Here is a 144179-nt window from a genome sequence, read left to right on the forward strand (position 1 = left end):
ACTTGATTGGTCTATGCTACCATTGCTTAATTTTATCCTCTGGTTGCAATGAATTTGTGACCAATGTGTGGTCACTAAGGTCACTACCTATCATTCTTATGGTTATTATGCATAATATGTGAGCCTGGCAGTCTGAATTTTGCATGATAAAGCTATTTGTTTTGGTTTGTGTTGACTGAGGCTTGACTGTCTAATGTGAACCTACCTGGGAGTTTGTTTGTTGCCAAGACTTAAGTATTGATAGGGTGCCCTTGTCTTGTGCTTATTATAGCCGCAATTTCTGAGTTTGCTTCTTGTTTGTCACTCGTTTCTTTTTAGCTCCACCGTGGCCTGCTAAGTGTCTAAGTCCAAGCATGATATTCATGTCCTATTTCTATAAATAATACTACTTGCTTGCTTGTTGTTAATCTTGAGCTTATTTGCTTCTTGAACTTGCTTACACTCTATGCAAAGTTTAAATGATTATCATACATGTCTCCCAAATCGCATGGAATCTGGTCTTATCACCTCCAAACTGTCTACTTTTGAGTAATGAAAATCTGTATGAGTTTGTGCCTTTTCTTGTTGTCTGTTTGGCCTAGCATGGCTCTGTACAAACATGTACTATCTGGTTCTCTTTCTGTTGGTTTAAACTGATTTTGAGTTCTTTGAAACCCACCTTATTTGTTCGCTTATAATAGATGTTATTATAGCATGGTGATATTGCTTATTTGTTGTGATCTTTAGAAACTTTGTTGGGTACTTATTGGATTATGGGACTCTGGATTAATATAGTTGCGAAAACATGTCTTCTAAATGTGTGCTATACTAGTTGCTTCTATAGTTATTTATCTGAATCCAATATAAGTCTTACCTTGTCCATTCTCTTATGATTCTATATGTTAAAGTGCTTTTACTCATTGTATAGCAGCAGTGTTTGATAGTAGTGTGCAAATGGAGAAAGATGTACACAATAGATAAGTGCAATAGGGTCTCATTGGTATAGGTTTAAACCTTCCCTGGTGTGTTAACCTTCTTATACATCCTTATGAATGTGTATACATGAGATATACTTAAATATACACAGAATATTCACAATCTACTGATCCTTTTTTTAGTTTATGTTCTACATGTTTAACTTTATTCATTGAATCGTTACTAATCCTTTTCTTTTCATTTTTATGCATGACATCTCACATACGAGTCCAAGCGACCCGTCATCTCCCGCATTCGGTGTTGGGCTAAAACCCAACGCAATTTCTCTTTCAAGTCAGCCAACCTACAGCCAAACAAGGAAATAAAATTTGGGCCAAAGCTCAATCAATGTCAACAGCAAACAGACAGCCACAGCAGTCCAAAATGACTGGGCCATAACCCAACAGTAGCTTAGTTATAGCAGTCATAAAAATGGGTTGGAGCCCATTTAACTTCTTCACTCTTCTATTGTTATCTTTGTGCATTTAATTTGTGTTGTGTGACTAACACTTTTGTTTATTAATCTAGATGAACTTTAGCAAATTAGTGGAGTTTAATTTAATAATGGGTAGTAATTTAAGGAAAACTAATAATAATCAATTTCACGGAGTTTCATTTTCTTCTTTTTATATTATTAGAATCATTTATGGTATCCATAATATTTACTTTTTTTAGAATAATTGATCTTCAATAGCGCGAATTCATATTTATTTGAGTTAAAAGAATCAAGATTCGCTTTTACTGTCTTATAAATTTAAAACATTACATATTTGACACTAATGCTAACTCATTTGAGAAATAAAAAGGCAAATTAATTTAAGGGATAATTCTTTCACCTTAACTCTTTTTCAACGCTTCAAACGTATATTTGTTAAAACAATCTTTACACATATATATTAAACTATTAGTCTTTATATGAAACCTTTAAAATTTATTTAACATTAATCTTACAATAACCCTTTTAATTTGTGAGTCGACATAATTCATTTTTCTTCAAATACATATAAACATCACATGTCTTTTTTAGTTTATTTTAATTAAACTAAGTTTTACTTTAAATAACCTTAGGAATATTTATAAGATATTTTCTTAAACATTTAAACATTACATTTACACTTAGCCTAATTTTAGTCCGGTCGGTTAACCATTGTTAATGGGTCTTATAGGATGCCTAATACCTTCCCTATAGACTAATTGAACCCTTACCTAGAATCTTAAGTTTCGCAGACCTTAAACATAGTTAACTTTAAACATAACTTTAATAAGCTTTAGGTGTCCTAATTCACCGTAAATAATTAGGTGGCGACTCCTTAACATAACACAAACAAAAAACAGGAATCTCCAATATGTCGTACTTCTAAATTTAACTCTCACGGGTTAAAATGGGGTGTGACAATATACACATTTCATACCATTCTCATGCATAAAAGTTTTGAGCGTAATGCTTAAGCCTTGATCGAGATATACACATTTCATACGTTCGTCATACATAAAATTTGAGCGAACTTTTTAAGCCTTGAGCAAGATATACACATTTCATACACAAAAATTTGAGCGACTATTTTAAGTCTTGAATGTTATATCAAAGTTGTATACAATGTTCTTGTAGTTGTATTAATTTTATAGAAATCTAACATGAACTTTATATACAAAAATGTGAGCGAAATTTTAAGACTTGAGCGGGATACAAATTTCATACTGTTTTCATACACACAATTTTGAGCGGATTTTTTAAGACTTGAACGAGATATACACATTTCATACATTTTTCATACCGTTTTCATACACTAAATCTTGAGCGAGATATACACAATTCATACAACTTTCATACTTCAATTTTTGAGCGAAAAAATTATTTAAAAATTATTTTTATTTTATTTTTAAAAGCATGTTTTGTATAGGGTTTGTAATGTTATGTTTTGTACATATAAAACTATCGTCACGTTTCGTAAATATTTCTCGTTAAGATGTATATATACGTAATTGTCCCAATAATTATTCCAATGGATATCGATCACTAGGCCCAAAAAGCATGTGAGTAAGCGTTCCTATGAATCCAATTCACAACTAAAAGGAATTGGTTTAGGTTTGTCAATATCCTTTAAAGTCCGGGTAAATAAGCCCAATAATAATCATATGGTAGGAGAAGTGTTGGTACTATTGAATAAATCAAATGAGTTTTCTTAAAGTTGAAAGATTCTGTCATATAATCACTCCTTCACAATGCATGGAATATATGGATAAAAAACAGTAAGCTAATGCGGGTTCGATACAAAAGATGGATATCAATCAAGTAATCAGTCACCATATACATGATATACATAAGACCTATCGCGTTTTGATTGGAGATTTAGATCACAAGTTTCGAACTGAACTTCTTTAAGCTAGTCTTTTCGTTATTACACGTAGCTTCCATCTATTTCAGATTGATGTGAACACCAGTAATTAGGGGAAACAAGTTCTAGAAATAGTGCGGTGAGCCGGTTTGTATTGCATTCATATTAATGTGAAAATTGTAATATTTTCCACTTAGAAATCATTTGCATTTTTGCACAGTCTAAATTAATTTGTGCCGACTGTAAAGTGAATCTACTGACTAAAGCTATATATGTCGAGCAAGTTTATCAAAAATAAATTTGTAAAATTGGTTGTCATAAAACGCTGGGAATGCAGAATTGATATTTTTCTTTTTTGGTTCATTTCAAACTTAGCTGAATCCTTTTCTTACTATAGCTACAACATAACTACAAGCTTCTAAAACGAGAGCATTGATTAGCAACTCAATTTTGCACACTTATAGCAAGGTTTTATTTATCAGCTGATTTGATATTCAGATTAGACTAATGTGAATGGCGGCTTCCACATATTCTTTAATCAACGTAATCATTGTATAGGAATACTAAAAAAGTTTGACAACTTAATTAGTACGTGACGTGATGCAACAAAACTCGTTATGTTCAATTAACTTAACCTATTAATTAATAAGAGCCGAATAAAAAGGGTCACATGGAAATGCAGGCCCAAAGGCCATAACTATAAAGGGAAAAGAGCACGTGCATTTGCGAATTTTTTTCACGGCCACAATTTATGCTTGGCTACTACGAATTGACACCTACGACCCGAGCCGCCGCAGGGGATCTGTAAGTCTGCCACGTCATATGTGACCCGACACGTGGCACACCTAATGTGAAGGGTTCACCGCCAACCCAAGGTCTCGCCAGCTTCTAAATTATTTTTCTTTTTCTCATATACTTCTTTCGTTCTAGTGTTTCCAAAAACAAAAGAAATTATATTCGAGATAATACAATGGTAATAGTTGGCGGTCACAATTATAATGATTTGTAATAACAGCGAATAATGATAGCGGTTGGCAATCATGTCACGATAATAGTCATTTGTAATGACAAAGAACAATGATAATGGCTGGAGATCACGTCAATTGTGATTATATTGTTCGAGTGATTTTCCTCGTGACGGTGGTTGGTTGGTGATGGTAATGATAGTTGACGGTGAAGATAATAATGATGACAGAAGTCATTTGTGACGATAATAACAATGATGGTTGGTTGTATTAGTGGCGATAATTTTACTGTTGTTGTGATTATGTAAATTATATAATGATAAATGATAGCTATATAAAGAATAATGGTGAAGATCGTTTTTATAAAAATATTTGAATAACTTCTTAAAATATTAAAATTCTGTTCAAGATCTGAATAATTCAAATCTATATAAGCTCATCGGGTAAAAAATACACTTAATTAATGCTCCGATATATAAATAATTAACATTTGGACTCCAATTAAGTGCAAAAAATGAGCTTACTATCTCAAAACACAATGATTAACCATCTTGTGAGTCGTGACTTGCTAGTACACTCCCTTCAAGCACTGCCAAAAAGAATTAAATAAATACTTCCAATAAATAAAACAAAAAAGTTAGAGAAAAAGAAAAAAGGGTAAAGAAAACGAGAAAAAGGAGTAAATTAAAAGGGGTTTCTTGTGGATGGAAAAAAAGAAAAAGAAACAGTAAGTGCGGATCTCCTCTTACGTAGTTAGGAGAGCCACATAATAACACAACATACCCATCTCTCTCTCTCTCTCTCTATATATATATAGATATATACCTCCAGGTTTTGATCTCTATATTGACTCTTTCTCCTACTCTCCTTTATGTAGATATATTTCTCTCTGTGTGTTTCTTTTATCAAATCCCCAGGCAATTAGAATACAAACCAAAATCTGAAATTTACATTTACAAACTTTCAGCTTTCTTCAGGTTATAACTTTCTGTATCCATCATACCCTGTTTTTTAATCAAAAAAGATTTTGATCAATTTTTGTTGGACCAATTCTGGTCAAAACCTTCATTTGCATTCAAACCACAGCTGTTCGGTGCTACGTTCTTTAAATTTCCAAAGTTTTTTTTCTTATTCTGTATCAAGAAAGTAATGGGAAAAAGATTAATAGTTTCCTCTTTTTGAGTTATGAATATCCTCTTAGAATTTCGTTATGTGATTAAAGGGTGATTACGACTTCTTGTGAACTACTTGTCATTAATTTGGAAGTGTTTTTCTTGGAAATTTAGAAAGCTTATCTCAATTTTCTACTCTTATCTTTCTGTTAACGTGACAACCAAGAAATTAAAATAATACCATTTGTTCTTTTTTTATTGTTGTTTCTCCAACTTATTGATTCAAATACCGGCGGCTGCAAGTTGTATATATAAATGTTGATTTTCTCACATGTTGTACATTTATCTATTTGCATATCACAGAATCGAATAAAAGCTTCTAGCGAAGTTAAACATCAAATAAGCTTTTGAGGATCAGGGAAATATGGAGATTACTGCTTACAAACCCTATGGTGATACTGAGTTCGAATCACTCATTGAAAGAATTCACCCTCCCAGGTACTCTTTCAATTCATTTTCAATACTAACATGTATCAGTATCAATATGATAACAACAGTTACAAAGCTTTAATCAGTGTTTACACCAACTCAATATAATGAATGTAGAACACGTGTTACTGAATGCAGAACACGTGTTAATGAATGCACAACGCGTGTCTTTATATACACGACAATAGTTAATTAATACACATCTCGCCTCAATTTTGTCACTATATATGTTTAGTGGTTGAAACACTGGGTACATACATGTTTTATCATGCTTTAATTATTGTATAGAAGAGATGCTTATTTACTTCATTAATTAATTTGTTTCTCGTGTTTTGGGTTTTCAGGGCGTGCATTGATAATGATACCTGCCGAGACTGCACTATTGTGAAGGTAAGTGACGATTAAAGAAGAAGAATCTGCTGTTTATTCTATCTGTTTCCATTTTAATTGGAATATATTATATATCTTTCATTGATTATTCAAAAGGACGATGGTGCTAATCGATATATAAGATAATGGTTTGCGTTGTTTTGGCATGAGTGTGAGTACCTACCAGCTAATGGATTCCATCATAGATTCCAGAACACTAAAGAAGATATATACCACCACCGTACAAGAGGATTAGCCTATAAACCTGCATTAATTAGCATCATTTTAATAGTTAATTAATTTAGTTAGGAGCTAATTTTATATGTTCTTCTTTGTGTTAGTGCTTTTAGATTAATCCCATGTGCGGATATTATAGTTGAACAATTTTTCAGATGTATTTTTATACTAAATTCTCATTCACTATTGAGTATTCATTGTCACAGGAATAATAGGAAGTACTGGACCACCCTCTAGATTAATCCCATTGGTTCCTTCTCACAAGGAGAACCAGAGGAAGAGCCAATGATTTGCCTCATTGGTAATTTAAATGCTAATTATATAAGAAAACTTTCTTATTGGGTCCACTATCGTTGAGGATTAGGAATATTTTATGATGTTTATGAACTTATAGGAAATGCTACAATAGTTGATAAAAGACTCAAACTTTTTTTGGTACGAGATTCCAAGATAGGATGAAAGACTCTCATCTAGTTCTGGTGTAACCAAAAAGCTGAACAGATAAATGACCTCCCTGATTGATAAACAGTTTGGTTCTGCTCAGATTTACCTCTGCAACTTCTTATGCTTGATATTGGACCAATATGAGTTTAAATTGAACAACATGGAGCGCGCATTCATATAATTGATCCCAATTTGTCTGTGATTAAGACGTGGTTGTTATTTTTGGACCACAGGTTGATAGTGCAAACAAACACGGTATATTGCTGGAGATGGTCCAAGTTTTGACGGATCTGGACTTGCTGATTTTAAGATCATACATATGTTCTGACGGTGGCTGGTTAATGGATGGTAATACGTTCTCCTTTTCTCTATGCTTTTCTCATCTCACCAATTGCTTAAGCTTCTTTCCCAGAGCAAATCAAGAATGTATCTACAGCTGGTCTGAATATTATAATCCAATATAAAATGCAAGTAACAACTTTCTGATCTATAACTGAGTCATAAACAACTATATGATTTGTTTTTTCTTGCATCTTTACCAGTTTTCCACGTGACCGACCAACTTGGAAACAAAATCACTGACGAAAGCCTCATCCACTACATCGAACAGGTTAGTCTACGCTTTGTTCACTTGAATTATAGTATTCCAAGAAAACCACTTAGTTGGTTTTAGGATAAGGCCTACAAAGCAGCTAATTTCCTCAAATTCATTTTTGAAAATGATAAAAGAAAGTGTTTTGCCTGCTGTTGTCCAGAAATATAGTAGTATATGTTGTTTTTCATTATCCAAATTTAACACTAACTAAAAAGCTTAGTTTCTGACAGGCAATTTGCGCAAGTAGAAGAGGGTCCAGCGAAGTCCAAGCATGTGTTGGTAGAAACGTGAGGCCCAGGCATGTCTCAATGGAGCACACGGCTATGGAGATGACGGGGACAGATAGACCAGGACTAATGTCTGAGATATCTGCTGTGCTGGCTGAGTTGGGATGCCACGTCTCTGGTGCCGTGGCATGGACACATAACAATCGAGCGGCATGTATCGTTTACATGGAAGATGAACTGAAGCATGGGCCAATGCTGGACTCCTATCGAGTGGCCCAAATACAGGCCCAACTGGAGAATGTTGTTGAGGCTCACCATTATGAAGGGGAGCGACGGAGTGTGAGGTTGGCTGCCCCTGCAGCTAGCCAGACCCATACTGAAAGGCGGCTCCATCAGTTGATGGCAGCTGACAGAGACTATGAACAATGTTGTTCCTGTGGTTATGAAGACGATGTAGTACAGAGGCAGAAGAAGGGACGTGATAGCACAGAAGTGAAGATAGAAAATTGCAAGCAGAAGGGCTACTCCATTGTTACTGTAAAGAGTGTAGACAGACCCAAATTGCTATTTGACACTATATGCACCCTGACAGACTTGCAGTATGTCGTATTCCACGCCTCCATCACCTCTTTTGAATCCATTGCCATTCAGGTAATCTGTTACTTTTGTCTCTTTTATGTAACTGCTCCTGCAAATTCTTATTGATTCAGGTCCAGACAGTACCAAAAACAGTAAAACTTTGTTTTTAACTCTCTACGTACATATGCATGAAAATCACAGGAATACTATGTGAGACACAAGAATGGATGGACTATGGATTCAGAGAGTGAGAGACGTAGGATGACCCAAAATCTGATAGCTGCCACTGAGAGGAGAGTATCCCATGTACGTTTCGAAAACGATTAAATTAGCACACCCTTAACTGTTATTATCATCATTGACTTCCCTATAACAAAATGCACTCACAATTTGAAGTGACTATATGATCTGTACAGGGATTGAGGCTGGATGTTAGTATTCAAAACAGGCTAGGATTGTTATCAGACATCACGAGAGTGTTTCGGGAGAACGGATTATCCATAAGCAGGGCTGAGGTTGGGGTACAGGGCGAGAAAGCAGTTGGCACATTCTATGTAAAAGATGCATCAGGGCAAGCTGTGAATGCAGAAACCTTGGAGACAGTAAGACGAGAAATTGGAGGCACTGTCCAGGTGGCAAATAAACCCTCAGGGAGGCCATCTTCTCAACAAACTACGTTGTCAAATACAAGCCCTAGCATAAGCACTAGCAGCAGCAGTGGCAAGCAAGACAAGCCTGGTTTCTCATTAGGAAGCATGTTTTGGTCTCAGCTTGAGTGGCTTTCCAGCAACTTCAGACCTATAAAATCCTAAGATTCCAAGTGGTGATCTGAAGACCCTAGTGTGTTTAGGCCATCTTGATTGTAAATAAATAGCAGAATCCGTCTGTAAATAATTAGCAGAACTTGTAAATAACAGTAGATGCATGGTATAATGTACATATCTTTGCAGCGTAAAATCATAGGAAGTTCAAATAGTGGTGTATCTATCAACTATATACTTTCTCCCCCCTCTTCTAAAATCGTGTCTGCGAACTTTTGCTAACCGTCCAATTTTTCAACAGTATCTGTAAAAGAGAAAGCGACATCCTATAAACTTCATGGACTCTCTATCTTAAGCGTTCGGACAACTCTAATAAGTGGACTTGTTAACTGGCTCTAGCTTAGATGATGCTGAAAGGTCAAGTCTCACTAAGCTGGAGGTGACACCTTAACAAGTGAAGAAGATCAGACTCGTGAAACTATTTTTTAATGATTTTACGGGTCACAATTTACATTGATTAAGCTTTGACAATTATATTTGGAATTACATCTTCTCTGAGTTATGCTCATATTGTGACACAAGTACGAAGACATCATCAGATCATCAGCTTTTAATATCAAGAACGCTACATTGCAAGCCTTGGATACATCTCCTAACAAGGAGGTAATTGAAACTGCATTAGTATAGTAATAGGAGCAAATATTCATTATGGATTCTATGTACAAACATACAGTTTAGGAATTCTTAGAGCAGACTGGAGCATAGGGAATAGCTATTCACACCAATAAATAAGCGGAACGATAACTTCATATAAATCTTACATCACAAGCTCATGCCACCTCAATGTCATCAATATCCAGCCAATCATTTGATTCTTTGCTATCAGGATTCTGCACATTTTTGTTTACAGAACCAATCTGGTTGACGGAACTGGTATCTCTAGACAAGTCAGCGGAGCTTTTCCTCAACTGGACCCAATCTTGCGAGTCCTTATCAGAACTGTAAAGTACTTTCTTTGATTTTACAGGCACATCTGAATCATCCTCTTCAAGATCACTGAAGGACACATCCTCATCATCCTCAAAGGACATGCTGGTTTTATTGGTACCTGTAATTTCTGTGCCTTCTTCCTTTAACCAATCATCACCATCCTCTTCATCACTCTCCTCTAACTTAGTCACTGATCCAGAATGCAATATTTCATCTTTGCTTTGGGTACTAGGTCCTTCTTCAACCACAAGTTTATCAACTGTTTGATTTTCACTAATGACAGGGTGTACGTCGGTACCAGAGCCGGCAACAGGAGGTGAAGTGGCAACTTCCACACTAGACATGTCTTGACCTACATCTGCAGAGAGAGCAGCGGACGGGACAGCAAGCATCTCCTCATGTTGAGAGCCTTCCCTGTCAGTTGATTCAAAAGTCTCCTCCTTTGACCAATCTTCTTCTACTGGCTTGGTTCGCTTATGTAACTCTTGCGCCAATGAGGCCCTGGCTTTAACTACCTGCACATAGGATTAGCATTTTCAGCACCAAAGATTAACAACTATTCTCAATATGAGGAATCAAGGGTTAGTAAGATGTAGACCACTTTTTAATAAGGGCACACTCCGTTCATATGCTAATTAAAAGCAACCACTCTGTTTCAGTATTAAGTTTCAGCATTGGATTTGAACTCATTATATAGACTGTACACAGACAGATTATATTTTTCCTCCCTATTCATCCACACGCGCAACTACTGAATAATAAACGGTACACATTGGGGGCGCAGGGGATTAACAAGAAGCCCAAAGCAAAATCATAGGATGCTGACCAAAAAAATTGTGAACCAAAAGTAATGCAATAAGAAGCACAACCTTGAAGCTTTCAGTTGCCAAAGAGAGGACAGCATAGAGGAGCAGACGAATTTCCACGCAGCAACATAAGCAGCAAAACAAAAGGAAGGAAAAAATTGTGGTGAAAAGACAGGTAGGAAGATGTTTCGACTAACTCTCCTGAAGACCCAAGCATCGAAATGGCATCAATACAATAAACATGTATAGTAGTGAAGGCCCAATAATAGTAACGCATCAGAATTGGGATAAAGAATAATCTCTAATGGGTTGTCCAAATGAAGATGCAATTGGGACAGTAAAAGAAGGTACATATGACGCGCTCCAGCAATACTGGCATTGGTTCAACGATTAATAAGCTTAAAAATCCCACTCAGGAAAAAGTTTTTCTGACCCATATTGTATTAAGAGAACTACTTAAACACACCCAAAAAAAAAGAATGAAAGATTTAACTATTGACCCTCGAAAAAGAAAGATTTAACTAGTGACCTGCCATTCATTAAACCCTAATCAGCCTTTCTCCAGGTCCAACACCAAATCCATTACACTACATTCTACTCATTAGGAACCATAGTAATAGTGCCAATTGGTGTCATAAAGCAACAAGTCTAAAACAGTAAGTTATGCATGGAATGTCTTTTACTACCATTGCAGATAAAGCATTCTTTTTCTTGATAAAAGAAAGAAAAAGGCATCATCTCAAGTGCTAAATAGATCGTAAATGAGAAATGGAACCATTACTAGCATTCCATGCACTGCCTTACCTGGGGTGTGGATAAAAGTTCCGCATCTTGTTTATCCAGTCTAGGGTGCAGAAGAACAAAGTAAATTTCCCAAAAGCGAGCCTCACTCATGTAACCTGGGCAGAGCTCAATCCTCAAAGCGGCCAGTCTTGGAGCAAGACGCTCGACAGCTAATGCATGCTCTTGTTGTGCATCAGACAAATCAAAATCTACTGTAATAGATAGAGCTAAATGCTTAGATATTCTGTTATTAATTTTTGTCACGCAGATCATACATTACACAATAACTACACTAGGAGTAGTGATATAGACAATATTTTACTACTAAACAAGATGGAACTTCAACCTCTCTGACCCCTATATACAAATTTGAAATACCAAATTAACTGTACCACAGCAATTAGCAATCTCTTATGCTATGCTTGATTTTGCAAAACCAACATATATATCAGAAACAGATCAGAGCAGCAGTGGTAGAAACCCAGTAAATGCAATCCTGCGTTAATCAAATTGGAACATAAATAAAGCTTCCATATTTTCTATCTTTGAAGCTGCTACCTAGTAATTAAAGTGTTTCAGTTTAAGGCCAGTTTGAATTGATGGGTGATCTTTTGCAAGCTACAAATCTCATAAGAGTAGATTTAACCTTTTACATATGCTTGTTATCCGACAGTTTAGTTGTTCCGAAAATAGTTCTTTATGGAGAATAGAATTTAGCTTAATACGTGTGAATGACACTCTCCTTAAGCATATTTTGCCCACACAGTGAATAATATTATTAGGCGTATCCCCAGGATTCAACAAGCTCATCAAGATATAACTAGGAACAGAAACAACAGAAACTCATGAAAGAAAACTCAGAGTACAAGAAGAGATCATAGGAAAAAGAAAAAATAATTTTGAAGAATTCCATATTAAAGTTTCCAAGTAGTACCTTGCATATACAGGTGTTACTGCAATGGCTAGTTTGACTCCGTTAACGTAAGATAAAATAATTTACTAAATAATTATTAGTTTGTAACAAATAATATTAGAAAAAGATTACAAACCAATGATGGACATTCCTTTTTAAGATAACACTAATTTTTCCAACATTAGTTTCATATAATCTTCGGCTAAGAGAGGAAAGTCCTCTCATCGCCGAGAAATGTTGTAATTGCGCCTAAGCAGTCCAAACTATCATATTTAATCTCTGATGTCTCCCTTGAGTAACACTCAAACGATTGTTGTAGAGCATTCTAATAAGATAAACAGTTTTGCACACAGTAGTTAATACTGATATGAATAAGAAAAAGAAAAAAAAAACGCAATGAAAAGACACAGTGCAGGCTCAAAATTAGATGAAAACAGAAAAGAGATAATGGTCAAAAACACACCTGAAGTATCACTTTTTTGCGAGCTTCCTACCTGAACTATCACCAACTATTGATCAAAATACACCTTAAGCTGACTATACCAAGTGTTTGAATACAATCGCCAAAAGGCGCGTGACAGCTTAATTTGCCCATAAAATTTCATCCACATCGCAGCTTACTCATTAATTTAGAGGGTGTGTTTTGATAAATAATTGGTGATAGTTCAGTAGAAACGAAAACACCTGATTGAGTGATACTTCAGGTGTGTTTTTGACCATTATGTCCAATAGAAAAAGAAGAAGAAAAACACACCTTCATCGTCGTCTTCATCGAGCAAAGGGAAATCCAACCAAGTCTCAGGATGCATAGCAATGTCCCTCACAAAAGCCACTACTTCCTCAGTAACACCAACTGCACCTTCCTCCGGTCCCAGTTGCAGTAAATTCGAGGCCATTTTGGTAATTTCCGACACAGGAATTTTCGTCGAAAACTGAGATATTCCACTCTTAAATCTGCCCCCAATTTCAGCAATATCGCTCCGAAAACCCGCAATCCCATCCGGGTCGGATTCCTCGTCATCCGAATCTCGACTGGGTCCTGAATTGGGATCCATTAAAGGCTTGTCGGGTTCGGGTTGGGGCGGTGGGGCCAGAAATGAGGCAACTCCCCAAAATTGACGGGTTAGGGTTTTTGTCAGCTCTGAGAAGTCTTCCTTGACGCCACGTGACGGATCATCATCTGTTTGTTGATTCTCTGTGGAGTGATTGTGCTTGGGGCTTGGAACGATGTCGTTTTCATCGTCATCGTCATCGTCGAGTTTGAGAGAGTTGGCAATGGATCGAGCAAACCATGACATTGTAAGATCACGATCTCAGTTTGCCGGCGAACACTAGTTTGGTTAACACAGTTGTAGACTTTGGAACATATGAGCTCAACACAGATAAGCCTGACAAAACTACGTCGTTCTTTTGTGGTGGCCGCCTTTATATACTAACCAAAAATAAATGGTAAATACTTATTCATATTGAGTATTCTTGAGTTACTACATATTAAGTGATATAATATAATAAAGTAAATATATATACTAATTAATCATGATTAAGTGATAATTTTGTATATTTAATCACATATTATATATTTATTATTTTTGTATGAACATTGTGGGTAAATTTCTACATGCTTCTAAAATTTTGGAAGAAAACGCCAAAGTATATAGATAATTGCACAAGTAAATATTTACTAGTATTTAAGTTTTATCCAACCTTATTTAAGTTATCATGATTAAGTGATTTAATGAAATGAAAATATACATCAATTAATAGTAATAAGTAATATATTTTCAAACACATATCATCTATCTATTTAAGTAGATAGCGGATGTTGATAAGTTTATTGTTCACTTTGCTGGGAAGCATCCCATGAACTGATGTACCTAGGGATTGGGAAAGAAATTTCTAATTCAATGAATGGATGGTTTTGGCAAGTCGATACGGCTGATAGCTCTTTTTTTTTTTTTTTTTTGGTCGAGCCCACAAGTAATTGAAATAATTTAGTATTTTAAGCTTATTATGTGTTGTCTGCTATAATTCGATTGATCTCACTAGTTCATACCCAGTCCCTACATCTCAAATGAATATACTTTGGAGTTTATCAAGCTTGCAGGAAATTAGCTTGTGGGATCTATTCATCAAAAGAACCTTTCAACAACATTGGGCCAAAATAATCAGCAAGGTTTTTCCTTTCATTGAATTAGTTACACTAATTTTCTGATAATTTTTATAGTCGATCCCAATTTAATTGAAATTAAGTCATGGTTGATTAACCAACTAACTACTAACGTAATTATCGATGACTCTGATCTTTCCCCATACTAGATTAAACCTTGAAGTCTTGCAACCGTATCTGGGCCTTGATAATTAGTAGTTGTTTGACAGTGCAATTATTATTAATTAGTCGTTCCCATAATCATGCCATCTGATACTCCTATTATATCAGATAATCTGTCTGTCTGCGCCATATTGATTATCAATAATGCTTGATGAAAACAAAGACGGAATGGTCAGGTTTATGCTTTAAGCATATGTCAATTTCATAGATCTTCCCTAGCAATGAACCAGACGCAACATTTTTAATTTAATTTTGATTTAAGGACTCAAACAGTAGACGACACTCTCAGAGCCTGTTTGGATGGGCTTAAAAAAAACAGCTTATAAGCTGCTTTAGATAAGTTAAGTCAAACAAACTCAATTAATTTTTTGGACTTATTTTAAGCACAAAATGACTTTAAGCTGACCAGTCAAACACTCAAAAAAACTGAAAACAGCTTATAGACAACTTATAAGTCAATCCAAACGGGCTCTTAATCTTTTTTGGGCTTTCTGTTTGTAGTACTAAACCTATGAATCGCTTTGAAAAGGACCAATATGAGAAAACAAAAATGTCTAAACTATATAGTCTGAATCTAATGAGGTATCTCATTTGTCCGTCCTCAAACTTACAGAAATTTGTCCTATTAGTTTTAATCGCTTTGAGGATGAGCAAGATGAGAGAAATAACAGTATCCGTGGTAAATTTTCAAAGGTGACTGACTCAAGAAATGACAATTCGTATCTGTTTTTCTTTTGGTTAGAGCAAGAGAGAGAGAGAGAAAAAAGAAATGACGTGTAATTTTCTCACTTTGACTACTGAAATTTGATGAATGGAAATGTGTTTTGTGCTTATTCTTTCTTTATATACGATTGACAAGACTTCCAATTATGTCCATTTCTTCGTGAAAATTAATACTTACTAGTATATTGACAAAACAAGAAGAATTCAACACCGGTATATAATTTTTCAGTATTTAAATCCAATAAAAATATCACTTGAGAATAGTATAGATTATCATTGCCATCTCGATTACGGCATGTTTCTTTTATAATTATATGTTGAACAGTTAGCTGCATGTGTATGGACATTGTCCACGCCTTCAGCCATAGTATAAGTCTCCTTCTTTCTTTTTCAATTTAAATAACTATTCGGTATTTGAAATTAACTTGCTTGACTAATTTAGATTCTTGTTTCATAGGGCCATAAAGAGCAGGGCGTTCCCTATATGAGGTTACTTCTTTTCCAAGGCTCCAACCCGATGACTCTATTCCGAGTCTCCTTTCTTTTTTTACAATATTAGTGATGTCTTTGGTCATCATTTCGTACATGGACATTTTATTTTGAAAGGTTTCACAGCATTTGGGACTTGGAGGAGATACCTGTGTCAGCCCAATCCTTTTGGAGCCCTTTTTTATGCCCAATAAAAAATTATAAACACTCCACTAACATTAGTCTCTTCAATATTAAAACTTGGTTGCTTTAACTTCCACTCTTCAGCATCCATGTAATGTAATCTTTAATTAGTTGCTCCCCACTAGCCTATTTCCACTTCCTTTTTGCCATTCTTCTTGAATCTTCTTATCCACCAGAAGTTGACTTTTAGATTTTGAGCCTGTTTGGACGGGCTTAAAAAAAATAGCTTATAAGTTGTTTTAGATAAGCTAAGTCAAACGGGTCCAATTAATTTTTTGGGTTTATTTTAAGCACAAAATGATTTTAAGCTGGCCAGCTAAACACTCAAAAAAACTAAAAACAGCTTATAGGCAACTTATAAGCCAATCCAAACGGGCTCAAATTGTCTATTTTTCCCCTGATTATATATAGCCTTGTTCATTAGCTTGAGCTCAATTACTATTAGTTGTTGAAGGTGAAAATGAGCACAAAGGCAAAGAAAGAAAGCGGATTTAAGAAGTGCATAAAAGCACCAATGAGAGTTCTAATTAAAGCCAGGGACTGCTATGTTAGGAGCCTGACGGATTGTTCTGGCAGAATTGGGTATGGCAGTGCCATTGGCTCATGTCCTGCCGTTACATATATCTCCTCTCTGCCCAGAAGTTTTAGCGTCAATTCGTCTGTTTCTAGTGGTGATGAAGATCTCAGGGAGCTAATGCGAATTGCTTCAACAAGGAATCTTGTAAACAAGGTGGAATTGGAGCCCCTGAGGCAAAAATCCGTTGTGCCTCGGACTCGTTCTGTTGCCATTGGAAGAATTGATGAAGACGAGCCCTGTGATTTCGGTGACGATGTCATGGCAAGCCCTGTTATTTTGGTGAATACAGATGTTTATCCCAGAAGTAGAAGCTATGCTGTTTCATCCACAAGGGCGAGGATGATTTGAAGAAGAATCCAATGAAGAAAATCTAAAAATTGGCTGGCTGTTGAGATATCAGCTAGTCCTTAATTAGTAGTGGCTTTGTTTTTATCTTCCTCCGGTTTTTATAGACTGTTTCCTGGATTGTAATTATTGTTTTTCTTCCCATGTTGTCATCTACTGTTGCATATACATGTTCACTTACTTGGCTGTCAATTCTCCATGTAATATAACAAATAGGGCATCTTTATTTTCATTCTCTGTTGCCCTTCCTCTTAATGTTCCTCTTCTACGTGGGGCTGTGAGGGTAATTTTGTGATTGTAATCTTAGAGAAAATATTAATCAAGTTTCAGACAAACTAATAATGGCCTCATCTGCTTACGATTTAATATGCTAAGAATGAAGGCTTTAATTTGATGCTCAAGCAATAGCTTTCATTGCACAACCACCACTATCGCCATTAACCATCTCGATTGTTAGCTATTACCATTAACCACTACCTTACAATCCCCACCGTCAGCCTGCTTCACCAAACACAACTACCAAGCCACCAGCACTCAATTATCATCACTAACCACCATCACACGGTTGTCAGTTGTCATTACCGCTAGCTTTTGGATTGTGTTTTATCAAATTATTTTTTTAACAACACCATTAAAATTAACATTTTATTAATATAATATTTGATTATTGTTTTATTTGAATTTTTAAGATTAGTTAATTACCAAATAAAGCTAAATTATGCACATAACGTTGAAAAATAAATAATCTTAATTGTCTGGTATTTAAATTATAAAAATAATAACTTAATAATCTAATCCTAATGTCGTCTTAATCTTAACAAAAAAAAAAAAAACAAGTCTTTAGAGCACTTTAGGAGTTCGTCCGCATTTAAATCTATATATAATATAAAATTAGGCATAGACAAGGTGATGTGACACCTCTCTATGACTATCATTCCTATTTATCTTTTATCTCCTTTTTTGACCTTTTTTATATTTTTCCCTCATTTTTTTAAATTAAAGAAATAACTATAATCTATCCTATTTAATGAGTCATTAATTCTGCCATATTAATTCATTGGGTTAATTAGTTATTGTTGTATACGATTGGTTTTCTTCAACAGATGGTATGATCGTTAACCCACCCCTTTTCCAATACCACGTTCCTTTCTCCATTCAATTTCATTAGTACCTCATTACTTCTATGTATAATGATCCGTTTCAATTGCCCATTATTTTCAATATAAAAGAGTTGCTTTGCCTGCTTGGGTGCATTGCCATTACCTTTTGCATTACTGATCAATATGGAGTTTCCTTCTCTTTATTTATCCTAACTAGTGAATTAATCTGGGCTTCGCATGATGTTAAAAATCGTAGTAATAGATATTTAAAATAAACCTTCTTTAATATTTGAATATCAGAAGAAAAAAAAATCCTTTTTAGTTTCAAATTATAATAGATTAAATTTCAAGTTTTAATTATTATTAAGGTTATAAAATGACTTGTTTGTAAATTTATTCTAGATAGAAGAGATAAAAATTCTATTTGATTAAATTACAAATATAAATAATTTCATTAAAATTAGAGTTAAAAATGTGAGTTCATACGATCTTAGTAAATACGGTTGAGAAATAATTGTTTAATAGTTATGCATTACCGGGCTAATTGAACCTACTATCTTTTTATTTTTATTTTTATTTTTATTTTTATTTTTATTTTTATTTTTATTTTTAGTGGTGTTTTTTACATCCAAATGATCTTACATCTTCTCTTGGGAGTATAATTGTTGTGCTTTTATCTCTTTTATATTGTCTAACAATAACAATGACTGTATCACCTACACCTTGACGAAGCTTTTCCTTCTAAATCTGAGTACTCTCTCATTCTCTCTGTCACGTATTTGAACTCTTAATTTCTTGATGATTTATACATAACTCAAAGCATTGTAGACCTTTATTATTTTTGTACTTGTAGGCTGTAGATGTAGTACTACAACACAAGCTATTTAGTTAAGTATAATTTATATAATCTCAGAATTTGCATACATTTTCTTCTGCAAGTAACAAATAAAATAGGAAATATGAAGTGACCTATGACAAGTGAAAAGTACTAACCTGATGAACTAAGTTTATGTATATTGTGGTGTACCCATTCAAATTTCCACAGTTGGAGCTGTGAAGCATAAGTGCATGGATATATATGGTGGTGTACCTCTTTCAATTCCATTACTCTATTAATTGCGTGATGAAGTTAATTTTCAAATTCTTAATTATCTTTCAGTTTTCAGATTAATGGAGAGTTAATACCGCCAACTTCTCCCCTACTGATTGTGGGCAGTTTCTTATCAGTGCAAAACAACACAACTTTTGAGAGTCTAGCATAATTACAGAAAACATAAATGAAGAATGAATAGAGAGGGAAACTGCAAAATAATACTTAGGTAAAAAGATAAATGGCAATGCTCACTTGAATGTGTCCCATCAACGGTTACGAATGTGAGCGGATAGTGTTTTTTACAAATAAACATTCAGCATTTAATTGCAATAACTAATTTATGCTTGCATTGAAATAGGTTTATATTCCATGAATATATCTAATTTCTCAGAAAAATGGGGTAAAAAGCCCAAAAAAATCACAAAAAAGATAAATATGAATGTTGGTCATAGAGAAGTGCCACATCACCTTGTCTATGTCTAGCTTTATTATATATATAGATATAAATTTATCCTAATTATAAATCTTAATTCGCCCTTTGATTTCCTTTTTAACAGTACTTTGACTCCTATTTTTACGTATGATTCTACGTCTTTTTAAATTTCCTTAGTTGTGCATCTATAAATTCACTCAATTGTTATTTTTCCTCTCCATTTTTCAAAAATATTTATAGAATTAAGAAAAGTTAATCAAGGAAAAGAAATTTCATGATTTTGTAGAAGAATGACAAATTCTGCAAAAGAGATTCGAGCAGGACAATCGAAAGTTTTGTGTGGAGAAGAAAGTAAGTGTTCTATTAATATTTTTTTTCCATATTTTTGTATGAATATGAAAATATGAGATTGGGAAATTTCTTGTGTATTGATCAAATCAGATTTACAATGTATATATACACTTTGTAATGAATAATACTCAAAAGAAAAACAAATAGACTATACATATTTGTCCTATTCTTATTGGTTATGTAACAGTGCAAAATAACTAACTTTGTCCTATTGTGTGTGTGTCATGTGATGTATATACATTTGGAATCTATACTATATCGGGCTCTGATTTTGTTGTCGGTGTTGGGCCATTTCCATCTGAATATGCCAAGCCCACAGCTTCCTTCATTGTTTTCTGCTGAGGCCCAAGCCCATATTCATGTTATGTTGTGGTCGATGGAAACGAAGACCACATTATTGTACTTTGTCCTTTCTTGTCTGAACCTCAGCTTTCATTAATAACAAATTACTCTTCTCCTTTCTTCCATCGTTACCAGTAATTCCTTCACCCCCTTTCAAATTGGAGGGGACAGTAGTGACACCCAACTTGCTAAGAAGACGATGATGAGATGGACCAGATAGAGATTTTGTGAAGATGTCGGCCAACTGGTGTTTGCTTGGTACAAATGACAGAGAAATCAGACCTGAAAGGTATTGTTGTCGAATGAAGTCGCAATCGAGTTCCACGTGCTTCGTCCTCTCTTGGAACACAGGATTACATGTGATGTCAATTGCCACCTTACTATCAGAATGAATTGGGATCGGAATCTGAAGTGAAACGGACAGATCTGAGAGTAGGCGCGTAAGAAAAGTTAATTCTGCAACCAAGCGTTGCATTGACCGATACTCAGCTTCAGCCGAGGAGAGTGAGACTGAAGCTTGTTTCTTGGATTTCCAAGAAATTGGGGATCCACCCAAGCTGATGAAGAAGCCACTGATGGATTTACGAGTATCTCGACAAGTCGCCCAGTCGGCATTACAGAAAGCCGATAAAGAAAAGCTTGGTGAAGAGTGAAGAAAGATTCCATGGTAAGGATACTTCTTTAGATAGCGTAGAACCCTTAAACTAGCACTAAAATGATCCAAACTAGGCGATTGCATGTATTGACTCAATGTCAAAACTACAAAAGAAAGATCCTGCCTAGTGTGGGTCAAGTAGTTTAATTTTCCAACAAGATGTTGTATATAGTTGGATCTGAAAGTAATTCCCCTTTTGATACAGATAACTTTATTGAAGAATCCATCGGAGAAGATACTGAAGTTAAGTGAGACACATCAAACTCTTGCAAAAGATCCAAGGTATACTTTTTCTGATTTATGATAATGCCATGACCTTCTCTTAAGATTTCCATGCCTAGAAAGTAGTGAATGATTCCAAGATCCTTAATTATAAACTCTGAGTGAAGAAAGGCTTTGAGAGCCTCAATTTCACTTTGATCATTGCCAGTAATTAAGATATCATCAACGTATACTGCAACCATAGCAACTAATGATCCTGTGTGCTTGTAGAATAAGGAATAATCATTAAGAGAAGGTACATACCCCTTGAAGGTTAAAGCACCAACAAGTTTGGCATACCATTGCCTTGATGCTTGCTTTAACCCATATAAAGATTTATTCAATTTACAAACCAAATTAGGCTCATGAGGATCCAAACCAAAGGGAAATTTCATATATACCTCTTCTTGCAAGTGTCCTTGCAGGAAGGCATTATTCACATCAAATTGTGAAATGTCCCATCCTTTCTTCACTGCAATAGTTAGTAGACACCTAACTGGAGTCATCTTAACAACTGGGAAGAAGGTTTCATTAAAATGAATCCCTTCTTATTGTATGTCTCCCCTGATAACTAGTCTTGTTTTTAATCTTTCAACTGTGCCATCTGCATGCTGTTTCACCTTATAAACCCACTTGCAAGGAAGAGCTTTCCTATTTGGAGGCAATGACATAACATCCCATATGTGGTTAGCTTGTAAAGCTTCTATTTCTTTCTCAATGGCCTTTATCCACCCTGGATGATTGCAAGCCTGATGGAAATATTTAGGTTCTATGATAGTAGAAACAGAGTTCAGGATGATCAGATTAGGCATAGAGAGGTTATGAACAAGAAGAATGGTGGGAGTTGTAGGGGCTGTGAAACAGGAACCAGTGACATCACTTAGATATATGGAATTGCAATAAAAGTCTTGTAAATGAGAAGGAAGAGTTCCTTTGTTCTGTCTTTCTGATCTTCTGGGTGAGAGAAAGGTTTCTTTGTTTTGCCTTGCTGGTTTTCTTGGTGATGTTGAAGCTTCTGCATCATCAAGAAGTGATGAACAGTGGAAGTATTTGGTGGTAGAGAATCAAATGAAGCAGAATATGTATGATCAGGACTAACTGGAGAGTTTTGCAAAGAATTGGGACTTGCAGTAGGATTAAGGACTTGAGAAGTGGGTGTGTTGTGTGGTGATGTAGGACTGTTATCAGTAGGATCAGAGTTGGTTGGACTAAGGGTAGGCAAATTGTCAAGTGAAGAACTAGAGTCTAAAAAGATATGAGATGAGTGATCTGGGAAAATGGGCATGTGTGATGGTTTAGATTTAGCAAAAGGGTAATGATTCTCATGGAATTTCACATCCATTGATACAATGATCTTCTTTGTCTCTATTTCCAACAATTTATATCCCTTTTGATGTAAGGGATATCCCAGTAGAACACAAGCTTTGGCTCTGTGATCAAATTTACTTCTTCGCTGAACCAGAGTTGACACATAGCATAGACATCCAAAATTCCTTAAATGATTGTAATTTGGTTGTTTTTGAAAAAAAGTTTCAAAAGGAGTTTTCCCATTTAGAACTTTGGAAGGCAATCTATTTATAATATATGTGGCAGTCAAAATGCATTCACCCCAGTAGCATGTAGGTATTTTTGACTGAAATATCAGACCTCTTACAATTTCCAAGAGATGTCTATGTTTCCTTTCAACTATACCATTTTGCTGTGGGGTTCCCACACAAGACACTTGATGTATAATTCCTTGGGAAGAAAGAAAAGATGCCTCTTGTGTTCCTTTCCCTAGTTCTAAAGCATTGTCAGACCTTATTATTTTTATTTTTCACATTGAATTGCCTTTCAACCATGGCTAAAAAACTTTTAAGAACAGGGAATGCATTGCTCTTAGTGCTTAGTAAAAATGTCCAAGTTCCTCTAGTAAAATCATCTACTATTGTGAGGAAATATTTAAAACCATTGTATGTACCAGATTTATATGGACCCCATGTGTCAATATGAATAACTTCAAACATAGATTTTGTTTTGATACTACTGATAGGGAAAGAAAGTCTAGTTTGTCTGGCTTTAGGGCATATATCACATATAAAATCAGAAACTGAGTCACAATGAAGGAAAGATAAATGTTTCATTGCTGAAAATGGGAGGTGTCCCAACCTTACATGCCAAAGTTTTACATCAGACTTAGCATTAACATGTACAACATTAGAAACAGACTCAAGATTGGAATTTCTTCCTTTTGGAATTAAAAGAACATTTGCATTAAAAGAACAACTAGACCTAGGACTGTTAGGCTCCAACAGATAAAGTCCTTCCTTAACTTTACCAAAAACTTGAGGACTCTTCATTGAATGGTCCTGCAAGAGACATGTACTAAATGTAAATGTAGCATCACATCTGATTTGAACACATAACTTGTGTACAGAGAGTAAGTTATATTTGAATTTTGGAACATGTAAGACATTAGTAATGATGAGACCTGGCAGAATTAGAATACTTCCTGTATGGGTAACACTTACCTTGAAGGAATTAGGTAGACTAATGTTCAAAGGTACAGGAAGTGGAATAAGAAACATGAAAGAATTAGGATCAAAACATGTGTTCTGAGGCACCTGAGTCAATTATCCAGGTACTTGACTTAACACAATTAAACACAGAACCAGAATATTTCAAAATTGTACCAGCAACTGCATTGGCATTAATGGTTGATTTGCCTGACTGCTCCATTTTAGCTTGTTTGTATAGTTGCATTATTTCATTGATTTGTTCCTTAGTGTACTGTTGTGCAAGGTTCATGTTGATTTCACTATTGTTCCCATGCATGACTTCATCATCATGAGTCAACCTTGCATTTGCCTTCACTGGTACCTGATACCCTTTAGTGAATTCAAAATCCTCTGGGTAACCATGCAACCTGTAGCAATCATCATGAACATGTCCTGTTTTCCCACAAAAGGTTACATTTGGGTCATACTTCTTCTTGGGTTTGTACATTTGCTGTGTTTTCATCCCTCTTTGATTAGGATTATTGAACTTTTGAAGTGTGTTTCCCCCTTTGAATGACTGATTCCTGAACCTTTGTGGCTATTTACCTTGACCTTTTGCCATGAATGCTGCAAAATCAGACAATAGTTGATCACAACATGCTTGTTTTATCCTATGACCATGAATGAGCTAGAGTCAGATGAAAACTGTGTTGCATTAGCATATATTTCCCTTTGATTTTCATCCTGTAGCAACAAAGAGTATGCAAAGTCCATACTAGGAAAAGGGTTCATCATGAGTATATTTCCTCTTGCCTGAGCGTAAATTTCATTGAGACCCATCAAAAACTGAATTAGTCTCTGATCTTCTAATTATTTTGTGAGTTTTTCTTTTCCTTTACAACCACACACACAAGTACAACACACAATGACATTGATACCATCTAGCTCATCCCATAATCTTTTGAGCTTAATAAAATATCCTGCAACATCAGTGTTTCCTTGTACTAAACCAGTGATCTCCTTTTGCAGATGATATAATTTGGTTCCATTTGACTTATCAAATTTGTGTTCAAGACTATCCCAAAGATCCTTTGTTGTTTTTGAGTGAATGACACTGTCAACAATATCTTTGGACAATGCATTTGAGATCTAAGTTATCACCATGTCATTGACACAAGACCATTGCTCATATTCAGCTGAGCTCAGATCTGGAACCTTACAGGCTCCATTGATGAAACCAAGTTTTGTCTTAGCTGACAATGAAAGGAGAATGGATCTCCTCCACCCAGAATAACCTCTTCCATCAAATTTGGTATTGACTAGAGTCATTCCTGGGTTATCAGAACTGTTAAGGTGATAAGGATGACTAACATCATAGGTGATTCCCTTTTCAGTTGTGGTAATCCCTGTGGTTTCTGATGTTTGTTCAGTCATGGTGATTCACACAAGATGTTGAAGAAAACAAGATTTAATTGTGTAGGGTTTCGGATCAGCAGTCACTGCTCTAATACCATGTATGAATATGAAAATATGAGATTGGGAAATTTCTTGTGTATTGATCAAATCAGGTTTACAATGTATATATACACTTTGTAATGAATAATACTCAAAAGAAAAAACAAATAACCTATACATATTTGTCCTATTTTTATTGGTTATGTAATAGTGCAAAATAACTAACTTTGTCCTATTGTGTGCGTGTCATGTGATGTATATACATTTGAAATCTATACTATATTGGGCTCAGATTTTGTTGTCTGTGTTGGGCCATTTCCATTTGAATATGCCAAGCCCACAACTTCCTTCATTGTTTTCTGTTGAGGCCCAAGCCCACATATTTTATTCATGTTATGTTGTGGTCAATGGAAACGAAGACCACATTATTGTACTTTGTCCTTTCTTGTCTGAACCTCGGCTTTCATTAATAACAAATTCTTCTTCTCCTTTCTTCCATCGTTACCAGTAATTCCTTCAATTTTTATTTGGAGTCTCCACACATATTTGTATCTCTTGGTACTTTTTTATTTCATTCAATTGATTCGAATTTGCTGTAGATTTCATTCTTTTTAAAAAAAATAAAATTATTTTCTTGTGCTTGTGGCAAGGACTTTTAGAAGATGAAAGTGGATGAGGAAAATGATTGAATATATTTTCTTGAATGATGGCAGATATAAGAATATCAATGGAATATTTAAGGAGAATGGAGGAGTGATATATATTGAAGGTTGTTGTAATATTATCACTTATTTAAAGAATTTTTTTATTCATTATTATATGTTCATTTCAATTGGATTATCAAGTGCTTATCTAATAAAAGTGCAGATCAGTTTTTTTTCTTTTTTCTTTTTTTGTGCTTATTTTTCTTTTGGTGCTCCTTTTCTGTGTATTTTGTTCCTTTTCAATTATTTATGCATATTATTATTGTAGTATGTTTTTTTTTCTTATAGGAAAAAATCCTTTAAACTTAATGTAGGGATTAAAGTCTATGTTTATTATATCCTTATTTAACTTATCAACAATAGAAAAATTATGTATTTTTCCTTTAAACTTTTTCTAGTAAACCAATTTATTTTGAAACAAATAAAATTTATTTATTTGAAACTACAACAGAAAAAGGAAAAAATGAAACCAGAGGTTATCTGAGAAATTAAATCGTTATATTTATAACAAAAGATGGAGTTTCAAAAATTATGCAAAAGATAAAATGTTTTTGTATTTCCCATAATAAAATAAAATGTTGATAGTATACATTTATAATTAAGGGTCTCAATTATTTTGTTAAACATTTGAATACTTCAAAATTACATAATGTGAAGAGAACGCGATTGACAAAATTTTAGGTTTATTTATTTATTGAATTTCTCTTTGTATTTAGATATTCAAAAAAAGATTCATTTCATAATTTAATAAGATTTTAATAACCGCGCGAAGTGCGGACCAAATTACTAGTTCTTTATTATATCTAGCTAGGAACGACAATAAATACTCACTGATCAACAACAACAACAACAACAAGCCCAGTATAATCCCACCATGTGGGGTCTGGGGAGGGTAGAGTGTACGCAGACCTAACCCCCACCTTGAAAGGTAGGGCGGCTGTTTCCGAAAGACCCTCGGCTCAAGAGAGGAGAACAAGAGAGGAAAAACAAGACAAAAGGTTAGATAGGACCAAGCATATCGAAAACAATATGAAAGCAAGGAATAACAAAAGCGAGAAAGTCATGGTATAACAGTCCGGAAAGAAAGGAGCATTACCTACTATCGATAACTAAGATAACCAAAGTACAACGGCCCAACAAATATAAGCAGCAATCAAATGCAGAAATCAAATGGCAATAAACAAATGAGCAAAACTACAACTACTATGGTGAAAGGATTAGCCACCTAGCCTTCTATCCTAATCTGAGTCCTCCACAACCTCCTATCTAAGGTCATATCCTCGGTGAGCTGAAACTGTGCCATATCCTGTCTAATCACCTCTCCCCGATACTTCTTCGGCCTCCCTTTGCCTCTCCTGAAACCGTCCATAGCCAACCTCTCACACCTCCGCACTGGGGCATCTGTGTCTCTCCTCTTCACATGCCCAAACCATCTCAGCCTCGCTTCCCGCATCTTGTCCTCCACCGATGCCACTCCCACCTTGTCTCGGATATCTTCATTCCTAATTATATCCCTCCTAGTGTGCCCACACATCCACCGCAGCATTCACATTTCCGCGACTTTCATCTTCTGAACGTGAAATTCCTTGACTGGCCAACACTCCGCCCCGTACAATAAGGTCGGTCTAACCACCACTTTGTAGAACTTACCTTTAAGTTTTAGTGGCACTTTATTATCACACAGCACTCCGGAAGCGAGCCTCCATTTCATCCACCCTGCACCAATACGATGTGAAACATCGTCGTCGATATCCGCATCTCCCTATATAATAGACCCAAGATACTTGAAACTTCCTTTCTTTTGAATGGCCTGGGTACCAAGCCTCACTTCCTCGTCAGCCTCACGCGGTAGGCCACTGAACTTGCACTCCAAGTATTCTGTCTTGGTCCTACTCAATTTAAATCCTTTAGACTCCAACGTGGGTCTCCAGCCCTCCAGCTTATCGTTAACTCCGTTGCGAGTCTCGTCAATCAGGACTATATCATCCGCGAACGACATACACCAAGGCACCTCACCTTGTATTTGTCGCGTCAATTCATCCATCACCAGGGCGAATAGAAACGGGCTAAGAGCTGATCTCTGATGCAACCCCATCATAACAGGGAAGTGCTCCGAGTCTCCTCCTACCGTCCTTACCCTGGTCTTAACTCCATCATACATGTCCTTTATCGCTCTAATGTACACCACAGGTACACCTTTAGCCTCCAAGCATCTCCATAGGACCTCTCCTGGCAGTTTGTCGTAGGCCTTTTCTAGGTCAATGAATACCATGTGCAAGTCCCTCTTCCGCTCCCTATACTGCTCCACCAATATCCTAACAATATGAATGGCTTCTGTAGTCGAGCACCCCGGCATGAATCCAAACTGGTTCTCTGAAATAGACACACCTCTCCTCACCCTTATTTCCACCACCCTTTCCCACACTTTCATAGTGTGACTTAGCAGCTTGATACCTCTATAGTTGTTGCAGCTTTGAATGTCTCTCTTGTTCTTGTACACGGGAATCATTGTACTCCACCTCCATTATTCCGGCATCTTCGCGGTCTTAAAAATGACATTAAACAACTCAGTCAGCCACTCCAAGCCTACCCTGCCTGCATTCTTCCAAAATTCCCCAGGAATCTCGTCAGGTCCGGTCGCTCTTCCCCTGCGCATCCTACGAACAACTCTCTTAACCTCCTCAACCTTTATACTCCTACAATATCCAAAGTTGTGACGCCTATCCGAGTGCTCCAAGTCTCCCAACACAATGTCTCTATCCCCTCCTTCGCTCAAGAGTTCATGAAAGTATGACTGTCATCTCTGTCTAATGCGAGATTCCTGTACCAACACTTGGCCATCCTCGTCCTTGATGCACTTCACTTGATCCAAGTCGCGTGCCTTCCTCTCTCTTGACTTGGCGAGCTTAAATAGCTTCTTATCCCCACCTCTGTCCTCTAGTTCTGTATAAAGGCGTTCAAAGGCAGCCGTTTTAGCCGCCGAAACTGCCAACTTCGCCTCCTTTCTCGCCATCTTATACTTTTCCCTGTTCGTCTGCTTCTTTTCATCATCCTTGCTATCTACCAACTTCACATATGCCTGCTTCTTTGCTTCTACCTTCCCTTGGACTTCTCCATTCCACCACCAATCCCCTCGGTGCCCACCACGGCGGCCTCGTGAGACCCTCAATACCTCTCTAGTCGCTTCCCTAATGCAACTGGTCGTCCTATCCCACATACTACTTGCATCCCCCCTACTATCCCATGCTCCCATAGCCATCAACTTCTCCCCTATCTCTAGGGCACTAGACGGAGTCAAACTTCCCCACCTAATCCTCGGTCGGTCATCCACGATCCTCTTCTTTTTCTTCTTCCTTCTTATCTCCAAATCCATCACCAATAGCTTATGTTGGGTCGTAAGATTCTCACTCGGTATGACCTTGCAGTCCTTACAGAGGCCTTTATCATCTTTTCTAAGAAGCAGAAAGTCTATTTGCGTCGCAGCCACCGAGCTACGGAAGGTTACCAAGTGCTCCTCCTTCTTCGGAAAACTCGAGTTGGCTACCACCAATCCAAAAGCTTTTGTGAAATCCAGGAGTGAGACTCCTCCACCATTCCTGTCCCCCGAAGCCAAATCCTCCATGCACCTCGTCATAACCCCTCGAAACAGACCCAATGTGCCCATTGAAATCTCCTCCTATGAATAACTTCTTAGTAGGCGGTATACTTACCACCACTTCGTCCAAGTCCACCCAAAAGCGCCTTTTTACCTCCTCGTCCAAACTCACTTGTGGCGTGTGGGCACTAATAATGTTCAAGGTGAACCCTCCAACGACTAACTTAATCGCCATCATCCTGTCATTGATCCTCCTAACCTCTACCACCTGATCTCTAAGCTCACTATCTACTAAGATCCTTACCCCATTCCTATACCTCGACTTGCCCGAGAACCAAAGCTTGTACCTGTCCACCTCCTTATCTTTAGGTACTACCCATTTAGTCTCTTGGACGCAAGCTATATTAATTCTCCTCTTCTTAAGAATCTTAACTAACTCTATGGACTTTCCCGATAAAGTCCCAATATTCCAAGACCCTACTCTCAACCTAGAAGCTCCCTCAACCCCCTTAGCCCCCCCAACCCTGTCCCCCAATCCCAACCGAGAACATGACCCTAGTCTATCATCCCTCACCAAAGCCAGTAAAGCAAATATACACTAGTAAAAGGTTAATCTAAGACAAACGAAGGGTCAATACTAAAGCACAAGTTAGCGATAGTCTATAAACAGTGAAATATGCGGAGCAGGCAAAATTTATAAGGCTAAAAGACAGGAAATGGGCTAATGGAGGTACCAACTCCAAGTAAATAAAACCTGTTCACCACCGAGAAATCTCTGTTCACCGCCAGAAATGTCGTTCTCTGCCGGAAAATACTGTTCACTGGCCGAATCAATGTTCACGACCGGAATCACCGTTCACATACATGTGCAGAAACTGCCCGGAAACCTACTGGTGGAGGATTTCCGGTCGCAGGGTAGAAGAGAGAGGAAAAGAGGAAAAAAAAAAAGGAAGAAGGAAAGAAAAGAGAGAACAGAGGAGAGAGAGAGAGAGAGATCTGGCCGGCCGGTGGTCGTTGTCACCGGTCGCCGGTGGCCGTTTGGGGTGGCTTGGTTGGAGGGGTGGGTGGGGTGGGGGTGGGGGTTGAGGGGGAGGGGGGAGGAGGAGCAAACTTACCGTTGGTGAGAGAGAGGAGAGAGAAGAGACACAGATGCTAAACGAAATAGGAAAGAAAAAAAAAAGTAAATACTCACTGATCATATTCATATTATATGTCTTTTAAGGTTTTTGTATAACTCTTAAGAAAGATAATTACATCTTTAATCAAAAGAATATTTGTTTATAGTACTCTTTATCTCCCCTCAAAAGTCACACTTAATTAATTAGCACTACACTGAGTGAAATTGTAAATTTGAAAATGAAAACGTAATAAATGTACGTATTTTTGTACTTCTTAAACGTCAAATATTTTAAATTAATTTCAGTTTGTTAAACAAAAAATATGCAATCGAAAGGAGTACCGAAGATATATACATTTTCTCATGAAAAGACGAAAATAAACTTTTCTTTTTAACCTCAAGCCTTAGGAGATGACAAAGTGGAGGGCAGTTAAAAATGTAACCTCAATGATGGAGGTAAGAATTTTATTACTGAACTTCTACTCAATCTTCATGGGAAAGAAGATGAAACTCATATTCAATAAATTCTTTAATCTTTCTATATCTTATGATTCATGTTCTTCATACTTAATTGCTCAATGGCCACCAACGATTAATTTGAAAAGAATAAATTTTTCAACTTTAATTTCAGAGAGTGCTGAATTTACATTTGCGCTGCTGATCAAGTTGAAATCTAGCAGAGCTGCTTTAAATTACCGTCTAAAATACCGTGATGGCTCAATTAGCTTTCCTTTGACACTTTATATTACTTTCCTAAAGAATTAAACAACAAATTGGAAGTGATCCCTTCACCCTTTTTTATTGATCCTTTTTCTATAAAATAACTCTCGAATTGGCCAAGCCAACTTCAATCATTTCGCATATTTTTGTGCAAATTTATTTTTTAGAAATGATACAAATAGATACTCCAATTGACTTAGTAATTCATTCATAGAAAATCATGAAAATATTATAACAACACATATTGAGACACATACATCATACAAGACCAAAAAAAAAGACACAACATTACTTTCAACGACAATTGACACATACATGGTTATTACAAGTTTCTCCAAACGTCTAACTTTTTTACATATTATATAATTAGTTGCTTTCATATACAATCACACGTAAATAGCACACCGGTAGTATTTATCTGGCCGCGCCATCTCGATATATAATCAATTAAGGATGAAAACACAGGTGATTATACTTTCACCATATGTCAATTGCATGGATCTTCCATCAGCAAAAGTACCAAAATCATCCACATTTTATATATGGATTTATTTGTAGTAACTAGTTCGCCATTATATATATATCAAGCTGTATTTGCCACATGGAAGTACTCGGCCTAAATAATCTAACACTAGGAAATCTCGTCTGTCCGTCTTAGCTGCAACTTACAAGAATTTCTCCAAAACTGTTACAAATAGCATATGTTGGCATACAATATGATCAACATGAGAAAACAAAAACGACGATACTAAATTTTAAACGACGACTGACTCAGAAATGGTTATTATTATCTTCTTTTTATCTCACATTGACTAGGGAAGTGTGAAATTTGGAAATTAGTTTTGTATTTTCCTTTTCCAAATGCAATTCCAAGTCTTCTAAATTGTGTTCCTTTCTCCCTCGTCATTAACATAATAGTAATACGATAATTCAACTTTAGCGTACTGTTTAACAAAAAATATACTTAAGTGGGTCATCATTGTCATCTGGATTACGGCGTGTGTCTTTTTTAAATAGTAACTATATTGAACATTAAGCTGTATTTGGACATGGTCCACTCCTTCAGCCATAATTTTTAGTCTTCCTTTCTGTTCAGACATTATGGATTCTTCCGTCATGACGTCCCACATAAACCTGTTTAGAGTTAAAACTTTTAAACACTTTACAGTATAAATAAATTTTAAACGATCAGATCACCTCAATGATGATTATAATTAAAAAAATTAATAAGATTAGTAATTTGAAAAATATGGCATGTTATTTGCTACATTTACATTATTAGTGTATAAAGAGATTTAAGTGACACGTTTTTATTTATTTTTTATTTATTAAAAAAAGAATGACAATTTTCTATTATTTGAATATAATTTCATTTTATAGTTAATGATAAGTTTTTCTTGATCATGCCACATGCGAACCTTCATCTTTATATCAATTCTGTCTGCCCAATCCTTTTCGAACCCCTTTTTATATTTCTATTATTTCTCCATCAAAGGCCACTCACGATATTCATATTTCATGCCAATCTGTCCCAACGAACAGATTATAAATACTCCACCAATATAGTGTCTTCAATCATTAAAACTTAAGTTGCTTATTCCACTCTCCAAAGCTGTGCTGTTATCTTGCCTATTTTGTTTTTGCTCTTATCCTTCTTTATTCTTGCATACTATACATTGTATATATCCACCAATATTATCAACATTTCTTCCTGATCAAAGTGAAAATGAGCACAAAGGGCAGCAAAGAAAGCAGAATCAAGAAGTGCATAAAAGCACCAATCAGAGTTTTAATTAAAGCAAGGGATTATTACGTCCATAGCCTGATGGAATGTTCTGGAAGAATTGGTTATGGCAGTGTCATGGGAGTTCCACAAATCTCTGCTCTGCCTAGAAGTTTCAGTGTTAATTCGACTGTGTCAAGTAGCCGTGATGAAGATTTGAGGGAACTGATGCGAATTGCTTCCAAAAAGAGTCTTTTAAACAGGCAAAAATCACTTGCTAAAAATGCAGTGAATATTAATGTGGTGCCTCGGAGTCGATCTGTTGTAATTGGAAGAATTGATGAAGATAAGCCTTGTGATTTCGATGAGGATGTAATGGTGAATACAGATGTATTTTCAAGAAGTAGAAGCTATGCTGTTTCTTCTAGAAGAACAGGGATGTTCTGAAACAGAGTAAAATATTTGGAAGAAGGAAACAAGGCTAGCTGTTGCAAAATTATCTGCTTTAACTGTTTCTTGGTTTGTTTTTGTTATGGTTTCTTTGTCCCTGTTGTCATATACTTTTGCATATGCATGTTCACTTTTGCTATCAATTCTCTATGTAATGAACTCAACATCTTGCTTTCTCAGGTTGCCCCGCTTCTTCTTGTTCTTCTCTTTTCTTAACCGAAAAGATAGTATTCAATACGTTTTATAATAAGTGGTGTTTTTAGAGGACCAAATACATCCCTATTATTTTATCATAACTTTCATTACATCCTTAAAATATTTTATTTAACCAAGAACATCCTTCAAATTTAAAAAAAATGACCAAAAACATCCTTCCGTCAACTTTTCCATCTTCTCTAACGGAATAACCAGCATAGAGACTCAACATAGCCAAACTATTACTGTTTTCCAAATCTGCCGGCATCATATAATTTTAGCTAACTCCTGATATGAATATATACTCACAACATCAAAGAATTGGATGGTATTAAAAGTTCAACCTCCTTCAAATATTTGAATATAAAAAGACAAAATATTGTTACTATCTTTTTTTGTAAGACAGGTAACATACATGAAAAAATTTAAACGAGGCAGCAAAAGGATTGCTATGCTATTTATATACAAGATGTATGTTGTTACATGGATGATGAAGTTCTTCTGTCTGATAGTTGATCTTTCCTTTCTTTACCTTTTCATTCTTTCGTTATGTCAGAACATCAATTTTTGATGATGAATTGTCTCTACCACTTCATTTTTATAGGTTCTTGTTGTACCCAGAATTGGATTTGGTATTCGTTTTGAACTATGGCTTGACTTACTCTAAATTGCGATTGATCAAGTTAGAAGCTGAAATTGAAATCTTTATTTAAGAATGACAAATCAACGCAGAACTTAAGAAGAAGAAGAAGAAAAAAAAACAGAATAAGTCAGTTCTATGGTGTCTTCCTGTGGATACGCTTTTACATTTTCTCAAAACAGAGGAGAAGAGGAAAGACTATTACATGATCTAATTCACAATAGGCAAAGTGACATTTCTACATTTGTTTCTCAAGCTTCAGCAGATTCTGTTTTTGATGAACTTCCTATACCAATTCCATTTTCTAGATTCTTTCTGAATTTATAATTGGGTTCTTTTTGAGATGTGATGTGCTCTTCTACTAGATTGCAGCTGATAAATCTAAAAATTGAAATTTGAAGTATATGTATTGTCAGCAAGAAAAAAGATCATTCAGTTAGAGAAGATGGAAAAGTTAGACGGAAGGATGTTTTTGGTCACTCTTTTTAAACTTAAGGATGTTCTTAGTTAAGTGAAATATTTTAAGGATGTAATGAAAGTTGTGGTAAAACAATAGGGATGTATTTGGTCAAATTCTCGGTATTTTTATCTTTTTATTTTGTTTCAAAATAAAAATTAAGAAGACATTTTTTTCTTCCATTTCCTCAAAATAAAAATTTCCTTTTTCAAGTCATTTGATAAAGAGTAAGTTAATAACACTTTTTACTTCTAGGGGTGAGTAATTTTCTTTAAGGGATGTGACAAGCTAAATGTTATGAAATGGACGGAGAAATCATTGCCTTTTTTTTTTGGCGGAAAGTATTCCTTTGTCCTTTAAACTAGAACTAAACTAAACTACTATAATTGCTTGTGAAAAGTAAATACTCCTATATTTTAACTAGTAGACTTTTTTTGTTACGCTATTTTTAATAGTTGAGTGACCACATAATCAATCACGCGTCTTTCAGTAATATTTTAGCTTTAGCCTAATCTAAGTGACACTCTTTGTGCTATTCTAACATACACTGTTGATTTAATCTATGTTTCAAGTTTTTCTGAGAAACTCAATATTGATTAAACTAACAAAGTTGTTTATAAGGTTGAAATGAAATTACAAAGTGTCACAAAATTTAATATTTGGAATCGAAAGTTTATCATTATCCTACTTTAAGTCACTGTAACTCTTGTCTTGTTTCTGCCATTAGAGTCCATCAATTTGCACTCATGTGTGAACACTCTTCACACTCTCAGTACTCTTTCTTCTCCTTAAACCCTGTTTCCGTTACACTTTTAATCCATGCATAAATTTCCCCATCTCTTACTAACTCTTATCGCCACACCATCCAACCTCCATTTAATTTACTTAACAAATAAATATTTGGGAGGTGGTATGACATAAAGAATGGTAAAGAGATTTGAAGTAACAACAAACCCCCTCAAAAATGTTTGTTGGGCTACTTTTCCTCATTTATTACTGTAGTTAATTAAGATATTCAAAGTCGGTCTTAACTGATGTTGACAAAAACCTCGCAGGCAATGAAGTTTTTCATAGATATTACTATTATGAGCCTGTTTGGATCGGCTTATAAGTTGTTTTCAGTTTTTTTGAGTGTTTGGCTGGCCAGCTTAAAGTTATTTTGTGCTTAAAATAAACCCAAAAAAATAATTGGACCCATTTGACTTAGCTTATCTAAAGCAGCTTATAAGCTGAAAACAGCTTATAAGCCAAAAAAAAAAAAAAAGTTAGACTACCCAACTTATTTTTTTAGCTTATAAGCTGTTTACAGCTTATAGGCATAAGCCCATCCAAACAGACTCTATATATAAGAGCGATTTTTTGTAGTCCTCACATTATGTTTTGTCCTATGATGTTGCGCCACATCGCGGATTTTATCCTACATATTTTTACTTTTGCTCTCTTTCATAGCCATGCTACTTGGGCCTTTGAAATTGGACCATGTATTTTTTTTTTTAAATCTCTTGTTTTCCCTTATTAAGTTATTCATTACTAAAAACATATTTTTACGTCATACTAAAAACATATTTTTATATGTCTATTTTAGCAAATCATGAAAGATTTAATAATTCTTCTTATATTACCGTTATCATTAAGTAACTTTATAGAGTATTAGTAGTCAAACTTAAATTTTAATTAGAATATTTTACTCCTAATAAATAATTTCTTAAGGGAAGTGTCAAGTTAACAAGAAACAAGTAAAAAAGAATCGAGGGTGTGCCTTTAACATTATTTGTTATTACAAAATTTTGCTAAAATTTAGGCAACTTTGGAGTCACTGTTTCGTTTTCAATCAGAACATTTATTAGATCTTACTACTTAGTACCCCATATTCTACTCTTTGGGTGTGTTTGTGAAGGAAATATCATTTCAAAAATGTTTTTCAGCAAAACAAGTGTGTTCTTACTTATTTTTTTGTGTTCCGTATGTAAGCAAAATATATTATCCTAAAATCAATTGTATATAATCTAGACAAGTACTATGGGAGGTGGGGTGGGGGTGGGATGTGGTGGGTGGTGATGAGGGGGGCTATGAGGGTGGGGTATTTAAGATGAGGTGTATTGGAGGGCAGGGAAGACACAATGAATGTGGAATGTCATTTGTGGAACTTAATTTTCCTACTTCCACAAATGAAGTCATTTTCTTCATTTTTAATGATCTTATTTTTCTAGAGAAAATGTTTTTAAAAAATTTTGACCAGTCCAACATGAAAAAATTGAAAAACATTTTCTAAAAAACCTCCAAAAATATTTTCCATAGCAAACACACCCTTTATTTGTTTTAAACCTCCAAAATTTTGCTTCTTTAGTGTAAAGAATATTGTGTCCCTTTGCATTTGCTAATTCTCCTTCAAAACTTCCTTCCTCATAAATAGTTTGTTCTTTAAAAATTATTCAATTATGAGTAAAAAACTTTAATAATTATGAAGACTTACCAACAAAACATGATTAATGTGCCATTAAAATAAATTAATTATACAATAGAAAAATGTGATATAAATTATATTTTTATAATTAAATTTAATATGTTTTCATCATGAGTTTGGGTTCGGGCTTAGCACGGGCCTCATGCAACTAGTTAAGATAATATATAAGGATAATAAATGTCGACATTTAAAGTTTTAACTTAGTTAAGCCACTTGTTACTAGAGGAGGTAAGCATAAATTTTGACAAGTAGAAGCGAGACACCTTGCTTTATATTAATTGCAGAGGATAGGTCAGAAACTGATCCTCGAATCCAATTTGTGAAAATAACGTGCCTTAAATTACAGTAATGATTTTCAGTTGTCTACTTCCATTGTCAAGCGTAATCCAACCATTACAATTTTAAATAAAAAATCAATTGATAAGGGTAAAATAATTGTCCCACGTATGGCAAGGTTGATGTCTTGGGTTAAAAGTTCTTGCCCAACTCTTTTTAGGTGTCATAATTCTATTTTTAATACATTGATCGAAGTTGACGAGATCTTCTAACTTTCATCATAATTTTTTTATAATAGGTAATTTTATGACTATAATCTATGAGAAAACAACAAAGATTCAGACAAGTTCACAGTGATGGCCTAATCGTGATAGGAGCAATAATTAAGAATTAATGGCTTTGCTGATCCTTGTTTAATTTGTCAATTGCTCAGCCGCCATGCTGGGGGCGCAAGCATTCTTTTAGAGTATTTGGATAGTTTAATAAAAGGCACTTTGCATCCACATATAATCATGACAGGTTCCATTTAATTGCTATATTAACTGCAGCATATTTGCTAATTCAGCAAATCATAATGACTTGCACCTTTCGTTTATGCCCCCCGACTACCCAAGGTGCTGAAAGGGACATCATACAAATAATGGAAGCTGGATGTACATCAATACAGAAATTTAGAAAAATAAAATTGATTTAATTTACATATATTGACAGTATTATAAGAATTTTACACATACTATTAAACAGGTCATTTATCTTATGTTTTCAAATTATTAATTTCACTTATTATGAATAATTATGTTATATTTTTAGGCGATGCTAAACTTACGCTATCTATCTATATATATAAAGCAGGGCCATAAGCCAGGTGACATAGCTCGCTCACAAGCTAGAATTGCTATTTATCTTTTTTTCTATTTTTTTTTAGGTTTTTTCTTACATTTTCCACTTAAATATCCATTTTTCCATTAAAAAATAAAGGCTGAACAGTTGCATCACTTCAGCAATTGATATGAATGGTTACCAATAGTAATGGCCTTCGATTAAAATCCGTTTGGATTAAAAATTTCAGTTACAGTTCCACATTAATTCCCTTATCCTATTAAGTTCAATTTTCAGTTGCATAACAACTTCTCTCAATTTCAGTTTAAAATCTTCTTTTTAGTTCCTTATCTTATTTCAAATTCTTTGCCAACCAAATCTTTCTTCCAAAATCCCGCACCAAACATTAGCGACCCTAATTCTGGAGCAAAACAGATCTTTCTTCTAAACTTCCACTGCAAAAAAAGCGGTGGCGATTCCGGTCGTGCAAAACAGACTATCTTCCTTGCACTGGTGTTTGCTTTGGTGGCGGTGGTGACAATTGTGAGCAACTACTTTGCGTTGGCCTCGTTTTTTATGAGAAAAAAATATCGTTTATATATCAATGAAAAATTTAATTTTGTGGGTCATTCCATTAGTGATAACAGAATGCTTATATTTCAGTAACTTGCGAGAATGATAGTGACAAAGAAGAAAATACTTATTTTTCAAGGGGTTAAGAAAAAAACTTATCCCAATGGGGTTTGGAAGAACAAGTTTGATAGGATGGATTTCAATGAAATCAAGGATTTTTATTATGGTGGGAAGCCGGAGATCGATACGAATAAGATAACCAAAAGACAACAACAAAGACTTTATGAGGTAGTTACAATATTACATAGAAGTTGCAAAATTCGACATACTTATCTTATTAAATTATCACTTTCACCTCACTATTTGTTGCCATCTCAATCCATAATCTCATTTTCTTATGCCAAATTGGTGTGAATAATTACACAGATTATGAAAGAGCTAGGCATCACTAAAAAGTTCAAAGTTTAAAAATTCTTCTGCTACAAATTAATTATTTTTTCTAAGAAATTAAATATCTATTTCGTTGTGATTATTTTAGTTAATTCACTAAATTTGAAGATATGAAGTCTGTTAGTTGACTTAGTTTTGGAGTATGCAATATTGTTATGGAGAAATAATTGATAAAAGTTTGAGTATTTGTTAGTAATATTTTAAAGTTTGCTTTGACTTTGTAAAAAGATGTTTCATCGATTTTGAAGTTTATTAGTGACAATTTTGCCAATCGAGTTTATTTGCATTCATTCATCATTTACCAAAATGCCAAGCAACTTTTTTAAAACTCCTTCCAGGGATTTAGGTACTTAAGTTTTGTGCATTTTTGGTTGATTGTTGTCTTTTCGATGTCTAGAAATATTGACAACTTTTGTTTAATTTTTGTTTAAAAACTTGATTGTTGTGAGAAAAATGAATCGAATGCTTTTGACAGTTTTGCTCTTGATTTTTTATTGTCTCATCGTAATCACTTTGGAAATTTTAATTTCATTTAATGTTATGGCTTGATTTGCCTTTTTTTAGTTATTGAAAATTTAAGTTTCGCAAGTACATTTATAATAATGTTATAAATTTGTATGTTTCCATTATTTTCTAGGAAAAAAATGAAAGGTATTCTAATTTTACTAAAACATGTTCTTTTGTTATTTTAAATTAGAATATTAGAAAGTATCATTTCATAAATTAAATTTCTGAAATTATTAAATTGGTATCAGTATGTTGTTATTTCAAATATCCTTTTGGTATCATTATGTTGTTGAGGAAATGTTGTAATGCTTTTTTGTGACATTGTTCCCTTCAAATTCTATCAAATGTGTATGCCTCTTTTGTAAGATATTTAATTTTTTGTTGTTTACTAAACAATTTTATTTGAAGAAATGTAATAACTATAATTAGCTACTAGCCTGTCAAATAATACAATGCAAGGAAATCAAAGATGCGGTAAGATTTTATAATCTCATATCTTCTTCTTAATGACCCATGCTTCAAAAGAGAAGAATTCAATGAAGCATGGTGCAAGGATATGAACAAGAAATTGTTCACTTCATGCGTTAATATAACCATTATCTTCTAAAGATATTAAGTAAAGAAAGTTTCACAACTTTGTTTGCATAATCTCGTTACAAGATTGATAACAATATTTCTAAATAGCATTTAAATAGAAAGGAAAGGCGTAGAGTTTAAAATTACATAATTTTATCTATGAAATAAGAGTTAGCTTCCCTATACAGTAGGAAATTTTATATATTTAAATTTATTATTTTATTTTATTTGTTGCATATGTATTTTTCCCTTATACATTTGATTTATTATCTTATTTGTGTTTGTCTAAATTAAGTTTATAAAGTGTCATTTTAACCGCGTGAAGCGCAGGTCAATTAACTAGTTAATGTATAGAAGTAAAAGTTATGCGAGTTAGGAGTCCTTTGGGGTGGGGGGAAGAGGGAGTTCAGAGTCCTACTTTCAAATGAAAAATAAAGAATAAACTCATATTCCTTTCGTATAATTTTATGTGTCATTGTTTGGTGTGACCGGACATTAAAAAAAAATCTTTAAAATTCTTCCTAGAATAGGCTATTACCTTCCAACTTATTGTGCCAAGAAAGAAAAGATTACACTTAGCTTTATACCAACATTGGCTATGTTTATAATCTTTAGCCCTTAACTTGACTAATCGAACACGCTGATTTAGTTTCATTTTTGGGAAAGTCAATCTTATGGTTATACTCCTCAACAAATCTGTGCAAAGAAATTCATCGGTGTTTGACGCTTCTTCGTTGGACACTTAAATTTTTATGGGCTGAATAAAGCATCCCTACTAGTGACTAAGAAATGGGCTTCTTTACTTGAAGGAGACAGTTCACATGTGGTACAGAAAGAAAGTCACCTTTGGAACTCGACTTAATACATTTACAACTCTTAAATTTAGGAAAGAATTTCATTTAGACATACAAATTACGGATGGTTCCAATTGATCACATGAATATATGATAAAGTACCCTATTAATTTTTTTTTTTTTTTTTTTTGTGCATGCTCTCAAGCGTCAATTGAATAGTTAAGCTAATCACATAAATATGTCATCTCATTTAATTATACACATTGCCTCAATTGGAACATGCTTTAATGTGTATAATTAAAGAATGTGACATACTTTAAGCGGTTGATGTGTTTATATAATTCTCATTTCAGCACAAAAGTATTTTCAAAATTTAAACTAAAATACCGTAATTCGAGTGTCTAGATGAAATTTATTAGCAAATTAAAGAAGCTATAGAGGAATAAGTCTTGAACTCTGATACTGGGAATAAGCATTTGAATTGGGTATATTACGAGTCAAGAACAAATGTTGAAAACCAAATATAGCGAAAAGTATGAAGAGAGAAGAGAAACGACAGAAGCTCCATGAAGGCCTCCTTCGGATGCTCTATCCTCCTCCACCATCACCTCCTTCGGAAGAAAACGATGAAGAACCACTTCACATTCTCAGTCAAGGCCTCAACTTGGACCAAATCCCAGGTTTTCTTTTTACGAGTATATTTTGATGTCTCTGCACTTTATGCTTGATAAATGTAGTTGAAGTAATTGGGTTTCATGTGCAGATGAAGTGGAAAATGACAGGGGATCTTCGTCCTCTGGCGACCAGGAGTCTGATAATGGGCCTGAGAAACTCACAAGGGCCCAAAGGAAGAGGATTAGACGAAAGAAACTTAAGGAAGCAGCCTCTCGCCGTCAAGATATAATTGGGCCGTTGTTGCCTACTGAAGAGAGTGATGGTAAGGGTGTAAATGTGATGCCGATAGGTGAGGAACCACAAGGTGTTCGACAAAATGCCAATGAGCCAGGTAAGCTTTGACGAGTTGAAATAGTAGCAATATCTCCTTATAGTTCACATTGGATTTATCTAATATCTAGTGGAAGTGGAAATAATACACCGTTAGTGTAATTAGCCTTCTTATAAGGTTACTTATCTTAATTTTCATATTAATAATTGCACTGATTATGAAATATTACCACCTTTAATTACCTAGGTGACCTGATATTGTGAATAATTTTTACACTGTTTATGTATAAAACTTTTAGCTACTAATGTTGCAGCAATAATTGTACTTGTCCATTGTCCAGATGATGCAGAGTCCTGCTCGAAACAGAACAGACTAAAACAAAGAAGAATGGCTAAAAGGTTGGTTGGTGGCAGCTCAAAGCCAACTGGGGATAGCAACAAGCCTTGAAATTACCGATCCCTTTGCCAAGGAATGCCTGACTGCAAAAAAGGAAGTGTCATTGCAACAGGCAGAAGTGAAAATTTTAACTGGAAAGAAGAAATCGAACTCTGGTACAAGTGCTGACAAAATTTTATAGAAAGCAAGTAGTGTTGTTGTTCCTACAAAATTCAGATGCATTGTTTTCATTTTTGAACTGAGTGGTTTATGTTTGTGCACTTTACGGGACAAATGTTCACATACTAGTTAATTTAGTGATATGTTGTGCTATAGCACTGTAAATTATATTCAATTGATTCATATTCTTTTAATGACATAGCTTAATGAACGTTGGAGATCAAAACCTTGCTTTAAGAACTTTCAGAGTTTGAAGAAAACATGTTTCTTAGGTAACCAAGGGTATGACCTAGTGATCAATGAAGTGGTTAAGAACTATAAGGTACCAAGTTCAAATGTTATCGGAAGCAAAAACACTAGGTGATTTTATCCATATATCCAAGCCTTAGGGATGGAGTTACCCGATGCATGTGTCGGTGGAAGGTATCAGGTACTCCAGAAAATATCGAGATGCATGCAAACCGGACAGACACCACGTTTTCAAAAAACAAACATGCTTTCAAGAACATCTAAAAGTACAAAAGAAGCATGGATTTCAATAGTACTAAGTATGCAAACTTTGTTAATCGTACTAATAAGTAATAAAGAGGACGGGAAATTCTGATCCGCAGACCATGAGATTTATCATGGATTGGATTATGCACTTCTTAATTTGGGCTATTGGGCATCTATCTCTGAGGTGATAGAAGAAGCATGTCCATACACAACTAGTGGGACAGGTTGGTGTGTGTAAACGGACAGCCCACTTGTAAGATTTGTAAGACAAGGAAGAATTGATCTTCACTTCACACTAATACATTTTAATTCCAACATCTGTAAGTCAAAATTGTATTTACAGATACTGAATTTGATGCGAATTCAAGATTTTCGTCTATCAAATCCAATTTAAAAAGATAGTAGAAGGACACTAATCATCTTTTTTTTCTTTTTTAGTTTCAAATTGATGAGAAATCCAATATTTGGTAATTAAACTAAATAATAAACGCAAGATGAGCCATCCACATAAATTTTTATCACGAGATCATATTAAAATTTGATGCCCCAACAGATCCATAAATTTCTTACTTAATTACTATAAAAACTTAATGAGTATTTTCCGATAATTGATAAGAAGGTCCACAAAGTTTGAAGAGGAAGTCCACGCCAGGAATTCAGGATCTTAGCTTAGCGGAAGGTATGGCGTAATATACTGAGGCAGAGCCCTTTCTAATTTTCTAAAGGGTCGTGGTGCACCCATTGAAGATTCTTTTTGTTCGTATCCCCAAAAATCAATGCTCTATTTCTTATCATTAGTCAATAAGATTACCATATTCCAATTCTTGTTGCTATTATCGCTAGCCGCCACAAGAAAAGGTGCACGTTATTAAGGTTATACATGCACTATTGCACTTGTGGAAACTGGAAACTTCCACTTTTTGAAATTTTGCGGATTTTCTAATTCAAATCATCGACAAAAAGTGAACTTTTTTATTTTTAAAAAGAATAATATGATAGGTGAAATAGTGATAAATAACACCAAACAGGGACAATGTAACCACCGAGTTCTGTTACATGGATTATAGTACTAATAAATTAAAGAAAAACAAAAAACAGAGAAAATTATTATTACCATCTGATTCTGGACGAGGATTATTCTTTTGATATTCTTAACTTGCTTGAGATAGAGACAAATAACTTAAAGAATTTATTAAATAAGTAAAAAAGAGGAGAAAATAAATTTGTACAAATGTTTCAAAAGTAGAAATGTCTAATATTGGGTAAACTAATAATTTAGATGTGTATGTACGTGATACCATGATAAAAGATGAATATTACGTCTAACTTTACATAAAAAGTTAATTCATGAAGTAAATATTGTTCAAAATTATACAAGAAAATCAAATATTTCACATTCTATCAATATAGGAAAACTCAACAATTATCGTAGTATTCATAAAAGCACCTAAAAAAGCGATTATAAATGTTTTAAACCGCAGTTTCAATTATCATTTCAAATGTAAATATGAAAATACGTAAACGTGTTGAATTGATTCCTTTTTCCGGTGTGATTGAGTTACTCATAATAATCTTTTATGCAACAAACATGTTTGAAAAACAAAATCATATTTTTTTTCTTGGACATCAAAAAGTTGGCGTGAGAATCAAGTCTCCACACTCAATTTGCTCAGTCGAAATGGAAGAATTTAGAAACTCTATTCCTAATTCCTTGCCCCAATAAAAATTCATGAAAGCTGCTTGTTGCACATGGAAACGCCCTCAACAATTCCCAAATCTCAACCCTAGTAGATTGCAACAAAAAAAAGATTAAAAACTCCCACCTATCCTGTTCTCGCATTAAAATCTTCTTACTCAACCAGTCCATTCCCATTTTGTCAATATTAATTTTTTATTAGGAAAGCAAATGAGCGAATTAATTACAGATCTTACCTTCCTTGTAAGACGCAACAAGTAACCCAACTTATATAATTACTAAATATTGATCCTTTCTCTTCGATTCATTCCCCTATATTTTCGTTTTCAGTAGCTTTCCTTACCCAACCCCCAAAATTAAAGACCAATCAGATTCATTCAACTCACTAATAATGCTAGTATAATATTATTTCCCATTCTGCTCATCCATTTAAATTTCACTACTGAGCATTTAAAGCACACATAGCATTCCTTGTGACTCTCAATCTTCTCACTCTCAATCTCTCACTCACATACCATATTTTCATTACCTTACTATTTCATTTACACGGGCCATGGCCCATACCGTGTTTCGGGCCAAACAAGCATCTTCTTCGAGAGACAAATCTCTGTTAGTAGCAGCCATAGTTGCTGTTTTACTTGTCTGTTCTATTTGGTCATTCACTGATCCTTTGCCTAACTTATCAACTTTGTTATTCAACCAGAATATTAGTTCACCAGAATATTGCCCACCGGGTCGCGAAGCCGTTGACCGGGGCTCCGACCCTCCCGAAAAAACATTCTACGATGACCCGGAACTCAGTTACACTATTAACAAACCGGTTAAAAACTGGGATGAGAAAAGAATCCAATGGCTGAAACTTCATCCTTCATTTGCTCCAGGAAGAGTTAACCGTGTACTACTCCTCAGTGGATCACAGCCAACTCCATGCAAGAACCCTAAAGGTGATCATTTTCTCTTAAGGTTTTTTAAAAACAAAGTTGATTACTGTAGAATACATGGCTACGATATTTACTATGGTAACAATTTTTTTCACCCTAAAATGCGTTCTTATTGGGCCAAAATACCACTTGTTCGGGCCGCCATGTTGGCCCATCCTGAATCTGAGTGGATTCTATGGGTTGATTCTGATGCTATATTCACTGATATGGATTTCAAGATTCCATTACACAAGTACAATGACTACAACTTCATTGTTCATGGTTGGCCTGATTTGATTGTTAAGAAGAAAAGTTGGGTAGCAATAAATGCAGGGATTTTTCTCATACGAAATTGCCAGTGGTCCATGGACTTTTTAGACGTTTGGGCCAATATGGGCCCGAAAAGCCCCGAATATAAACATTGGGGCAAAATTTTAAGGACGACTTTTAAGGACAAACCTTTCCCGGAGTCCGATGATCAGTCAGCACTGAGTTATTTTCTACTGAAAGGTGAACATAAATGGAGGAGCAAAATTCACGCGATTACTGATTACTCTTTACACGGATACTGGCTAGGAATAGTAAACAGATTCGACAAAATAACAGAGAATTACACGAAGATAGAAAGAGATGTAGCAAAGTTAAGGCGTAGACACGCGGAGGCGGTGAGCGAGAGTTACGCGGCCGCGTGGGACCCGTTAGTGGCGGAGGGCGGTGATGGCAGAGGTGGTTGGAGGCGGCCGTTTATAACACACTTCACGGGATGTCAACCGTGTAGTGGGGACCACGCCGCGGAGTACGTGGGTGATTCTTGTTGGGTGGGAATGGAGAGAGCGTTGAATTTTGCGGATAATCAGGTGTTACGTAATTTTGGATTCATGCACGATGATATCAGAAGTAATTCACCTGTCTCTCCGGTAAATTTTGATTTTCCTGCAGAGGAGACAGAAGAATTCGTGTGAAAAACACACATTCATTTTTTACTGTAGGATTAAACGTGGTTACATATAAGTGTTGTGAATTTTTTTATGCAACTATTACCAATGTAGCAGTGTTTGATAGTTACTGTAATAGCATGAAACAAGGTTTTATATCCCCATACAAGAAAACAATGGGACAAGTTTTATCTCAAGCAATTTACTGTGGAGCTCTTTTACCCATCATTGCTTATAGTTTGATATCGTAACTTTTATTTTTGATGTAAAAGTGTCTTAATCCAGCTTTGTAAGTACTTGTAATGGTTTGGCAATCAATAATTCAAAAAGCAAAGTCCCATACTTTAAGAATTTATCGACAAGTGTGGACAATACTTCTGCGTCATCATTCAACCTATGATTTTTTCAGTTCCAAACAAAAGATACGTTTGACAAAAAATACAAAGAGTGACTTGATGCCTTGATTGACTGAGAATTAAGGAAGATGGCATATATATATAACCATATATAAAAAAGAAAAATAAAAATAAATAGCAGCTACCTCAATTAGTGGCGTGTTTCAATTTACATATTTGTCAAAATTAGTACGCCAAGTTGTGTGACAAAGCCTAGACCAAACTTCCACCAATCTTTAAAAGGAATTTTTTCTCTATAATTTGTTTGCTTGCGTTTGCTGTCTAACCCTAAATGCTTTTTTTCCTTTTCCTTTTGTTCTTTTCCTTTTTGAGTGCAATTCCAGTCGCACTTTTTCTGCTAATATCTTTTATTCATGTTACTCTAGATGGATAACAACATAATGAAACTACCTCTGATTAATCTTGAAAAATAAATTTGTAAAAATCTTTCAAGACATTAATTTGATCAGGCAATTTTTTGATGTGCAATTGATCTAATAAGTGATTTGATTATATAAATATCGATTAAATTGACAGGATATAACATAAAAAATTAAAAGAAAGATCTGCCGAATGACTTGTGCCTGAAGATTTGAGTTCAGTTTTCTGTTTATTACTCCATCATTTACTCATTTTCTAGTTATTACGCGTAGAAACTGGAAACAGAAAAGGAAAAAGCATGTGGCGTCCGCCAGAAATTTATTGACTGGTCTCGTCTGAAAAAGCGGAGAGATCCACTTGAATGAAATGGGCTGGGCTCTCTCAACATGGGCCGAAAAAGTAAATTGGAATCTCCCGCCTACGCCCAGTATTTCTTGAACTGATAAGCCCAATAGCTGAATACTATCTAAATTTCTAAATGTTAATATTACATTTTTTTGGCACGGATTCACCTTCAAAGACGCTGGTCTGGTCTTTAATTTTTCACTCCACTGAAAAAAGTGGCCGAAAATACTTTTAGTTTCTGGGTTCGAAACCCGCTTAGTAAAAAAAATAATTTTCAAGGCAAAATTTCTCGAAAATTCTGTCTTAAGGCAAAAGTTTGCCTTGTGAAATTTTGCAAGACAGAATTTGTTTTTTTTTACTCTGCTACAATTCTACAAAAGTTAGGCTTAACTTTTGCCCGAATAAGCCTAATTTTGCTACGAAATTCTGCTTTGCGATTTTTATTTTTTACTGAGTCAGGGTTTGAACCCAAAACCACGGGATATTTTCGTCGAAGGACAAATTAAAGACCACCCCGAAATAAGGGCAATCGTGCAAATTGCCCTTAATATTGGTCAATCTTTTGCCTAGTCTATCAAATATTATTAACGTGTAAGTTTTTCTTATTTTAAAAATTCGAAAATTTTCATTATTTTTTCATTAACCTGATAATATTACTGTTTCGTTGTGAAATAAAATTGATTATTTTGTCACAATAATTGAACTAAGATTTAATAGGAATAGTTGTCTGAACTACTTCTACAATTATTCTCGAATCAGTAAAGAAAAATATATACTTAAACAATAGTCATTCATCTGACAAATCGTCGTATGTTACTGAAGATTAAAAACAACATTCACTTAACATGAAATAATACTTAATGAAATGTATTGGGATATTACATATATAATTATTTTTTGGTAAATAAAAGCTTATATTACCAAAGTGAAGGTAATAACTAATAAGTACAACAAAGTTTGAGCACCCCAGTACTTCAATCACAAGTTCACAACTCAACAAGTAATCTCTAATGAGCTATCATAACAACGACATTGCAACAAGACATCTAGGCGGGGTTGAAATTAAGCTTGGCATTCTTAAAAATTCTCATGTTCCTGTTCCTCCACAAATGATGGACAACTTCTTTTTCTTGGAGTCAGATTTTGGATCAAGACCATTTGATACATGAGTGACTAGGAAAATGCGGACATACTTTTAACTATGAAGAAACAAAAGTCGTTGTGTTTGCGTCTATGCATGAAAGATGATACAATCATATCGTTTCGAAAGCAATGCATTTGAAAGAAACTAGACACATGTTTATATAATAATGTTATTTGGACGTGAGTTAGTAAAACAAACTTAAATTAGAAGAAATTTCCACTCCATAATTTGGTGCAAATCAATCGGCTTGCTCTCTCTCTCTCTAGATCTCACATATTCCTTTTTTTTTTTTCACAAGAAATGGACTGAAAAACATAATTGAGCTGCCTTTGCTACAGTAGGTTCGAATCTTTGCCCAAGCCCAACTTTTATAATTTGCATCATATTTTCACCCTCTTCTTCTAATACTTCTTCTATTCTATTCCACATAAAGGACTGAATACATAATTGGGCCTTGTGCTGGCGAACACTTTCCCAAGTCCGACTTATACATTTCGGCAACCCACTTTCACATCCAAGTTTGGCAGTAGACGGTAGAGACCCTTAAGGGTCGTTTATTTCATTTACAAGTTTTTTTGGGTTAATAATATAGTGATTGGGTAACCGCCGAGATTAGTAATGCATGCATTAGTAAAACGTGAATTAGTAATGCAGAGATTATTTCAACGTGAATTAGTAATGCAGAGATTATTTCTTGCTCAATGATGATATTGCAAATTGATAAAAAATTATGATTTAAAATAGTTTTTTTTATTAAAACATCTTAGTATTATGATAGTTAGTTTCATCATCATCATTATAGAATTTATATATGTTTGTTTCATCACATCTCATGTTTGATTAGATTTAGAGTCTGATTATTTCACCGTCATTTATGAGCTTATAATTTCATAAGTACATCGGATAAAATTAGGCCAAGAGTGCAGTTAGTAACAAATTGGATATGCCTTTATTATTCAATAATTAGTCGATTAAAAATCAAGATGAAAAGATTCGATTTTCCCTCTGATAATCTTCTCTATTTTTTTTTTTTGTAACGTTTTTGGTCCCCTTCTCTGTTGCTTAAATTAGGTACAGTCATAACATGGCTTTATTGAATTGAAGATGACCCTACATCAAATATAGCAAAGAGAAGAAGAAAAGAAAAAGCTGAATATATATAGGTAGAAAATAACCACATCATAAATTGGTAAACAATAATTATCAAACTAATTTCATCAGTACATTTCATGCTCATCCTAATCTAGTACATTTCATGCTCATACACAATAAAATGGCCATAAATGATCAAGCTGGTGTTTCTGAACAGAGTACCACATGCAACCTTGTGAATATGTTCTTCGCCGATACATGTTGCTTTCAAGCCTTATATTATTGTAAATTAATTATTTTGTTCATACATGCCAATACCTCTCTGCCTGTTACGTGTTTTTCCTTCTCTTTATTTTATTTTATTTTTCTCTTTGAGCCGTATTGTGAACTATCTCTTCATAACTACGTTGATTTATGAAAAGGGAACCATATAGATAGAGGGGAGGGGGGCATTAAAAGAGATGGAAACTTTCACGTATGAATTTTTATTTTTGGAAAATAAATACCGTGTGTGTTTAAATTGAGTTTGAAAGAAAAAAAAAATTGTTCACATTACTTTAATTGGTTTTAGATTAGCCAGGAAAGAAAAGTTTGAAATGATCGTGTATACGGTAAAAACCGGATATGAGGTAAACCGGTGGAACGAGGAACCGGAGGAAGGAAGGAGACTGTGCCGGATACTGTTCGCCCTTGACCGGGGTAATGCTTAGGTCGAGGCTATGCGAGGGCACCGACCGATCTGCCTTCGACGTCGTTGGAACGACCAAGACCGGTCACCCGAGAATTCACGGCCGTTGGTCCGTGTAGCTATCGGTCCGGGTAGCCGTTGGTCCGTATGGCCGTTGCACGCAGGCCCCGCGTCAGTAGCATCCTATCATGGTCAACTACCCACCATGCGTGTGTCAGACGGCGCCGTCAGTCTAATCCCACCAAATCCGTGCAGAGCTGTCCTTATTGTTATTATTTTATTAGTTCATATTGTATGAAACCACAGAGGTTACACTATAAATAGGGCACCTCCCTCTCCTTTGTGAGGGTTGGCTCCTTTACTTTCCAAGAACATTTGTAATAAAAGAGTTCATACATACAATCTCTCTTTCAACATTTGATTCGGCCAGGGCCGTTTATTTATATTTATGTTGTGTTTATTCCATCAATTATCCCACATTGTTTATGAGCGTTTGTATTCATAGCGAATCGCCATCATTAGCCATTTTATTGAGGAACTCCCACCTATACATTTTCCCTATCTAACATACATCAAGATCCAAGCACATATCCTATACCCACATACAAATTTAATTGATTATCCGATTCCGGGATAAACAGTTTGGCGCCCACCGTGGGGCTAGGATAATAGTGGTCTTTGGCCTTGATTTTTATTATATTCATCAAAATCAAAAACGTCCCTGCCCGTCTCTGCGAAAACGGACTAAATGGCTGACATCGAACAATCCGGTCATGTCAATAACACCGAGATTGTGGCGGAAAACGAAGGAAGCGGACTACGGGCATTACCGAACCCCGCTGACCCGATCCCCGTCGATTCAAGGGAGGGACTCAATCGGCAAAATACCGTGGATCAAGCGAATGTTGCCCTACCGGCCACTGATCCTCTAAATACACACAATTCCGTTACATTGTCCCGGGATCGGGGCCGGAGAGAACCGGACGCGCCAAACGACGGTGTTAACTTGCGTTTAATTTTTGAAATGTTGCAGGAACAAAGAGCGGCAATCGCCGAGCAAGGAATAGCAATTGCCCGGCTGCAGAACGGAAAGGGTGAAGCAGGGCCGGAAAAGGCAAGGGGTGCTGCCGACAACGGAAGAAACGAGGCACGAATGGTCGAGAGCGACGGCTCTGGAGCCGGCTCCTCTACCGAGGTTCTAAAGATGCTCGAAACTTTGGCAAAACGGGTAGATTCAACCGAAAAGACGGTCGAGACATACAATTCTCGTGTGGACCAGATACCGGGGGCTCCACCTTTGCTGAAGGGGCCGAATTCGAAAAGGTACATTCAAAGGCCTTTTCCACCGAGTGCGGCCCCGAAACTGATCCCGAAGAGGTTCAAAATGCTCGATATACAGAAGTATGACGACACAACGGACCCGCACGAGCATGTGACCTCATATACCTGTGCCATAAAGGGTAATGATATGGAGGAAGATGAGATCGAGTCGGTGTTGCTGAAAAAATTTAGGGAAACTCTGTCGAAGGGAGCGTTGACGTGGTATGACCACCTACCCGAGCATTCGATCACTTCTTTCGAAATGCTCGCCGATGCCTTCGTGAAGGCACATGGCGGTGCCATAAAGGTGCAGGCCCGTAAGGCCGATATCTTCCGAATAACTCAAAGGGACGATGAGCTACTACGGGAATTCGTCACCCGGTTCCAGAGGGAACGGATGGAACTCCCCCCGGTGCCAGAAGAATGGGCCACACAAGCTTTCACAAAGGGGCTCAACATGCTAAGTTCAGTTGCCTCGGCCAAATTGAAAGAAAATTTGCTGGAATACGAGGTCGTGACATGGGCCGATGTCCACAATCGGTATGAGTCGAAGATTCGGGTGGAGGATGATCAGTTCGAGCTCTTTTCGGTAAAGTTAAAAGTGAATAGAAGTTCCGAGAAATCGAAGAAAGGTTATGAAACGAAGTCTGAATCATCAAAAGAAAGGTTTCGGCCATACTCCCACTCGGAGAGATCAAATTTCAGGTCGGAAAGGCCAAGGGAAAGCCCGAGCCACTTCTCAGGCCGAGGCAGCAAGCGGGTCGAGCGCCCGTCAAACAGCCGGGGACTCTCGTTCAGGAGCGATGCCGGAAGTTCCGCCAGCAATAAGGGTCCACCGAAGATTTCGGAGGACAACTTCAACGTCAATACCTCGGGCCTTGTCTCGGCCATCGGCCGCATCCCGGATGTGCGATGGCCGAAACCACTAAGGTTAGATCCGGGACAACGGGATCCGAACGTGGTGTGTGAATATCACGGAACCCATGGTCACAAAACTGAGGATTGCCGCCAATTGAGAGAAGAGGTAGCCTGGTTATTGAAAAACGGCTACCTCCGAGATCTATTGAGCGAGCGAGCCATAAATCACTACAAGGAAAAGGAAGCTCATCGAAGGGTCGAACCGGTTGAGCACCAGCATACAATCAACATGATAGTGGGGGGTATTGACATTCCCCGGGGGCCGATAATGAAACGGACCAAGGTCTCTATTGTTCGCGAAAAACGCATCCGAGACCATTCAACCCGGGGCTCTATTTCCTTCGATGACGAAGACGCGGAAGGCATCATTCAACCGCACAATGATGCGCTGGTAATTTCTATACTCATCTTTAAAACTAAGGTTAAACGTATTTTGGTTGACCCAGGTAGCTCGGCCAACATCATCCGATGGAGAGTGGTCGAATAGCTAGGGCTGCTAGATCGGATCGTATCGGTGGCTCGGGTACTCAGTGGGTTCAATATGGCTAGCGAAACTACGAAGGGGGAGATCTCGTTGCCCGTGAACACGGATGGAACCATTCAGCAAACGGTGTTCTATGTGATCGAAGGCGACATGAAGTATAATACGTTATTGGGCAGGCCTTGGATACATAACATGAGGGCAGTTCCCTCAACACTGCATCAGTTGCTGAAATTCCCCACCCCGGAGGGGGTGAAGAGCATCCGTGGTGAGCAGCCCGCAGCAAAGGAAATGTTCGCAGTAGAGGAGGCGGCGCCCCGGCCCAAGGAGCCGGCTCAGGAAAAGAAGGGTATAACCGGAGGGGAGGTCCCCAAATAGCAACCAAAGTATACCGGGCCAGATCTAGTGCATGAAGAAGATGACTTCGGGATACCCAGATCCTTTGTCATGCCGGATGACTCGGACGCGACCAAATCAACCGTAGAGAAGCTGAAGCAGATCATCCTGTTCGAGTTCTTACCGGACAGAAAGGTATACCTGGGCACGGGTCTTACCCCGGAGTTCAGGCGCAAATTAATTGAGTTTCTTCGAGCTAACGCCGATTGCTTTTCATGGTCGCATATAGATATGACAGGTATATCACCAGAAATAGCATCACACAAACTCAGCTTGGACAGGAAGTTTCCCCCGGTGAAGCAAAAAAGAAGGCCCATGGCGGAACCAAAACACGCCTTCGTGAAAGACGAGGTAACAAAGCTTTTAAAAATAGGTTCCATCCGGGAGGTGAAATGCCCGGATTGGCTTGCTAACGTGGTGGTGGTGCCCAAAAAAGGTAACAAATTTCGAATGTGTGTCGATTATAAGGATTTAAACAAGGCATGCCCGAAGGATTCATTCCCATTGCCTCACATCGATAGAATGATCGATGCGACGGCCGGACATGAAATGCTAAGTTTTCTCGATGCTTACTCCGGGTGCAACCAAATCCGGATGCACCCGGAGGATCAAGAGAAAACGTCCTTCATCACCCATTATGGGACTTACTGTAATAACGTCATGCCTTTCGGACTAAAAAATGCCGGTGCAACTTACCAACGCCTAGTTAATGGAATGTTCGAAGAACAAATAGGGAAAACAATGGAAGTTTATGTTGACGATATGGTTGTTAAGTCCCTGGAAACAGAGGACCATTTAAAGCATTTGCAGGAAACCTTCGATGTACTCCGCAGATACAACATGAAACTCAACCCGGAGAAATGTGCCTTCGGCGTAAGGTCTGGTAAATTTCTGGGGTTCATGGTGTCAAACCGGGGAATTGAAATCAACCCGGACAAGATCAAGGCCATCGAGGTCGTGAACAACATAAAGGGGGTACAGAAGCTCACCGGGAGGATAGCGGCGCTGAGTCGCTTCATATCGAGGTCCTCGGACAAGAGTCATCGTTTCTTCTCTTTGATCAGAAAGAAGAACGACTTCGTTTGGACACCGGAGTGCCAAGAAGCCCTACGAGAGTTGAAGAGGTACTTGTCTAGCCCTCCGTTGCTGCACACACCAAAGGCCGATGAGCCACTTTTCCTCTACCTAGCTGTCTCCGAAATGGCGGTAAGTGGCGTTTTGGTCCGAGAAGAATCAGGTACGCAATTCCCTATCTATTATGTAAGTAGAACTTTTGGGGATGCAGAGACCCGTTACCCCCATTTGGAAAAGTTGGCATTAGCACTGGTAAGCGTTTCCAGAAAGCTCAAACCTTATTTCTAATGCCACCCCATATGTGTAGTAACCACTTACCCTTTAAAAAACATCATGCATAAACCTGAGTTGTCAGGTAGATTAACAAAATGGGCTGTAGAGATTAGCGGTTACGATATCGAGTATAAACCTCGAACGACCATCAAATCCCAAATCTTGGCCGATTTTGTAGCAGCTTTACCCCGACTATGGTCCCCGAAGTCGAAAAGTAACTTTTGCTGACCTCGGGAAAGACCACGGGCATTTGGTCTCTACACACGGACGGGGCCTCGAACCTTAGAGGTTCCGGACTAGGGATTGTCCTTAGGACCCCGACCGGGGATGTCATTCGACAATCCATTAAAACTGCTAAATTGACTAACAATGAAGCCGAGTATGAGGCTATGATTGCAGGTTTGGAATTGGCTCGAAGCATGGGAGTCGAGATAATCGAGGCAAAGTGCGATTCACTTTTGGTCGCAAACCAGGTGAACGGGATGTTCGAAGTAAAGGACGAACGGATGCAGGGGTACCTCGAAAAAACCCAAGTGGTGCTTCATCAGTTTAAAGAATGGACCTTGCAGCACATACCGAGGGAGCAGAATAGTGAGGCCGACGCATTGGCGAATTTGGGATCCTTGGACGAGGGGGAGGAAATTGACCCCGGGGCAACGGTGCACTTATCAAACACGACCATAGAAAGCGGACACGCCAAAATATACACAATGGGCTTAACTTGGGATTGGCACAATAAGTACATCGACTACTTGCGTGACGGAAAGCTCCCGAATGACCCGAAGGAATCACAGTCACTACGGACCAAGGCCGCCTGTTTTTGCTTAGTGGACGGCTAATTGTATCGACGCTCTTTCCTCGGCCCCCTGGCTAAGTGTTTGGGCCCCGGAGAAACGGATTACGTGATGAGAGAGATACACGAAGGAACCAGTGGCAACCACTCCGGTGTAGAAGCTCTGACTCGAAAAATCATCAGGGCTGGTTATTATTGGAATCGGGTGGACGAAGACGCTAAAAGGTTTGTCCGAAAATGCGACGGATGTCAAAAGTATGCTCCGATGATTCACCAGCCCGGGGAGTCGCTGCATTCGGTGATCTCACCTTGGCCTTTCATGAAGTGGGGAATGGACATTGTGGGTCCGTTGCCTCAAGCACCAGGTAAGGCCCGTTTCATTTTGTTTATGACTGACTATTTTTCTAAATGGGTTGAAGCACAGGCCTTCGAAAAGATAAGAGAGAAGGAAGTCATCGACTTCATATGGGATCACATCATCTGCCGTTTCGGCATCCCCCCCGAGATAACCTGTGATAATGGTCCTCAATTCGTGGGCGGCAAGGTCAACAATTTCCTCGAGGGATTGAGGATCAAGAAAATCGTGTCAACCCCGTATCACCCGTGCGCGAACGGACAGGAAGAATCCACGAACAAAACGATAATCCAAAATCTGAGGAAAAGACTTGAAGCATCGAAGCACCATTGGAGGGAGATATTGCCGGAGGTGTTGTGGGCATACAGGACCACATCCAAATCGAGCACGGGGGAAACCCCGTTCTCATTGGTTTACGGAGCCGAAGCCCTTATCCCCGTGGAAGTCGGCGAACCAACCCTCCGTTTCAGGTATACCACCGAGGAGTCAAACGGGGAGGCCATGGCCGTGAATCTCAACCTCGCAGACGAACTACGTGAAAGTGCGTCGGTCCGCATAGCGGCCCAAAAATAGAGGATGGAAAGATACTACAACCGAAGAGCCAACTTTCGGCATTTCCAAGTTGGGAATTTAGTGCTTCGAAAAGTTACCTTGCACACCAAGAACCCGAACGAGGGAAAGCTGGGTCCGAACTGGGAAGGCCCGTACAAGGTGTTACACCCATTTTAACCGGGTTGAAGCGGAGTACAACATATTGGAGATTCCTATATGTTGTTTTTAAGGAGTCGCCACCTAATTATTTATGGTGAATTAGGACACCTGAAATTTATTAAAGTTATGCTTAAAGTTAACTCTGTTTAAGATCTGCGAAACTTAAGATTCTAGGTAAGGGTTCAATTAGTCTAAAGGGAAGGTATTAGGCACCCTTTAAGACCCATTAACAATGATTAACCGACCGGACTTATGATTAGTTAGGCTAAGTGTAAATATAGTATTATAGGAAAGAAAATAGCTTTGTAAATATGACTAAAGTTGTAGATAACCATGTGAGAATGCTATTTAAAATAAAACTTGTATAAAAATAATGATTTGTATAAAAGAGTATTTCTAATGTTATTTTGTAAACACGGCTTATAAATGTCGTCAAGGTTTTAAGACGAAAGTGTAATAGCATTGTTTAAAGTAATGCTCGTAGAAAATAGCAATTGCATAAAAGGGTTTTAGTCAAGAATAAACTAAAAGAAAGCGGGACATGTAATGTTTATATATGGAGGAAATGACTAAAATTTAAAAAGAGTTATTTAATAAAGTTTTGAAAGTTGTTCTGGATAAATATGTATTTCAATGCGTATTTCTGAATGTTGAAAAAAAAGAACTAACTGAAAAGGTTGTTTTTGTCGAATTAGTTCGCCTTTTTATTCCATAGAATGAGCTAACGTTATTGTAAGGTTTATGATGTTTTAAATTTCTAAATTGTTAAGCATAAATTATTATTCCCCTAGCCAAAAGATGTAATCATGCTGTTTTGAAAATCAATTATTCAAATAAATGTTATAGATACTATGAATAGTTTTGAAACAATTAGAAGTGAATATAAACTCGTGGAATTAACTACCCATTATTAAACTACAATCCTTAATATACTAGAAATTATGTAAGTTAACAAAATAAAATGTTAGTCATACAAAAACAGAGAGAAATACACAATCATAAAATAAGGAAGAGAGTAGAAGAATAAACGAGTTTGGCCCATTTTTCATGGGCTCAACTGCTGAACTGTTTGCGTTTATAGGGCTTGGGCCCAATTAAATTTCTTTGTATTGCTGTTGTGGGCCGTTTTTGTTGGGCTTCGGCCCAGAAGTTTGTTTTTCCATATGACTGCAGATTGGGCTGATGCAGGGGAGGTTTTGTCGGGCTTTCAGCCCAACGCCGAATGCGGAAGGAGATGGCGAGTCGATTGGACTCATACGCGAGATGCCATGCATAAAACGAAAGAAAAAGAATTAGTATCTATTCAACGAATAAAGTTAAACATGTAGAACATAAACTAAAAAAGGATCAGTAGATTGTGAATATTCTGTGTATATTTAAATATAATTCATAAGGATTTACAGGACCACATTTACACACTACTATCAAGCACTACTACTATATAATGAATAAAGGCACTTAAACACACACAAAATCATAAGAGAATGGACAAGGTAAGACTTATGCTGGATTCGGACAAATAGCCATAGAAGCAACTAGTATAGCACACATTTGGGAGACATGCTTTACAACTATATTAATCCAGAGTCCTGTACTCCAATAAATACCCAACAAGTTTCTTGAAGATCATAACAAGTGAGCAATATCACCATGCTATAATGGTATCTATTATAAGCAAACAAATAAGGTGGGTTTCAAAGAACTCAAAATCAGTTTAAACCAGACAGGGAGAGAGAACCAGATAGTATATGCTTATACAAAGCCATGCTGGGCAAAACGGACAACTAAAAAGAGGCACAAATTCATACAGAGTTTCATTTCTTAAAAGTAGGCAGTTTGGAGGTGATAAGACCAGATTCCATGCGATTTGGGAAACATGTATGTCAGTCATCTAAACTTTGCATAGAGTATAGACAAGTTCAAAAGCAAATAAATTCAGGATTAACAACAGGCAAGCAAGTAGTATCATCTATAGAAATAGGACATGAATATCATGCTTGGACTTAGTCACTTAGCAGGCCACAGATCATGCTTGCATAGAACAACATACTCAGAACTTAATCCAAACATAAACATGTTGTTCATGCAGTTTTCAGAGAAGAAAAAAAAAGAAGATTAGTACTGATGTCTGCTGCTACCAAACAGCCCTTGGGAAAACTTTGAAAGAAAGAATGCCACTGATTTCTGTTAACTTTTACCCCGGAGATATCTTCAGAGGAAAAAAATGTGCTAGTCTATTACTAGAATCCCTTATCAGAATGGTGCGAAAAGAGGAGAAGGGCTACTGATTTTTTGTTTGTAATAACAACATGGTTAAGCAGCACATCTAACAGAAGGGAAATAGCCAAGATAAGTCGTATAGCAGTCACTATACAAACAAACTAAATCAGAGACAATCTCAGAAACAGATATGGGCATGGGTACAAATACATACATTTGAGATTCATATTATAAAGGCCTTAATGACTCAAAACAGTAATAACAAAGTCCAACACAACACTCCTTTTATGTCTTTTAGTCCTTATGAAATGAAATCAAATAACATGTTTCAATAAGTCCTATTATTAACAGCTTCTCGACTTCAATATAGTATGCGACCATAGTTCACTTAGAATGTCCAAACAAACTCATTTTTATGTCTTTTAGTCCTTATGAAATGAAATCAAATAACATGTTTCAATTAGTCCTATTATTAACAGCTTCTCGACTTCAAATCCTTTCAAATTGTATGCCAAAGTATTTATTGGACTACTCAGTCAAATCAGAAAGTTATGATGCTCATTCAATCTTATCTTCTAAAACAATAAGGATACTTACAACTTTCAGAATTTCAATCCCCAACTCAGTCAAAACCATTTCTACCAAGACTGTAAACATGCTAACAATATTTTCAAGTTATCCAAAAACTTAGTTAATAATTAAACCCTAATCTTATTGGTTTAGATAGTAAAAGAGGACTGGATGGGATCAGCAGTCCAAAACAAGCTCGAAACATCCAATTTTCACAGAAATAGCATTCAGAGTTAACAAACGACTCCTTACCTTACTTTAGGGGAACATATCACTCAAAACAATGCTTCATATATCAAACAAGTGTATTGCTTTAAAACGAATAAAATAATACACACTGATCACATTTAACTGAAACCAAACTGAACCAAACACTTATAAATATTAATTCCAGATTTTTTCAAAAAAAGAAAACAAATAGCCTCATTCAATTAATATAACATCACCTCAATGAAACAAACTCAAAACATCCCAGACACAGTATTTAGACCTTACTGCAGACACAATATTTAAACCTTACTAACCAAACTTCAAACTAACCATTCGACATTAATCCTATCATTTCGGACAACTGGCATGACTCTTAAACTGATCAACTGGCATGAATCACATCATATTTAAACAAACAGCTACCACATTGTCGATTAACAGAGAATTCCAATTAACCCATACCAATATAGTAAGCCAACTACCAGCCTCTTGATACGATTGATTGGGAATTAAAACACGCGTAACCCTACCTAATTACCAGCAGAAACTTTTCAATTACACTAACATACAAACTGCCTAAATTAACGAAATTACTACTAGCTCAAAATCTCATACGAAAGAAAAAACTCATAAACGAACTAAATTATTAGAACAAAACTAAGACGAGGAATGAATTACCTTTTTGTGGTACAGTGAACGGGTATCGACGTTTCGAATCTACGTTTCGAACGCAACGAACTCAAATTCGACAAACCTTTCGAATCGACAGTTTCGATATCGACGGAAACAATATACTCGTTAAAGGAAAGGGAAATTATGTTTGTCTCCAGAACTTCAAGTATGAGTAGGGTTCGGACCTGATTTTGAAAAATTAAAAGAAAAACCAAGGCTATAAAAAGAAAATCTGGTCAAGACTTGTGGGAGATTTGAACGTTGGAGGAGTTTTGGGGATCCAAGATTTTGTTTCTCGATCTTGACCCCCGTTTCTTGCCCCTTTTCCCTAAACACTGAATCCCCTCCTTTTATAGGATTGCGATTGGGATTTTTTAAATGGAAGAAGAGCGTATGAGAGAGAGGAAGCGGGGAACAGGCGTGGTGGAAGTGTCAGGGAAGATGGCAGAGGCGTGGGTGTGGGGAGAACGTGAGGAGAGAGACGAAGAAGGAGGTGGTGTGGGGTGGTGTCAGAGGAGAAACGTGGGTGTGGAGGAGGTTGGCGATGAAAGAGGGGTGTCAGGGGTAACGTAGAGGGAAGTGAGGAAAGGGAGAGGAAAGTGAAGGAGAACAGGGTATGGGGTGGTGTGCGGCGGAGATGGAGGAGGGAAGGAGGCGGAGACGACGAAAGGGAGTGGGAGAGAAGGGAGGAAACGAGAGAGATGAGAGAGAGAGGACGAAGGAGGCGGGTCAGGGAAAAAAGGGAAAAGGATAGGGTTTAGGTTAAAAGGGAAAGTTGGATCGGGTCGGGTCGGGTAATGGGCTGGTCCGTTTGGGCTGGCCTATTAATTTAAATATGGGCTGATAATGTGGGTTGAGTATTAAAATGTGGGCTAATTATTTGGGTATGAAAAAAATAATATTGTATTTGTATTTTGGGCCATTAATTTGGCTGAAAAATATTAGTCCTTCCTCCGTTATTTAATTAGTTTTGGGCTTCTAATTTAATAACTGATACAACATGTACTATGTAAAGACAATAAATGATTAATATGTAAAAGAATAAATATTTTACAAAGTGTTGTCTTGTAATTAATTTAACGATTCCAAACCCGAAAACGAGACGATGACTAACCGTTTGAAATTTGTGATAAAGTAATGCTTATAATGTTTAAAAATAAAAGTTGTGATATTAATAGTAGTAGCAATAAAATATTGTGAAAAATAAAGTATTTAGCTCGTCAGTAAATTTAAAACCCGGGTAAATTAAATAAAAGAGGGACAAAATTGGGTGTCAACACAAGGTAACCGGTATAACGGGCAAAGGATCATATCAATTGGAGTCCATAGACGGCAACATCTGCGTAACAACTGGAACGTGGCCCATCTAAAGAGATACTACTGCTAAGGTATGGTCTCCCCATGTTCTCTTATTAACCTTTCTCTTTTGCAGGAAGTCAAGAGCGGGACAAAATTAGAATCTAGATCTGAAAACACGTGTTGCACTCTTTTCCTTAGTACGGTTTTGTCCCAAAATGGGTTTTCCGACAAGGTTTTTAATGAGGCAACGAGTACAACGTATTACTTAACAAATATGAAGGGCAAGCCCCCGGATACTCGGTGTCGCACCCTCCGATTGGGGACATAATAGCACTCACCCGACCTCGGAGATCGGATCAGTGCTAAGGGAGTACTATGTCACACCGAAGACGACCCCGATTAAAGCAGACAGAGAAGCTCAACATTTTCTACGGTAAAACTAATGCCCGGCCACCAGCTATATCCTCCGATGTAAGGACCAAACGATCATAACGAATCGTGTCCCATTTAGCATTTTGATACGCTAAAACTAAGGCCCGGCCACCGGCCATAGCCTCCGATGTAAGGACCAAATGATCATAACGAATCGTGTCCCATTTAGCATTTTGCTACGGCAAAACTAAGGCCCGGCCACCGGCCATAGCCTCCGATGTAAGGACCAAACGATCATAACGAATCGTGTCCCATTTAGCATTTTGCTACGGCAAAACTAAGGCCCGGCCACCGGCCATAGCCTCCGATGTAAGGACCAAACGATCATAACGAATCGTGTCCCATTTTACATTTTCTACGGCTAAGTAAGAAAGGGTTAAAATTCTCATATGTACAAACATTTTGCAAACACAAAGTTATCAAAAATTGGGATAACAGCTTTCTGTTAAATACAATTTGCCCAGTTGATAACCTCAGTATTTCGATATTGTCTCATTCGCATACCCTACGCCGGGTACCATGGTCGAAATTTGGCAAAGGCAACGAGATCACAATGATCCAAGCCAAAATTTGATAAGCCACCGGCCCCAAAATATCGAATAAGACGTATGGGCACGATGGATTAACGACTACGAGTCGACTTGTCCTAAAACGGACCAACGATCATGGCAAAAACAATAGCAAACATCCAAAAACGAAGAAACAAGGAAAAGACATTCTTTATATATATATATATATATATACAAGAGATGCTCTTTACATCAAAAACCAAAATCCTACAAAGGCAAAACACAAAAACAAAGGATGAAGCACAGGCCCCATGCTATCTGGCATGGCTAGAGGAGGATGAGTGTTCGGACCCGGTCCGCTCGGTGTCATCTGACTCGGACCCAAGGGCACGGTTGGCCTCCTCCTCCATCCTTTTTGCTTCAAGTATCAGGGCCGGAAGATCCGAAAGGCCGTGCTCAGCTCGCTCGAGGGTGATTCGCCGAGACTTCCACTTCTCATACTCGGCGACAATAGCAGTATGAGCCTCGGCCGCCTCAACACTTCTCCAGGTTTCTTCCAAGTCGGCCTCAGCCTTGGCCAGTTTTGCTTCCAGATCAGCCCGGTTCTCCTCAAGGACACTTATCCTACCATTGGCTGCCTCTAGCTCGGCCTTAAGGCCGTCATTGGCAATAACCGCCCCCTCGAGCTGAGCTCTTAGACCTTCCCATATCCGAGACCCCTCCTCGGATTTTTCTACGAACACCCTTTTGCGCTCGTTGAGCAAAGCAACCTCGGACTCTAGCTGCCGGTTCCTCTCGGCCAAGCCCGTAGCATCAGCCTTCACTCGAGTCCAGTTCCCCCCGGAGTTGGGAAACCGTGGTCTCGAGCTCATCCAACCTCAAGGAAAACTGGGCTTTATCCTGGCCAAGGCCGATTTTGTCAGCCTTAAGGCTCCGGTTATAATCGGTCATAGCAGCCGGTTCACTCTTCAGACGACGGTTTTCGCCCTTAGCCGCATCAAGCTCAGGCCGAAGGTTGGCCAACACGGCCGCAAGATTCAACTCTCCCTCTTTCTCCCGAAGAAGATGTTGGTATTTCTCCGTTTCTCGGCCCTCGGCGTCCAGTTTCCCTCGAAGATCGTCTATCTCGTGTTGGGCAAAGATGAAAGCTTCATTGACCAGAACCACACTCTGCAGGTGAAACAAGTCAGAAGGCTTAGGCGAAGTAAGGATAAAATCCACAGATAAACTATACAAGGATGACAGAAGAGCTTACCCGGTTGCTTGCATGCATACCCTCGTTAATGAGGCACTGCCAAGTGAGCCCGGTCATTTTGCGCCTGTCCGAGTAAAAAATAAGGGGTTGCAAATAGCTCGCTACGCCCACCGGACGCGATAGAAAGCTGCAGTCCTCGGGGACAGTGACTACGGCCGATCTGGTTCTCCTTGGTTCCACGCTCGGGGCCGGGAAGATATTTACCAAGCTGACCCTGGCGCCCGATTCGGAGATCCGGTTGGCCGGCCTCGTGGCTCGAGGAATAGGGAGATGACCAAAGCCCGCTGCTTCGGCGGTAGCGCGGGGGGGGGGGGGGGGGGTGCTCGAGAACATATAGTCAAAATCATCCACCCGCAGAACCGGAGTAGATGAACTTGGAGCAGCCTCAATATTTTTGGCAAAGGCCGGGGGCTCCGCAGTTGTGGCAGGCTCATGCTTGGGAGACGGACGAGCGCCTGTGGGGGCTTCGCTCTCCGGTACTGGATCGGTCCTTTTGTCGGCTTCAGCAGCAGTCGCTTCCCCGGATCTTCTCCTTTGTAGGGGAGCGTCTTCCGAAGAAGTTTCACCTAAAATGTCGACAAAGTCAATCGACCGAAGAGGAGCCGGTGAAAGTATTTCTTCCGCACCTGAACGTGGAGCTGGAACCAAGAATAACTTAAAGCTAATGACTACAAGTCTTCAAACAAAAAAAGACTTCGAGCACTTTTCAATCACTAAAACGACAATCCAAAGTATTGTGTATTCTTGATGTGTTGAGCCTATTTTATTAATTGTACAAATATAACTAGAGTTCTATATAAAATATTGAAGTTCCGGAATCTCAAAGCATGATTAATATACAGCTAAACTACGTAAAAAGAAGTGAAAATGTAATGTTTTGGATTATGGCGGAGTCCTATAGCGCAATATTTTATTGCGCTATAGGTGAGAGAAAGATTTCTATAGCGCAGTAAAATACTGCGCTATAGCACTTAACGGTTCCGTGAAGTGCTTTAGCGCAGTAAATTACTGCGCTAAAAGTACTTTTGTAACATTTTTTTTATTGGAGTATTTTGATTCAAAATAATTTTTTGGGGGCATTTTGATTCCGGACATGTTCTGTCTCCCTTCTCAATACAAGTTGCTTTTAAGCCTTGCATTTTTGTCCTTAAAATTACACTCACATGTATTGTATTGATGTTTTTCTTTTCCCTTGCACATATGCCTCATATTAGATGTTTTTTTTTTCCCTTGCACATATAACAAGATAGTGCAAAATAACCTTCTATCTTGACAAGTGAAATTAATAATGTGAAAAATAGTTACTTGCTAAAACGGGTTAAAGTACACTTTTTAATGTCGTAATTTTCTTTTAAGTCGTCACTATATATAAGTTAACTCCATATTACAACTACGTCAACGTTACAATATTCCAATTTGCACCATCAAAATAGGAAGCCAGAAAAGAAAAAGACTATACAACAAGACTATATAGTACACATTTATATATAGAGCTTTAAATTAACAAAGAAATAAAGCAATCTATTAGGCAGGAAAGTTAAAAGGCACAGGAAAAACAGAAGAAGAATCAAGCAAATCCTTATGCATATACCCATACTTCCTCAACACCTGATTATCAGCAAAATTCAAAGCCTTCTGCATAGCATCAAAGCAAGTCTCACCAGAATACATCTGATTATGATCCCCACTACATGGCTGACAACCTGTGAAATGTGTGATAAACGGCCTTCTCCAACTATACCTTCCATACCCTGCATCCTTAAGGTGTTCCTCCCACACCTTAACATAACTCTCACCAACTCTCTCAGCATGTCTTCTCCTTAACCTAGGTTCCCCTTTCTCGATACCTAAATACTTGTCTGTAATATTATCTAAAGTCCCCACAATTTCCACCCAATACCCTTCGAAATAATATCCTTCTTCTACGTATATTTTATCACCCCATTTTTCCTTCTCCTTCAAGAGTAAATACGCCAAACCCGATTGATCATCTGATTCTTGAAAAATCTTGTCTTTAAACGTGGTACGTAAAATTTCACCCCATTTATCATACTCAGGTGATTGCGGACCCATCTTAGCCCAAGCTTCCATTAAGTCCATAGACCATTGACAATTCCTAATCAAGAAAACTCCAGCATTGATACTTGTCCAGCTTTTTTGCTCATATATTAATTTTTCCCAACCATGGACTACAAAATTATGGGCTTTATACCTTTCCAATGGAAGTGTAAAGTCCATATCGGTGAAAGCAGCATCCGAATCGACCCACCAGATCCACTCGGATTCTGGATGAGCTATCATTGCTGCTTTAACCGCGGGCATTTTTGCCCAAAACGACCACATCTTAGGTTGTAATAAAATGTTGTTGTAAAAAATATCGTACCCGTGGATTCTGCAGTAGTCCACTTTGTTCTTGAAGAACCTCAAAAGTAAATGATCGCCAATCGGGTTCTTACACGGTGTGGATTGTGACCCGGAAACCATCAGAATCCGGGTTTCTGACCCGGGTATAAATGAGGGATGCAGCTTCAGCCATTGCCTTCTTTTCTCATCCCAGTTTTTAATGGGTTTCTCCATAGTGTAGCCCGAATCCGGGTCGTCATAGAAAGTCGGGTCAGGCGGATCATATCTTAAATCGAAGTGTGATGAAACTGGGTCGGGCGAAGTTTCCAAAGTGGATTTCTTGCTGGTAGGAGGAGTAAAAAAGCTTTGATCGGTGTTTGGGGTAGTGCTCATAAAGGACCAAAAGGCCCATACCACTAGTAAAGCAACAATACTTCCACCAGCAAAGAGAAACCCATCAGAGAAAATAGAAGAAAATTTGCTCCTACAGTTTTGCTTATTTGGTGCCATTGATGTGTAAGATGTATTTTGGGTTTGGGCTAACTGAGTAGGAGTTACCATTTTATGTGAGAAGGCATACGTTACCAGGCCAAGCTAGCTGGCTTTTCGTCTAGTAGCAAAATTTGAGTGTTGTCACCATCTACTGGACATTGTACTAGGAGTAGTGTCCAGCTTTGTTTCTGTGTTAAGACTTATAACAGCAAATTTGGCAGTAACTAAAGAAAGTATGCAAATTCTGGAAATGTGAAATGGGTGACGATAGAAAGTAGAAATGGGAGATGGAAATTATGAGTGTCGGTGAAGTGTAGTGACTAAAGACAATGGCTGAAGCAAGTGTTGTTCATCGCTTCACTTAACTTGCTTGTTTTGTGCCATTGACCGACCCTTTGGCACTTGTTAATCGGTTTGGTGCGGCTTTTAATAGGGGTTTTCTTTGCTGTCTAGTGCGTAATACTAAAGTACGCTGAGTTTGGGGACCAAATGTTGGATTTATGTGGTGTTTCTGTTGTTTGTGGTGCTGAAGCGGTGAAGTGATAAAATAGGTGGGACACGTGGAAAATGACCGACACTTTAGGCTTTTGCTTTTTTGAATTTCGAGCTTATTGCTCCTTCCGTCATAAAATAAGTGTTACTTTTTTTAAAAAAAAAAGAGTCCCCAAATGAATGTCCCTACAAATTCAAGATTAAATTGACAAGTATTTTTAACTATATTAATAGTTTTATTTTTCTTGTTGCTTAATTTAAAAAAGAACATCTAATTAATAAAAATAATTTAGTAAAATTGTATTTATTGATTTCGGCATAATTTTTGCTAAAATAACATTTATTTAGTATGGAGGAGTGTAGTACTCACTTCGTTCCAAAAAAATTAAAAAATTTCACTTTTTGAGAGTCAAACTAGTTGTTATTTGACAGTAATCTTTTCATATGTCTTTTAAAATATATTAAGTTTTTAATTATAGTAACTTATAATACTTTTTACGTAATTTTCAAATAGTTAAATTTTATTTTAAAAAAATTAAAGATTTTATGTTCAAATAAAAAGTGTCCAAGTTTTTTTAGGAGGGAGGGAGTATTTGTTAGTAATGTGTGTTGGGTAATGGAAAGTTGCCGTTTATTTCGAGTAATTGTCGGCTTTTACCGCTAATCAGGTCTACCAATTCTTTTTGCTACATCAGATTCCAACTTTATTGATATTGATCACTTTAGTCCAACCCTAATGATGTTAATAGTCCCAGCGACAAACACATTAGGAAGAATATTGGAATATGGAAATTTTACCGCTTTTTATCACTATACTTTACAGTTACTTTATCTTCCTTCTTTCTTTTCTTCGCAAGAACGGTAACTTTGCCTTAAACCTAGTAGTCGTTGAAAGGTAAAAAGGCCAGATGTATACCTGTGTGATATTTGGTTTTAAGAACTGATACACTGGAGTAAGTTAGTTGCGGACTAAAGTAGTCCAATATATAGTAATTGGCTATATTTTATTCTGAATAGACTATAATCTTCTCTTGTTCAATCCCATAGAGGAACGTGGCAGAACGTAATCCATTATTTTCTATTAGTTCAACCCCTAATTAAAACCCTAACCTTGAACTTCTTCAACTGCGAAATTCCCATCCAATCACCTACAATGCCACCAACCAAACTCTTATTATCTCTCACCTTGCCCCTGTCACATTAGCCAAATGTTTAGTGTTTCTTTAACCAAAATTCGGATGAAATGGATTTACTTTGTTTTTGTTTTATTAGCTTTGTTTACATGCCCCATCTATATGAATATGAATTATTTCAAACCCCAACAAGAAGGAGAGAATTCAAGTGGATTAACGAAGAACTAATTAGTTTATGATGAAATTTTACAATACTTACTTCAACTAGCTTTGATATTTGCCATAAAATCATTGTTATTGTTCAATTAACTTCACGTACGTTAAAAGATATATATAAAAGGACTTTACCAAAATATTATTGCAACATATTATCTTATTTACCAAGCTAATGAGAACTATTTACATTACATCTATCCATAACACTTCAGTATCGTTATCTTTCTTAATTCTCTCGTTGCAATCTAATTCACAGCCTCCCTGTATTTCAATTTCCTTAAATTTAATCCATCCATACTGATCAGATGGTACTGTATTACTATAATTCACCTATCCTATCCGTAAACCAAAGGATTCTAACACCTAAATAGTTTTATTTTTTTAATTAAACAACAGATGACTCATTAAGGATTAACATGGGTGACGGGATTGGGTAATTCAGCTAAAGCCATGTGTCCAAACGGTGAGGAGGGAAATTAAAGATACTAGCTAGCTGTTTTATGAACTTATAATTGTATCACCTATGAGCATAAAATAATAACAAATAATAACCCTGTGTCTCAATTTATATGACACTTTTCGCTTTTCGAGATTTAACTGCATGAACTTTGATCAATATTCTAAGATGTATTTTTTCACCAAATTGATATGAGAAAAGTTGTAACTTATAGTACTTTTCATGTAGTTTTCAAATATATAAATTTTAGCATTAAAATATTGAGTTAAATCTAATCCAATTTAACTTTAATTTTTTATTAAATTAATTCTCGAAAAACGAAAAGTACCACATAAATTAAGACGGAGAGAGCACAAATTAATAGTACTACTACTAACTACCAATCCGTAGATCTTATATCAGAGGAAATCCAAGTCCTACCTCCTTATTTCCGCCTTCCCTTTACGTTCCCATGTGACTTCTTAATAAGTTGTGTCAGATTTCCCTCAGATCTTTTTTTATTTATTACTCGTATTTTTTATGGATACTTTGTTTCATTTTGTTAATCCAAAGTAGACAAATTCGAGTACCCCGTTACTTTATTGTTTATATTCACAAAATTGAACGAGCAGTTTTGTAGTTTCGAAGAGATATCCATAAATATCTGTTGACTGTTGTAATAGTATACTGTGTTCACCACAGACATAAATATTTCAGGCTACGTCTTTCCTTTTTCTTTTTTTGTTTTAAGAGTGACATGGTTAGGACAATGGTAATATACATTTTATTGCTTCAATATCTTAGACGATGACGTTTGTAAAGTTAGCTGTTTGTCTGCTTAAATTAGACCTTAGGCACTTAATTAGCGATACCACGTCTTCTCTTTCGTTGTCAAAGTTGGTCTTCCAATTGAATCCCACTAAAGGTTTTAAGACTCCTAGCTACACTGTTGTAATTTAATTTGACGCGAAAGATATAATAGTTAGTAACTGGGAACAGTTCGTATTTAAGGAGTGGAGGAGATTTAATTTTGGCTGGAGTTAGTTCATCACGTGATAGTATGTTAGGCTTTAGTGTAGCAGTAATGCATTGTGTCCCAGCTGACAGTTCTTGTTTGACAAAACCAAAGAACAACATATTTTCTTTGTGATTTTCGTTTTAAATTTTTATTGACAGATACTAAGGGCCCGTTTGGCTATAAATACCAAAAACTTTTTCACTTTTTTGGAATTTTTGAAGTTGGAGTTGGAGTTGAAGTTGTGTTTGGCCATAGTTTTTGAAATTGTAGTTTTTGGTGAAATGTAGTGTAAAAAAGTGAAAAAAGTTGAAATTTTTTGAAAAAAAAGTTTTTCTTGTTTTTAGTATTTCGGAGTACAACTCCGAAAAAAGTGAATAATTTTTGTGGCCAAATGCTAAAAGTAAAAAACGTGGAAAAATATTTCCGGAAAAAAGTGAATAATGTTTATAGCCAAACGCCCACTAATTCTTAAACGAAATAAAAAAGCGTAGACATCAAGCTCTCGTAGCTCAGTTGGTTAGAGCACCCGTTTAGTAAGCGGGAGGTCTTGAGTTCGACTCTCAACGAGAGCAATTCTCTGGTTTTGCTCATTTTAGGACTTTAGGTAATAGGTACAAGCAAAGAGGTTCACACATACGGCTTATGTAGTAGCGCTTATGATTATTTCCTTCACTGCTTCGGAACTCCTTTTAATTTTTTACAGTCCATTGGTCCAACTAAATCTAATTTACTCCACGAAATCATTCTCTAATACACTTCAATATAGATCATATCAAACGTAATACACTAGTACATATTGCGCCTGATCATATACTACATGATAATTACCTGACAATCGTTCCTAAATGGAACATTTATTAACGAAGATGGGCAAACAACAACACATCTTCTCTACATTTACGTACAATTGAGCCAACCTAATGCATTACTAAGGATTCTCACTGATTTTTCAGTTCTTGAATTGTTCTAGCACCCTTGCTGGTCCCGCCACCGGAGATAAACCAACCCAGCACAGTAATGAGTAAAAGCCCCTGCCACCACAAGTACATGAAATAGTTGGTGGCTGTGGCCAGCAATGTCAAACTTCCCGGGCATCCATCTTTCTGGAACTCTCATGGCATATACCAGTGCTCCAATGCCATAAAATATACCCATCAAAAGTTCATATCCAGTTGTGTGAAGCGCCTCGGGTTGGTGCCAAAATAGAACCAGTTTGTGCAGAATAGGTACCGCACCTGACAATCCCATACCAAAGAATAGAGATGCTCGAATGGTTCGATATTCTGGGGTCTGGAACACAGGAAGGAGGGAACCCAATATTGTGCCAATTCCCAGGAGGGTAATAAATCCCAGGTACAAATTGCAAAAGAAGGGGTAACACATGAAGGAATAATAGACAGGAGGGTAAAATGAAGTTGATATCAGGGCAGCGATACCAGCATAGTCCAGCCTCAGCATGAGGTATGATACACGTTCTGAATGGCAAGAAAGCAAATGACATGTGCTGCTTGCTAACAAGCAAAACATTGCCCCACCAAGGAAAGCATAGAATGGCCAGCGTGTTATTGGTCTCACCAGCAATGGTGCTATTATATTAGCCACATCTTCCTTTACACTCCGCTGCAAAAATCGAACAATAGTGAAATATCAGTATCAATTCCTGAAATCCAACTAATTCATCATGATTATTCCGAAATCGGGTTACGTCTCCCTAGGACTCGAAGCAATCATAAATAGAAGACCTCAGCTATCTTGCATAGAATCTTAATATGTAGCATCGCTTGAAAGGATGTAATCAACCAGAAACAATTTGTTAACTCCTATCAAACTACCATCCTTCACTTAATTTTCCATATGCAAGCACTTCTAAGGTTGCTTGGCTGAATCTATCAGAAAAATGGGCGAGCTCCAAGTTACCGTAGGGACAAACTCTGAGAGTGAGCCTGAGAGTAGAAAGTTTACATGCAATGACTTTGTAGAGACATGCTCATTAGACATAACACTATTACTACTTAACTATGCCAATCAAAAAAAAGAATTTTACTACATAACTATGTTTTCAGTTATGATGAATTGAATACCACTATGTTTTCAGTTATGATGAATTGAATACCTTCCTGTATTATGAAGAAAGAGTGGATCAAAAAGGCAAACATTAGGAAACGTTCAAATTTATGCAATTCAGAGGAAGGATAACTCAACCTTAATCATAACAAAAGATTAAGGTGCAAGGGAACTTATACAAAGACTTTTCGTTGGGGAATCTAGTAGTGTCCCGTTTTTGCGATCCAGGTGACCTCTTATCTTGCTCTTGGACAACCCAATTACAAACAAACGTGATGGTCTTTTCAAGGGGATAGATTAACAGAGTCCTTTAGTCTCTAAGAAGGCTAAATAAGAACAAACACTCAATATTAAGCTTTAGGAAGATAAGGAAGGTACAACCGAATAATCAGATGAATAGGGAGATGATTTCCAATCGTTCAAAACCACCGGAAATTGTACAGGTTTGAGAAGGACTGCACATACCATACCTGAGGCAGCAGACCAGCCCAGCCCCACAAGAAAAAAATAAATTAAGTAAATTAAATACCATACTCTCCCCATAGAGAGTAAAGGTAAACCTCAAACAAAAGACAATCTTATCGATAACTACCAGAACAAGGAGAACTTGGTAGATTGAATTTTCCAGGAGTGAAGTACACAAAGCTGTATTTCATTTGGAAGAATTATTATATTAAGCATCAGTAACAACTACAACATTCTAACAGCTCCATGTCCTCTTTCCTTTGTTTCTTTATGATACATGACTGGTCCCTGTCCTTGTTAGGTAAGAGATCCAGAAAACTAAAGATATCACTGCTTAGTTGCGTCAACTATTAAATTATCAAGCATTTGAGACCCATCAGCACTCATTGGAATGTTTGTATGCTGAGATTGGAAATTTTATAGCTGAACTGGCAATGGACTTGAAAGAAATGTAAAATGACTGTCAAATGAATAACATGACATGGGCGATTCCTATCAAATATTCAAAAGGTTCTGATATAGGAGAAAATAAAGGCAGAATATGTAAGTTATATTACCAATGTTTATAGGAAATGGTGCAGCAGAAACCAATCAACCATGAACTAGTTTATTTTAAAATTAGAAATTGTGAGTCAACAAGAAGAGTTTGGCCATAGGATAGTCTTATCTAACACTCTCTTTAACCAAACAAGCAAGAAGATGGAATGAAAGATATAAAAAGAGGCCGCACCATTCTCTCAAAAGAAGATATGATTTGTGAATTCCTGGCCAAGCATTCATCTTAGTGGCATTTATTACAGAGTGAACGGTTGAATCAATAAGAAGAAATCAAACAAAACAAGCAATAAAATGTGTCTGAGTAATTATAGTTATTAATCTGAAAAGTCATTAGAAGCAATGGTTCTTCCAGACATGTGTTGATGTGCAGCCTAAGAAGACACTATCCAGTAGTTGAATAAGGCATTCTTACCAGTACGCAAACATCCGTATGGTTGCTGTGGGAAAATCGCTCAGGTAGACAGTTAGTCAGGAGGTCAAGAATATGCCAATTAGAGGGGGATCTTAGCAAACCATCTCGAAATCTGTGCAAATCAGGCATATGCGGCAAAGAAGGAAGACAAGTCAAAAGTTCTGCTTGTAATTTGTGCAAATCAGCCTTTCTCAGCGCATCAGGGAGATTCTGTAAGGAATGTAGATCTACAACCTTGGGAACTTGGATTGCAGTATAAATGGTCAGCGCTAGGAAGAGGAAGAACCCTATCAAATGCCTATAACAAGAAGGAAAATCAAGATTCTGGTCAGTAATTTTTTTTTTAATCAATTAGTATGATGGGATCAGGATAGCATAGATAGAACATTTAACCAACAATGAACCAATAACATAAAGGAACCAGCAACAACATGAAATAAGAGCTGAAGGTAAAATTACGACAGCAGTTGCCGCTTAAGTAGAGGTTTAGTAAGGAAATTCAAAGAGCAAAACCAAGATGTCAGCCATGTACTGATGTACCTAAACACTTACAAGGTACAAACATAGAATGCACAGTTTACTCTTTGAATATGACTTGCATAGCATTTGTCATCGTTTTCACTAGGATGCAAGAGTCTTTTCTTAACTTTGTGGCAATTGTATAGATCAGTTTCGGATTGTAGCTAACTGTTGCTGCACACTTATTAAGCCCTCTCAGCCCCAAACTTCTGATCCAGAATGTAAAAGACTTAAAGTAGCATTTTATCCTTGGTCAGACAGCAGTAACACTGATGAAACACTTTATGTAATTGGCATCATATTTCTATTAATTATAACAATTGATCCAATAACCCTTTCAAACAAAGAAACACAAATTCTACATGTTCAGCCTGTAAAGATCCTCATATTAGTACAACAGCTAAATAACTGATTGACCTCTATACCTAAAACTTGTCGCAGAGCAGACCATCTTTTCTAATCTACAGTACCAAATAATAAGGGAGATACTCATAAGAATAGAAAGATCAGTAGTTCTGCATATAATCAAGTCAATTATTAAACAAAGAATGTAAAAGGAAAAAAGGCTTCAATTCAATAAAAGTATAAAACATCCAAACTTGTGATCATGCAATAAGAGGCAAGAAGGATTTTAAAAGTGAAGAATGTAACAGGGAATAAAAAGTATCAAATGGAAGTTCAATTCTTACGTCCAAACATTGAGGGTCTCATTGTGAATTGTGAAAATGCTAAGTAACGCTTGCTTCAATGGCCATTCGGCCCGGTAATGACCTAGAATGTATTCGTTGTCTTTCAAATAGCCAGGCAACGAATGGTACTCCACCAGCTGATACTTCACTTTCTTCCATAATCTCTTTCCTTTCCCTTCCTTCCAACCACACAATAATTCATCCTCCCTTGACTCACAACCACTCAATTTCTCTTCAATTTCCTCTTTGTCCTTCCCCATCTTCACCTTCAATTCTTTAGCTGTCAAGAATAACAACACACAAAACGCTTACAAGTTAGAAGAAACCAACAGATCCGAGTCTTAAAAGAAAACCTGAATTCAAGAAAAGAAAATTATAAATGGGTATGCTGTAAACAAGTTCCTAATACAACATACCTTCAACAAGAAATTGCCCCGGCAAGAACAAGAGAAAGAACCCAAGAGGGATGATGGTGACTTTTTTCTTGATCGTAGAATCCTAAGCCTTTATTTTTGGAGGAAAATTAGGGGATGGGATTCTGCAAATGAAGAAGAAAAAAAAGAAGTTCGTTTGGAATGGAGCTGTAACCAAATTAAAGTGGTTGTTAGTTAGTATAAGAATTGAAATCGTAAAACTTTAAAAAATCAAAATAAATTAAAGGATCGAACCATTTCTCCCGTTTATTACTACGTGGTCGATGCAACGTGCTCTTTTAATACAAGACGCAAATAGAGAATTGAAAAAAGGACTGATGAGATGCCTTCAAAAATAGATGTCGTGCTGAAGGTGATTTGTCTTGATGTTGACAAATTACAATGCATAATGTATGTTCTACGTAACTTTTAGAGAAAAGACATATTTTAACTCTTGAATTTGGCACGAAAACTCAATTTGAAAATTAAACTTAATTTCTATTTATTTATCCCCTTAACAACTTACGTTTCAATTATTTCCATCCTAAAAAAATAATATCACTCTCACAATGTGAGATGTATTACACTCGCGCCACGTCATTGCCACGTCAATGCCACATCATTGCCACGTCGTTGCCACATCATTGCCATGTCAAAATTACCAACACTTCATTTTTTATTTTTCTTTTATTATTTTTTCTCTTTCTCTTTCTTCTTCTTTCTCCTGATCATCACCCTACTTTTATCAACCACTACGCCACAGCCCTGCCCCCCCCCCCCCGCCACAGCCCTGCCCCCCCCCCCCTCGCCACAGCCCCGCCCCCCGCCACAGCCACCGCCGCAAAAAAAAAAATCATTATTATTATCAGTCCAAATTAGACGAACTGCCCTTCAAAAAAAAAAAAAATCAATCACCATCATCTTTAACCCACACCCACCATCATCATCTCCCCACCAAATTTCATCAAATTCCTTCTCAAATTAGTCCCACTTACACTCAAATTCGTCCAAATTGATTGTTTTGATTGTTATTGTTGGCCATCATTAGTTTGGACGAAATGCCTTAAAAGAAAAAAAAAAATCACCATCACCATCTTTAACCCACATCCACAACTACCACCATCATCTCCCCCAACAAATTTCATCCAACTCCTTTTCAAATTAGTCTCACTTACACTTAAATTCGTCCAAATTGATTGTTATTGTTGGCCATTATTAGTATTATTATTAGCAAACTCATTTCTTCCATAACTTTATTTTTGAAAGAAAATAAAAATTAAAATCAAGAAATCAAAAAATGGTGAAAATGAAAAGAAAAGAATGATGAGAATATAGAGAGAAAGAGGGATTTGTGAAGAAGAAGAAGAAGCGGCAAGGTTGGAGTTGGAAGAAGATGGTGGGTGGGGTTGTAGAGTGGGAGGGGGATTGTGAAGAAGATGATTTTTATTTTTATTTTATTTTTTAATTGTATAATATTTTTTTTAATTGTATAACCTTTATTTTATTTTTTAATTTATAATATATATATATATGAGCGGGTCCACTTTTTTTGTTTTTCACTCTCTTAATTATTATTTTTTTTGTTTTTTTTTTGCCACGTCAGCATTTGGGGTGGAAAATAATTGAAACGTAAGTTGTTAAGGGGGGTAAATAACTAGAAGTTAAGTTTAGTTTCCAAACTGAGTTTTCGTGCCAAGTTCAGGGGTTAAAACATATCTTTTCTCTAATTTTTATTTATTTAGTTACTCATACTAATTATAGATCACATGTTATTTAATTATTTAATTATATAAAATTCCTATTGTTTAAAACCCTTATATCATATAACAAAAGTATGCACTAGAATTTGAAATTTTAAACGACATGACCCTTTCGATATTATAAGAGCATATTATTATCAAAAATAAAATTTTACATTGAATTTAAACATAACAAATTTGACGCTACGATAAAAGTATGAAAACTTACGAATAAAGGGAGTTAGGTTTTTTGCGTGGCAAACACTGAGATAGAGACACTTGATTCTCTTTGGTTACGAATATCTTTTTCCATGCCACTTTGTTAAGATTGGTTAAAATTATTGTATAGATATTAGCTGGATTAGTTAGTTAGTCAATTAGTGGTATTTTTGTAATTAAGTAGTGGCAATCCTGTAATTACTTCATCTTTGTTAGTTAGTCGGTTAGAGTGGAGAAGATATTTCGTTTAGTTAATACACGTGTATATATACGGATCATGATAATGAAATGGATCACTTTTCATTTCCCCAAATTCACTCTCCTCACATTTCATTTTGCTCTACTGAATTCTCTCCTCTTCCTCATTTCTGTTTGCTTCTTCTCAAAGCTTCATTGACTCAATTAATGGAGGTTCAAGCTCAATCACAGTTCTAACATGGTATTAGAGCAGTAAGGTTCGTGTTTTCAGCATTCAATTCATAAATTATCGGTTAATTTCTTTGCTTTACTCATCTCTTTGTTCTCGAATCGAAATTTAACGTTTTTTCTGGTTTTGTGTTCATTTGATTGTGATATACCTTGCTATTTGATAATCGATAATTCATTCTCAATTAATTAAGCAATCTTACTGTAAATTTCGAATCAATCATTAAACATGGCACCAAATCCACAACAAACTACCACGAATCAAGGTCAAAATCAGGAAAATGTTGATGTGACTAGTGCATTATACATGCACCTATCTGAAATAGCTGGTAGTTCAATAATGCCAGTGGTATTTGATAGTACTGGCTATAGATCATGGAAGGGAGGTGTTCTTAGGGAACTCCCTGTGAAAAACAAGTTAGGATTCATCAATGGGAAATTGAAAAACCTAGTCCAGATTTAGCTACATACACACAGTGGGAAAGGAGTGATGATATTCATTGTCAAAGGATCTAGTAGATAGTCTGCAATATGTTAACAATGCAAAGGAATTATGGGATGAGTTGGAGGACATATATGAACAAATAATGGAGCCAAATTGTATCAACTCCAATGTGAAATCAACAAACTCACGCAAGGAAGTCTTGACATTACTGGCTACTACACAAAAGTTAAGAAACTTTGGGAAGAGCTCAGTACTTTAGACCCAAATTCTCAATGCACATGTGCATGCACTTGTGGTGGAAAAGTCAAAATGTACAAGGCTGAACAGGACAGGAGGCTCATTCAGTTCTTAATGGGATTAAATGAGGTGTATACAATGATAAGAGGCAGTATATTAATGATGAATCCATTACCTACTATGGCTCAAGTTTTTTCCATCTTGTCCCAAAAGGAAAAGCAAAGAGAAGTAATTAAGGCCTCACAGTCGAATGAATTTGGGATCAACCTCACTTCATGTCAATGCTGCAAGCACTAGCACAAACTTCAGGAGAAACTATAATTCAAACTACAATGCATACAAGAACTCAGCTGGAAGTAGTGGAAGCAGACCTCCTAATAGGTCAGGTTTGTTTTGTGAATACTGCAAGAAACCTGGACACACAAGAGACAAATGTTGCAAATTTCATGGTTTACCTTATGACTTCAAGTTCACAAAGGGTAAGAACTTGGCTTCTGCAGCCAATGTGCATGCCACACCCGAAGAGCAAGGACAAAAATTAAAGACCACCCTCAGCGAAGGCCAATCCTGCAAATTTCCCAACAATGTTCACATTAATTCGTTGAAAATAAAAGCCAAACAAACAATAAGGAAAAAGGACTTAATGGGACCTTTTCGAAAAAAGTTGGTTATTGAAGGGTCTTTTTTGGTCTTACATCAATTACTTCCGTTAGCTCGAGTCAGTGGCCCCTTATGTGGATTAGATTTACGTACTGCTCATGCACTTTAATTTTCAATTGTAAATCTGAAAAAAGAAATGAGTACATAACAAGGATGGCGAGTTTAATACGATGTTGTTTGGGATTAAGCAAGGTGTGGGAAAATGAAACGCTAAGAACGAGGAAGCTGATGGTGACCCTTATTCTTTATAACATTACATTAGTATAACTGATAAATTGTGAACTCACATAGTGCAATACAAAACTAATTCGAGGAGAAGAAGAAGAGAACTTGTTATTGAAGAAGAAGAGAGTTCATTGTGTTACATTTCAAGTTGATAGAGTAAAAAAAAAGCTGCCTAGTCTAGAATATATAACTAACTGATTTAACTAATTGTATAACCAACTCCACTAACTTAGTTGTACAGCTGTCACCAGTTGGTATTGACCACATGCTCATACACACTCTTAGCACATGCATAGCACATAGCTCAACACCCCTCCTCAAGCTGATGGTTGAAACTTTTTTTTCACCAGCAGCTTGGATAGTAAATGATCATGAGGTTGTTTGCCAAGACTCTTGGTGAGAAGATCTGCTACCTGCTCTTTGGTAGACACGTGAAAAGTTTTGATGACACCTTGAATAATCTTCTCTCGGACAAAATAACAATCGATATCAATATATTTAGTGCGTTCATGGAAGATAGGATTAGCTACAATCTGAAGGGTAGTTTTGCTATCACACAATAAATATATTGGAACAGTTAAAGTAACCCCAAGCTCTTTGAACAAACCAACAAGCCAAGTGACCTCAGCTATAGCAGATGCCATACTTCTAAATTCAGCCTCAGCTGAACTTCTAGCCACAGTTTCCTGTTTTTTTTTTATTTCCAAGAGACCAAAGCACCACCAAAAGTGACTAGATAACTTGTCACTGACCTTCTAGTTTGGAGACAGCCACCCCAGTCTGAATCACAATGAGCTTCAAGAAGTTCTGAGCTTGTGGATGGCATCAGAAGACCAAGACATGGTTGGTGTTTGATATATCTTACCACTCTCGAAGCAGCATTCATATGGGACTGCTTAGGTTGATGCATGACTTGGCTTAGAACTAGGACTGCATAAGCTATGTCAATTCTTGTCATAGTCAAATACAATAACCTCCCCACCAGCCTCTGATATTGACTAGGGTCTGAAAGGAGTGGATCATCAGGTGCAGACTGCTTAGGAACCAAAGCATCAAACTGAGCAGATGTAAACTTCAAGTTAGCCTCTAAGGGAGTAGGTGAAGGGTTAGCACCCCCCAAGGCCCATTTCAGCAACCAACTCCAAAGCATACTTCTTTTGGGACATGACAATATCCTTAGAAGATTTTGCAAACTCTATACCTAAGAAAAACTTGAGTTCCCCTAAGTCCTTCATCTTGAACATAAGTTGGAGGTCAGTTCTGTGTGCAGTATTAAATCAGGGTTGCTACCAATGACTAAGAGGTCATGCACATATACAAGTACAACAACCAAATCTGATTCCACCTGTTTTGTAAATAGAGAATAATCCAAATGACTTTGAGAGAAGCCTAAGTGGATTGAAGCGTCAGTAAGCTTTTTATTCCACTGTCTAGGGGCTTGTTTCAGCTCATAGAGAGACTTGTGCAACTTGCACACCTTATGCTGAGTCTGTTGAGAACTGGAGAACCCTTGAGGGATATCCATATACACTTCTTCAATAAGATCACCTTGTAAAAAGGCATTATGGACATCCATTTGAAACACAAACCATCCTCTAGCTGCAGCAAGAGCCACAACAGACCTCACAGTGACCATCTTGGCCACTGGAGAGAAAGTTTCAGTGTAGTCTAACCCCTCATGTTAGCTATAGCCCTTGGCCACTAGCCTGGCCTTGTATCTCTCCACATCACCTGATGATGTATACTTAACGTTGAATACCTATTTGCACCCAATTGGAACTTTACCAGGAGGTAAATCTACTATACTCCAAGTGTTGTTCTCATCCAGAGCTAGAATCTCTTGTTTCATGACAGAGATCCACTTGACATCTTTAGCAGCCTCATTGTAAATCTTAGGCTCAACTATAGCAGAATAAGATGCTAAGATTGTCCCATATAGTGGTGAGACTTAGGAATAACACACATAATCAGAGAGAGGATGGCAACATTCAACATTACCTCCATTCTTTGTAATGTAGTCTTTCATCCAAATGGGGGGCTTGGAGGGTCTGGAAGACTTCTTGAGGGAACACTAGTAGGAGCATGAGCATCAAATGGTGCTGGTAGATCAGGCACCAAATCAGCAGGCATGTTAGAAGAAGCAGGATTTAATACATCATCCATAGAGATAACTTGTTCATTATCTATAGGGTCAACTGCAGCCTCAAATGGAAGCCATAAGCATCAGGAGCAATAGGGGTCTGAGTATCAGGACTAGATGGTGAAGTAGAGGAATGAGCAGGTCTGCAATCTGCATACATAGGTAATGAAAACTCCAAAACTGGAAATAAGGAGGAGATATGAGGATTAGGAAGATATTTGAAGGGAAAAATATCCTCCATAAACATGACATCCCTACTAACTAGGAATTCTCTAGACTGAATACAAAACATCTTGTATCCCTTTTGTGTCTGAGAATAACCAAGAAATACTGCTGGAACTGCTCTTGGATAGAATTTATCAGACTTCTTCAGATTAGTGACATAGCCAAGACATCCAAACACCCTCAAGTAAGTTAGAGATGGAAGATGATGAAACACAATTTCAAAAGGTGATTTGCTTGAAAGAACTGAGGAGGGTAATCTGTTAATAACATACACAGTAGTAGTGACACACTCACCCCAAAATCTAAGAGGGACATTAGCCTGAAATATTTAAGATCTAGTTACTTCCAAAATATATCTCTGTCTCCTTTCAGCAATACTATTCTGCTGAGGAGTATAAGTGCATGAACTTTGATGCACAATGCCTAGGGATTGAAGGAGTGCTGTCATGTGAGTGTTAAAAAATTCACAGCCATTGTCTGATCTAAAATACTTCACAGAAGTAGAAGGCATATTATGAATCATAGCAAAAAAGGATCTAAGTACCACAATCACTTCAGACTTAGTAGGCAATTGAAACACCCATGTATATCTTGAATGATTATCAACTAAGGTGAGAAAATATCTCTTCCCATCATGAGTGGGTACTCTACATGGACCCCATACATCACCATGAATAGTATGAAAATAAGTACTAGCCTTAGAGTTGCTTAGAGGAAATGGCAGCCTTGTCTGTCTTGCTAAAGGACATACAGTGCAATTCTTTAATACATCAGAACTACCAGTACAACTAATAGAATGTAAACTACTAATTTTCCTTAAGGTATTTATGGGCACATGACCTAGCTGTCACGACCCGACTAGAGGCCATGACGGGTACCCGGAGCCGACTACCGAGCACCACTTGTCATGCTGACTATCATACTCAACCGGGGCATACAACATTTTCAACACAACTTATCATGAAACAATCTCCAAACATCTCCCAAACCATATGTAAGAATAGGTCCATAAGGCTACAAAATGCTGTGCAACATCTACAATGAAGAAGTCTTATAACATCTACAACCCACACATAAGTATCTACGAGCCTCTAACTAAAGACTGAAATCATAAGGACGAGACAGGATCCCGCCATGCCCCATTTTCTACACAAAAGAATATACCAAGATGTGGCAACTCCGGAGTAATGGAGTGCTCCTGTACAACTGTTGAGTAAGCTCCTAAGCGTCTGCGCCATCTCCCTGTATACCTATAGGCATGAACACAACGTCCATAAAGAAAAGGACGTCAGTACAAACAATATAATGAGTATGTCAGGCATATATGATAACATAATAAGGAAACATGGAAAGCATAAGAAGAAAAGATAACTGTAACTGCTTGTCTTTTGAGGCGGAATCATGCATGCTCACTTCCATAACAAACAACATCATATCATGTATATATATATATATATATATATATATATATATATATATATATAAACTTCCCGTCCATATAGGTACGGTGTGATCATCATTAGCCCGCGTCGGGGCCTCTCGCGTCTAGGGTAAACATCTCAAGCCGCCCACTAGTGGTGTCATGCCCGGCCAAATACGCACGGTGTTATCATTATCCATAAGCCGCCCACCAGAGTGGTGTCATGCCCGGCCAACTAGGCGCGGGGTACTCATATATATGTACTTATCATGAAGCATGCATAAGAGCTCAAATAAAAGTTGTACTCTATCGGAGTGACGTAAGGTCGGTAACCTTCGATTATTTTATGGAATAATCATGATCATCATGTCTCACCTTGAAGGAACTAGCATTATGAGGTGAGACTACCAAAAATGAATAACAATCAAGGAAATCATACATCAAGATCATGGATTTCATAATAGCATCCTTTCATAAGTTTTAGAATCTCTAGACATAGAATCATCACTATCATTGTCATGTTCATAACACATCTCATATCTTTATCTTATGAGAAGCTCTTAATAATCATAGACTTATAATTTTCTTTGGAATGTAAGAAAGTCATGGGAAGATAAAGGAAATCATGTTATAGGAATCATGCCTTGGAAAAGAAGGGGCTGGCCTTACATACCTTTACGCCTCTTAACCTTGTCGACTAAACGCTTCCCTCACAGTTCACTATTCTACATTCAAGAGAATTTGTACTAAGGTTAGATAACCGGAAGCATACTTTAGGTCTTAACTATCATAACTAAGAGCTAACGAAAATTGGGCAGCATTTCCTTTGTTTCGATAACTTTCTCCATATAATATAACAACTCCCAAACATCAATAGCGACATTCATAATATCATAATCAATAGATTTTTCAAGTTAAATATTGTTCTCTTCTCAAATTCATTTTCAACTCATCCATAACTATGAGTACAATACAACACCATTTTCATTCGTCATATAATACTTCCTTAACATTGCTAACATCATTCATAATGATATTATACTCATCTCATACTAAGAATCATGATTCAATTTAATTTACTACTCAAAATATCATTTCCTTCATGTTTGAGCTCATATTTTACATTCTTCTCCAATCTATGTCTTTCAACCCCTTAATTCCTTTAATGACATGAAATAAGTGTAAAAATCACCTTTTATTGGAATGGTCTTTGGATTACGATACTCCACTTGAAAGAAAACCCCAACATCAACCCCAAAGGAAACCTTGACTTCCACAAGTTCTAGTGATTTTCTCTACACTTGATTCACTCTTTAGATGGTTATGGAAGGGTGTGGAGTGGTATGGAACCTTCAAGAACTCCTTGGAAGGGTCTAGAGAATGTGGGGAAATAAGTGGGAGGAGTTAGAAATGAACTTGGGGTCGGTTGGGATTTAAAAAAGTGGCATTTTCGCCTCCCGACCAAGTTGGCAGAGAGTATGCGACCTTGCACACTGAGTGTGCGGCCGCACACTCTCTCCACCACTTAGGGGAGGTTATAGGTAGTGATTGGAGAGTTGTCGCACAGTGTGCGGCTCAGCACACTCAGTGTGCAGGCGCACACTGCCCTATTTTGCCCGGTTTCACGAAATCGTGCTCTTCTTTGATTCGTTTGACCTCCAATCCTTGTGAAACCTTCTTGGAACTTATATAAAACTTCATTAACCATCCAAGGGGCTCTATATCTCTTCCTCAAGGTGAAGCTAATAAATGCTTAACTCAATGATGCGAAAACCTCCCAACATGCTTCTACCTTAACTCTCTTCGACGAACTTGTCCCTTTTTGCCTCAAATGTCTTTAGAATCTTAATTAGAATGATTAAACATCCTTTCTCACTTGTAGGGTATTCGATTACACCCTAAATTTCGTTAGTCTAATTGCCTCACGACAACCCGAAGTTCCGAGGTGTAACACTAGCCTTTTGTGCCAAAAAGTTGCATCAAAAGATTTATTTTCTTGTGACTTCTCCCTCACAGTATCAACTGTATGTGCTGCTTTGGAAGAGGAATTAAGGCCTGATTTCTTTCCTCCTCCAATTATTGCAATGACATCATCTGGATTGAAGATATATAAACCATTATTCTCTCTACCAACCCCCTTCACCTGTCCACTTAAGAGATCCTGAAAAATGCAAAAATCAGGATAGAATAGCACAGCCCATTGCATCTCTTTAGTAAGCTTAGCCACTGACAAGAGATTAAATTTTAAATCAGGGATGTGCAGAACATTACTAATTTTCAGTTCCTTTCAGATATAAGATGATCCTATATGACTGACATAAACTACATCCCCAATAGGCAATTGAACTTTACCTCTTTTATGTTCATCAAGCAACCTAGAATCTGTTACCAGGTTAAGATTGTTTACCATATGGCTTGAAGCCCCAGAGTCAACGATCCACCTAACTTCATTAGGAGTAGAAGCAAGTACAGCACAAGCACATGATGCCATACCTGCTACTGCCATAGCAGATGCATTACTTTCAGGTTTGCCTAGCATCTGTAAAATTTGATTGTACTACTCCTGAGTAAATTGGGAAATCACAGACATCAGGCCCTGCATGTGTGAATTAGTGTTGGCACCATTGTGCATGTGAGAAGACCCTGCAAAGTTAGTTGTTGATCCTCCACTTGCAGTTTTATCATGTGAATAAAAAGCAGCATTTCCTGAGGGGCTATTATGATACTTCTTCTTTGTCTTGAAATCAGCAGGGTAGCCAATTAGTTTGTAGCAGGTTTCTCTAGTGTGTCCCTTGAAGTGGCAGAAGTCACAGTAAAAATTATTTTTCTTGAATCTGTTGTGAGAATTACCATGGTTGGGACCAACATAGTTTATACTTCCTCCACCATAGTTGCTACTACCTCCACCATAGTTGTTGCTTCCTCCTATATAACCACTATTTCCACCATTAATACCTGAGTATGAGTTCACAACATTTCTTGTGTTAGAACCACCTGAACTTTGTCCTAAGTAACTTGCAGATCCACCTGAATTCTGACTAGAACTAGAGGCTCCAGGTGTGTAGTGACCTGAATTGAGTACTCTTTTCCCACTGAACAACATTGTTCCTCCAGTTGGATATTGACTTGTATTGTTGACTACTCCTTTACCAGTTGAACTGTATATGACTGAATTTTCAATTACTTCTGGGATATATGAGGACTGAGACATGCTTCTTCTACTTTCCTCTAAAATGATCATAGAGTAGGCCTTGTTTATGGATGGTGTTGGTATCATATTCAACAACTGATTGCTCGTCTGGGAGTAGGATTCGTTTAATCCCATCAAAAATTGTAACAACCTCTAGTACTCAAAGTCTTCAATATATTTCCTAGATTCATCACATTTACAGCTAGGACAAGGCATTAAAGCATCAAACTCAGCCCACAACTCTTTCATTTTGTAAAATAGGTAGAAACTGATGAAATTCCTTGAGTTAGAGTTGCAATTTGTTTATGTAAAAATAGTACACAAGACTTGTTAACTTTATCATACCTTTCCTTCAAATCTACCCACACTTTGTGAGCACTAGAAGTATAAACCATTCCACTCAACAATTCTGTGATCACTAAGTGCATAATCCATGAAAGGACTACTGCATTGCATTTTTCCCACAGTTCGTGGAGGGAAGGGTCAAAGTTCTCCTTAAGATATTTACCATCCACAAACCCTAGTTTACTCTTTCCTAACAGACTTATATGCATAGTGCTGCTCCATAAAGTGTAATTTTCAGGTGCAGTTAGCTTAACAGAGATTAGGGCACTACCTGGAGTATCAGATGGTTGAAGAAATAGTGGATGGTATTGATCCACCGTCGGTGCTGTTGTTGACGAAATATTAGTTTCATTGGGAGTTTTTTCAGTACTCTCAGTAACTCAATTGGTGACCGCCATTGATCACTTCAAACTTCGATTCACAGATCAAAATTTGCAGAAAAATTGTATACGAACCACTTTGATTTTGGTAATAGATTCTGAAGAAATTCACTCGAAGCTTTCAATTGCACTCAATTACTCGATTGTTCTTCGATGATTCAACCCTAATTTGGCAGAATCGTAATAATCCTAATTGTTTGTGAGATTTAAATTTTACAGCGGAAAACGCTACTAACAGAGAACTTACGCGCTGATACCATGATAAATTGTGAACTCACACAGTGCAATACAAGAGTAATTCGAGGAGAAGAAGAAGAGAACTTTTTATTGAAGAAGAAGAGAGCTCATTGTGTTACATTTCAAGTTGATAGAGTAAAAAGAAAGCTGCCTAGTCTAGAATATATAACTAACTGATCTAACTAATTGTATAACCAACTCCACTAACTTAGTTGTACAGTTGTCACTGTTGACACCCAATTTTGACCCTCCTTTCTTCTGATGCACTTTCGCAAGATTCTAAATTAATAATAAATCCAATACTTTATTTTCGCTGCCAGTTTTTTTTTTATTATTATTATTATTATTATTATTACTATTACTATTAATTATTATTATTATAAGTATGCTATGCTACTATTATTATTTCTGTTATTATTATATTATGCTATTTGAAAACTAATATATTTTGATCTAATTTAGAAGCTCAAAAGAAACTAATTTGAAGATGGAAAAAGACCAAATTTCAGCCAACTCTAGCCCAAAACATGGCCTAAATATTTCAGCCCATCCATCCCAAAATATCCCTAAACATTTGCAAAACCTAATTTCTTTCCCCATCGACCGCTATCTCCTTTTCCCTTCCATTTTTGGTCGGTTTTGTACTTTTCTTCACCATCACAGAACCTTGCTCCATCATTTTGTGAAAGTTTCAAAGCGATTTTGTTTTCTTCAACAAATATCTTTGCTTCCAAGTCAAAATTTCATCACAGAGATTTGTTTTAGACAAGAGATGAATCATGGGTCCTTTTCTCTCTTCATCCATATCAGCCCCTTTTTTTGCTCATTTCCGACATGATTTTGACTTATCACAACGACCATCTTTCAAAATTGAACGTTTGCAAGTTCCCGCCTATGAATCTCTACTCAAAAGGAACCCTAGGGTTTCAACTTCACGTATAAATACGACCTTAAGCATTCGGCCGAAGGGAGACCTGGAACATCCTAGAACAGCTTGAACCTCATGACTCACGGTTGAACAAAGAAAAACGCTATTCTTACTATAAACATTAGCTTTCTTCAAGTTATTACTCCGTCTCTGTTGGCTTCGAGCCATAGCAGAGATTTTCTTGTGTTGTTCGTAGAAAGAGGGTAAATCTGAGACCTCGACAGCTCCCGTTCACTGCACCAACAAGAGGTAAACTCTGATCTTATTTTGACCTTTTTCTTCTATCGATTAAAATTTGTATCTACTTGGAAAAATCATGTTTTAAGGTCCTATTATCTTCAGATCTGTTTGTGATTAAATCACGTGGTTAGTTACTGTTTTTGAACCTATAAAGATTAATAATATTTGATTATAATAGCAACCCTGTCCTTGACTGAAATTCAAGTGTAGGTATTGTGCTAAAAAAAGAAAATCCTAGCTTTAGGGTGATACATTTTGGCCATATAGTGTCCCGCTAAATGGTTGTGTCGAAATATGATGTTCTCCCTTGACGACATGTAGATGTTCTCGTTATCTGGTGTAATGATATTATGTTAAGATACAATATTAGCATATTAGTGCTTTGATTAGAAATCTGGAGCTTAATTCTTTTGAGGTAGTTTAATATAATGTAAAATGAACCTCTGTTTTTGGCGTAAATCTTTTAGTCTCGTTGATTTTCTGTTTCATCCTTTGCTGGTTGTCATGTTTGGTTAAAAGTAGGATTCTTTTCTAATCCATTCTTCATCTTTTTTTTTTTGTTTACATCACATCCTTTATGATGTTATACAGAATGTAAATGTTTAACTTTAATATAAGAGCATCATTTAAAAGAAAGAAAAAACCTCTTTCAGGTGATAAATATTTAGTGTCTGTGTTTTATTAACATGACATGTAAGTACTGTTTTTTTTTTTTTTTAGATAAGTTCATGATTTGTGAATTCATTAGCTTTAACTTTCTTCTTATATCTTCCATAATCATTTTAATCAGATTTTCTTTCTAATCCTTTTACATTTCCTTTTTTTTTTTACATGAATATCGGAGCCGAAGAGTTTCCCTTTTGAGACTCAACGACGCCGTCACGAAGCCAACGTCATTTCCTCTCGTTCTCGTTTTGTTAGACAACGATATTGAGAAGATTTCATCCTTTCGCGGAAGTCGGATTCCATCTGTTTACTTATCTCCATCTTGTCTTCTTATATGACTTATTGCTTGTTGTTGCTCGACTAAGCTACTATTGTTTATTTTGGTTGTGAGATTGATTGCATAAAAAAACAGAGACCTACTTAGGACTTTAACCTTTATTTAGTTTAGAGTCACTAAACTGATGTTTCCTACCTTTCGTATCAACAGTTCTTAACTTACAATTGTCGCGACATTTTTGGAAGTCAGGTGGTAAAGCTCATTTTGCTTAAAAAAAAAAAAAGGAAAATGTTAGCAAGCTTGGAAGTGTTCAAACATTGAACTAGAAGCTGAGCTAAATGACATTGGATCGTGACCCAAAGCATTGAGGGAAAACTTTCTACTTTCGTAAACATTATATATCATGCCAACTTTATACTCTATACTATATTATATATTTATAAACATATCTTCAGGCTATTTTTATCATGACTTATAAATATTCACATATTTTTTCACATCCAAGCCTTTCTAATTAACTCTAAGTCCGGTCGGTTAACTATTTTTAATGGATCTTAAAGGGTGCTTAATACCTTCCCTTTAGATTAATTGAACCCTTACCTAGAATCTCATAAGTTTAGTAGACTATAAATGGAGTTAATTTTATATAATAACTTTAATTAACTTTAGGTGTCCTAATTCATCATAAATAATTAGGTGACGGCTCCTTAATTTTAATTAACTTCGGAATTATTGGAATGTTGTAAACCATTTTGATCCAGATTAAAATGGGTTATAACAATCACCAGTTGATATTGACCATATGCTCATACACACTCTTAGCACGTACATATAGCACACAACTCAACAATAACCTACCTCCTTTTTAAAAAAATTAAATTTAAAATAAGACTCCTAATAGATCTTGATTTGTCTTCTATGGTTAACTATATTGGGGTAAACACACCATGATGGTAAGTATTTACTCCAGAACTACTATATATCCTTTGCTTGCTAGAATACAAAAAAGCGAAGGCTTCTAGACTACTACTAGTAAATCGCTACTCAAAAACTCATCTAACTCGAAGAGAGGAAACAGAGGTCGTGTCCTCTTATTTTTACCAACCTTGTTCGATTTTGAATGCTTGATTCTGTTAAAGTTTATTGGAAACCATTATTCCAATTAAAAATTCCTCTAAAGGATATTGAGGGGTGAAGTAGTGTAGGGCTCACCTTAAATCTGGTGATTTTGCCAATTCTTTTCACATGACAGAGTTGTCTCAATAATATTGGGGCCTAAAGCCAAACTTCAGAAATAGATCCTAAATTTTATTTTTAAAGAAAAAATCGTCATATATATTTTTATATACAAAGTCATTAATTACTGTTATCGATTTTTTCTAGTCATTCCTTTTCAATTAATAATATAGTTAAACCACTCAATCTCTCTTGAGACATTATTGATCTTAAATAAGATTTTATTGGAAAGCTTCGTTTGGCCGAGACGACGGTTATATATATAAAATACATCTTTAAGGAAAAAAATAGGGCCCAAAAAAGTTGGGGTCTCAAGCGATTGCTTTATTGGCCTTATGGTCGAGTCACCCCCGGACCTGACCACTATACGCAGGGGCGGAGAGAGGAAAAAATATTTTTAATATTTTTAACCATGTATAAACAGTGTAATTTTAACCATATATAAAAATTACACTGTTTATACATGGTTAAAAATATTAAAAATATTTTTTATGTATACATAGTAAACGTTGAGCCCCCTTTGACTTCTTTGTGTGTTTATTTTTTTATATTCTGAACCCCATTAGTGAAAATTCTGACTCCACCACTAACTATACATGCTTACAGAACTAAGCTAGTTAATTGCAATTTCAACGGACCATGAGCTCATGAGGTTGCTTTAATTTGACTACCCCACTCTTAATCAGTGGGCTGCTTTCAATTGCTACCATTGCATGTCGCATGCCACATTCATCCACCACGTCGAAAGAATATTTTCACAATATTTTATTCGGGCAAAACAGCACAAGCACGATTAAATCTGCTAAGTGACCCAAAGCATACTCTGTTCGTGACATATTATTTGCCCATTTTTTTAAAAAAAAAATCAAACTATATAAACTTTGATCAATAAAATATATTTTTTCACCATATTAATTTAAGAAAAACTACAATTTGTAGTATATTTCATGTAATTTTTGCATATCTAAATTATAATTTTAACATATTAAATTGATCTAATCAAATTTAACTTTAAAGCTTAGTCAAGTTGATTCTCAAAAATTAAAATAAGACAATTAATATGGGACGGAGGAAGTATTAGTTTAATATGCACTTTAGATTCATAAAAGCAAAGAAGTAGTAAAAGATAAACAAAAAAGTGTATTGTTAATTACTTTTTGACCACAGAAAAGTTAGCACCATACCAATTACAAGTGACAACAACTTGTGGTTGATATCATGAATTTATATGGTACGGTGTTTTAGCACTTCAATTCAGTCGAAGTAAAATAAAAAGGGAACGACATACAGAGAATTCCCGTTAAGGTAAGTGGATTTCCAAAGATAGATGAATCACAATAGACACTAGACGTGATTAGGGTGCGAATCATAAAAAAATATAGGTGGTGCATATCACAAAAGAGAACATACGTTTGAGGTGCAAAACGCAACAGATTTGATTAAAATCCATAAAAGCTCACCTATTAAGAATAAAAAAGTGATTTGTTTTCTGACGATAATGTTCGGTGAAAAAAGATTATTTATGTATTACTTATATTTTTGGCATGAAATGCGGAGAGTAACAGTTGGAACAATCTAACAGATTCAGCAGTCGCCACGTTAACTTACAAATAAAAGGGAGTTAAATTTTTGCGTGGCAAACACTTAGACAGACACTTGACTCTCTTTTAAAACATAAAAATATGACTCTACCAAAAAAGCATGACAACTTAGTTTTTTGCGTGGCAAACATTTAGACAGAGACACTTGATTCTCTTTTATGCATGCTTAAAAAATCCTTTTTCCACGCCACTTGGCCATTTGCTTCTTCACTACCAGTGGGGCTGGGCGTTCGGTCGGTTCAGTTCGATTTTTCGGTTTTCATTTTGTAAAAAATAAGAATCGAAATCGAACTGAAATAACTTCGGTTCGATTCGATTTTTACGAGTTCGGTTCGATTTTTTCGGTCGGTTTTTTCGATTTAGATATAGATGACATAGTTAAGCATCAATTTTAACAGAAACCAAACGACAATCATTCTATTATCTTCTCTTTGTCCAATCTTTAGCACTGGTATACAAAAGCCATCTACAATCAATTGGATCCAGACTTTATGGTTTCAACATTCATAATAGATGAAACAAAATGGAGGATTAATAAGACATCCGGATAGTGAGAAGCAATCAACACTTCAGCTAGACAATCAACTGTTTTGGTCTCTTTGTTTCTCCTCTCAGTATAAGCTTTATACATTTTCAAGAAATTTGTCGTATTTTCTCTACTATAATAGCACACAGACCAGAGTCACATATTATAGAAGTAATTTTTTTTTTTTTTGCTTGGGTAGATGATATTAGATGGATAGTTGGATACGGTATCGATAATTGGGTTGGACTTGGATATTTTTATATTGGGATTGGGATTTGGGCCTTTTAGTTTATTATTTATGGGCAGAAGCCCAATATATATGTATAATATATGTTTCAAGACAAAAAAAGGCTTGTTAAAATTCGGTTTTTCGGTTTAACCGAATTAAATTTTTCATAAACCGAAAATCGAACCGAATTGTTGAAATCTTATAAATTTAAACCGAATGGACCGAATAAATCGAAAAACCGAAACCGAAATTAACTTCTGTTCGGTCGGTTTTTTCTGTTTGAACCATATTATGCCCAGCCCCAACTACCACACGTATTTTCTCCCTTTTTCTTTCTAATTTGCTCCGCTCATCTTAAAAGAATGTTACTATTTTGGACAGGGAAAACAAATACAATTACAATTGGGCAAATAACACTTTTAGTCCTTGTGTTAATGCTATATTCGGATTTTAGTCCTTGTGCTATCCAACTTATCACTATTGACCTTCAATTATATTATGTGAGTGATTTTGATCCTTCATCTAACAGATGCCTCAAAAATTAAGAGACAATTAACTCACCCAGGGATAATTTTGGTATTAAATTTAGTTGGTGAAGAAAAAATTATCCAAAACGACACCTTTGAGAACCACTCTTGTCCATCGGCCACCGGAAAATATCCAACACACCTCTTCTGATCATGCCTATAACAGATATGACTTTTCGACTAACCTCATATGTCACTCTAGTCCGATTCTGTCGTTTTAAATTTCCATTACTACATATAAAAGTCTGATGGCGGCGGGGAATAACAAGAGCACCATAGTCAACGATGAAAAATACAAAGGTGTCAGAGAAGAGCCGGAAAAGTCAAAGGTTACCACTCAGCCGTTGCCGGAGAAGCCCTTCCCGGGTTGTGGGAGTGGATATTAGATGCCAATGGGGCATGTATTATGAAGACGTCGAGGAATATAATAAGTTTTACAAGATCAATCCAGATGTCAATTAATCCTTCTTAGATTTGTTTGTAAACTGGAATTCATGTATATCTCATCTCAATTCATATAACGTATTGTTTGATATATTTATTAAATCATTAATGGCATATTTATAAGCAGGCATATACTATACATAAAGTGAACTGTGTAAACTTCACTGTTGTGCCATTGAGAATAAAAACTCTTTCCCTATATTGAAAAAAAAGTTTTCAACGAAATTGCTGGCGTGGTCGTAACATGAATTGACTAAAACGAGTTTTAGAATAGCTATTTTTTGTTTTGGTATATGCAGTTTTCTTCATATTCTTCCTCGGAAACATAGACGCTGCTTAGGGAGGCATGGCTTTCAAGTGATTCTTCACCAACTATATTTTATACCAGAATTGTTCCTGTGTGAAGTTAATTGTCTGTTAATTTTTTGGGATCTGTTAATTGAAGGATCAAAATCACTCGTGTAATATAATTGAAGGTCAATAGTGGTAAGCCATATAACACAAGGATTAAAACCAGAATATAGCATTAACACAAGGACTAAAAGTGCTATTTGCCCATTACAATTCTTAGAATTTGAATATTAGCGACCAAAAGAGTAAATTTGGTTGTTGTTTTTATTAATGTTAATAAAATAAACTTCATACACCTAAAATCTAGATAAGAAACATGATAAATCAAAGGGTTATAGTAATTAAAGAAACATTTTAAGAATTATAGTTATGAAGTCATCATATATGTTATGAGTGATAATGTCATATTTTTAAGCCATCGACACAACACTCTGCTATTGTGCTTGATTCCAGTCAAGTGCCTCCCTTTGATCAATGATAAAAAAAATTCTAACAAAAAAATTGGCATGTGTTCCTTCAGTTCTTGGGTGAGTCCTCCTAGCAAAATTCAACAGACAACTCTTTCCACCCCACGCAACATTGTCGTTCCAAGAAAAACAGCTCCCGTTCCAATTATAAATAATACTCTCAACGAAACAGGCAAAACACTGCCCATTAAAGTTGCGAGGAGGACTCTAGACACTTCTAACCTGAAGATTCTCACGTACCATTTTGATTTTTCTTTCTGCTACTTATAAACTTCTCCAAATATGGAGACCTCATTCTTTCTGAAATACGTCGATTAATCACATGCTCTGAATGCAGAAAATTTGGTATGATTCCCGAGACATCTTGGATAGTGTTGCAAAAAAATATCAAGTGTGGACCAGCATGGTGGTTTGAAAACTAATTTAGAAGACAATAATTTTACAGAGACGCTGGACCAAGTGCCCGCTAAGTCGTACATGAAGAGGAAAGTACCAAATCTGACAATCAAGAAGTGTTGATGGTTGTCAATGTTGGACTGAAGAATGGGAGAACATCTAAATGTAACTCAACCACTAAAATAACACCCAATCAGATGAGGTAGTCGTATTGATCTCATGAAATTCTTACTCAATGTTTCATCTCATACTAATTTTTTCTGATAGCTAGAACCACTTAGATAAGAAATAACACTTTTTCAGGAGTTCTGCTCGTAAAATGGTCCATACAGATTCAATTGATGAGAACTTCGGATAAGATACTAGAAGAGGTAAAGTTTTATGGTATTTTTTTAAATACAGGCTTGTTAATATATTGGTCAAATGAAGGTTGGTAACAGACATGTTGGTTGTGCACTCTACTTTCTTTAGAAGTTTCGCCGAAGAGGAAGATGTTAATCCATGGAACAAAATCCTTTAAAATTGGAGGTTGGAAATGTCAACAACAAGCATGTATGTGGTAGTTATTGCCGGAAGAATAACATAACAATTTTCAGTTTAATGTTTAATTTATTCACTTTATGGGGTTTCTCCATAGATTAAGAGCATGCTTGATCCCTGTGACTGTGAGGATGAAAATGACCATAACCAAGATAATAGTGAGAGCTCGGGAAGAGAAGGGAGATGACAGTGAGGTAAAACATTATTTACTCATGCACTCCTTTTAATTACATCCTTTTATTTGTGTTTTTGATGAAGCATTTAAGACTTAGAATTGATGATACTTTTCCTTCATTGTTCTTATTTTGGTTTAAGCAGTATTATAACTTTTTTTTGCAACGAGTATAAAATTTTTACAAAGAGATGTTGATGTGCATATGACTCATTTGCAAAATAATTAAATCAGTGCTTGATCTGGTCAACCCTTGCTAGAGAATGATGCTTTGACTCAATATGTCATATATGATGCAAAGATGTTGAAAGAACTATTTAAATTTTTATGAGTTGATAACAGTTTGATTGTTCTTTTTCTTCTACTTTTGTAGTTTTGTGATATTTTTCCTTTCCTACGTTCTTGATGCCCTTTGAGAGCCTGCAACAGTTTACAAAACTAATTTTTCTGTGCAGATGGCAGAATCTTCGAAGGGAGAATCAAAAGACAAAGAGTCAGGCAACAATAACGAACCAAACCAAAAAGCATCAATGCTGAATGAATCACCTGAGTCGCGTCGGCCAGTTTTTTTGATAAAAAGTAGAAGTGACTTCTACAGCACAACAGAGCCACCATCGGCAGAGCCGCCATCCGGAGAGCCTCGCAGCCATGTGTACCTATAACCCGCATAAGGGGTTGTGACTATTTTTTTAAAGATCTACAGAGAGTTAAATGTTCTTCCTAGTCTACCCTCCGTCAAGTCACATTCAATAGATTTATGGTCCAAGTATCTAATTTTACTCCACTAAATTATTCTATAAGATACTTCAATGGGTTTCACCAAAAAGGGTGAAAAGGGTGATCGACGTATTTCTTGATCGTAGAATCATAAGCATTAATTTTTGGAGGAAAATTAGATGAGATTCTGGAAATGAAGAAAAAAAGAGAAGTTCCTCTAGGAACGAAGGGGTTAACCAAATTAAAGTGGGCGTTCAATCTCACAAGAAACTTTGAGGTGGTACATGCAACATACTCTTTTAATACAAGACAAAGTACAGTGAATTGAGAAAAGGACGGATGAGATGCCTTCAAAATGAATGTGGAGTTGCTCAAGGGTTTATAGTAAAATAATTAAAGAAACAACAAGACCCATATAATCCCGTGGTCTGGGGAGGGTAGAGTGTACGCAGACCTAACCCCCACCTTGAAAGGTAGGGCGGCTGTTTCCGAAAGACCCTCGGCCCAAGAGAGGAGAACAAGAGAGGAAAAACAAAATAATTAAAGAAACATTTTTAAAAATATAGTTGTAAAACTATTTAACTCTTGAAATATTAGTTATTGTGATTCTTTTTGAAGGAATGTATACTTCTTTTGACATTTACAAGCAGATTATCAGATCTTTATATATTCAACTTTGTTTTTGACGGGCTGAAATTGTTGCATATTAGTAGGAATAGGGTCATTTGCACTTGTATCCTATTTTTGTGCTGGTCTTTAATTTTTGATCCTCAAGGTAAACAATTTTTTCGCGGGACATAAATTTATATTTTCACATCATAATATCTCACATGTTATGTTCCGCGCACTTAAAGAACTCATGACCCGCTTGATATAAGTTTGATTGATAAGACAAAAATGAAATATCGGCACATTTGAAGGCCAAACATTAAAGATCATCCTACTTGAAAGGCAAACTGTGCAATTTCTGCAAAGGAATACATTTTTTTTTGCACGGATTTCCCTTCTTTTGGGGTGGTCTTTAATTTTTGCCCCTCAAATTGGTGTCTTTAATTTTTGTCTTTCGCCTAATACCCCGAGTTTCTGGGTTCGACCCCCAGCTCAGTAAAAATTAACGACCAGCAATTTGAGGGGCAAAAATTAAAGACCAGTCCATTTGAAGGACAATCCGTGCAAAAAAAATGATTAGATTTACGTAGTATTCATGCACTTTAATTTTCAGTTGTTATTATGAAAAAGAAACGAGTACATAACAAGGATGACGAGTTTAATACGTTGTTGCTTGGGAATTAAGCAAGGTGTGTGAAAATGATAAAAAATTAATCAGAACTTCGGAATTCAGCCAAACGCTAAGAACGAGAAATCTGATGGCGACCCTAATGCCTCCTAACATTACATTAGTATAACTTCTTTTTTAATATCTTAATTTTTCTTGTATGGTTACTTAACTATATTGGTGTTAACATTTTACGATGGTAAATTTTTTATGTTGTATAATGAAAAAAACTCTCACATCGGTGGTTAATGAGATGGGTGAACTGCTTATACGGACTTGGACAATCTTCCCCTTATGAGTTAGCTTTTGGGGTTAAGTTAGACCCACAATCCATTTTTTTACATGGTATCAGAGCAGGACCCATCGCACCCAATATTGAGCCCCGAAATTAAATTGCTTACACATAAGATGTCCAGTCCTGAGCGTGAGATGGGGCGTTGAAACATGAAAAAAATCTCACATCGGTGGTTAATGAAATGGGTAACCTCCTTATATGAATTTGGACAAGCCTCCCCTCATGAGCTAGCTTTTGGGGTTAAGTTAGACTTATGATTCATTTCTTTACCTTTTACTCTAGAAGTACTATCCGTTGATTGCTAGAATAAAAAAAAGGGAGAGATTTCTAGCCTCCTTGTAATTCATTACTCAATACTCATCTAACGCGAAGAGAGGAAACAGAGCTCGTGTCCTCTTATTTTACCAACCTCGTTCAATGTTGAATTGATTCTATTTGGCCAATTCTTTTGACCTGATCACTATATGGAAGTGCATGCTTACAGAACCAAGAAAGGAACACTTGTTGATTGCAATTTCAATGGACCATGAGCTCATGAGGTTGCTTTGACTAGGCTACACTTCATCCGTGGGCTGCTTTCAATTGCTAGCTAGCAATGCACGTCGAAAGAATATTTTGACAATATTTTATTCTGGCAAAACAGCACAAGCACGATTGAATCTGGTAAGTGACCCAAAACTATATATTAGTTTAATCTGCACTTCAGATTCTTAAAAGCAAAGAAGTAAAAGATAAATAGAAAAGTATATTGTTAATTACTTTTTGACCACAGAAAAGTTAGCACCATACTAACTACAAGTGACAACAACTTGTGGTTGATAACATGAATTTATATGCGGTACGCTGTTTTAGCACTTCAATTCAGTCAAAGGAAAATTAAAAGGGAACGACATACAGAGAATTCCCTTTAAGGTAAGTGGATTTCCAAAGATAGATGAGTCACAATAGACATCAGATGGTAGAGATTAAACTTCACAAAGCTCACCTATTGAGAACAAAAAAAAATGATTTTTTTTCCTAACGATGATTTGTTCGGCGGAAAAAGGATTAGTTATTACTTATATTTCTTGGCATGAAATGTGGGAGAGAAACTGTTGGAAAAATCTAACAGATTCAGCATTAGCCACGTTAACTCACAAGCATGCACTAATTTTTTGTTTATTTCTCTTTAGTGGAGCCTTTGACACTTTAGGAGTCTGCTATATCATCTTCTTCTAATAGTTTTATTTTACTCTTTTGACACTGGTTGTGGGTCACCAACTAACCAGTGCACTAACGCCCCTCATTCTCAGGAACAAAAAAACGACCTAAACCCTTTTAATTCATTACACTTGTTACACATGTACATTATCTTGCTATTAAGTATGGCAAAAAATAAATGTTGGTTAACAAACTTGGAGCAAATAAGATTCCCTTACTGGAGCATGAGCATCCATTTGTATCTATCACGAGGATATTTTTGTAGTAGCAGTTTAGGTTCTACTATTTTGACAAATATTTACAATATCCTTTTAGAATAGAATAATATAGAGTAATAGTATGATGCAATGGATTCATGTTAATACAAAGTACTAGAGACCCATCACTCGATAAGGCGTCTAAGAGGTCGTTCAAAATCCATGCTTAAGTACTCGTGGAGCAGAATTGGTTTAAGGTATATGAGAAAATAATATTCGTCATGAATTTAAAATTAAATATTCATGATCTGCATCTCGTACCACAACAGGTACTTCATTCCAAAAAGAATGACATTATTTGGTTAATAATCATGTAAAAATATGATACCTTTCAAAATTTGAAAATAATTTTATTGAACATCTCATTTTACCTTAAATGACAAATTTATATTTTTCATACGATATCTCTGCCTTTTAAAACTCTGTTCAAGAGTTGGTTTATTATGTCTCCTCCACAAATCAAATTAAGTTAACACTTTGCTGAAGTATAACTTTTGATTCTTTCCGAATCCTTTCTCTTATATTTAGGCCTCCGGTTAAAAAAAATGAAATTGTATGGAGTAATATAAAAAAGGGAAAAGGGTCAAATATACCCCTCTACTTTAGTTTATTAGTTAAATATACCCTCCGTTAGTCAAAGTTAATAAATATACCCCTCCCGTTAAGAAAGTATTTATCTATACTCTTCAATTAACATAAATTCCCAATTCCACCTTAAATTACCCAATTTCACTAAAAAAAACCATACCCGATCCGACCCGACCGACAAAAATATTTTTTTTCACCCAAATATACCCCTGTACGACCTTTAACACTCAGTCCATATTAAACATTAGGGTTGGCTGAAGTTTTCCCTTCCATTATTTTCTTTCCCTCTCTTCAAGTTTTCTCTTCCATTATTTCCAAACGAACCATCAATGTGTTAGGAGGGAGAGCATGCAAGTTCTCCTCCATATATCAATTATAGTAATTTGCATGAGATAAAAATACAAGCAGTAAGCAGGTGCAACAAATTGATAACAATATGCAGTTTAACAACCAAGCAGCACTTAGCTTTTTCCATTTCCATGCTAATTAATATGACATTTTCAATCTAGCCATTGCATCATTGTAAAGCTAAGCTTGAATAATTTCAATGCAACTAACAGAGGATAGAGGTCACCAATACTTGAAGACGTAAATCAATGCAGCAGAACTATGTCAAAAAATTACCAAAACCAGCAAGCCAAAACTAAACCAAAATATGAACCAAAACTGGACAAACACACTCCATAACTGGACAGAACCAGCACCACTAAACAATTTTTCACAACCAAAAGTGATGGAAGGAAAAAATGGAAGAGAAAATCTTGAAGAGAGGGAAAGAAAATAATGGAAGGGAAAACTTCAGCCAACCCTAATGTTTAATGTGGACTGAGTGTTAAGGTCGTACAAGGGTATATTTGGGTGAAAGAAATATTTTTGCGGGTCGGGTCAAGTCGGGTATGGTTTTTTTTAATGAAATTGGGTAATTGAAGGTGGAATTGGGAATTTATGTTAACTGAAGGGTGTAGATAAATACTTTCTTAACGAGAGGGGTATATTTATCAACTTTGACGAACGGTATATTTAACTAATAAACTAAAGTAGAAGAATATATTTGATCATTTTCCCTGTAAAAAAAAAAAGTAGCAGTTGATCTGTAGAGGGAATGCGCGGAGTTGCACCTGCACACGCACGATGGAAGTTAAAATGAACAGCACTCCTCTTGTCCATTTTATCGTGGCACACGCTGATTTTTAGTTTGTTTTGTAAAAATGTCTTATACTTAAAAATAATATAATTTTATGTATTAGTATATTTATTTTTTTAAAAAAAATTGATGCTCAGCGTTATATGAATTAGGACAAAAGAGTAGGAAAATTAGAAGTCTCTAAAGGAGGTCCACATGCCACTCTCTGACTTCCAGTCTCTTACCTGGTCCTGCAAACGTAAAGTTATAACTCAAGACTCCCTCAGTTCGATTTACGTGGCTTAATTGGAATTTTGAATATCAATCAAGTTTTTTTAAATGAAAATTTTATATTATATTTTTTAATTAAGTTATTATAATTTATAATACTTCTTATGTAATTTCTAAATGTAACAATTTTATTTTAAATTTTTTAAACTTCTACATAGTTAAAATTTAAAAATTTGAATATCAAAATTCCAACTAACTACGTAAATTGAGAGAAAGATAGTAACTACTTACTTCCTTCATCTCAATTTATGTGACACTTTTTGCTACTCGATATTTAAAGTACATGAACTTTGATCAATATTTTAAGATATATTTTTTTATCAAATTGATACGGAGAAAAATTGCAACTTATAATATTTTTTCTATAATTTTTAAATATATAAAATTTTAATTTTAAAATATTAAATTAATTTAATTCAATTTAATTTTAAAATTTGATCAAATTAACCATTGAAAAGTGAAAAGTGAGGAATCCTACCCCCTCGCCCGGTTTTTGTGCAGGAGCAAGGCTTTGACAACACATAGCCCATATAGGCTCAGGTTGTGGTTTGGCAGATCTATTCTTTTCTGTTACGTCTCTCCTATTTAAAGCTACCCCCTCCATGCTTTCTTCACACGCTCCCCCTCTAATTTCATTAACCACCAAATTTACCTCATTTTCTGCCACGCCTCATTACATCATTATTTTCCCCAGCAACTACTACTACTTCTTCCATCGCTTTATCTCATATAATCTCCACATTTAACACGAATAAATACACAACTGAAAACCGTGCGTGGTTTTTCTTCCCATATTAGTGATTGAATTTCTTTCTCACATATCTGGAATCTTCCCGTACGTTTTGCATCGGTAAGCGTGAAGAGTGTGACAGAGTTCTTTCTGCCCTTCATTCTTTTATTATTGGTTGACAAGTCAGTTTCCAGTAATCTCAATCACATCCAACCAACTTCTTCTATTGAAATAAATCACCATTATTACTACTACTACTACGAAGAAAATAATTTTTTGTGCATTTTGATATAGTTTGCACTTTGCATTATCAATGGGGAATTGCCAAGCGGCAGAGGCAGCTACAGTAGTGATTCAACATCCAGGCAACAAAGTACAGAGATTTTACTGGTCTGTAAGTGCCAATGAAGTCATGACTTCGAATCCTGGTCACTACGTGGCACTTGTTATCTCTTCTCCAACTGAGAGAACACACAATGGTTCGCCCGTGAGACAGCTCAAGCTTCTCCGACCCGGCGATACTTTGCTTCTTGGACAAGTTTACCGACTCATCAGTTTTGAAGGTAAAATATTACTTTTGTGTCTCAACGAAGATAGTTGTTATAAAATTAATAGAACCTAAAATGGATGAAACACCATATAGATGTGATACTTTCGGATTCCAAGAGTATTTTTTTATTTTAATCGTGAATTTGGATATACAAATTTTAACTTTAGTATTACGTAAAAATTAATATAAGTCATAATAATTAATAATTTAAAATATTTAAAGGTCATATAAATAAATTGCGGACAGAGATTTTCTCTGTTTGAGTCTTGAAATCCGAACTTTATTACATAAATTGGGACAAGGGAGCATATAGTGTGTGACTTTGTTTTTCGTTCAAAGAGTAACATTCTTTTCTCAATTTTTTCCTTAATTGATCATTTTTTTTCTCAGATGTACTGAAAGAGTTTGCTGCAAAGAAGTGTGTAAAACTTGGCAAGTTAATAAGGGAAAGTGGAGGCCTTGTTCTTGATTCAAAGAAAATCTCAACAAATGCTCCATCAGTGAACGCCAAGCCCAGATTAATAAATGGAATCCCAGCTAAGGTAATTAATTTTTTGCAATTAGGACCATTTTGATTTTGATGTGTTTTAGTCACTTTCAACCTTTTAAATATACCCAACGACCAACTGAATACAAACTTAATTACTGTTTGGTTTTACTCTTCTTATATGCATTCATTTATTAAAATGATACTATAAGATTTTGTTATTTAATGTCTGGAATGTTGAGTAAAAAATTGGGTTGCAATTTAGGATTCTATTGTATTTGATCTAAGTAGATTTTGGTGATGCAAAGTAAGATTTCGATTACTTCCTTCAGTTGTCGTATACAGTCAATAAAGCATCTTTCCCATACGTAAAGTTGAGTTCATTAAAAGAAAAGCTTATAACTTGATAAATACGTAATAAAACAGAGACATCTTTTGTACTACCTTGGATGGTGATATTGGGCCTGCTTTCAAGTGTGTCTATTTTCCCTATGAAGTATGCCAAGTGAGATTATTATTATTATTGCACCTACGAGGCCATGATTATCTAAGATTTGATAGGAATTGGCATATTTGGTTGTTAGAATTATTTGCCTAACTACATTATTTTACATTTCCCTTAAATAATTGCCTGTATAAATAAACAGGGGATAAAATTTGTTAGGTAACCATCCTAAAAATGGTTGCCTACTTATTTCTGCTAGTCAATTATTTTTAATATATACCGTCACATTGAGGTTGTTAGAGGTGCATTTTAATGCACGATTTTGAAAGTTGGTTAATTGAACTTTTTTAAGGAATATGTATTCTATCAATTTAGGCAGATGAACCTAGCTATCTTTTCTATGCAATAATTAAGCTAGCTCAACTGAAGTAACATATATATTAGTGGGACAACACTAGGGTAGGCAAAGATCAAAATTAGGGTACGATTCAATTATAAAGGAGAAGGCTGGCTAGAATTATGTTTCTTTTCATTTTTTGCTTACTTGGTTTTGTTAACTGAATAATGGAAACCATGTGCTTTTCCTTGGTTATTATGGAAAGGTATAGTGGAATCTCTATAAGAAGCCATTAATAGGTGTATAGTGAGAATATCTCTCCTGATCATAATAATTATAGCATATGTTTTTAAATCCACTTCCCAATTTTGCGGGCTTTACCTCTGTCGATCATAAAGGGAATCACATGGGCATTTTATATTCATTTTGGGAGTTGGAAGAGAAATTAAAGAATTAAACAAGAGTTTACCAGAATATCAAGTTGTTCTTGAGAGTATATAATATTGTCTATGCTGATTCATTGTCAGTATAAATTTTTAAAAAGTAACGAAGAGGCACTGAATCTGATTTCTCCATTTCCAAGAGTTTTTGTTCCAGAGTGCCAATCAGAAACTGTCGTTAGTGGCGTGGCCTCTGGTTTTAACGAAACGATGATTACTAAAATAGATAATGAAAATTAACAGTATAAAAAGTACAAAAGCCAAATTCAGCCAACTTCTCGATTAATTTTCATGCAGTTAATATATTTCTCGAGTTTGGTCTAGTTTTTTGATGTATCAACAGACAGAGTATGATTTTTATTTAATTTCAAACTGTTTGACTTTCTAATATTTCATGAATTTTCTACTTTGCAAGCTTAAAGGAATATCGTGATAAAAATGTACTTATATTATGTCATCGTATGACTATCATTTGATAAAGTAAATGTAATGGGGCGGTCTGAAAAATGCAGTCTCATCCAAATAGAATGGCTTTTTATTGTTGGTCAGGGGCGGGTCCACAGTATTATGTGAGGGTTCTCGAGAATTCATAACTTTTGTTCGGATCTTATATTCACACTGTAAAAGCCGGTGAAAATATAAAAATTTTGAGCTGGGAATCAATACAAAAACTTGATATTGGTTCCCCGGGAGAAAGTAAATAAGCAGCGAAATCTTGATTACCCCATTCAGCAGGGATCATTCCCTTTATTTACATTTTATATAATATACCTGTTTATACTTTTTCCTTCTAAAAACCCCATAGTAAGTCAAACTAAAAAGAGTTCTCTGTAATACAATTTCTCCTTCATTCTTTTGCCTCATTTTTCTTCTTTTTGTTTTCTTCTTATATTGTAATATAAAAAAAAAATTGGTTATTATTATTATTAGTTTGAAATTGTTGGGAACCCATAAGTTTCAATTTCTGGATCGGCCTCTGTTGTTGGTCTTTCTGCAAGCAAGCATCTTTAGATCAAAATTCGTGCATCTTTTGTGCACTTTTTTGCAGATGGAGCATCATGAAACTTATCAACAAGGAAGCAGCAGTAGCAGTGGCCAGAGAAGTGTGGGAAGACATAATGGTGGTGGGCAATGGAAACCAGCCTTACAGAGTATTGCAGAGATTGGAACTTGAACTCAACCACTACTCCCATCTCAATGCACACTTTCTACTAGCTAGGCTAAGCCTTTTCCAAAATAAGAAAAGATAGCAACTCAATTGTCCCTACTTTAGTTTAGAAAATTACCCAGCCCAGCCACTTAATTAGTACAATGTGGAGTACTTGATGTTTGACGGACTGATCACTCTAAAGAATTGCATGTACCTAGCTGCTTATTTTCAAGTTTGACATAAGTAAACAATTACTCGGGCATCATCATGTATTGTGGTCTTAGCTAGGGTACTGTCATTTGTTTCTATTCGCAAAATCCTTGTAAAATTACTGCAAAGCGATTGACTAGTTGGGGAACTTCCACAGTGAGGATTATGAACGTGTCCTGGTTGATTCAGGTTCTTATAAATTGTTCAAATATTTTCGGGCTACCAAAAATCTTGTTACTTCAATTATCTAACTTGAGCTGCTAGCTGGATGATGCTTCAGGGTTCAGACTTGTTTTATTAGCCTGGCAAAGTAACTATCCACTCTCTGCAATTTCTTTTAGTTTCCTAATCTCTGTATCTTTTGTTTCCTGGAAAAATTATACTAATGCTTTTAAATAATTCATCCTTTTAAGAATCAAAACATCTACCGAAATCCACCTGTAATCTGTAATATTCAAAATATAGTAGTAATATACATTGGGTTCTTTATGTTTCAGTACTGCGTAACACAGAGTTGTAACTTCTGTTTTATTCCTTAATACAAAACAAGATGCGATCACAAACTATAAAAGTAAAAAAAATTGATTGCTAGCAACAAATGGTATCGAGCACATGTGCTAACAAGCAACTTGGCTGGTTTGTATTAACAAAGGGAAGTGTAATCTAGCAATATTTTTTACGCTGATGTAATCATGTAAAGCAAAGAGTAGTAGATTTGTAAGAATAGAAGAAATCGCACAAATTGGGATGAAATTGAAAACCACTTCATTCTATTCTGTTTCAGCTCTAGAGATCTTTGTTTTTCCAACCTAGAGATTTTTAATACTATCTAAAAATTACGGGATCAACTTTCAGATTCTTATTACTGGAGTATAAAATCCATTATACTCGTTTTATCGGTCCAATATTATTTTTATGTTAAAAACAAGTACTAAATCTTTTTATAGATATTTGAATTTAGTGTCAAAAATGTTAGGAATCAATTAAATTCATTAAATAAATGCTACATTCTCTGATCCTTATTGCTACTCCCTCCAGTTCAACGAGAGTTCCACCTAGCCTTTTATCCACCCCTTAATAAAATATTAACTTCTAAAAAAAAAGTAATTTGACTAAAATATCTCTAATTAAATAAGTATTAGGATTTAGTCAAACACTTAATAAGCGCAAATATAAAAAAAAAGATTAATTTTTTTTTCTTAATTTAGTAAGTAAACACTCTTTTTTGAACCGGAAGGAGTACTATTTTTTTTACGTAAACCCCCTGTTGTCTTCTCGTTGGGTTTCATTTCTAATTGTTTGATTATTGTGTTAAATTTTTAGCAGTATGAAGTGACAACCAGCCTTATGCATAGGTGCTACATTCTTGGAGGTAACCCCCGTTCTCTCGCTCTCTCTTCCAATCTTTTTATAGATAATGAAAATTAACAGTATAAAAAGTACAAAAGCCAAATTCAGCCAACTTCTCGATTAATTTTCATGCAGTTAATATATTTCTCGAGTTTGGTCTAGTTTTTTGATGTATCAACAGACAGAGTATGATTTTTATTTAATTTCAAACTGTTTGACTTTCTAATATTTCATGAATTTTCTACTTTGCAAGCTTAAAGGAATATCGTGATAAAAATGTACTTATATTATGTCATGGTATGACTAGATCATTTGATAAAGTAAATGTAATGGGGCGCCTGACAAAATCGTGACGAGATATATTCTGTTCAAAGCATAATGACTAATTGGTCATGGTTAAATAGCGGTCTGAAAAATGCAGTCTCATCCAAATAGAATGGCTTTTTATTGTTGGTCAGGGGCGGGTCCACAGTATTATGTGAGGGTTCTCGAGAATTCATAACTTTTGCTCGAATCTTATATTCACACTGTAAAAGCCGGTGAAAATATAAAAATTTTGAGCTGAGAATCAATACAAAAACTTGATATTGGTTCCCCGGAAGAAAGTAAATAAGCAGCGAAATCTTGATTACCCCATTCAGCAGGGATCATTCCCTTTATTTACATTTTATATAATATACCTGTTTATACTTTTTCCTTCTAAAAACCCCATAGTAAGTCAAACTAAAAAGAGTTCTCTGTAATACAATTTCTCCTTCATTCTTTTGCCTCATTTTTCTTCTTTTTGTTTTCTTCTTATATTGTAATATAATTTCTCAAAAAAATTGGTTATTATTATTATTAGTTTGAAATTGTTGGGAACCCATAAATTTCAAATTCTGAATCCGCTTTGTTGTTGGTCTTTCTGCAAGCAAGCATCTTTAGCTCAAAATTCATGCATCTTTTGTGCACTTTTTTGCAGATGGAGCATCATGAAACTTATCAACAAGGAAGCAGCAGTAGCAGTGGCCAGAAACGTGTGGGAAGACATAATGGTGGTGGGCAATGGAAACCAGCCTTACAGAGTATTGCAGAGACTGGAACTTGAACTCAACCACTACTCCCATCTCAATGCACACTTTCTACTAGCTAGGCTAAGCCTTTTCCAAAATAAGAAAAGATAGCAACTCAATTGTCCCTAGTCCCTACTTTAGTTTAGAAAATTACCTAGCCCAGCCACTTAATTAGTACAATGTGGAGTACTTGATGTTTGACGGACTGATCACTCTAAAGAATTGCGTGTACGTAGCTGCTTATTTTCAAGTTTGACATAAGTAAACAATTACTCGGGCATCATCATATATTGAGGTCTTAGCTAGGGTACTGTCATTTGTTTCTATTCGCAAAATCCTTGTAAAATTACTGCAAAGGGATTGACTAGTTGGGGAACTTCCACAGTGAGGATTATGAACGTGTTCTGGTTGATTCAGGTTCTTATAAATTGTTCAAATATTTACGGGCTGCCAAAAATCTTGTTACTTCAATTATCTAACTTGAGCTGCTAGCTGGAGGATGCTTCAGAGTTCAGACTTGTTTTATTAGCCTGGCAAAGTAACTATCCACTCTGTGCAATTTCTTTTAGTTTCCTAATCTCTGTATCTTTTGTTTCCTAGAAAAATTATACTAGTGCTTTTAAATAATTCATCCTTTTAAGGATCAAAACATCTACCGAAATCCACCTGTAATCTGTAATATTCAAAATATTAGTAGTAATATAAATTGGGTTCTTTATGTTTCAGTACTGCGTAACACAGAGTTGTAACTTCTGTTTTATTCCTTAATACAACACAAGATGCGATCACAAACTATAAAAGTTAAAAAAAAAATTGATTGCTAGCAACAAATGGTATCGAGCACATGTGCTAACAAGCAACTTGACTGGTTTGTATTAACAAAGGGAAGTGTAATCTAGCAATAATTTTTACACTGATGTAATCATGTAAAGCATTTTACACTGATGTAATCATGTAAAGCAGAGAGTAGTAGATTTGTAAGAATAGAAGAAACCGCACAAATTGGGATGCATATCTAGTGCTTTGCCTCTTGAGATAAATTAATAATCAATGAAGAGGATTATGCAATCTTACCACCACAAGTGAATGGGTTGGATTTCACTCCAGTTGCTCTAGTATATCCAGTTGCTTATACCTCTTCATCTTTGATACGTGTTAGTTATTTACATCAACGGACCAAATAATCTTGAAAATCACTTATCCATTACACTAGTTTTGTCGGTCCAATATTATTTTTATGTTAAAAACAAGTACTAATACTTTTTATAGATATTTGAATTTCGTGTCGAAAATGTTGGAATCAATTAAATTCATTAACTAAATGCTACATTCTCTAATCCTTATTGCTACTCCCTCCGGTTCAACGAGAGTTTCCGCTTAGCCTTTTACACACCCCTTAAAAAATATTAATTCCTAAAAAAAAAGTAATTTGACTAAAGTATCTCTAATTAAGTAAGTATTAAGATTTGATCACTTAGCACTTAATAAGCGCAAATCTAAAAAAAACAAGTTTAGTTTTTTTTTCTAATTTAGTAGGTGGACAGTCTTTTTGAACGGGAAGGAGTATAAACCCCTGTTGTCTTCTCCGTTGGGTTTCATTTCTAATTGTTTGATTATTGTGTTAAATTTCTAGCAGTATGAAGTGACAACCAGCCTAATGCATAGGTGCTACATTCGTGGAAGTAACTCCCGTTCTCTCGCTCCCTCTTCCAATCTGTTTTTACTTCTGCAGTTGCTTACCAATGTCTTAACTTCAAATACTAGTATTCTAATTTATTCTTCTGTTTTTAAATAATTGAATGTGGGGGTGGGTAGAGCTGGTTCTAACTGCAATATCTAAAAAAATGTTTTACGTGTTTAATTCTGTTAGACCGCGTTTTGTTTATTGAAATATAAGTCCATTTTTTGATATCTCTTCTCTACAAATTAAAGAAAATAAGGTAATTGATTCAAATAATTGAAAGATTGGATGTTTACATGGAGTTCTGAAGTTGGTTTTGTCACCGGAGATGTTAAGTTCTCAAGAGGTTATTAGTGAGCTTTTTGGAAAAGATTGAGAATGTTGAAGTATTCTATGACCTATCAATCTGCAAACAAATAGGAGAGGTGAACAATTGAATTTCAGAGTCTTTTGAGGTATCTTATGAAACCATATTTCACTAGGGGTGGTGGCACTATCTCAAGGTGAACCTGCTTAAAGTACCTTCTCATTGAAACCATATAGTATACCAATTCTGGCTTTTATAGCAACACTTTCATTATTGTGGCGAAGCACTTCCATAATAATAGGATTTAGTGTAGTGGAAACAAGTTAACTTTGAAGTTTATAGGTATAGAAGCAAAATAGAGATCTCGTTGGTAGGCCCTTAGTCCATTCCAGAAGATCCTTTCCTGGTCAATCGCTTGGGGTTTTGGACCATTGCTCTATTTTTAAGATAGAAGATGCTTTGACCTCAGAATTTTAGGATTTTCTATCACTTTCTAAAGCATTTTTTTGCTGTCTTAATGTATTTCACTAGGATTGGATTTAGCAATTACATATACGAAGCTGTTATTTTGGGAAGTTTAGGCTTTAATTTCATAAGAACTATGTATTTAGAGCTATCCAGTCCTCTTGATTTGGCAATAGACGGTTCTGACAGTTTCCATTTTCTCTTAGAGACCTCAGTTTTGCTCTTGACATTTGACTGTATTACTGATTTTCCAGCTTGTGTACCTCATGAGAGTATTGTAAGTTCCCTGCCAACTTTCACAAATCAGCTAAACTACAAATTCTTGTTGGGTTTGGATCGAATATTCTTTTGAGCTTCTTTTGGCAATATAGCTGCATTATTTCGGCTTCAATATTTTCAAGGTCAGATAGTTTTATGTCCATCAGTTCCAGTAACTTGAGTGTTTGTCTTCCTTCGGTTGAATAAAATTTTTCATTTCAAGTAAATGGTGTTAAAAGTTATTTTGACCTTTATAAAATATTTTGTATTCTAGTTTGATTGTTCAATACATATTAGAGCAATCTTTTGATCTACGTTTGCAAACATCATTGAAATATAGTTAGCATCGAACAGCAATTAAATCTCCATAGCTGGTCATAATTGATAAAGGAAGTGAGACGGCGTGTTTTTATTCCCCCAGTTCTAGTACATGTAATTAAAATGTAAATGCCTTTTGTACTAGCAATGGTACCATTGCCTTGTACACAAAGAATTTTCCAAGAACTACTTAAACATTAATTTTCCTATAGAAAACTTATTATCTTATTGATATTAGATTTGGCGGATTCAGTAGGCAGACTGGCAAAGACTAGACACGGGTGTTTCTCTTCGGGCTATTATGATTATTAGGAAATGTGAATACTTAGGTGTATTAGTGGGGTTGCTTTAATTTTGCCACAGTCAATAACAGTGTCAAATATTAGAGAGAAAAAAAAGAATAGAAGAAACTTTATTTCATGTGCATACTTATGCATCAATCATCAGTCTTAGGATTTGGAAATATAAGGTTTTGCAACCAAGTACAAATCATTCTTCCTTCCTGCTGTTGCCCCAAAAGTCTCTGTCATGTCAAGATCATTTGCTTCAATTCCATCAGGGAGCTTCCAGTCAAAGTGAAATAGTAATTTGGCAAGTGGAAGTTCAATATTCGCAATTCCAAATATTGTCCCTGGACATATCCTTCTGCCAGCTCCAAATGGTATGTACTCAGAATTAGTCCCTATGAAATCAAAAACAGAATCTTGGAATCTTTCTGGTTCAAAGCATTCAGCATTTTTCCAGTGCTTTGGATGTCTACCTATTGCCCAGGCATTGGTGATGACTTTAGTTTTGGCGGGTATGTCATAGCCACCAATTTCACATTTTTCTATTGCTTCTCTTGGTAGTAACAAAGGTACGGGTGGATGCATACGTAGCGTCTCTTTGATAACCAATTTCATATAATCTAGCTTTTGAATTTCTGATTCTGTGATTTTAGTTTTCCCTTCAAAAACCTGTCTCACCTCAGCTTGTGCCTTTTCCATCACTTGTGGATTCTTCATCAATTCTGAAATGGCCCACTCTAAAGCAGTTGATGATGTGTCAGTTCCCCCTATGAACATTTCCTGAATGTGTACAGCCATGACAAACTTTTAGTTCAAATAAATTGAGCTGATGTTAGTCAACAGTTATTTAGAATTAGGCATGATGCATAAAACATTTTCTGTTTGCTCTATGATAAGTAGGCAACAAATAGATTTGGAACATCAATAGGATAATTTTGCAAGCATTCTTTTGTAAAGTAATAAAGTCTTCATGAATGAATTCCTAGATCCATGTATGATTTCCTTTCAGTGAGCATATGTTTTATGGATTGAGATTAGTTCTTAAGTTGAGACGACCAATAATATGATGTTCCAAAAAAATGTTTTGCAAACTAAAACACCTAAGAATTATCCATAGTTCACTTCTCCATTAATTGGATGCATAACTAGTCCACTGCTTGTTTTAGAGAAAAAAAAAGGGGGGGGGGGGGGGGGGGGGGGGGGGTGCATAAAGTTGAAAAGAACATACCAAAATGACAGATTTGAGAGTGTTTCTTGAGATGGGAATTTTTAGATCACCACTTTCTTGAACCCTAAGTAGCACATCAACCAAATCTTCCTTATGCAACATGTTACTGCTCATCTCTCTCCTATTTGCCTTATGCTCTTCTATTATATCCTCAAAGATTTTATCAACCTTTTGGTGTACTTTCTCAAGTGCAGTCTTCACTCCACTTAATGAGTGGAGAATTTTGAAGGAAGGAAATAAATCTGGTATATCAAAACCTCCTGATAGCTCTGTAATTGTTTTCATAGCTGCAATAAACCCATCTTTGTGCTTGCATTTCTTACCAAAGGCTGCCCTGGCAGTTATGTTATTCGTCATCGAGAAGATCATTTTACTGATATCAATAGGAACTTGTGGCGGTGTCAAGGCAATTGCTTCAATAAGATCCTCTACTTCCTCTTCCCTGATTGACTCAAATGATTGAACACGTTTTGCACTTAGAAGCTCCGAGACACATACTTTTCTAAGTTGTCTCCAATTAGCCCCATAAGGAGAGAATGAAATGCTGGGGCTGTTGTTGCTCAGAATCTCTACAGCAAGAAGTTGTGGCCTATTAGCAAAGATTAAGTCATGGGTCTTCATTACCTCTTTTGCCATTTGTGGTGATGATATAATAACAGCAGAAACTTGACCGAGTTGTAGGTGCATAATGGGACCATATTTTTTGGCCAAATCCCTCAAAGTATGATGAGGCAATGAGCTAGACAACTGGTGCAAGTTCCCAATAAGTGGAAGCTTTATAGGACCTGGAGGCAGTTTATCCTGAATCTTGGATTTTTTCCATAGCTTCACAGCTATGATTACAAAGAAAAGGGAGGCGATAAGTATAGGAAAGGTGGGGTGTTGAATCTCCATTACCATAGTAGAAGATCCAAGATCGCTGATAGATGCGTTTATTCTCGACTTTTTGTTGCATATGTGGTTAGAATTTCAGGAAGAGGTGATCTTCTCTTTCTTTATTTTCTTTTTTTCTTCGTTGATGAAAATTTCTGATTGGACCGATTCGTTTCTTAATTTATCAAAAAATATTCAGCCCAATGAATACACATTGCATCATCTCTTTATTTTATTTATAATGATTGTCGCTTTCTGCCGTTCACAATAAGTCAATAAGTGTTGGCAGAACTTGTTAAACGTACTATTTTTCTCACTTTTATTAAGAAGTTTTGCAACGTATTGCTTCATTTTAAATACTAAGGTCCGTTTTGACATGATTTGAAATCTGGTTAGTTTGCAACTTATTGCTTTATTTTAAATATCAATTTATGAATCTTTTCATACAAAATATAAGCTTATGGGTCAAGTTTTACATTTTAAAAAAAATTGAAATCTCAAATCCTACTTTTTAAGAATTTAGGATTTGAAATCATGATATGAGGTTGAGATTAATATTTTGTGCAAATTTCATAAACAAATGCTGATTTGAAATCAAAATATGAAACCATGCTTCCAAATCCTATGGCCGGTTCGCCTACTAAGTTTTACTTAAAAAACAAATTTATTTATATCTGATTAGTCCTGAAAATTGGTATAAAGAATTTTGTTGGAAAATATTGAAAATCACGGAAATTATCATAGTTTGAGGTGTGTCAAAGGCACTGTCCTTGAGGAGAGAATGAAAGGCTGGGGCTGTTGTTGCTCAGAATCTCTACAGCAAGAAGTTGTGGCATAACTTTAGTTTTTCCTTAAAGATTGTATGCTGGATCCGGCATACACTCCCCCAGTCCTGCCTGCCGAAATTATTTTTTTATTTTATGCCTGAGCGGGGGTTCGAACCCAAAACTTTATGTATTCGCCCACCTTTTCAAGCAAAGGGCAAAACTTAAAGACCACAAATATGAGGGGCAAAATTTAAAGACCACAAATTTAAAGGGCAAAATTTAAAGACCACCCCAAAAGATGGGCAATCCGCGCAAAAAAAATGAAAACTATTCAGCTCAATGAATACACATTGTATCATCTCTTTATTATTGATAATGATTCGCTTTCTGCCGGCCACAATAAGTGTTGGCAGAACTTGTCAAACGTACTATTTTTGTCAACATGTTTGGACATGATTTCAAGATGAAATTGATTTGAAGTTAAAATTTTATTTAGATATGCAATTTGAACATTTAAATTTTATGTTTTCTCATAAACATAAAAGGGAAACTTTCATAAATACAAGGTATACACGAGTTAATTATGTAATATACAATTAATTTAGATATTACAAATTATGCAATTTAAAGCTAAAAACAAGGAGATTATTGTTATGAATAAAAAGCTAAAATTAAGAAGATACCCTATATTAGTGATAACATAATTAAATGCATATAAAAACATAATAATTGCTTACCTAAAAAAGCTTCAATCTACTAGCAAGCTAATTCATGAATTTTAACCCCCAAAAAAAAGTTAATTCATGAACAAGTATATTACTGTATCTTATATATATATATATATATATTAGGTATATTGTAATATTATATACTATATACACAAAAGGTATCATTATATTATATACTATATATAATATACAAACTTAAATATACTAATTTCTACTATTATATCCACAAATATTTTGTTATCATCTTTTTAGGTAAATTTGCCAATTTGAATATACCATATACTTTTTTAGGTATATTTTCATGTACTTTTCCTATACTATATACCATATCTTTGATGTACATTTCTTAATATTAATATATCCAAATAATTTATTTTAATGACAAAAAAATAATTGCATCAGTCATCAAATGAAAATTTAAAAAGTAGAATAAAGAGGTGGAAACGAAAGTTTTTTTTTTTTAACGGTAGATGGAATATGGGAGTTGAAGTTGATTTTGTTTTGTTTATTTGAAAAATTACATTCTATCTCATGCCTTTTTCATAGATTTTTTTTGGGGGGTGGGGGGGGGGGGGGGAGGGGGGTGCGGTGAAGAAAGAGTAAAAAGAAGAAAGAAAAAAGTGGATATGCATTAATGGTTGTAACTCCTAAAATTAAGTATTATTGATATTTTAGGAATGTAAAAAGTTGTATTTTTGTAATTAAAAAGTTAAAATTTTGAATAAGTTGCATTTATGTAATTTTTAGAAAGTAGTTGTAATCTTTTTAATTACCATTTTAAAAGTTGTATTTGTGTGACTATCCCAACATAAAATCCTACAAGTTGTGAAAACTACTATAACTTTCTTAATTCTTATACAATCTTACAAAATGAGCAAATCATAGTTTATAACAAAATTAATACGCTACTAGAAGGCACTTTTAAAAAATGCGACATCTATTGATCCAATTTTAGTCTAATAAAAATGAAAATTAAACATGAGTTGTAGTGCAGCTACTCTTTAATATAATCCTCCTATATGGTACTGACAATCTCTTCACGTCGAGCATGCATTTTGGACCAGATGACCGAGAAGACGAACCAACATTGTTACTTTAAGTCAAGTTTTACATTAAAAACATATATCTACCAACTTATGATTTTGTTTTACAAACTATAAGCTTATGGGTCAAGTTTTATAACAGCAACAACGTAACATACCCAGTATAATCCCACCAGGTTGGTCTGTGGACGGTAGAGTGTATACGGACCTTATCCCTACATAGGGAGGTTGTTTATGATAAACCCTCAGCTCAAATGGGTCAAGTTTTACATTTAAAAAAAAATGAAATGACAATTTGGAATCCCAAATTCTAGTTTTTGGAGAATTTAGGATTTGAAATCATGATATGAAGTTGAAGTTGAAATTTTGTGCAAATATCATAAATAAAAGTTGATTTGAATTCAAAATATGAAATCATGTTTCCAAATCCTATGGCCAAACGCCTACTAAGTTTTTTTTTTTTTTTTTAAATTGTTTATATCTGATCAGTTTTAAAAATTGCTATAATGATTTTTTTGTTGGGAAATATCAAAAATCACAAAAATTCTCGTAATTTGAGGTGTGTCAAGACACTGTCCTTAAGGATATTTCACCGGTATAGGTGTATCCCTAGGATTCAATAGCAGTATAGAAAAGACACTGTCCTTAAGGTAGATAACCCAGCAGTATAGAAAAGAGAAGACAATATTTTCTGCGATGATTATGGTATATCTCTCACGAAGAAAAGATAAAGTATCTAATCAGAAATGGAAAGGAGATGTATATATAGGTGATGTCTTATAAGAATATTATAATGAACACATAATGGTCATAAATTGGCTATATAATAGTCATAAATTAGTAACAGCTAAGATAAAAATAATGAGCCATTATATGAATTAATAAGGACACACTAAATGTCAGGAAAATGAATCTAGACATTCCATTTGAAATACTACATTCACCATTTTCCAACAATTCCCCACATATCTTAAAAGGAATAGAAGGCGAAAATAATCTTTTGTTGGTTTCCATATATTGAGCATAATGCATTGAATCTGATGTCGCGTAAACTATGACTCCGATCTAAACTCACCAAATCAACTAAGTTTTGGTAGCTGATCGAGACCTTTTTCACCATTTTTCACGGAGTTATATACATTAACCTTTTAAGTTGCTTCATGTTAATATGTTCCAATAACCTAAACCAAGTCCACTTCGAGTTTCAAACTACTAAATCAATATATTTGTTATAAAACTATATAATTTGAAATAAACAAGAGAAGCAAACTAATAACTTTGTAGAAAGAAGGGAGAGATTATATTTCACTTCTTGTTGATATCTCAAATTGAGAACTTAACCATCTATTTATAGAGATGGTAAATCTCTTGATGAAGTCATCAATGACAACACCAAGAATTAAAATCAAACTTGTGTTGCTTCATTTTCTTCATTTCATACATGCCACCAAATGTACATGTACCTTGCCACCAAATGTACATGTACCTATTCTTATTTAGGACATGTGAAAAACCTAGGCTATATGGACATACATATATATTTTACAACACTCCCCCTTGGATGTTCATTGATAGATAATATGCCTCGTTAAAACCTTACTAGAAAAAATCCAGTGGGAAAAATTCTAGTGAAGGAAAAAGAGTACATATTTCTAATAATATACATTTTAGTTGCCTCATTAAAAACCTTACAAGAAAAACCCAGTGGGACAAAACCTTGTATGGAAAAAAGAGTACAACATGTATTAACTCCCCCTGATGAGAACTTCAGTCCAAATATTTGAATCTTCGCATTCCAATCTTGTGCACCATCTTCTCGAAAGTTGCGGTTGGTAGAGACTTGGTGAACAAATCAGTCATATTATCACTTGAACGAATCTGTTGCACGTTGATATCACCATTCTTTTGGAGCTCGTGTGTGAAGAACAACTTTGGTGAAATGTGCTTTGTCCTATCTCCTTTTATGAATCCTCCTTTCAATTGGGCAATGCATGCTGCATTATCTTCATATAAGATTGTGGGTATTTTATCACAATTCAAACCACACTTTTCTCGAATGAGATGTATCATTGACCTCAGCCACACAACTTCACGGCTCGCTTCATGAATAGCTATTATCTCAGCATGATTTGATGAGGTAGCCACAATAGACTGCTTTGTAGATCGCCAAGATATGGCAGCGCCCCCACAAATAAATACATAGCTTGTTTGAGATCTAGCTTTGTGTGGGTCAGATAAATATCCTGCATCGGCATAACCAACAAGATCGGGACTGCAATTGCTAGAATAAAATAAGCCCAAATCGATAGTCCCTTTTAGATACCTCAATATGTGTTTAATTCCGTTCCAGTGTCTCCTTGTAGGAGCACAACTATGTCTCGCTAACACATTAACTGAAAATGTTATGTCAGGCCTTGTGGTATTGGCAAGATACATTAGTGCACCAATTGCACTAAGATATGGTACTTCTGGACCAAGAATTTCCTCATTCTTTTCTTGAGGTCGGAATGGATCTTTATTCGCATCAAGTGATCGAACAACCATCGGAGTACTTAATGGATGTGCTTCATCCATATAAAATCGTTTCAACACTTTCTCTGTATAGGCAGATTGATGGACAAAAATGTCATTTGTCAAATGTTCAATTTGCAAACCAAGGCATAAATTTGTCTTTCCAAGATCTTTCATCTCAAATTCCTTCTTTAAATAATCAATTGCCTTTTTGAGCTCTGCAGGAGTTCCAATAAGGTTTATGTCGTCAACATATACAGCAAGTACAACAAACTCCGATATTACTTTCTTTATAAAAACACATGGGCAAATTGCATCATTTGTATAGCCTTCCTTTAACAAATATTCACTAAGGCGGTTATACCACATGCGCCCGGATTGCTTCAAACCATACAATGATCTTTGTAATCTGATTGAATACATTTCCCGAGACTTTGAACTACATGCTTCAGGCATCTTAAATCCTTCAGGAATTTTCATGTATATTTCATTTTCAAGTGATCCATATAGATAGGCTGTAACCACATCCATCAAATGCATCTCAAGTCTCTCATGGACAACGAAACTAATGAGATAACGTAATGTTATTGCATCCATAACTGGGGAGTATGTCTCTTCATAATCAACACCAGGCCTTTGTGAAAATCCTTGTGCAACAAGGCGTGCCTTATATCTTTGTATCTCATTTTTCTCATTTCTTTTTCGCACAAAAACCCATTTATAGCCAACGGGTTTAATGCCATTAGGTGTTTGGACTATAGGTCCAAAAACTTCCCGTTTGGTAAGTGAGTGTAACTCTGATTGAATTGCCTCTTGCCACTTTGGCCAATCACGTCTTTCTTGGCATTCTTTAACAGATTGGGGTTCAAGATCCTCACTATCTTGCATAATTCTTGTTGCAACATTATAGGCAAAGACATAATCCACATTTATTTCCAATCTATTCAAATTAGTCCCAACATTAATTGGATTAATTGATATTTCCTCATTTTCTTGAGTCTCAGGCTCATTGATTTCTTCAAGAATATCACTATTGCTCAAATCTCGAATTTCTTTGTGAGGTTCTTTCGTAGTGTCATCTTGACCATTTGTTTTTCTTTTTCTAGGATTTCGATCCTTAGAACCCAATGGTCTACCACGCTTCTGGCGTGCTTTGGACTCATTTGCTATGACACTAGTAGATGGTCCTACAGGGACATCAATCCGAATCGGGACATTCTCTGCAGGGATATGTGATTTGGTAATCCTTTTCAAATCTGTAAATGTGTCTGGCATTTGATTTGCTATTTTCTGCAAGTGAATAATCTTTTGAACCTCTTGCTCACAAATAGAAGTACGTGGATCAAGATGAGACAATGATGAATTATTCCACAAAATTTTCCTTTTTATTTCATTATTCTCTCCCCCTAATTTTGGGAAAATTGTCTCATGAAATTGACAATCTGCAAATCGAGCAGTGAACAAATCTCCGGTTAATGGTTCAAGGTAGCGAATAATGGAGGGCGATTCAAACCCAACATATATTCCTAATCTTCTTTCGGGACCCATCTTGGTGCGATGTGGTGGTGCTACGGGCACATATACGGCACATCCAAAAATTCTTAGATGGGATATATTAGGTTCTTGACCCAAAACCAATTGCAACGGAGAAAATTTATGATAGTTTGTCGGTCTGAGACGAACAAGTGTTGCTGCATGCAAAATAGCGTGACCCCAAACAGCCGTGGGCAACCTCGTTTTCATGAGTAATGGTCTTGCAATCAACTGCAGACGTTTAATTAATGACTCTGCAAGGCCATTTTGAGTGTGAACATGAGCTACAGGATGTTCAACTCTTATCCCAATTGATAAACAATAATCATTAAATGCTTGGGATGAAAACTCTGCAGCATTATCAAGGCGAATAGACTTTATCGGATTATCAGGAAATTGTGCCCGTATTCAAATTATTTGTGCCAATAATTTCACAAACGCCAGGTTGCGAGATGACAGTAGGCACACATGAGACCATCTAGAAGAAGCATCTATTAAGACCATAAAATATCTAAATGACCTACTAGGGGGGTGAATTGGTCCACAAATATCCCCATGTATACGTTCCAAAAATTCAGGGGATTCAAACTCAACCTTTGTAGGTGATGGCCTAATAATTAACTTGCCTTGATAACAAGAAGGGCAAGAAAATTCATTGTTTAAAAGAATCTTCAGGTTCTTTAATGGGTGCCCATTTAAATTTTCTATAATTCGTCTCATCATTATAGATCCAGGGTGTCCCAATCGATCATGCCAAAGTACAAACGTATTGGAGTCAGTAAACTTCTGGTTTACGACAGAGTGTGCCTCAATTACACCAATTTTTGTCCAATATAAGCCAGAAGACAAAGCAGGAAACTTTTCTATAACAACTTTCTGGCCAGAGACATCCTTGGTGATACCAATATATTCAAGATTCATCTCATCCATTGTTTTAATTGTCACACCCCATTTTTTTAACCCGGTAGAGTTAAATTAGAAGTATGACGTATTGGAGATTCCCGTTTTTGTTGTTTTGTTTTAAGGAGTCGCCACCTAATTATTTATGGTGAATTAGGACACCTAAAGTTTATTAAAGTTATATTTAAAGTTAACTCTGTTTAAGGTCTGCGAAACTTAAGATTCTAGGTAAGGGTTCAATTAGTCTAAAGGGAAGGTATTAGGCACCCTTTAAGACCCATTAAAAATGATTAACCGACCGAACTAAAAATTAATTAGGCTAAATGTAAATATAGTATTATAGAAAAAAGGAAAGCAGTTTTGTAAGTATGGCTAAAGTTATAAATAGATATGTAAGAATGTTATTTAAAATAGAACTTGTAAAAATAATAATAATTTGTATAAAAGAGTATTTTATAATGTTGTTTTGAAATACGACTTATAAATGTTGTTAAGATTTTAAACGAAAGTAAAATGATATTGTTTAGAATGATATTTGTGGAAGACATAATAATTTTGCGTAAAAGAGAAAAATGTTAAATGATATTTAAGGATATTGTTAAGTCCCTAAATAAATAAGTAAAAGTATAGTAATGTTATCCAAAAAAATAAGATTTGTAGATAAACTAGGATGATTTTCCTATGAATAATAATCTTTAAAAAAAAAGGTAATTTGACGCAAAATGATCTTTAAATAAAATGATATTATGTGAATGTAAATGTCTAGACTTATGTTCTTAAATACAATGAAAAGGCCATGACTTTCTTTCATTTTCTCATTTTTTATTTAATAAATTTGATTAAAAATATGTATAATTCTTGAAAATGTATTCATAAAATATACTTGAATTTATATTTACATCTATCGAAAAATATATTGCATTACAATGTGAGTTCTAGAAAATTGTTTGTAACGTGATATAGAGCGAGAACGGACATAGAATATACATTTTTTATTTTTTTCTTGAAATATTATAAAGACATGCTCTTGAAAATCAATAACAAGAAAACAAGTGAAGCTTATGGGATTGATCGATTTTCCTTAAATTAATTAACCATTGTTAAACTAAGCCCCACTATTTTGTTAAAATTCATCTGAATTAGGAAAATAAAATAAGATGTTAGTCATACAAAGCAAATAAAATATACAGCAATAAAATAAAGAGAGTAAAAGAGTAAATGGGTTTGGCCCATTTATTAAGGCCAACAGCTGCAAACTCTTCATACTATTGGGCTTCGGCCCAGATTTATATATTGCTGCCGACAGGGGGTGGACACGAGAGGAGTCATGTTGGGCTTTAGCCCAACGCCAAATGCGGAAGGATATGACGAGTCGCTTGGACTCGTATGCGAGATGTCGTGCAAAAAAAAATGAAAAGGAAAGGATTAGTATATAATCGACGAATAAGACTAAACACGTAAAATATACCCTCAAAACAGTATAGCAAACACCAACAGCAATCTCGTCTCAAAATTTGCACTAAAACAAAGAATCAGTCTAGCTGATTATAGCAAACACTTGCTCTCACGTTTCCTAATAACCAAACCCAATGATTATAAAACTGAAAAGATGATATTTCTTAACTAATGCTCGCCAGGAATGTAACTGGAAGCTATGTGTTTGAGGGGGATTATCTTAGGTAAATTATCCTTATCTTAGCAGTACATCAAGAAGAAGAGAAGGGAGGAGTAGAGGCACAGACATGTCATTCAACTTATAAAATAGTATTTAACTTTAAACCTCAATTATCATGGAGAATGTTCAATTCCTCTAGACAGAGACAACTGATCAGGGAAAGAGGAAACAATGAAGGACCAACAGACATAGGTTATGCAGTTTAAGGACTTAATGTAATCATACAAAATTCATAGTTAAAGTTCCTTCCCTCATTTCTTTTAAGCATGGCTGTGTTCACACTTATCATACTTATTCTTATACAAGTTTTCTCTTTTGAAGGCAATGACTAAACATAGTTGAGTCCAATACCTATGTTTCATACACACATAGAACAAACTTAACCAATGCACAGCAAGGTCTTGATTCGGAAAAAACAGTTTTCCCTATGCAATGCACCAAAATTAAACAAAAGAGTTCTACTTTACCAATTTGCATCATAAATGTATATCGTTATAACTGCATAATGTCCATCTGCATCTTACAGGATGTTTGGGAATTACTAAAGCTTAGAATAGCACATAATTACTTTGACGCAGAGCTGACCAATTTAATAACTCATAACGATAGTTAATAAAGCACATTCTTGCATATTTAAAGCCTATTTAAGTACTCAAAGATCATACTGCTTTGATACAATTCAAACTGGGAAATAACCTCATATTTAAGAGAAGAATGATCACTATTAAAAGCAGCTCTTTAGCCCCATATGTGTACTGGGTATACTTTCGTATACACATCTTAATATATACATGATGGTTCCTATTCATATAGTAACCAATGATAATAAGTTTGTTATAGAAAAGTCATTATGGGAAAATCATAAACTACTCATGAAATGTGAAGAAGCAAGGTTAGATAGAACAGTTACTATTTGAAAATTCTTTATTGGGTTTGAAGACGAATATGTGAAAGATTTAAAGCTCAGATTTCAAAGAGAAAGAGGCCTGGAAGTGAGATTTGAAACACAAGTTGAATTTAAGGTGAGAGGAGACAGTGCTAAAATTAACCATACAGTGGGTTCTATTAACATGGTTTCCCACATCCTTAAGAATAAACAAAAATACATTATAACTCGACAAAGCATACTTTCTTCTTTTCTTAATGATCAATCAAACAGGCAACCTGTTAACTTCATACCTAACTTAATTCTGATCTTAATGATCTATGGCCTCTGTTATTCTAGAATGCAGATCAAGGCAACAGCTTTGCTAGCTACGGTTGAATCAAAACAAACAGGAATCCCAATGTTAACAATGCTAACGCGAGTATAAAGAAGTAGAATTGAAAGAAATGGAAAGAAGGGGAAAATTACTAAACCAGTGGCCTCAACTTAGCAAACTAAATTAATGCGTGAATATGCTCAACTGAACCAGACAAACTCAATATAGGGGATAAGTCTGATATGCAGTGGTTTGATTAACTAGATTGGACTATCATTTAAGTACACCTAAATGAGCTAATTTCCATGTTCGACTAGTTCAACCTAACATGAACATGTTTATGAAAACCGAAATGTAAGTAGCTTGAACTAGAAAGGGATCAAGTAGACTGAACATGCACAGTTAACATGCTGAGTTTCATGTTTAAAATATACAGATTACACTAATACAAGTAAGTTGTATCATACAGGCAATCCCAACGAACTTATCGCGAAAAACAGTCCATGAACACAACAGTTGAAGCTAAATCAAGTTCGTCGTTGTTTTGAATAAGCGAATAGTCATGTGATGATGCAGGGGATATTTGTCCTTTTAAAACAGTCGTAGGTAATGCGAGATATGTTAATGGATACTGCTAACCACATAGAGGGGAAAACAAACTAAAACTCGACTGAACATAATAAATGTGCTAATCAGGATATGAATACCATGCCAAACAAGTAATGAGATTGATCCATGTTGATTTTGAACCTATTTAAACATACTAAAACAACAGATACGCAAGTTTAGACCAGGTTGTAAATGGTAAAGTGGTCAAAATGCCATACAAGAATGGTAGACAAGCAAGGCTGTTTATACTAAGAGTGCATATAATCAAATAAAATTTCACATAGACTCCTAATTTAGGGACAGTTATGTCAAAAACTCACATGGTCTAAATCAGTATTCAAAACAGTCATTTTGAGTCAATCATTTGAACAACTAAATCAGATTTTTATCTAAGTATGATAGCAGAATAATCAAGTTGACATCCAGTACATATTAAGGCAAGAATTATATCTAAATGTGTTAATGCCTATCATAATTTTCTAACAGAACCTACCACATACATAACTAAATAGGGAATGCAACTAACAATTCAAAGCAGATTATATTCATGACAGGACATATTCTTTGAAAAAGATAGAGTAAAAGAGAGGTAGTGTCGGCCTGTTCTAATCATATACATAATATACTCAAAATATACACACCATGGTATGTATATCATATGTATATCGAATGTATATCTTTTCTTATCTTGATAATCCACTGTATATCATACGTATACTCGGTTTTAAATGTGTCCTAAGTTCTGGAAATTCCATCTTACGCATCCGAATTACAATGGGCAATTTTCAAATTCAATTAACGATTAATAACCTATCCTAACAGCTCCCAAACATCAAACAAATAACGCGACGACAAAGAAACTACATAATCACTAAACATACAGTAGAATAAACTAAAATATTAACCCAAACAGAAGCTAAAGACCATGAGTAATAAATGTGTTGGAGTTTACCTTTTTTGTGCGCAGTGAAATGGGTGTCGACGAGGCCTCGAATCTACGCTCGAACGCGACAAACTCGAAATCGATTAAGGAAAACTAAAGTTTCAACAGAGAATGAAAGTAAAATAGAGTAGTTGTTCGTTGTCTTTGTTGACTAAAATTGGTGTTTGATAGGGAATTTTTGGTTCCAGATCTCTGTTCGATCTCTAGGGAATTTTTTTTCGTCCCCTTGATCTTGTTCATTTCCGATTTTTTATAGGAAAATATGAGGAGAAAGAGGAGCGTATGAGAGAGACGAAGGAGCGGGGAACAGGGAAGTGGAGAGGAACGTGAGGAGACAGAGGCGTGTGGGGGACAAGAGTGAGTGGGAGGAGGCGGCTGAAGAGGGAAAGAAAGAGAGAGGAAAGGGAAGGGGGAGCGGCGAAGTGGGGAGAGGCGGGTGAGGGTGAGAGCGAAAGAGAAAGGAAGGAGGCGGGTTTAGGGCTTTAGGGTAAGGAGGAAAATAAGAGGTGGGTCGGGTCGGACGAATTCTATTGGGCTGGTCCGTTTGGGCTGGCCCATTAATTTAAACATGGGCTGAAAAATGTGGGTTTAAAATGTGGGTTGGGTATAAAAATGTGAGTTGTTTATTTGGATAGGGAAGTAATATTGTATTTGTATTTTAAGCCATTAATTTGCTGAAAATATTGGTCCTTCCTCCGCTATTTTAATTATTTCCGGGCTTCTAATTTAGTAACTAGTACAATATTTATTATGTGAAGATAAATAGTAATTAGTATATAGAAAGTAAGGATTTACAAAATGTTGTCTTGTAATTAATTTAACGATTCCAAACCCGAAAGTGAAATGACGATGAACATTTAAAATTTGTGATAAATTAATACTTGTAATGTTAAAATAAAAGTAGCGAATATAAATAGCAGTGAAAATAAAGTATCTAGCTCGTCAATAAATTTAGACGTCCGGGTGAATAAAAATAAAGGAGGGACAAAATTGGGTGTCAACAGATGCCCCTCTTCGATCGGAGATGATGTAAGAATATTCGGACGAAGAAGTTGACGTAGTAGCCAATTTTGTTTGGACCGACGAATATGAGTTTGTAAGAAATTACGGTTTAGGAAATTTGATGGAAAATATTATGAGGACCGAGGGAATTATGGAAAATTATGGCCGAATCTCAATTTCGAGTTGCCTACATATCTCGGGTTGCACGAGAATCAGGCCATGTGTAGTTCGAAAGTTTTTGTGGATTCACAATCTTGCAGGGGGTTGTAGACAAGTGACGAGACGTTCAAGAATGGAACACGTGTTTATAGCCTCCTAATTATAAATGTGATGCACAACACACCCATAAGTAGGACTCTACTAGACACGGTGTAAATTCTTCAAAGATGCCCCAGTGTTGAGTTATGGAAACACTGGGGATGTAGAAAGGAATATGAGATGGTGAGAAGAGTAGATTTAGTAGAGTTTTAGCGGAGGATGTGAAAGAGAAATTAACCTACGTATCACGTGTTTGTGGACATAGGCGGAATTGACTTCGAGAGTAGATTCGTGACCTTTGCTTGTGAGTTTGGTATTCCTCTTTAGCAAATTTGCCCCAGTTCACTGCGTAAGATAAAGTTCCACGTAGTGTTGCGTCTCTGCAGGTTGTACTTTCTGTCCAAACTGAAATTCACGTCCAAATTAGTAATAAAGTTGAAAGTGTAAAGTTATAAATAATTTAAAATGATAGTAAATAGGAGTGTGAGGACGAAGGTGAAGCCGTGTGGCTAATGTTGTCTCTGATTGTCTTCAGGGACTTGAATGAATGTGTGATGCGTATGCTGAGGGTGTGACAATATTTCCCGTTGCATTTGCAGATGATAGTGATAAGGTCTCCGGCTGTCTTCCGGGACTCGATGATAAATGATATCTGCGAATTTTAAGGTAAATTCAATAAAGCGGTAAGGTAGATGATGAAATAAAGGAATGAAGTAAGGAGAAAAATAAGTGTGTAGCCGTTTGGCTTATGCAAGTGAGGCCGTGTAGCCGGGTGATGTCTCCGATGGTTGTCGGGACTCAATGATATGCTGATGAGGTTGTATAGCCAAACGATGTCTCCGGTTGTCTTCGGAGGCTCAATGATAATTCCTGTAAAGTTCAGGGTAAAATTGTTAAAGTTGGTAAAGTAAATGATAAAGTAGAGAGTAAAGTCAAAGTGTAGCCGTCTGGCTTATGCGTATGAGGCCGTGTGGCCATGCGATGTCTCTGGTTGTCTTCAGAGATTTGATGATGATTCCCGTAAAGTCCAGGATAAAGTTGTAAAGTGGATGATGTCTCCGGTTGTCTTCGGAGGCTCCAATGATAATTCCTGTAAAGTTCAGGGTAAAGTCGTTAAAGTTGGTAAAGTGAATGATAAAGTAGAGAGTAAAGTCATAGTGTAGCCGTCTGGCTTATGCATATGAGGCTGTATAGCCGAATGACGCCCCCGGTTGTCTTCGGGGACTTGATGCTATGTCTCCGGTTGTCTTCGGGGACTTGATGTTGTGTCTCCGGTTGTCTTCGGGGACTCAATGATAATTCCTGTAAAGTTCAGGGTAAAGTGGTTAAAGTTGGTAGAACAAATGATAAAATAGAGGGTAAAGTCATAGTGTAGCCGTCCGGCTTGTGCGTATGAGGCCGTATAGCCATGTGATGTCTCCGGTTGTCTTCGGAGATTTGATGATAAATCCCTCCGGTTGTCTTCGGAGACTTAATGTTGATTCCTGTAAAGTTCAGGCAAAATGGTTAAAACAGATAAAGAAGGTAATAAAGTATGTAGTAAAGTGATAGCATAGCCGTTTGGCTGATGAAGTCGACGCTATCGCAACAGGCTGAATCAATGACGCGTAATCCTGATTTGATTCGTCTTTAACCTACAAAACAGGTATATTCGTTAATGAAGTCATAAAGTTGTTCTGATAAAATAAAATTAAAGATAGAGTTTAGAAATAAAGCCGTTTGGCTTTTGAGGCGAGGCCATATTGAGCCAGATGATGCTTTTCGGTCGTGATAGACTTGATTGTTGATCTCGCGGTCTTTTAATTCCTGCACTCAAAGAAAAATTCTTAGTTTGGGAGGGGGGAAGTTGATTCGTGTTGACTCGAAGCTTGACGTGGTTGGCGCTCCATTCGTCTTGTTTGTTTGGATCTTGTGATCACCGTTCAAGCCTCGGTAGGTGAACAGTAGTGAATCAATTGCAAGAAAGTATTTGATTTGAAAGGTAGATATGTAGGTATATGTATAAGGAAATGTGACTATATGTATATAGGTTGTGAAATATGTATATGTAAATGTATGTATGTAAGGAAAGATATATATGTAAACGTATACATATGTAAGTTGTAAGATATTTCTGCCAACTTCAGATTGTGACACTTCCAAAGTAATCGATCTATAATACTTCCTGTCTGGTAGCCTTAATCTTGTCGATGCACAACTGTTCTTTTGTCTATACCCTTTCAAAAATATGCCCCAGTTTTGATTCTGAAGGGCGTACTACATCTATGCTATGGTGTGACCGAACCTTGTATAGGTTGCCTACGTATCCGCCAAGGAATCAGGTCAGAACGTAGTTCGTGAGTTCATAACAAAAATGATCTGAAGTTTTCTAATAAAGGACCGAACCCGATGTGGATTGCCTACGTATCCCACCAAGGGAATCAGGTCAGCGTAGTTCTGTTATATAAATGGTAAAAGATTTGTTGGATTTTTATCTAAGTGTGACGGACCTGTATGTTGATAGTCTACGAATCCCGCTGAGGGAATCAGGCCCTATGTGGTTTTCCTTGTATAAGCATTTTTTTTTTTTGGATTTTCTGTTATAAAGCAACCGAACCCTATGTGGGCTGCCTACGTATCCCACCAAAGGAATCAGGTCAGCGTAGTTCGTATGCATGTCAATGGGAAAAATTCTAACCTAGTATGACCGAGTCCCTATGTGGGCTGCCTACGTATCCACCGAGGAATCAGGTCAAGCGTAGTTCGCATTTGGTTGTTAAAGGAAGGGTTGCAAACTAGGTTGTCTCACCTAATGTCGTCCTTTGATCTCTTCTTGAATTGCTAGCTTTCAGGCTTATGTCATCACCTATCGGCTATTTCAACTCTTTTGAGTGGGATCTTGTCTTGTCCCCTAGTTTCTTTGTTACTCTTTCGGGATGTATGTTGTTCATTTCATGTCACAATCGTAGAGTTGACAGTTTTGATAAATAAAGTAGAAAATAGATGATTAAGAAAAATCAGAAATGCATTCATAGTTTTGCAATTCAAGCTTCCACAAGGTGAAGCAAAACAAACAAAATTTTGAGTACGGTTCAAGCATCAATAAAAGAAAATAAGTTCACTACATGTTCATGCTACCAAGGCTCCCGACGGATTGGGGACGGAGTACAAGTCCGATTCTTCAGAGTCTTTCCTGGTTCGGCGCCCCATATTGTCAGTGCCTTGGTGTTGCGAGTAGTTGTATTGGATTGTTCCCACGGGAGCGACAAAGTTGATGGTCTGGCCATTTCTACCCTTCTGATTGACACACTGGATTCTTTCAAATCTTAGCATCTTCGTGAGCAGGTAAAGGATTGTTGACCACATTGGGCTTAGCTTCAGCGAGCTGGATTACTCCTTCATTAATCAGGACTTCGATTTTGTTTTTAAGCCCATAGCAATCTTCAGTGGCGTGCCCAACAACTCCAGAGTGGTATGCACAGCGTTTGGAACCATCAAACCATTTTGGGATAGGCTCGGGAATTTTTCCCTCGATCGGTTGTATTATGCCTGCTGCTTTCATTCTTTCGAACAATTGAGCCAAGGGTTCAGCGATCTGAGTGTAATTACGGCTGTTTTTGGTGTCAGGGTTTGGACGGGCTCTAGGTATAGTATGTGGTCGATTTTGGTAAGCTGGAGCTTGGTTGGGTTTATATGGACGTGGGTTTTGATGTGGAGGTGCTCGGGGTTGGTAGTAGTTAGCTTGGGTGTTGTAGACAGGGTAAGGAGATAGTGGAGCTTGGTAGGGTTCAGGGTAGTGGTAAGGGTAGAAAGGTTGTTGTGGGTGGCTAAAGTATGGAATGGCTTGGCTCGGCTTATGCCCTTGGATGTTCATGACTGCAGCGACATCTTCCTTCTTCTTTTTAACCCCGTTGATAGAACCAGATTGAATAGCTTTGTTTATTGCTTGTAAAGCAATAAGATCCTGAATTTTCCCCGATTTGATTCCTTCTTCTAAGGCTTCTCCCATTCGGACAACTTCTGTGAATTTTTGTCCCATCATACCTATCATTTTCTCGTAAAATATGCCAGCCTGGCATTCAATGAAGGTAGCAGTCATTTCTCTATCATTCATCGGAGGTTGAACCCTGGCCGCTTCTGATCTCCAACGTAACGCATACTCGCGGAATGTCTCAGCTACTTTCTTGGTTAACTTAGTCATGTAAACTCTATCTGGTGTGATATCGGTGTTAAAACTGAACCTGTCCATAAAGTCTTGCGCCATGTCACTCCAACCACGCCATTTACGGACATCCTGTTGTGTATACCAAGTAAGTGCTTCGCCAGATAAGCTTCTTATGAAGAGCTTCATCCTTATGCTCTGGTCTCTGCCCACTCCAACCAGTTTGTCACAATAAGCCCTTAAGTGTGTATGAGGGTCGCCTGTTCCTTTGAATGTATCAAATTTTGGCGGTTTGTAGCCTACGGGTAAATCGACGTCAGGTTGGACACAGAGATCCTCATATTCTACACTCTTAGTTCCTCTAGCAACTTGAAGGTTCCTCATTGCTTCTTTGAGGCTGTGGATTTCTTTTAGCAGTATGTTATCTGCCCCTGCCTTTGCATCCCTTTCCATTTCTTCGTATTGATCTACCTCGGGTTGGAACCTGACCGTTACTGGGTTGGTAAAGGTTTGTGTTTCTGTGGCATATACCGGAGGAACATATTGTGCATTTGGGGTGACAAAGTGTGCCCCGTGCATATGCTGGGTTGGATAAGTCTGGACGATGGGGGTGTTTTGGACAAGAGGTGGTGTGTTATAATTGGTGTTTATAGGTGGTTGATTTGGTGGGTTTAGAGGAGTGGTCGTGGGTAGTGGATTAGTGTTGGTAGGCAAAGGAACATAGGGAGTGTGAACTAGCGATTGATTTGGTGGGTTGACGGGTGGTGGATTATGAGTAGCATAGGTAGTGTAGGTGGGTGGTTGATTTTGTGGAGGAGTATAGACGGATGTTGGATTTGGTGGATTTGCGGGGGTGATCGGAGGCAAGTTGTTGTTAGTAGGTGCATTGTTTTGGGGAGGAAAATGCTCAGGAACTGGGGATTCGAGTGATGGGAAACGAGGTGGTTCTGGTGCAGTATTGCTAGGTTCAGAAGGTGAATTTTGGAGTGTGATGGATAAATTGGTCAAATCCCTAACCCGATTTAGTTCTCCACGTAGACTCTCAATTTCTTGAGTCAGGCGGGCGATATGTTCATCCCGTTGAATAGCAGTTCCGTGTTCGGAAATCTCGGGCGGATCGCTTGAGATCACGATGTTTTCTACACCAGTTGGAATAGATGCGGCCGGATCGGGCATAGTAATTTCATTTCCTTGAACAACCCAACTACGTTCAGGTAACGATGATGTCTTTGATCTCGTGACATAAGGATGATCGGCCATCGGGTGTCAACACGAATCAACTCTCTTTTTGGGGATAAGATAAAAGAAACACAAAGTATAAATGATGTTAGTCTCATGAACACATCTAGGTAAAGTCGAGATCACGTAAAGTCAAGTAAGACCTGTAGCAAATAATTCATCGAATAAAGTCAAACAAGTTGTCAAATAAATGTAAACAATTATATTAAACAATAATAACGCGTCCTAATATGCATGTGACCTCTTTGTGCCAGAGGTAGGCCTAACGTTTGTTTGAAGGATAAAGTGTGCCATAATACGTCATCCCGTTGCTTTGATTAATTAAACAGATTCTATTTCTCAAAATAAAGTACAAGATAATGTAATATTTATTACATGTCAAATGAATACAACATAAAGTGTTTCCTAATCTAAATAAAGTAAATACAATTTTGCTATATCTAAATTTCAGCTCCGTTTTGTGATGTCATTGATCTTTGTCATTTGTTGTACTCCAATGCAAATCCATACCTGTCATAGAAATGTTAATCATTCCCTCCTTCCTAAAGTTTAATTAATTAGAGCAAGTAGTCAATATTTAGGCACAGTTATCCTTCAAACATGCACATAAAGTATGATTGGTGTCACTCGGGGTCGTGAACCCGCTTGGACGTTTGGGTAAAGTCATCTAATGGATTTAATGCACCAAGGGTATTAAACCTCCTAGGTCATGAAATGTATGCTCTTAATAAAGTGTGTTGGTTTAGCTCTATCTTAAGCTGACTAAGAGTTGTTTTCCTATGACACAAGGTTCCCCCAAGCGGACAACTTGGGAGTGGAAAGTCTGTGGCCGTCGACTGCACCGCCGATCGACTAAATCCACAAGATCGATCCAACTAAAAGGTAATTTGATAGTGAACGGGCGCGAACCGCGAAACCGTTTTAAGTGTGTGAATATGTGTGAGTTTTCCAGAAGTGGAGGAAATATGAACGGAATGACAGTTTTATCAAAGCAGTAACACATAAACAATTTATATCAAACAAACAGTTTATATCAAGCAAACAATTAATAACATGTAAAAACAGTTAACAAATGATAAAGTAATTTCAAATAAGCACACAAAGCCTATTTAAACTAAGTCCGTTATGGTTAGAACCTAAGTATTCCCCAGCGGAGTCGCCAAGCTGTCACACCCCATTTTTTTAACCCGGTAGAGTTAAATTAGAAGTATGACGTATTGGAGATTCCCGTTTTTGTTGTTTTGTTTTAAGGAGTCGCCACCTAATTATTTATGGTGAATTAGGACACCTAAAGTTTATTAAAGTTATATTTAAAGTTAACTCTGTTTAAGGTCTGCGAAACTTAAGATTCTAGGTAAGGGTTCAATTAGTCTAAAGGGAAGGTATTAGGCACCCTTTAAGACCCATTAAAAATGATTAACCGACCGAACTAAAAATTAATTAGGCTAAATGTAAATATAGTATTATAGAAAAAAGGAAAGCAGTTTTGTAAGTATGGCTAAAGTTATAAATAGATATGTAAGAATGTTATTTAAAATAGAACTTGTAAAAATAATAATAATTTGTATAAAAGAGTATTTTATAATGTTGTTTTGAAATACGACTTATAAATGTTGTTAAGATTTTAAACGAAAGTAAAATGATATTGTTTAGAATGATATTTGTGGAAGACATAATAATTTTGCGTAAAAGAGAAAAATGTTAAATGATATTTAAGGATATTGTTAAGTCCCTAAATAAATAAGTAAAAGTATAGTAATGTTATCCAAAAAAATAAGATTTGTAGATAAACTAGGATGATTTTCCTATGAATAATAATCTTTAAAAAAAAAGGTAATTTGACGCAAAATGATCTTTAAATAAAATGATATTATGTGAATGTAAATGTCTAGACTTATGTTCTTAAATACAATGAAAAGGCCATGACTTTCTTTCATTTTCTCATTTTTTATTTAATAAATTTGATTAAAAATATGTATAATTCTTGAAAATGTATTCATAAAATATACTTGAATTTATATTTACATCTATCGAAAAATATATTGCATTACAATGTGAGTTCTAGAAAATTGTTTGTAACGTGATATAGAGCGAGAACGGACATAGAATATACATTTTTTATTTTTTTCTTGAAATATTATAAAGACATGCTCTTGAAAATCAATAACAAGAAAACAAGTGAAGCTTATGGGATTGATCGATTTTCCTTAAATTAATTAACCATTGTTAAACTAAGCCCCACTATTTTGTTAAAATTCATCTGAATTAGGAAAATAAAATAAGATGTTAGTCATACAAAGCAAATAAAATATACAGCAATAAAATAAAGAGAGTAAAAGAGTAAATGGGTTTGGCCCATTTATTAAGGCCAACAGCTGCAAACTCTTCATACTATTGGGCTTCGGCCCAGATTTATATATTGCTGCCGACAGGGGGTGGACACGAGAGGAGTCATGTTGGGCTTTAGCCCAACGCCAAATGCGGAAGGATATGACGAGTCGCTTGGACTCGTATGCGAGATGTCGTGCAAAAAAAAATGAAAAGGAAAGGATTAGTATATAATCGACGAATAAGACTAAACACGTAAAATATACCCTCAAAACAGTATAGCAAACACCAACAGCAATCTCGTCTCAAAATTTGCACTAAAACAAAGAATCAGTCTAGCTGATTATAGCAAACACTTGCTCTCACGTTTCCTAATAACCAAACCCAATGATTATAAAACTGAAAAGATGATATTTCTTAACTAATGCTCGCCAGGAATGTAACTGGAAGCTATGTGTTTGAGGGGGATTATCTTAGGTAAATTATCCTTATCTTAGCAGTACATCAAGAAGAAGAGAAGGGAGGAGTAGAGGCACAGACATGTCATTCAACTTATAAAATAGTATTTAACTTTAAACCTCAATTATCATGGAGAATGTTCAATTCCTCTAGACAGAGACAACTGATCAGGGAAAGAGGAAACAATGAAGGACCAACAGACATAGGTTATGCAGTTTAAGGACTTAATGTAATCATACAAAATTCATAGTTAAAGTTCCTTCCCTCATTTCTTTTAAGCATGGCTGTGTTCACACTTATCATACTTATTCTTATACAAGTTTTCTCTTTTGAAGGCAATGACTAAACATAGTTGAGTCCAATACCTATGTTTCATACACACATAGAACAAACTTAACCAATGCACAGCAAGGTCTTGATTCGGAAAAAACAGTTTTCCCTATGCAATGCACCAAAATTAAACAAAAGAGTTCTACTTTACCAATTTGCATCATAAATGTATATCGTTATAACTGCATAATGTCCATCTGCATCTTACAGGATGTTTGGGAATTACTAAAGCTTAGAATAGCACATAATTACTTTGACGCAGAGCTGACCAATTTAATAACTCATAACGATAGTTAATAAAGCACATTCTTGCATATTTAAAGCCTATTTAAGTACTCAAAGATCATACTGCTTTGATACAATTCAAACTGGGAAATAACCTCATATTTAAGAGAAGAATGATCACTATTAAAAGCAGCTCTTTAGCCCCATATGTGTACTGGGTATACTTTCGTATACACATCTTAATATATACATGATGGTTCCTATTCATATAGTAACCAATGATAATAAGTTTGTTATAGAAAAGTCATTATGGGAAAATCATAAACTACTCATGAAATGTGAAGAAGCAAGGTTAGATAGAACAGTTACTATTTGAAAATTCTTTATTGGGTTTGAAGACGAATATGTGAAAGATTTAAAGCTCAGATTTCAAAGAGAAAGAGGCCTGGAAGTGAGATTTGAAACACAAGTTGAATTTAAGGTGAGAGGAGACAGTGCTAAAATTAACCATACAGTGGGTTCTATTAACATGGTTTCCCACATCCTTAAGAATAAACAAAAATACATTATAACTCGACAAAGCATACTTTCTTCTTTTCTTAATGATCAATCAAACAGGCAACCTGTTAACTTCATACCTAACTTAATTCTGATCTTAATGATCTATGGCCTCTGTTATTCTAGAATGCAGATCAAGGCAACAGCTTTGCTAGCTACGGTTGAATCAAAACAAACAGGAATCCCAATGTTAACAATGCTAACGCGAGTATAAAGAAGTAGAATTGAAAGAAATGGAAAGAAGGGGAAAATTACTAAACCAGTGGCCTCAACTTAGCAAACTAAATTAATGCGTGAATATGCTCAACTGAACCAGACAAACTCAATATAGGGGATAAGTCTGATATGCAGTGGTTTGATTAACTAGATTGGACTATCATTTAAGTACACCTAAATGAGCTAATTTCCATGTTCGACTAGTTCAACCTAACATGAACATGTTTATGAAAACCGAAATGTAAGTAGCTTGAACTAGAAAGGGATCAAGTAGACTGAACATGCACAGTTAACATGCTGAGTTTCATGTTTAAAATATACAGATTACACTAATACAAGTAAGTTGTATCATACAGGCAATCCCAACGAACTTATCGCGAAAAACAGTCCATGAACACAACAGTTGAAGCTAAATCAAGTTCGTCGTTGTTTTGAATAAGCGAATAGTCATGTGATGATGCAGGGGATATTTGTCCTTTTAAAACAGTCGTAGGTAATGCGAGATATGTTAATGGATACTGCTAACCACATAGAGGGGAAAACAAACTAAAACTCGACTGAACATAATAAATGTGCTAATCAGGATATGAATACCATGCCAAACAAGTAATGAGATTGATCCATGTTGATTTTGAACCTATTTAAACATACTAAAACAACAGATACGCAAGTTTAGACCAGGTTGTAAATGGTAAAGTGGTCAAAATGCCATACAAGAATGGTAGACAAGCAAGGCTGTTTATACTAAGAGTGCATATAATCAAATAAAATTTCACATAGACTCCTAATTTAGGGACAGTTATGTCAAAAACTCACATGGTCTAAATCAGTATTCAAAACAGTCATTTTGAGTCAATCATTTGAACAACTAAATCAGATTTTTATCTAAGTATGATAGCAGAATAATCAAGTTGACATCCAGTACATATTAAGGCAAGAATTATATCTAAATGTGTTAATGCCTATCATAATTTTCTAACAGAACCTACCACATACATAACTAAATAGGGAATGCAACTAACAATTCAAAGCAGATTATATTCATGACAGGACATATTCTTTGAAAAAGATAGAGTAAAAGAGAGGTAGTGTCGGCCTGTTCTAATCATATACATAATATACTCAAAATATACACACCATGGTATGTATATCATATGTATATCGAATGTATATCTTTTCTTATCTTGATAATCCACTGTATATCATACGTATACTCGGTTTTAAATGTGTCCTAAGTTCTGGAAATTCCATCTTACGCATCCGAATTACAATGGGCAATTTTCAAATTCAATTAACGATTAATAACCTATCCTAACAGCTCCCAAACATCAAACAAATAACGCGACGACAAAGAAACTACATAATCACTAAACATACAGTAGAATAAACTAAAATATTAACCCAAACAGAAGCTAAAGACCATGAGTAATAAATGTGTTGGAGTTTACCTTTTTTGTGCGCAGTGAAATGGGTGTCGACGAGGCCTCGAATCTACGCTCGAACGCGACAAACTCGAAATCGATTAAGGAAAACTAAAGTTTCAACAGAGAATGAAAGTAAAATAGAGTAGTTGTTCGTTGTCTTTGTTGACTAAAATTGGTGTTTGATAGGGAATTTTTGGTTCCAGATCTCTGTTCGATCTCTAGGGAATTTTTTTTCGTCCCCTTGATCTTGTTCATTTCCGATTTTTTATAGGAAAATATGAGGAGAAAGAGGAGCGTATGAGAGAGACGAAGGAGCGGGGAACAGGGAAGTGGAGAGGAACGTGAGGAGACAGAGGCGTGTGGGGGACAAGAGTGAGTGGGAGGAGGCGGCTGAAGAGGGAAAGAAAGAGAGAGGAAAGGGAAGGGGGAGCGGCGAAGTGGGGAGAGGCGGGTGAGGGTGAGAGCGAAAGAGAAAGGAAGGAGGCGGGTTTAGGGCTTTAGGGTAAGGAGGAAAATAAGAGGTGGGTCGGGTCGGACGAATTCTATTGGGCTGGTCCGTTTGGGCTGGCCCATTAATTTAAACATGGGCTGAAAAATGTGGGTTTAAAATGTGGGTTGGGTATAAAAATGTGAGTTGTTTATTTGGATAGGGAAGTAATATTGTATTTGTATTTTAAGCCATTAATTTGCTGAAAATATTGGTCCTTCCTCCGCTATTTTAATTATTTCCGGGCTTCTAATTTAGTAACTAGTACAATATTTATTATGTGAAGATAAATAGTAATTAGTATATAGAAAGTAAGGATTTACAAAATGTTGTCTTGTAATTAATTTAACGATTCCAAACCCGAAAGTGAAATGACGATGAACATTTAAAATTTGTGATAAATTAATACTTGTAATGTTAAAATAAAAGTAGCGAATATAAATAGCAGTGAAAATAAAGTATCTAGCTCGTCAATAAATTTAGACGTCCGGGTGAATAAAAATAAAGGAGGGACAAAATTGGGTGTCAACATTAATATGGTATCCATTTTGACGGATATCTTTAAAACTTAATAAGTTCCTTCTGGACTTAGGAGAGAACATGGCATTGCTTATAATGAGTTTTGTTCCCTTAGGCAAAATTATGGCGGCTCTTCCGGAGCCTTCAATCAAACTAGTACTACCAGATATGGTATTAACATTTGCCTTACCCATAAGTAAATGAGTAAAATATTTCTTGTCTTTGAATATAGTGTGTGTAGTAGCAGAATCAATCAACAAATGTCTTCATAATTGGATTTTAATCCAAACTTGCTTTGACAATAATCCATATCTTCAAGTGCAATTACACAAAATTAAATGAATACCCATTAAATATTAACACTTATACACATATAAAGTCAAGGAGGTTAGATAATGCTAAATAGTTTCACGTATTTTATCCGGTAAAATGAAGTATACCAAGAGACATGAATTAAATATGTAACTGTAAAAATGAAATAGCATAACACTGCAATTTTTACCACTAGATTTGATAAACCAATTTCCATCTTTCCAGTTCGCTCTTTAGTAGTATATTAATTCTATTATACTTCAAGTATAAAGTGTAGTGATTAAAAGAATGTAAAGTGTATATAAAATGAAAAATCTTGTCGGCCAGAGGAATAGAAGAAGTAACAAGATATAGATAATTCAAACTCCATTGAATTGGTGTCATAAGTTTATAAATCTCCCAAAATACTCACTGAGCCTTTATAATTAGTAAGCAGAGGATACTAATATCAATATTAAAATATTATTTAATCAAGACAAACCAGTTTTTTTTTTTTAAAATATTAATAACTAACTATAACAAAATGACTAAATCTAGACTAATTAAAAATAGTACTCATGTAAACAACTACTGTCACATGGTCTTTTATTCATCAACTATTACGACTAGTAAAAATTAAAATAAACAACTTAATCATCTCTAACCACAGAACCATCACCAATCAAGTGATCTATCTTTCGTTCAGGGTGCTTAAAGAAATCTGCTACATCCAAGTGTGTGATGTCAATTTGATTTTCAGAGATAAAATTAGCTTCGGGATTTTTCTCTTTTCTTTTAATTGATGCTTGATAAAGCTCAACCAAGTGTTTTGCCATACGACAGGTACGTGCCCAGTGTCCAATTCCACCACATCGATAGCATTTATTTTCTGAGCCACGTGCTTCTGGCACTTCATGCCTATCATCCTTCTTTTTCCCCTTTTGGTGGTGATTTTTCTTTGAAGAGTGATTAACACCAGGAAAATAATTTCTTCTTTGACCATTATCACGACCACGACCACCACCACGACTATTATCACGACCACCACCACGACTATTATCACGACCACGACTATTGTCATGATCACGATCGGGGCCACGACCTTTTCCACGCCTGGAGTAGTGGGCATACACCTCATTCACTTCCGGGAGTGGTGCAGCGCCAGTAGGTCGATTCTCGTGATTTTTCATCAGCAAATCATTATTTTGTTCAGCCACAAGAAGATGGGCAATCAAATCACAATACTTTGTGAAACCTTTCTCTCGATATTGCTGCTGCAGGAGCACATTCGAGGCATGAAAAGTGGAGAACGTCTTTTCCAGTTTATCAGAATCACTAATCTTTTCTCCACATAGTGTCAATATAGAAGTAATTCTGAACATCTCAGAGTTATACTTCATAACTGATTTGAAATCTTGTAGCCTTAAATTGATCCATTCGTATCGTGATTTTGGGAGGAAGACCATCTTCAGGTGGTCATACCTTTCTTTCAAGTTTTTCCATAAAACGAGTGGATCCTTAATAGTAAGATATTCAATTTTCAGGTCCTCATCAAGATGATGACGCAAGAATATCATAGCCTTGGCATTTTCTTGGTTGGATGCTTTATTATTTTCTTTAATGGTGTCTCCAAGACCCATAGCATCAAGATGGATTTCAGCATCTAGCACCCATGATAGGTAGTTCTTGCCTGAAATATCAAGGGCAACGAACTCGAGTTTTGTAAGGTTAGCCATAAAATAGAGAGAATAAAAATAGTACCTTAACCTTCAAAAATTCCTTGAGACGGTAGAGTCTCGTGCTGATAACGTGTTATAAAACTATATAATTGGAAATAAACAAGAGAAGCAAACTAATAACTTTGTAGAAAGAAGGGAGAGATTATATTTCACTTCTTGTTGATATCTCAAATTGAGAACTTAACCATCTATTTATAGAGATGGTAAATCTCTTGATGAAGTCATCAATGACAACACCAAGAATTAAAATCAAACTTGTGTTGCTTCATTTTCTTCATTTCATACATGCCACCAAATGTACATGTACCTATTCTTATTTAGGACATGTGAAAAACCTAGGCTATATGGACATTCATATATATTTTACAACAATATTAAAATTATTGTGCACAATCTTCGTAGGCACATGCAATTATCAAAATGCTTGACTGACAAGTTCGCCGGTTCGTTCTAGAAAGTTATTTTTAAATTTTATGAGAGAAGCAAAAGATTTAAGAATTAATTAGACAAGATAATACTGTTGATGGACATATTATAACAGCACCAAACAATCTTTTTAAAAATAATAACTATGGATCGAATATTATATGACATTCCGCAAAGGATATCAAATATTTTGATGAAAAGAAAGTTTATAACAACTCATCATTTCCATAAATACAATCCTTTAGTAGTGACTGCATATGGTACGTCACTATTTAATTTTCAAAATACTCTTACAATTACTTTTTCATATACCACGTTATTGCTGACTTAACTATATAGTTAAGACTTTCATCTATTTTTACAATGTATCCATTCTTAATCCAACTATATAATACTAAACTAGAAACGAATATGCTACTTCCAATCAAAATAATTCCTAGCCTAAAGAGGGAGACATGAGTCGGTACTCTCTCTGATTCTGGCCTAGGAAGAACATATGTAGTCTTTCAAGGTCTTGGGCGAAGTTATTTAGAACTTCCAATGGCTCATCATCAACCCGGTTGCATGTCTAGAGGCGAATCCACTAATACTGAATAAGAGTTTTATGTTTTTTCTTTTATGCAATATTCTTAAAAGACATAGAATCTTCTTTTCTATGTGAAGGAGTATGTATTTTCTCAATGAACTTTATTAAAAATTGAATATATATCTACGTACACCTTGGTTGACACGAATATATAAGTCTTATTATAATGTTGAATAACGCGTCTTTCATTTTCTATTGTTATTTCTATAATATTATTGCTATCATTTATAATATAAGAATTAATTTAAACTAATAAGATGTTAGTCATGTGTTTGCAATATAAATTATTGGATGGTGATGTATAAAATTTTATTTACTGATAAGAAAATATGAGTAGTTTAATTCAAAATTCTAAAATATTTCTACTATAAAAAGTAGGCAAATTTTCTTTAGTTTTTTTCGTTTTGCTACAAGCTTTAATATGGCCTAAGCAAAAATAAAATTATAAAATTCGCTATTAATTAAAAAAATTGGGGCTCAAAGTTTTAGGGCCTGAAGCAAAGGCTATACCAACCTCCGTCCTTGAGCCACCCCTGTCGTCAATTGGTTCATCGTCTATTTTTTCGTACACGGAGAACAAGAGTGTTTTAAGACATTTTTGCTACAATTGTTGATTATTTTGGCATTTATTGGCCACCTTAAGCATGTTTAACTGATGAATATAAATAATCAGATTATTCTATCTTCTAAGACTTTTTTTTTTTTTCTGTTACATGTCTTAAGTAAGTTTTAATATTCAAATATCGTTTCAAGGCTCTCTCCTTATACGCGTTTTAGCCATTTACTCCAATTTCTGGAATCGATCATTTGCTGAGACTATTTGGCTTTACTTCGAATCGAAATTTCCTTTACAAGCATTTTAGCTCAATTAGGATAATAACAATTTGAATTTAGTCTCTCGTATCGGACCATTTGGATTCTTCACTGATTTTGGACCCATTTGACTTTATAAATTTTGAAGTGATTAATTTGGTCATCTGGTGGCCATTATGTAATCATTTAGTCATGCTTGTTTCACTTATCCTTGCTTCAGTTTATTTCAAACCTTAAAGTATCAAACCAAGAAAGAACTAGTAATGACCTAATAATACTACTTAAGATACTATATTACAAAACATAAGGATAATTTCCCTTATTTATAAAATATAACAATTTAATTACAAAACATATCAGATCTGGAAAAATTAAAAGCCCATCATTCCCTTCCCATGTTCCCATTCTGTGTTTCATCAGCGGGGCACCTTTTTCTTCCCCTTCTCCCCCTTCTCTGTTTATGGACTGACTCATCCGTTATCTGCTCATTCGCCAGATCTGTTTGCAATTCAATCTCCTTCTACCCTTGAACCTAATGAATTTTGTAGCGACTCTTCTTTATGGCGTGGTTATTTTACCCTCAATAATATTGTCGATTTGGGTTTTTTTCTTCAATCCCAAATCTATTAATACTTGAGAAAAAATAGTGTTTTTCTTCTCGATTTTACTAGTTAAAAATGGTGAAAATGAGCAATTTGATCTACTATGGAAGAGGGAGGCGAAGAGAAAACTGGGGAAAAAAGAATAACTTTATTAGTTCAAACTATACGCAAACAGAATGCAAGTTGTTGGAAATAATAATTGTACGAAACCAAAATTGGTTAGTATTTGATATTTTAATTCATGTCTAGTTAGGATTTATAGTCAAATTAATATAGGAATAGGTTTTCCTGTTTTGAGTTAAAGTAGGTTTCTTACTACTATAAATAGGAGTGTTGCTAGCTATTTCATAACAAGAGAGGAACAAGAGAGAACAAAACATATTGTAGATATTCATAGAGCTCTATCAATAAAATATTTTCGATCAAATTGGTATCAGGGCTTCTACGATCCGGTTAGAG

At 35.9% G+C, this 144179-nt stretch overlaps 13 protein-coding genes and 1 non-coding gene across 21 annotated transcripts; 8 read left to right on the forward strand and 6 right to left on the reverse strand.

The window, feature by feature from the left end:
• Positions 1 to 5076: 5076 nt before the first annotated feature.
• LOC132624920 (ACT domain-containing protein ACR1) lies at positions 5077 to 9280 on the forward strand. The gene is made up of 8 exons (XM_060339682.1): positions 5077 to 5232; positions 5731 to 5865; positions 6201 to 6246; positions 7140 to 7254; positions 7449 to 7516; positions 7732 to 8379; positions 8509 to 8613; positions 8724 to 9280. The coding sequence occupies exons 2-8, from the start codon at positions 5792 to 5794 to the stop codon at positions 9117 to 9119; spliced, it is 1452 nt and encodes a 483-aa protein (XP_060195665.1). The 5' UTR covers positions 5077 to 5232; positions 5731 to 5791; the 3' UTR covers positions 9120 to 9280.
• A 432-nt stretch (positions 9281 to 9712) lies between these two features.
• Positions 9713 to 13995, reverse strand: LOC132624921 (uncharacterized). Of its 2 annotated transcripts, none has more exons than XM_060339684.1 (3): positions 13315 to 13995; positions 11669 to 11856; positions 9713 to 10573 (listed from the first exon to the last, which is right to left on the reverse strand). In XM_060339684.1, exons 1-3 carry the CDS (start codon positions 13856 to 13858, stop codon positions 9899 to 9901), a joined length of 1407 nt encoding a protein of 468 aa, XP_060195667.1. In that variant the 5' UTR covers positions 13859 to 13995; the 3' UTR covers positions 9713 to 9898. The 2 variants fall into 2 exon arrangements, with proteins under 2 accessions (XP_060195667.1, XP_060195666.1); XM_060339683.1 differs by having other exon boundaries at positions 11669 to 11859.
• Positions 13996 to 14122: 127 nt separating this feature from the next.
• LOC132624922 (uncharacterized) lies at positions 14123 to 17524 on the forward strand. The gene has a single exon (XM_060339685.1). The coding sequence runs from the start codon at positions 16745 to 16747 to the stop codon at positions 17207 to 17209; it is 465 nt and encodes a 154-aa protein (XP_060195668.1). The 5' UTR covers positions 14123 to 16744; the 3' UTR covers positions 17210 to 17524.
• A 4465-nt stretch (positions 17525 to 21989) lies between these two features.
• On the reverse strand, positions 21990 to 24426 carry LOC132624703 (uncharacterized). The gene is made up of 5 exons (XM_060339443.1): positions 24088 to 24426; positions 23952 to 24044; positions 23241 to 23789; positions 22426 to 22894; positions 21990 to 22294 (listed from the first exon to the last, which is right to left on the reverse strand). The coding sequence occupies exons 1-5, from the start codon at positions 24424 to 24426 to the stop codon at positions 21990 to 21992; spliced, it is 1755 nt and encodes a 584-aa protein (XP_060195426.1).
• Positions 24427 to 33017: 8591 nt separating this feature from the next.
• On the forward strand, positions 33018 to 33861 carry LOC132622599 (uncharacterized). Its single transcript, XM_060337226.1, has one exon. It carries the CDS (start codon positions 33236 to 33238, stop codon positions 33677 to 33679), a length of 444 nt encoding a protein of 147 aa, XP_060193209.1. The 5' UTR covers positions 33018 to 33235; the 3' UTR covers positions 33680 to 33861.
• A 7598-nt stretch (positions 33862 to 41459) lies between these two features.
• LOC132622099 (uncharacterized) lies at positions 41460 to 43099 on the forward strand. Its single transcript, XM_060336631.1, has 3 exons — positions 41460 to 42113; positions 42197 to 42439; positions 42720 to 43099. The coding sequence occupies exons 1-3, from the start codon at positions 41969 to 41971 to the stop codon at positions 42824 to 42826; spliced, it is 495 nt and encodes a 164-aa protein (XP_060192614.1). The 5' UTR covers positions 41460 to 41968; the 3' UTR covers positions 42827 to 43099.
• Positions 43100 to 45178: 2079 nt separating this feature from the next.
• Positions 45179 to 47333, forward strand: LOC132622737 (putative glycosyltransferase 7). The gene has a single exon (XM_060337394.1). The coding sequence runs from the start codon at positions 45679 to 45681 to the stop codon at positions 47005 to 47007; it is 1329 nt and encodes a 442-aa protein (XP_060193377.1). The 5' UTR covers positions 45179 to 45678; the 3' UTR covers positions 47008 to 47333.
• An 18545-nt stretch (positions 47334 to 65878) lies between these two features.
• LOC132621827 (putative glycosyltransferase 7) lies at positions 65879 to 67793 on the reverse strand. Its single transcript, XM_060336274.1, has one exon. It carries the CDS (start codon positions 67415 to 67417, stop codon positions 66038 to 66040), a length of 1380 nt encoding a protein of 459 aa, XP_060192257.1. The 5' UTR covers positions 67418 to 67793; the 3' UTR covers positions 65879 to 66037.
• Positions 67794 to 71141: 3348 nt separating this feature from the next.
• On the forward strand, positions 71142 to 71215 carry TRNAT-AGU (transfer RNA threonine (anticodon AGU)). The gene has a single exon. It is a non-coding gene; the product is annotated as a tRNA-Thr (tRNA).
• A 168-nt stretch (positions 71216 to 71383) lies between these two features.
• Positions 71384 to 76099, reverse strand: LOC132621599 (heptahelical transmembrane protein 4-like). The gene is made up of 5 exons (XM_060335928.1): positions 76019 to 76099; positions 75767 to 75931; positions 75351 to 75630; positions 74143 to 74440; positions 71384 to 72263 (listed from the first exon to the last, which is right to left on the reverse strand). Exons 3-5 carry the CDS (start codon positions 75608 to 75610, stop codon positions 71610 to 71612), a joined length of 1212 nt encoding a protein of 403 aa, XP_060191911.1. The 5' UTR covers positions 75611 to 75630; positions 75767 to 75931; positions 76019 to 76099; the 3' UTR covers positions 71384 to 71609.
• Positions 76100 to 86056: 9957 nt separating this feature from the next.
• On the reverse strand, positions 86057 to 86710 carry LOC132624704 (glycine-rich RNA-binding protein 1-like). Its single transcript, XM_060339444.1, has one exon. The coding sequence runs from the start codon at positions 86708 to 86710 to the stop codon at positions 86057 to 86059; it is 654 nt and encodes a 217-aa protein (XP_060195427.1).
• Positions 86711 to 95066: 8356 nt separating this feature from the next.
• LOC132622824 (uncharacterized) lies at positions 95067 to 97653 on the forward strand. Of its 5 annotated transcripts, none has more exons than XR_009576015.1 (4): positions 95067 to 95910; positions 96011 to 96091; positions 96177 to 96273; positions 96707 to 97653. XR_009576015.1 is itself a non-coding variant. In XM_060337494.1 (3 exons), the coding sequence occupies exons 1-3, from the start codon at positions 96075 to 96077 to the stop codon at positions 96911 to 96913; spliced, it is 321 nt and encodes a 106-aa protein (XP_060193477.1). In that variant the 5' UTR covers positions 95074 to 96074; the 3' UTR covers positions 96914 to 97653. The 5 variants fall into 5 exon arrangements, 1 of the variants encoding a protein (XP_060193477.1); XR_009576014.1 differs by having other exon boundaries at positions 95067 to 95741; positions 95843 to 95910; positions 96011 to 96273; XR_009576012.1 differs by having other exon boundaries at positions 95067 to 95741; positions 95843 to 96273.
• Positions 97654 to 102602: 4949 nt separating this feature from the next.
• Positions 102603 to 109474, forward strand: LOC132622283 (uncharacterized). Of its 3 annotated transcripts, XM_060336868.1 has the most exons (4): positions 102605 to 102848; positions 103023 to 103291; positions 103669 to 103820; positions 106036 to 106547. In XM_060336868.1, the coding sequence occupies exons 2-4, from the start codon at positions 103042 to 103044 to the stop codon at positions 106159 to 106161; spliced, it is 528 nt and encodes a 175-aa protein (XP_060192851.1). In that variant the 5' UTR covers positions 102605 to 102848; positions 103023 to 103041; the 3' UTR covers positions 106162 to 106547. The 3 variants fall into 3 exon arrangements, with proteins under 3 accessions (XP_060192852.1, XP_060192851.1, XP_060192850.1); XM_060336869.1 differs by lacking the exon at positions 106036 to 106547 and adding an exon at positions 108659 to 109474 and having other exon boundaries at positions 102603 to 103291; XM_060336867.1 differs by having other exon boundaries at positions 102606 to 103291.
• A 2698-nt stretch (positions 109475 to 112172) lies between these two features.
• On the reverse strand, positions 112173 to 114361 carry LOC132622578 (desmethyl-deoxy-podophyllotoxin synthase-like). The gene is made up of 2 exons (XM_060337197.1): positions 113294 to 114361; positions 112173 to 112845 (listed from the first exon to the last, which is right to left on the reverse strand). Exons 1-2 carry the CDS (start codon positions 114191 to 114193, stop codon positions 112228 to 112230), a joined length of 1518 nt encoding a protein of 505 aa, XP_060193180.1. The 5' UTR covers positions 114194 to 114361; the 3' UTR covers positions 112173 to 112227.
• Between the last annotated feature and the right edge of the window lie 29818 nt (positions 114362 to 144179).

This window comes from Lycium barbarum, chromosome 12 (genome assembly GCF_019175385.1).
Source record: "Lycium barbarum isolate Lr01 chromosome 12, ASM1917538v2, whole genome shotgun sequence".
NCBI lineage: Eukaryota > Viridiplantae > Streptophyta > Magnoliopsida > Solanales > Solanaceae > Lycium > Lycium barbarum.

Bases quoted from the DNA above. Each gene is read 5' to 3' on its own strand.
- LOC132624920 (XM_060339682.1), top strand. From the start codon at position 5,792: ATGGAGATTACTGCTTACAAACCCTATGGTGATACTGAGTTCGAATCA. The intron at 7,255-7,448 runs GTAATACGTTCT...CATCTTTACCAG, and splicing joins CGGTGGCTGGTTAATGGATG to TTTTCCACGTGACCGACCAA. The intron at 8,614-8,723 runs GTACGTTTCGAA...TGATCTGTACAG, and splicing joins CTGAGAGGAGAGTATCCCAT to GGATTGAGGCTGGATGTTAG.
- LOC132624921 (XM_060339683.1), bottom strand. From the start codon at position 13,858: ATGTCATGGTTTGCTCGATCCATTGCCAACTCTCTCAAACTCGACGAT. The intron at 11,860-13,314 runs GTGTGTTTTTCT...TATCTATTACAG, and splicing joins CGATGAAGACGACGATGAAG to TAGATTTTGATTTGTCTGAT. The intron at 10,574-11,668 runs GTAAGGCAGTGC...TCCTATGTGCAG, and splicing joins AACTTTTATCCACACCCCAG to GTAGTTAAAGCCAGGGCCTC.
- LOC132624922 (XM_060339685.1), top strand. From the start codon at position 16,745: ATGAGCACAAAGGCAAAGAAAGAAAGCGGATTTAAGAAGTGCATAAAA.
- LOC132624703 (XM_060339443.1), bottom strand. From the start codon at position 24,426: ATGTACAAACCCAAGAAGAAGTATGACCCAAATGTAACCTTTTGTGGG. The intron at 23,790-23,951 runs GTAAGTGTTACC...TGTCTCTTGCAG, and splicing joins GTCTACCTAATTCCTTCAAG to GACCATTCAATGAAGAGTCC. The intron at 22,895-23,240 runs GTCTGACAATGC...ACTCTGGTTCAG, and splicing joins TGAAAAATAAAAATAATAAG to CGAAGAAGTAAATTTGATCA.
- LOC132622599 (XM_060337226.1), top strand. From the start codon at position 33,236: ATGAGCACAAAGGGCAGCAAAGAAAGCAGAATCAAGAAGTGCATAAAA.
- LOC132622099 (XM_060336631.1), top strand. From the start codon at position 41,969: ATGAAGAGAGAAGAGAAACGACAGAAGCTCCATGAAGGCCTCCTTCGG. The intron at 42,114-42,196 runs GTTTTCTTTTTA...TTTCATGTGCAG, and splicing joins CAACTTGGACCAAATCCCAG to ATGAAGTGGAAAATGACAGG. The intron at 42,440-42,719 runs GTAAGCTTTGAC...TCCATTGTCCAG, and splicing joins ACAAAATGCCAATGAGCCAG to ATGATGCAGAGTCCTGCTCG.
- LOC132622737 (XM_060337394.1), top strand. From the start codon at position 45,679: ATGGCCCATACCGTGTTTCGGGCCAAACAAGCATCTTCTTCGAGAGAC.
- LOC132621827 (XM_060336274.1), bottom strand. From the start codon at position 67,417: ATGGTAACTCCTACTCAGTTAGCCCAAACCCAAAATACATCTTACACA.
- LOC132621599 (XM_060335928.1), bottom strand. From the start codon at position 75,610: ATGGGGAAGGACAAAGAGGAAATTGAAGAGAAATTGAGTGGTTGTGAG. The intron at 74,441-75,350 runs GTAAGAATTGAA...TTCTTGTTATAG, and splicing joins GAGACCCTCAATGTTTGGAC to GCATTTGATAGGGTTCTTCC. The intron at 72,264-74,142 runs GTAAGAATGCCT...CGATTTTTGCAG, and splicing joins ATACGGATGTTTGCGTACTG to CGGAGTGTAAAGGAAGATGT.
- LOC132624704 (XM_060339444.1), bottom strand. From the start codon at position 86,710: ATGTCTCAGTCCTCATATATCCCAGAAGTAATTGAAAATTCAGTCATA.
- LOC132622824 (XM_060337494.1), top strand. The intron at 96,274-96,706 runs GTAAAACATTAT...TTTTCTGTGCAG, and splicing joins AGAAGGGAGATGACAGTGAG to ATGGCAGAATCTTCGAAGGG.
- LOC132622283 (XM_060336869.1), top strand. From the start codon at position 103,042: ATGGGGAATTGCCAAGCGGCAGAGGCAGCTACAGTAGTGATTCAACAT. The intron at 103,292-103,668 runs GTAAAATATTAC...TTTTTTTCTCAG, and splicing joins CCGACTCATCAGTTTTGAAG to ATGTACTGAAAGAGTTTGCT. The intron at 103,821-108,658 runs GTAATTAATTTT...ACTTTTTTGCAG, and splicing joins TAAATGGAATCCCAGCTAAG to ATGGAGCATCATGAAACTTA.
- LOC132622578 (XM_060337197.1), bottom strand. From the start codon at position 114,193: ATGGTAATGGAGATTCAACACCCCACCTTTCCTATACTTATCGCCTCC. The intron at 112,846-113,293 runs GTATGTTCTTTT...GTACACATTCAG, and splicing joins CTCTCAAATCTGTCATTTTG to GAAATGTTCATAGGGGGAAC.